Here is a 144,179-nt window from a genome sequence, read left to right on the forward strand (position 1 = left end):
GCGAAATAAGTATTAGTATTTATATTAAAATCATGTTTGCTCACTCCATGCCTGCCTCCATCTCTGCATCTTGGGGTTCGTCAACAAATACCTCTGACATATTCACCACTTTTGTAAATGTTATATGGTATTGTGAATAAACTTGTAACAGCAACAGCAAGAGGGGTCTGCTGAAAATGATGGAAAGTGCCACTCTACATGGCAACAGTTCGATTTGCCACAGAACACATTTTGAAATATTTAACACTCTACTAGGTGTCATGATTTTGATTTAAAAAAACATTTAATTTTCAATTTAACTCTATGGAAAAAGACTCACAAGGACGCTGGTTAGTATTAAATATGATTATTCAGGGTCAAAAGATGTGCATTTTGAATCTGTATGGGCCAAATGTTGATGAACCTTCCTTTTTTTGAAGAAATAAGTGATATGTTGCAAGAACAACGAGGGGAAATTATTATTGTGGGGGACTTTAATGATGCTTTGAATAAAGTTCTGGACCAAAAAGGGAATTTTCATCCTCAATCTTTACAAAAGATTCAAAATATTATGGATGCATTTGATTTAATTGATATCTGGAGATTCAAAAATCCTAGATTAGTACAGTACACATGGAGAAGACAAAACCAGGCGAGTCGTATTGACTAATTTTTTGATATCATTTTCATTGCTAAACAAAGTGACTGCAATATCAATCGATGATGAATTGCATTCGGATCATAATTGTTTAGGATTAACTATTTCAATTGAAGATAATGCACGTGGACCCGGATATTGGAAGTTTAATCAAATGCTTCTAAAGTGTGATACATTTATTGAAAAAATGAAATTTATTACTGACTTTTTTAAAAACAATGTAGGATAATCAAATCCCCAAATAGTTTGGGAAGCCTTCAAATGAAAAAAAAAAAAAAAAATTAAAAATGGCAGAACAGGATTAAAGAAGGAAATTGATGATTTACAAAAAAAATAGATAGTAATGATAATCCAACTAATGAGCAACTAAATTCCTTTACAGCCAAACAAGAAAAGTTAGCAGACTTAGTTGAAAAAAAATTATTGAAAAATTATGACTGCAACAGAGCAATCTGGATGAAAAAAAGTGAGAAGTGTTCAAAATTCTTTTTAAATATCCACACAAAAAAATCGTTCTAAAAACAACATTTCCAAGCTTATTAAAACAAATGGAAAGGTATTGGATACACACACCACATTGTTGAAAGAAATCTTTTTTCTAATCCGGTAATTTCTCCTGAAACTACCCATTTTTTTTCCAGAAAATTATGAAAGAAAATTGAATTCAGAAGAAAGTCATTTATTTGAAGGCCTCATTACAGAGGAATAACTTGTGGAAGCTGTTGAATCTTTTCATCCGGGGAAAACTCCAGGATTAGATGGAATACCTATTGAGGTTTATCAAGTATTTTATGAAGAGATTAAGAAACCATTGCTTTCTAGTTTTAATCACTCATATAAAATAGGTTCTTTGTCTAACACTCAAACGGAAGGTATTATTTCTTTATTGTTGAAACAAGAAATAAATGGTCAGTGTAAAGACTAAAAATTGGAGACCAATAACACTTCAGTGTTATGATGCTAAAATACTGGCAAAATGTTTGGCTACACGACTTAAGTCTGTTTTGTCAAATATTATTCACCAAGATCAATCAGGTTTCCTACAGGGAAGAAACATAGGAAACAATATTAGACAGTTATTAGAAATTATGGAAAATTATCAGATGGAAAATAAAAGAGGATTCATTTTTGTAGCCGACCTGGAGAAGGCTTTTGACAAAATTAGCTTAGATTTTATATGTAAAAGCTTAGTTTTTTTTTAATTTTGGCAACTCTCTATTACATGGGTGTCAAACTCACACACAAGTGAATGCAAGGCATACTTGTTCAACAGCCATACAGGTCACACTGAGGGTGGTCGTATAAACAACTTTAACACTGTCACAAATATGCACCACACTGTGAACCCACACCAAACAAGAATAACAAACACATTTCGGGAGAACATCCGCACCGTAACACAACATGAACACAACAGAACAAATACCCAGAACCCCTTGCAGCACTAACTCTTCAGGGACACTACAATATACCCCCCTGCCCTCCCCAAGCAATAATTAACATTTTACTCATGCACTTTCTCTTGCTACTTCAAGGCTTGAATGTTTGATTCATTCTTTATTGTGTATTTTTATTTGCAAATTTATTATTAGCCGGTGGAAAAAGTTTATTTTGATATTTACCTCAGAGGATTGAAATAGAAAAGAGGCATTCAAATTTTATTTGATATGCAATTGATATTTTTAAATTATTATTATTATTATTTAAAACTCGATTTTACATGCCACTATAAAGTTATATAAGCCTTGCTGGTTCAATATTCAATGCAAAACTTGTTTGGGTCCCTATTAAAAGGTTCATTTGTTCAACTTTGGCCCGTGGCTTTGTTCAGTTTTAAATTTTGGCCCACTCTGTATTTGAGTTTGACACCCCTGTTTTATTACATTGGATCAAGACGCTATATAATAAAACTAACTGTAGAATTATCAATAATGGATACATCTCTGGGACAATACCTCTATTAAGAGGTCTAAAACAAGGTTGCTCTTTGTCTCCATATTTATTATTGCTATGGAAATATTAGCAATTAAAGATGGATTGAATAAAAATATTGAAGGGCTCAGCAATAATAATTTTGAAAGTGAAATAATGTATGCAGACGATACAAGCTTCTTTATCAGCCCCAATCCCCATTGTTTGCGGAACCTCTTTGATCTTTTGGATATATTTTCACAATAATCTGGGTTTAAGCTTAATTATGACAAATGTAAAATTTTAAGGATCGGAAATCTAAAGGGAACATCCTTCCGAATGGAATGCAAAGTGCCTGTTTTGTGGACGGATGGACCTGTTAACATACTTGGTGTTGTTGTACCAGAGAATCTGGAAGATCTATGCTCAGTAAATTATGATAATCGACTAAGAAAACTGGACAAAATTACGCAATTATGGAAAGGGAAATCCTTAACCTTGTATGGGAAAATATCTATTGTCAACTCGTTAATTATTCCTCAGTTTATGTCACATTCAAAACGCATTGTGATGCGCGGAGATATCACCTCAGGATGCAGTGGGACCAGACAGGCAGGATTGCAGGTATGAATCTGATTTATTATACAAAAATAAAAGAACACTTATACAAACCGCAAAGTAAAGGCGTGCCGGAGCACACGAAAAGCTAAAGCTAATAGCTAGCACTAAAGTCCAAGTACGTGTTACAGAAGCGCATGTCAAGCGCGCAGAAGCTAAGGCGTAACTTAGCACAGAACCGACAAAGCAGAGAAAACCAAACGTGACAGTTGCTCGTAGCAAACCGTGAGCCAAGACAGAACTGAGGTAGAAAACAGTCTTAAATACTAGAGCAGGGGTAGGGAACCTATGGCTCTAGAGCCAGATGTGGCTCTTTTGATGACTGCATCTGGCTCTTGGATAAATCTGAGCTGAAGTTGCTTAACACGATAAGTAATGAATAATTCCACTTGTAATCACAGTGTTAAAAATAATGTTCAAAATATAAAACATTCTCATGCATTTTTAATCCATTCATCCGTTTTCTACCGCACCTGTTCAAGAAGTTGCGTTAATGGTAAGAAGTTATTTATTTATTATTGGTTAGTGTGGGGTTTGTCCTCCTGGGGGTTCTTCAGACCCCCAAGCACCGACATGAGAGCCTGTTTCAGGGTTACAATATTGTTGTATTGCTGCCTCTATTTTTTTAAATTTTTTTTAAATTTTTTTATTTACCAGAAAGCTGGTCTCTATTTGCCCGACATTTCTAATTTTAAGAGAGACAAAACTCAAATAGAATTTGAAAAACCAAGGAAATATTTTAAAGACTTGGTCTTCACTTGGTTAAATAAATTCATTTATGTTTTTACTTTGCTTCTTATAACTTTCAGAAAGACAATTTTAGAGAAAATATATAACCTTAAAAATGATTTTGGGATTTTTAAACACCTATGCCTTTTTACCTTTTAAAATCCTTCCTCTTCTTTCCTGAAAATTTAAATCAATGTTTAAGTATTTTTTTTTTATTGTAAAGAACAAAAAATACATTTTAATTTAATTCTTCATTTTAGCTTCTGTTTTTTCGACAAAGAATATTTGTGAAATGTTTCTTCAAACTTATTATGATTAAAATCTAAAAAAAATATTCTGGCAAATCTAGAAAATCTGTAGAATCAAATTTAAGTCTTATTTTAAAGTCTTTTGAATTTCTTTTAAAATGTTTGTTCTGGAAAATCTAGAAGAAATAATGATTTGTCTTTGTTAGAAATAGAACTTGGTCCAATTTGTTATATATTCTAACAAAGTGCATATTGGATTTTAACCTATTTAAAACATGTCATCAAAAATGTTTAAATCAATCTTAATCAGAAACAATTCCTAATGATGTTCCATAAATTATTTTTTTAAATTTTTTCCAAAAGATTCGAAATAGCTAGTTTTTCTCTTCATTTTTTTTGGTGGAATTTTGAATTTTAAAAGAGCAGAAATTGAAGATAAACTATGTTTCAAATTTTAATGTTAATTTTTTTTGTGTTTTCTCCTCTTTCAAACCGTTCAGTTAAGTGTTTTTTTTCCACAATTTATTCTCTTCAAAAAACCTTCCATAAAAGGAAAAAATATGTACGACGGAATGACAGACAGAAATACCCTTTTTTTTTTGTACATATAGATTTATTTATTAAAGGTAAATAGAGCAAATTTGCTATTTCCGGCAATTTATTTAAGTGCGTATCAAACTGGTAGCCCTTTGCATTAATTAGTACCCAAGAAGTAGCTCTTGGTTTCAAAAAGGTTGGAACCCCTTTTCTAAACACCCTTGCTCCATGCTGATGATTCATGCTCTTTTCTCGTTCCCTGTAAGTTTTGTTATTTATGGTTTGCATGTTTTGTTTTATGTCCATAGTTTATGTTGTAGTAATAATTTTGTTTCATAGCCAAGTTTTTATACCTCCTCTGTGAGCGCCTTTTGTTTTGTTCCTTTTTTCGAGTTAATATTAAAATTGTATTTCCAGCCCCAACCCAGTCTCTCCTCCTGGCTGCTGCTTATAACAGAGCGACAGATGATTAGATAAGAAGGCCCAGGTGGGCCGTCGACCAATGTATCGCTGCAGGCCCGCAGGCCACGCCCCCTCCACAGTTAGCTTCAGAATAACAATGTTATTACAAAGAATAAGAGCCCTTTTATACTCTAGAAATGTTGGTCTTGCTTAAAAATGCACGTGTTTAGTTATGTTCAGTGTTAAAAAAATATATTATATGGCTCTTACGGAAATATATTTTAAAATATTTGGCTTTTTGGCTCTCTCAGCCAAAAAGGTTCCCGACCCCTGTACTAGAGTAAACAATTGCCGTCGAAAAACATAGCAGGTGGAACAAATGAGAACCCATGGCAACGAGAAAAAACAGGAAGTGCAAAACTCAGAACAGGAAGAGTCTAAAATCCATCCATTTTCTACCGCTTATTCCCTTTCGGGGTCGCGGGGGGCGCTGGCACCTATCTCAGCTACAATCGGGCGGAAGGCAGGGTACACCCTGGACAAGTCGCCACCTCATTGCAGGGCCAACACAGATAGACAGACAACATTCACACTCACATTCACACACTAGGGACCATTTAGTGTTGCCAATCAACCTATCCCCAGGTGCATGTCTTTGGAGGTGGGAGGAAGCCTGAGTACCCGGAGGGAACCCACGCATTCACGGGGAGAACATGCAAACTCCACACAGAAAGATCCCGAGCCTGGATTTGAACCCAGGACTGCAGGAACTTCGTATTGTGAGGCAGACGCACTAACCCCTCTTCCACCGTGAAGCCCAAAATTAATAATCAAAACACAAAGGACTCAAATATAGACAAAAGATGAGATCCGGGAATTGGATCACAACAGTTTATTTGTTTTTGTCATTACCAGCTCCATCACAAAACTTTTTCAAGGTTTATGAACGGAGGGTATTCGATTTTGTCTGGGACGGCAAACCAGAAAAGATTAAAAGAAAGGTTTTGTACGATGAGTATGAATATGGGGGCCTAAAACTTCTCAACCTTGAAGCTCTCTTAAAAGCATCAATTGTTCCAAAGATGTACTTAAACACTGAGTGGTCCACAAGTGTCCTGTTGGACAGAAAACATGTACCGTATCAAAATAAATTGTATCCGTTTTTACAAGTGATCCGCTCCCATTATTCTTATGTAGAGAGTCAATCAATCAATCAATGTTTATTTATATAGCCCCAAATCACAAATGTCTCAAAGGACTGCACAAATCATTACGACTACAACATCCTCGGAAGAACCCACAAAAGGGCAAGGAAAACTCACACCCAGTGGGCAGGGAGAATTCACATCCAGTGGGACGCCAGTGACAATGCTGACTATGAGAAACCTTGGAGAGGACCTCAGATGTGGGCAACCCCCCCCCCCCCTCTAGGGGACCGAAAGCAATGGATGTCGAGCGGGTCTAACGTGATACTGTGAAAGTTCAATCCATAGTGGCTCCAACACAGCCGCGAGAGTTCAGTTCAAGCGGATCCAAGACAGCAGCGAGAGGAGACCATCTCAAGCGGAGGCGGATCAGCAGCGTAGAGATGTCCCCAACCGATACAGGCGAGCGGTCCATCCTGGGTCCCGACTCTGGACAGCCAGTACTTCATCCATGGTCATCGGACCGGACCCCCTCCACAAGGGAGGGGGGGACATAGGAGAAAGAAAAGAAGCGGCAGATCAACTGGTCTAAAAAGGAGGTCTATTTAAAGGCTAGAGTTTACAGATGAGTTTTAAGGTGAGACTTAAATGCTTCTACTGAGGTAGAATCTCGAACTGTTACCGGGAGGGCATTCCAGAGTACTGGAGCCCGAACGGAAAACGCTCTATAGCCCGCAGACTTTTTTTGGGCTCTAGGAATCACTAATAAGCCGGAGTCTTTTGAACGCAGATTTCTTGCCGGGACATATGGTACAATACAATCGGCAAGATAGGCTGGAGCTAGACCGTGTAGCATTTTATACGTAAGTAGTAAAACCTTAAAGTCACATCTTAAGTGCACAGGGAGCCAGTGCAGGTGAGCCAGTACAGGCGTAATGTGATCAAACTTTCTTGTTCTTGTTAAAAGTCTAGCAGCCGCATTTTGTACCAACTGTAATCTTTTAATGCTAGACATGGGGAGACCCGAAAATAATTCGTTACAGTAATCGAGACGAGACGTAACAAACGCATGGATAATGATCTCGGCGTCTTTAGTGGACAAAATGGAGCGAATTTTAACGATATTACGGAGATGAAAGAAGGCCGTTTTAGTAACGCTTTTAATGTGTGACTCAGTCTGCTGGGAAACGTTGAGAGGTTCATAAAGGAAACAATCCACTCATGGTGGTGTTTTCAATTTCATGTGCCAAACAAAAGAGAAGATATTTTGCAGCAGATAATATGGATGAACTCTAATATTTTAATAGACGGAAAGCCTTTCTTTTGGAAATGTGTATGAAAGAAGAATCATTTTTGTCAATGATATTATCAATGAGAATGGTAAAATTATGAAGTATGATGAATTTAGGACTATGCATGGTGGTGCTTGTTCAAATTAGGAAAAGATGGAAACAAATAATAAATTATGGAACTACTAAATTACCTGTTTGTAAACCTCTAATAAGAAATTCTAGTTGGCAAAAAGGAACTAAAATAAATAAAAACATATATAATTTTTATTTAACAAAAGGCTGTTTCATACAACACATATGGAAGATGGGAGGACTTTTTTGACCGCCCGTTGCCGTTGGAAGCCATAGTCAAACTAATCTACAAAACTACTATCGATGTGCAAAACCGTAATTTTCAAATTAAAATTATTTATAACTTCTTACCCACGGGGAAAATGTTAAAACTATGCAATATGACTGCGTCAGATGATTGCCGATTTTGTTGTCAGGAATCTGAATCCACCCTGCATTTGTTTTGGTATTGTTACATTGTGTCTTCTTTTTGGGTAAAAAAATGTGTTCAAGGATTGGTTTGTTTATGAAGCTTGATGTAGTTTCAGTTATTTTAGGAGAGTTCTTTGACAATCATGACTTGGTCAATTTAATTATAGTACTTGGTAAAAAGGTTCATTTTTAAGGCCAAAAATAGATATTCACTTAGTGTTACTTTCTTTAAAACATTTATTCAGTATTTTTTAACTTTAGAAAGATACATGATAATGATGCCAAAAAACATGAAAAAAGATAGGAAATCCTTAAAGACTTATTGTGAAAATGTAATAATGTTTATAGATATGCAACAACAGCAACATATAAGCTATCTGTTGTTGTGTTCCCTATTTTTGAGTGTACAAAATGAAAGTGTGTGTTGAGTCTGACTTGGACATAATATGGACTGTACACAAATGCTTTTTATGAAAATGTAATTTTGTTTATAAATCATATGCAATTATTATTATATTATTTTTTTTGTACATGTATGAGGGTGTGTGTTGCTAAGCCCGACTTGGACATTATCTGGACAGGACCTGGTTTTAAAAACCTTTACAGAAGTCTAATTATATTAACAACCTGGTCTGGTGAAGATAAGGTCCTTTTTTTATTTAATATATAAAATAAAATAAGATAAATAAAAAATAAATAAAAATTTCTTGGATAAAAAAGAAAGTAAAATAGTATAAAACAATTATTGTAATTGTAATTAATGTTAGTGGACCGGCGGCACACACAATCATGTGTGTTTCTGGGACTGTGTCCCTTGCAGACTGTAATATATATATGTTGTGGGAACCAGAATTTTGGTAGCAGAAAGAAACAACCTTTTTTTTGTGTGAGTGGGTGTGCCTTTTTTTGTGTGAGTGGATGTGGATGAGTGTGAATGGGGTAGGGAGGGTTTTGTTGGGGGGGGGAGGGGGTTGATGCACTGGTTGGAAGTAAATCTTGTATATTTTTATGTTGATTGAATAAAGAAAACAAAACACTCTACTACCGTGCGACGGCTGAAGTGGATCGGGCCTCCCGGGTTTCCAATTTTGTCATGTTTCATGTGTCAGGTAAACCATATGAATCTCCTTCCTAGAGCTGTCAAATTTTAGGCATTCATTCATGTCATCATGTCACGGTGGTAGCGCATTCCTGTCAGGTTCAAACATCGATAACATCTATTAAACAAGACAAGAAGCAAGGAAATAAACAGAAACATAATTCAATTTAGCTCAATTGAGGAGAAACCTGGCGACTGTACTCCCTGTGCAGTCTTCCACCACGCTCTGACGAAAACAGGGACACGTGTCTTCTTTAATTTGAACACTCCCTGTTTACATAACAACATCTGCTTCCAAAGGAATGGGGGAGTATGAGTACAGCTTTTGTTTTTGGTCACATTCAAGACAAAAGATGCCCCGGGCTTGGGCTGGTCCTGGATTCAGCTTGAGCAGGTCTTCGATGACAATAGATAACCCCCTTCTCGTCTCCTCCCATTGTACACAATGAAAATGTCCAAGCCTGACCTTGGTGCAACAAAAAAAGCTTCTTAACTGTTGATTGGGAACTCAGAACGGAAAGTTTTTTGATAATTTACATACAATTTTTCTGACAGTATGTTTAGCGCATCTCTGGGCACGCGCGGCTGTCTTCAATCTGCAATCAACACACCTGAGCCGAGGATGTCGTTTGAGACACTCGTGGTTTAGGGCTTGTGGAGGCGAGGCGTGGCCTGCGGACCTGCAGTGGAGCGGGATGTGCCAGGACCGACTTCGAGATCAGCGTCAGGTGCCTGGATGGCCCAGCTGGGCCTGGTTATCTAATCACCTGTCGCTCTGTTAAAAAGGCAGCAGCCGGGGGGAGGAAGTGGTTGGAGCTGGAGCGTGAGCAAAAGCGACACAGACACAAACCCGGAGAGACAGACTTTGTGCTGGAAGGCAAAAGAATGGAAAACCCTGAAAATAAACCCATATTACATCCTGAAACCCGGACTGTCATGTCAATGCTTATATAGCCACAGGGCTATATAAGTAAACATTGATTGATTGATTGACCTGACACCGATGAGGCTCCACGCTTCTTAAGCCAGTGCAACCTGCGTTCCAGGGCCAGAACGTAGCCGCCTGTATGCTCCAGTAAGCCTACATGTCTCTAGCTCTCTCCCTATCTGCATTCGCTCTCTCTCTGTGTTTCTCCTCCTCTATGCTTGTTGTCTTGTGTCCTGTGTCGTCATCCCGCAGCGCTCCTCCGTTTCCTGGTTTTGAGCTGTGTGTCTCGTCTCCCCGAATTCTATCTGGTTCCTTGGCTGCCTTCCTGGATCTCGACCTCTCGCCTGGACACGGACCTGGACTCCTCGCTCCTGCCCCTGACCTCTTGCTTGCCCACGGACCTCCGAAACTGCCTTGCTCAACACGCACCTTCAACAACTCCTGTTAACACTCAGTCAACACACAACACATAGTCACACCATACGTATCTTGGTTTATTACACACGTCATCTTATTATATTAATATATACACCTGGAGCTAAACAATGTCCCTGACTCTGTGCCGTCTTCTTCTTCCCGTGTACCGTAACACATTAATCACAAAAATATTGGCAGTCAGTTTGGAGTGCTTTAAGTGGCCTAGCAGTCAGTCAGAGCTTCGGAAACGCTGCGTTGAGACAGGGCACCTTTGTTCACTGCAAGCTGCAACGTGGGCTTTCGCCTAGGGGTGTTTTTAGTTGTATTTTTGTTTTTTCTCGGCGTAGTCTTTAAGCGACAATTGTAGCTTACTGCAAGATTTGTTATCCCGGGATGCAATCGGACTATTCCGGAAAAGGTTTGCAGGTAGGAACATATTTAATTATTCAACAAACACTCAACGAAGTACAAAACAAAACTGCCTATCGCCCGCGGAAGCTAAGGCAACAAACTTAGGACATGAAACATGAAACTATAGACAGAAAACCTCACAAAACTGTGGCATGAAACAAATAGCATTAACTCTGGAATCGGTCATGAAAACGAGCAACATGAACTATGGTATCGCATGAAACAAGCCACGTAGCTTTTGCCATACTGCGTGCTTAGTCCCTGACCACAACATGAGTTTTCGCCTAGGGGTGTTTTTTGTTGTATTTTTGTTTTTTCTCGGCGTAGCCTTTAAGCAACAATTGTAGCTTACTGCAATATTTGTTATCCCGGGATGCAATCTGACTATTCCGGAAAAGGTTTGCAGGTTGGAACATATTTAATTATTCAACAAACACTCAACGAAGTACAAAACAAAACTGCCTATCGCCCGCGGAAGCTAAGGCAACAAACTTAGGACATGAAACATGAAACTATAGACATGAAAACCTCACAAAACTGTGGCATGAAACAAATAGCATTAACTCTGGAATCGGTCATGAAAACGAGCAACATGAACTATGGTATCACATGAAACAAGCCACGACACCAGGCCAACTGACTGGCAAAGACAGGCTTAAATTATGGTCTCTTGATTAGAGCAGGTGCGTGTCCCGAACACCAGAGTGCAGGTGAAACTAATTAGTCGCCATTGAAACTAAAACAAACAAGGGTGCACAAAAACAGGAACTAATGGAGTCTTAGATGTGTGGCAGACTAGCCACACCAAACTCCAACGTAGCTTTTGCCATAATGCGTGCTTAGTCCCTGACCTCAACGTGGGCTTTAGCCTTGGGGGGGTTTTTGTTGTATTTTTGTTTTTTCTCTGCGGAGTCTTTAAGCGACAACTGTAGCTTACTGCAAGATTTGTTCTCCCGGGATGCAATCGGACTATTCCGGAAAAGGTTTGCAGGTAGGAACATATTTAATTATTCAACAAACACTCAACGAAGTACAAAACAACACTGCCTATCACCCGCGGAAGCTAAGGCAACAAATATGAAACTATAGACATGAAAATCTCACAAAAATGTGGCATGAAACAAATAGCATTAACTCTGGAATCGGTCATGAAAACGAGCAACATGAACTATGGTATCGCATGAAACAAGCCACGACGCCAGGCCAACTGACTGGCAAAGACAGGCTTAAATAATGGTCTCTTGATTAGAGCAAGTGCGTGTCCCGAACACCAGAGTGCAGGTGAAACCAATTAGTCGCCATTGAAACTAAAACAAACAAGGGTGCACAAAAACAGGAACTAATGGAGTCTTAGATGTGTGGCAGACTAGCCACACCAAACTCCAACGTAGCTTTTGCCATAATGCGTGCTTAGTCCCTGACCTCAACGTGGGCTTTAGCCTTGGGGGGGTTTTTGTTGTATTTTTGTTTTTTCTCGGCGGAGTCTTTAAGCGACAACTGTAGCTTACTGCAAGATTTGTTCTCCCGGGATGCAATCGGACTATTCCGAAATATGTTCCAGGTAGGAACATATTTAAATATTCAACAAACACAAAACAAAACTGCCTATCACCCGCGGAAGCTAAGGCAACAAACATGAAACTATAGACATGAAAACCTCACAAAAATGTGGCATGAAACAAATAGCATTAACTCTGGAATCGGTCATGAAAACGGGCAACATGAACTATGGTATCGCATGAAACAAGCCAAGACGCCAGGCCGACTGACTGGCAAAGACAGGCTTAAATAATGGTCTCTTGATTAGAGCAGGTGCGTGTCCCGAACACCAGAGTGCAGGTGAAACCAATTAGTCGCCATTGAAACTAAAACAAACAAGGGTGCACAAAAACAGGAACTAATGGAGTCTTAGATGTGTGGCAGACTAGCCACACCAAACTCCACCGTAGCTTTTGCCATAATGCGTGCTTAGTCCCTGACCACAACGTGGGCTTTAGCCTTGGGGTGGTTTTTGTTGTATTTTTGTTTTTTCTCGGCGGAGTCTTTAAGCGACAACTGTAGCTTACTGCAAGATTTGTTCTCCCGGGATGCAATCGGACTATTCCAAATTATGTTCCAGGTAGGAACATATTTAAATATTCAACAAACACTCAACGAAATACAAAACAAAACTGCCTATCACCCGCGGAAGCTAAGGCAACAAACATGAAACTATAGACATGAAAACCTCACAAAACTGTGGCATGAAACAAATAGCATTAACTCTGGAATCGGTCATGAAAACGAGCAACATGAACTATGGTATCACATGAAACAAGCCACGACGCCAGGCCAACTGACTGGCAAAGACAGGCTTGAATAATGGTCTCTTGATTAGAGCAGGTGCGTGTCGCGAACACCAGAGTGCAGGTGAAACTAATTAGTCGCCATTGAAACTAAAACAAACAAGGGTGCACAAAAACAGGAACTAATGGAGTCTTAGATGTGTGGCAGACTAACCACACCAAACTCCACCGTAGCTTTTGCCATAATGCGTGCTTAGTCCCTGACCACAACGTGGGCTTTAGCCTTGGGGTTATTTTTGTTGTATTTTTTTTTTTTTCTCGTCGGAGTCTTTAAGCGACAACTGTAGCTTACTGCAAGATTTGTTCTCCCGGGATGCAATCGGACTATTCCGAAATATGTTCCAGGTAGGAACATATTTAAATATTCAACAAACACTCAACGAAATATAAAAAATAACTGCCTATCACCCGCGGAAGCTAAGGCAACAAACATGAAACTATAGACATGAAAATCTCACAAAACTGTGGCATGAAACAAATAGCATTAACTCTGGAATCGGTCATGAAAACGAGCAACATGAACTATGGTATCGCATGAAACAAGCCATGACGCCAGGCCGACTGACTGGCAAAGACAGGCTTAAATAATGGTCTCTTGATTGGAGCAGGTGCATGTCCCGAACACCAGAGTGCAGGTGGAACTAATTAGTCGCCATTGAAACTAAAACAAACAAGGGTGCACAAAAACAGGAACTAATGGAGTCTTAGAACTAACAGAAAATAACAAAAACATGATCCGGACCAAAAATCATGACAAAAAGGTATCATCTCATTCAATTAATCACAAAAAAGATTGCATTAACCACGTATAAAACAAGGCTGCAAAATCTAATGCATTAATTCATGCGATTAACCACAAAAATATCCCATCTATAAAATAGGACTGTCAAATTAATGGTATTACCGATTAATCACAAAAAAGATTCATCAATGTGTAAATTGGGACTGTCAAATTTAAGGCAATAACTCATGCAATTAATCACAAAAATATTGCATTAATAATGTAAACAATAGTGCTTTCAAATCTAATGCATTCATTCATACCACCAATTGATAATGTAGAAAAAAGGGCTGTCAAAAAAGACATTCGCTCATTCGAACAATTAATTAATCATAAAAATGATCCCGCCTTGTGTGCACCTTAGATGGAAAAAAAAGACGATCCCTCTTTTGTCCTCAAGGTCGTTCCTACAGCTGACGGGACGGCGATTACGTAACGCTGTCGCCCTGGAAAATGTGACATTTGATTTTTTTCTGGCAGACAAAGAGCCAGCGATGGCTTATGAGTTTGCAGCCCCCGAGGGGATTTGACAGACCCTGGGAGAATATTCACGCAACGTCGGCCTGCTGCAGAAGGCTTGGGGGAAGAAAATCACACATGACACTAATAGAAATATCTGATATCAATGACAACGTGGTCAAATTGGGGCTTTGATCACATTAGTTTGGAATACATACATTATGAGACTTGCTGAGCATTGTTGCATTTCAATAATACTGCGTCTGACACCCGCAAAAAAACAGGCATATATTGGACTGCATGTGACATGTGTAATATCATGTGCGATACAAGCAGTACTGCAGCGTATGTGTGATAACAAGTACACACGCTGCAGTAGTACTTGTATCGCACATGATATCACCGGTAAGAAAACAAAGCTACAGGACTGCTTGTATCGCACATGATGTCACACACAAGTAAACACGCTGCAGGACTGCTTGTATAGCATATGACATCACACACAAGTAAAAATACCTTCAGGACTGCTTGTATCGCACATGATATCGCAAACAAGTAAACACAGCTGCTGGACTGCTTGCATCGCATATAGTATCACACACAGGTAAACATGCTGCAGGAATGCTTGTATAGCATATGACATCACACACAAGTAAAAACAGCTTCAGGACTGCTTGTATCGCACATTATATCACAAACAATTAAACGCGCTGCAGGACTGCTTGTATCACACATGATATCACACACAAGTAAACACGCTGCAGGACTGCTTGTATAGCATATGACATCACACACAAGTAAAAATAGCTTCAGGACTGCTTGTATCGCACATGATATCGCTAACAAGTAAACACAGCTGCAGGACTGCTTGCATCGCATATAGTATCACACAAAGGTAAACATGCTGCAGGACTGCTTGTATAGCATATGACATCACACACAAGTAAAAACAGCTTCAGGACTGCTTGTATCGCACATGATATCACAAACAAGTAAACACGCTGCAGGACTGCTTGTATCACACATGATATCACACACAAGTAAACACACTGCAGGACTGCTTGTATCACACATGATATCACAGACAAGAAAATAAAGCTACAAGACTGTTTGTATTGCACATGATATCACAGACAAGAAAATAAAGCTACAGGACTGCTTGTATTGCACATGATGTCACACACAAGTAAACATGCCGCGGGACTGCTTGTATCGCACAATACATCACACACAAGTAAACACGTTGCAGGACTGCTTGTATCGCACATGACATAACACACAAGTAAACACGTTGCAGGACTGCTTGTATCGCACATGACATCACACACAAGTAAACACGTTGCAGGACTGCTTGTATCGCACATGATATCACACACAAGTAAATAGAGCTGTGGGAATGCTTGTATCGCACATGATATAAAACACAAGTAAACAGAGCTTCAGGACTGCTTGTATTGCACATGATGTCACACACAAGTAAACACACTGCAGGACTGCTTGTGTCGCACATGATATCACAAACAAGTTAACACGCTGCATGACTGCTTGTATCACATATGATATCACACACAAGTAAACACACTGCAGGACTGCTTGTATCGCACATGATATCACAGACAAGAAAACAAAGCTACAGGACTGCTTGTATCGTACATGACATCACACACGAGTAAACACGCCGTGGGACTGCTTGTATCGCAAATGACATCACACACAAGTAAACACGTTGCAGGACTGCTTGTATCGCACATGATATCACAAACAAGTAAACACGCTGCATGACTGCTTGTATCACACATGATATCACACACAAGTAAACACACTGCAGGACTGCTTGTATCGCACATGATATCACAGACAAGAAAACAAAGCTACAGGACTGCTTGTATCGTACATGACATCACACACGAGTAAACACGCCGTGGGACTGCTTGTATCGCAAATGACATCACACACAAGTAAACACGTTGCAGGACTGCTTGTATCGCACATGATATCACACAAGCAAATAGAGCTGTAGGACTGCTTGTATCGCACATGATATAACACACAAGTAAACACGCTGCAGGACTGCTTGTATCAAATATTATATCACACAAGTAAACACACTGCAGGACTGCTTGTATCGCACATGATATCGCAGACAAGAAAACAAAGCTACAGGACTGCATGTATTGCACATGATGTCACACACAAGTAAACACGCCGCGGGACTGCTTGTATCGCACATGACATCACACAAGTATACACGTTGCAGGGCTGCTTGTATCGCAAATGATATCACACACACGAAAATAGAGCTGTAGGACTGTTTGTATCGCACAAGATATAACACACAAGTAAACAGAGCTTCAGGACTGCTTGTATTACACATGATATCACACACAAGTAAACACACTGCAGGACTGCTTGTATCGCACATGATATCACACGTAAAAACAGCTTCAGGACTGCTTGATTTGCACATGATATCGCAAACAAGTAAACACAGCTGCAGGACTGCTTGCATCGCTAATAGTATCACACACAGGTAAACACGCTGCAGGACTGCTTGTATTGCACATGATATCACACACAAGAAAATAGAGCTGTAGGACTGTTTGTATCGCACATGATATAACACACAAGTAAACAGAGCTTCAGGACTGCTTGCATTACACATGTTATCACACACAAGTAAACACACTGCAGGGCTGCTTGTATCGCACATGATATCACACAAGTAAAAACAGCTTCAGGACTGCTTGTATTGCACATGATATCACACACAAGTAAACACAGCTGCAGGACTATTTGTATCACACATATCACATGCAATTAAACACGCTGTAGAACTGCTTGTATCACACATGATATCACACACAATTAAACACAGCTGCAGGTCTCTTTGTATTGCACATTATATCACACACAAGTAAAAACAGCTTCAGGAATGCTTGTATCGCACATGATATCACACACAAGTAAACAGCTGCAGGACTGCTTGTATCACACATGATATCACAAACAAGTAAACACGCTGTAGGACTGCTTGCATTGCACATGATATCACAAACAAGTAAACAGAGCTGCAGGACTGCTTGTATCACACATGATATCACAGACAAGAAAATAAAGCTACAAGACTGTTTGTATTGCACATGATATCACAGACAAGAAAATAAAGCTACAGGACTGCTTGTATTGCACATGATGTCACACACAAGTAAACATGCCGCGGGACTGCTTGTATCGCACAATACATCACACACAAGTAAACACGTTGCAGGACTGCTTGTATCGCACATGACATAACACAAGTAAACACGTTGCAGGACTGCTTGTATCGCACATGACATCACACACAAGTAAACACGTTGCAGGACTGCTTGTATCGCACATGATATCACACACAAGTAAATAGAGCTGTGGGAATGCTTGTATCGCACATGATATAAAACACAAGTAAACAGAGCTTCAGGACTGCTTGTATTGCACATGATGTCACACACAAGTAAACACACTGCAGGACTGCTTGTGTCGCACATGATATCACAAACAAGTTAACACGCTGCATGACTGCTTGTATCACATATGATATCACACACAAGTAAACACACTGCAGGACTGCTTGTATCGCACATGATATCACAGACAAGAAAACAAAGCTACAGGACTGCTTGTATCGTACATGACATCACACATGAGTAAACACGCCGTGGGACTGCTTGTATCGCAAATGACATCACACACAAGTAAACACGTTGCAGGACTGCTTGTATCGCACATGATATCACAAACAAGTAAACACGCTGCATGACTGCTTGTATCACACATGATATCACACACAAGTAAACACACTGCAGGACTGCTTGTATCGCACATGATATCACAGACAAGAAAACAAAGCTACAGGACTGCTTGTATCGTACATGACATCACACACGAGTAAACACGCCGTGGGACTGCTTGTATCGCAAATGACATCACACACAAGTAAACACGTTGCAGGACTGCTTGTATCGCACATGATATCACACAAGCAAATAGAGCTGTAGGACTGCTTGTATCGCACATGATATAACACACAAGTAAACACGCTGCAGGACTGCTTGTATCGCACATGATATCGCAGACAAGAAAACAAAGCTACAGGACTGCATGTATTGCACATGATGTCACACACAAGTAAACACGCCGCGGGACTGCTTGTATCGCACATGACATCACACAAGTATACACGTTGCAGGGCTGCTTGTATCGCAAATGATATCACACACACGAAAATAGAGCTGTAGGACTGTTTGTATCGCACAAGATATAACACACAAGTAAACAGAGCTTCAGGACTGCTTGTATTACACATGATATCACACACAAGTAAACACACTGCAGGACTGCTTGTATCGCACATGATATCACACGTAAAAACAGCTTCAGGACTGCTTGATTTGCACATGATATCGCAAACAAGTAAACACAGCTGCAGGACTGCTTGCATCGCTAATAGTATCACACACAGGTAAACACGCTGCAGGACTGCTTGTATTGCACATGATATCACACACAAGAAAATAGAGCTGTAGGACTGTTTGTATCGCACATGATATAACACACAAGTAAACAGAGCTTCAGGACTGCTTGCATTACACATGTTATCACACACAAGTAAACACACTGCAGGGCTGCTTGTATCGCACATGATATCACACAAGTAAAAACAGCTTCAGGACTGCTTGTATTGCACATGATATCACACACAAGTAAACACAGCTGCAGGACTATTTGTATCACACATATCACATGCAATTAAACACGCTGTAGAACTGCTTGTATCACACATGATATCACACACAATTAAACACAGCTGCAGGTCTCTTTGTATTGCACATTATATCACACACAAGTAAAAACAGCTTCAGGAATGCTTGTATCGCACATGATATCACACACAAGTAAACAGCTGCAGGACTGCTTGTATCACACATGATATCACAAACAAGTAAACACGCTGTAGGACTGCTTGCATTGCACATGATATCACAAACAAGTAAACAGAGCTGCAGGACTGCTTGTATTGTACATGATATTGCACACAAGTAAACATGCTGCACGACTGCCTGTATCACACATGGTATCACAAACAAGTAAACACGCTGTAGGACTGCTTGTATCGGACATTATATCGCACACAAGTAAACACTATGTAGGATTGCTTGTATTGCACATGATATCACACACAAGCAAACACTCTGCAAGACTGCTTTTATTGCAGATGATATCACACACAAGTAAACACTCTGTATGACTGATTGTATCGCACATGATATCACACACAAGTAAACACAGCTGCAGGTCTGTTTGTATTGCACATTATATCACACACAAGTAAACATGCTACAGGACTGCCTGTATCACACATGATATCACAAACAAGTAAACACGCTGTAGGACTGCTTATATCGGACATTATATCGCACACAAGTAAACACTATGCAGGATTGCTTGTATTGCACATGATATCGCACACAGGTAAATAGGCTGCATGACAGCTTGTATCGCACATGATATCACACACAAATAAACACCCTGCAGGACTGCTTGTAACCGACATGCTATCACACACAAGTAAACACAGCTGCAGGACTAATTGTATCGCACATTACATCACACACAAGTAAACACAGCTGCAGGACTAATTGTATCGCACATTACATCACACTGGGACAGTTTGACCCCACAATGTTACTGTTTGACCTTTGGCTTCCTCTCAAACCATGCACGTTTTTTTTAGTCAGTGGAAAGCATGCGCAACAAACAAATTGTAAGCTGTCACTCACCATGGCTCGGCATGTCTGGCTAAAAGAGTCAGGGTGGGGCACACCTGCTTTGACTAATTAGGCCTAATTTGGGCCAAACCATGATTGTCAGGAGCTGGGTGTTGCTGAGGGACATTTGAAAGTTGAAAGTTGTGTTGTCTAAACCTGAATACACTGTGGACAAAAGTGACTGCTTTAAAAATGCAAAAGTGCTATATGAATACTTTTTAGACATCTGATGGTTATTTATGGTTACATTTATAAAAGGAGTGTTTTCTTAATTTTCCCTGTCAAATTGGTCCCAGCTAGTGGGCGGGGCTATGGGCTATTTAAGTGGGGAAAATGCAGTTTTTCCGCTAGTCTGCTGCCTGTCACTGTCAGAGGAGGTTCTATGTCCTGACCAAGAGTTTCGGTCCTCATACATCAAACAATGACTGACGTGATTATTTTGATGATGAGATTATGTCCTGATGTAACCGGTTAAATGAGTTTTGTTGGTTGCTAAATCTGTTTTGTCATTTAATTCTTTATTTTGATGTATTTGATGTTTGACCTTTTGATTGTACATATATGTATTTTGATATGATGGATGATTTATATTGTGATTATTTTTAATATGCTTATTTTGATTAATTATATATAGGCCTATTTAACGCACGCAACTTTAAAATATATTTAGAATATAAATGAACTATATATAATACACGATACTAATATTGTCTTTATTTATTACTGTTACAGATTGTCGGTGCTTTGTCTTCCTGTTTTGTTCACCTCTTGACACTTTTGTGGGATTTAAATAAATGTTTGTAAACTGTTACCACTGCGTGCCTTGCCATCCTTGATTTGAAGTCCGGTTTGCAAAGGTTACATTACCTTCACCCGAGGCGGGGTGTGACACACACACAAGTAAACATGCTGCAGGAGTGCTTGTATCGCACGTGATATCAGACACAAGTAAAGAAAGCTTCAGGACTGCTTGTATCGTACATTATATCGCACACAAGTAAATACAGCTGCAGGACTGCTTGAATTGCACGTGCTATCACACACAAGTGAACAAGCTGCAGGACTGCTTGCATCTTACATGATATCACACACAAGTAAACATGCTGCAGGACTGCTTGTATTGCACATGATATCAAGCACGAGTAAACATGCTGCAGGTCTGCTTGCATTGCATATTATATCGCACACAGGTAAACATGCTGCAGGACTGCTTGTATCGCACATGATATCAGACACAAGTAAACATAGCTTCAGGACTGCTTGTATCGCACATGATATCACACACAAGTAAACACGCTGCAGGACTGCTTGTGTTGCAAATGATATCACAAGTAAACACAGCTGCAGGACTGCTTGTATCGCACATATCGCACACAAGTAAATACAGCTGCAGGACTGCTTAAATTGCACATGCTATCACTCACAAGTAAACACGCTGCAGGTTTGGTTGCATCTTACATGATATCACACACAAGTAAACATGCTGCAGGACTGCTTGTATTGCACATGATATCACAAACAAGTAAACACGCTGCAGGACTGCTTGTATTGCATATTATATCGCACACAAGTAAACATGCTGCAGGACTGCTTGTATCGCACATGATATCAGACACAAGTAAACATAGCTTCAGGACTGCTTGTATCACACATGATATCACACACAAGTAAACACGCTGCAGGACTGCTTGTGTTGCAAATGATATCACAAGTAAACACAGCTGCAGGACTGCTTGTATCGCACATGATATCACACAAGTAAACATGCTGCAGGACTGCTTGTATCGCACATGATATCACAAACAAGTAAACACGCTGCAAGACTGCTTGTATTGCATATTATATCGCACACAAGTAAACATGATGCAGGACTGCTTGTATCGCACATGATATCAGACACAAGTAAACATAGCTTCAGGACTGCTTGTATCGCACATGATATCACACAAACACGCTGCAGGACTGCTTGTGTTGCAAATTATATCACAAGTAAACACAGCTGCAGGACTGCTTGTATCGCACATGATATCACACACAAGTAAACATGCTGCAGGACTGCTTGTATTGCACATATCACAAACAACTAAACACGCTGCAGGACTGCTTGTATTGCATATTATATCGCACACAAGTAAACATGCTGCAGGACTGCTTGTATTGCACATATCACAAACAACTAAACACGCTGCAGGACTGCTTGTATCGCACATGATATCACACACAAGTAAACATAGCTTCAGGACTCCTTGTATCACACATGATATTGCACACAAGTAAACACGCTGCAGGACTGCTTGTATTGCAAATGATATCACACAAGTAAACACAGCTGCAGGACTGCTTGTATCGCACACGATATCACACACAAGTAAACATGCTGCAGGACTGCTTGTATTGCACATGAAATAAGCCACAATTAAACAAGCTGCAGGACTGCTTGCATCTTATATATCACACACAAATAAACACAGCTGCAGGACTGCTTGTATCACACATGATATCACACACAAGTAAACACACTGTAGGACTGCTTGTATCGGACATGATATCAGACAGAAGTAAACAAAGCTTCAGGACTGCTTGTATCGCACATGATATCACACACAAGTAAACACAGCTGCAGGACTGCTTGTGTCACACATGATATCACACACAAGTAAACACGCTGTAGGACTGCTTGTATCGCACATGATATCACACACAAGTAAACAAGCTGCAGGACTGCTTGTATCTTACATGATATCACACACTAGTAAGCACTCGGCAGGGCTGCTCGCATCGCACATGATATAAAAAACAAGTACACTTGCCACAAGGCTGCTTGTATCACACATGACATAATACATCTTACATGCCAGCTGATATCATCGCATACCTTTTTTCTCACAGCTATCGGACCGCTATCAACATCATATCAGAGCACCGCTAGTATCAATAGCCACATGAAATATTAATGTCAATATTATTGAGGAAAGGAAATAGACCATATAAGGAGACCCACAAGCCTCCAAACGACATAAAAACCACTGTACTGTGTGTTTGTGTTCCCAGAAGACAGCAAACTCCTAACCTGCTGGACCATAAATATGAAAGAAAAAGGGATAGAAAGGGTAAAAAAAAACAAAGCACGAGCATGCAGCCAAGGTCCTCTCAGCCCTTGTTGTTGCTCACTGATGGCGAATGATAAACGAGCCAACATGGCCAAAGCCTCGTTTGGCTCTCACAGCATCAGGTGATAAAGGCAGAGCTTTTGTCAGGGATGGAGTACGCCGTCTTCTGCAAGGACGGGACCTCACACCCACGGGGAACAAAGTGTGCACCGCAGGCATGCGGCATTCAGGGAGCAGGATCAACACAGGTTGTAGTTACATGTATTTACTATGTAACAGCTGTAACGACACATAGTTGTAGTTACATTGATTTACTGTGTAACAGCAGGAACGACACATAGTTGTAGTTACATTGATTTACTGTGTAACAGCAGGAACGACACATAGTTGTAGTTACATTGATTTACTGTGTAACAGCAGGAACGACACATAGTTGTAGTTACATTGATTTACTGTGTAACAGCAGGAACGACACATAGTTGTAGTTACATTGATTTACTGTGTAACAGCAGGAACGACACATAGTTGTAGTTACATTGATTTACTGTATAACAGCAGGAACGACACATAGTTGTAGTTACATTGATTTACTGTGTAACAGCAGGAACGACACATGGTTGTCGTTATATCTATTTACCAACAACAAGGGTAATGCCACATAGTTGTACTTACGTTTATTTACTATGTAACAGCAGTAATGACACATATTTGTAGTTATATTTATTTTTTGTGTAACAGCAGTAACGGCACATAGTTGTAGTTACATTGATTTACTGTGTAACAGCAGGAACGACACATGGTTGTAGTTACATTGATTTACTGTGTAACAGCAGGAACGACACATGGTTGTAGTTATATCTATTAACCAACAACCAGGGTAATGCCACATAGTTGTACTGACGTTTATTTACTATGTAACAGCAGTAATGACACATAGTTGTAGTTATATTTATTTTTTGTGTAACAGCAGTAACGGCACATAGTTGTTGTTACATTGATTTACTGTGTAACAGCAGGAACGACACATGGTTGTCGTTATATCTATTTACCAACAACAAGGGTAATGCCACATAGTTGTACTGACGTTTATTTACTATGTAACAGCAGTAATGACACATAGTTGTAGTTATATTTATTTTTTCTGTAACTGCAGTAACGGCACATAGTTGTAGTTACATTGATTTACTGTGTAACAGCAGGAACGACACATGGTTGTAGTTATATCTATTTACCAACAAGAGTAATGCCACATAGTTGCACTGACGTTTATTTACTATGTAACAGCAGTAATGACACATAGTTGTAGTTATATTTATTTTTTGTGTAAAAGCAGCAACGTCACATAGTTGTAGTTACATTGATTTACTGTGTAACAGCAGGAACGACACATGGTTGCAGTTATATCTATTTACCAACAACAAGGGTAATGCCACATAGTTGCACTGACGTTTATTTACTATGTAACAGCAGTAATGACACATAGTTGTAGTTATATTTATTTTTTGTGTAACAGCAGTAACGGCACATAGTTGTAGTTACATTGATTTACTGTGTAACAGCAGGAACGACACATGGTTGTCGTTATATCTAATTACCAACAAGAGTAATGCCACATAGTTGCACTGACGTTTATTTACTATGTAACAGCAGTAATGACACATAGTTGTAGTTATATTTATTTTTTGTGTAACAGCAGTAATGGCACATAGTTGTAGTTATATTGATTTACTGTGTAACAGCAGGAACGACACATGGTTGTCGTTATATCTATTTACCAACAACAAGGGTAATGCCACATAGTTGTACTGACGTTTATTTACTATGTAACAGCAGTAATGACACATAGTTGTAGTTATATTTATTTTTTCTGTAACTGCAGTAACGGCACATAGTTGTAGTTACATTGATTTACTGTGTAACAGCAGGAACGACACATGGTTGTAGTTATATCTATTTACCAACAAGAGTAATGCCACATAGTTGCACTGACGTTTATTTACTATGTAACAGCAGTAATGACACATAGTTGTAGTTATATTTATTTTTTGTGTAAAAGCAGCAACGTCACATAGTTGTAGTTACATTGATTTACTGTGTAACAGCAGGAACGACACATGGTTGCAGTTATATCTATTTACCAACAACAAGGGTAATGCCACATAGTTGCACTGACGTTTATTTACTATGTAACAGCAGTAATGACACATAGTTGTAGTTATATTTATTTTTTGTGTAACAGCAGTAACGGCACATAGTTGTAGTTATATCTATTTACCAACAACAAGGGTAATGCCACATAGTTGTACTTACGTTTATTTACTATGTAACAGCAGTAATGACACATAGTTGTAGTTATATTTATTTTTTGTGTAACAGCAGTAACGGCACAAAGTTGTAGTTACATTGATTTACTATGTAATAGCAATAATGACACACAGTTGTACGTATTTACTATGTAACAGCAATAACAACACAGAGTTGTAGTTACATTGGTTAACTATGTAACAGCAGTAATAGCACATAGTTGTAGTTACATGTATTTACTATGTAATATCAGTAATGACACATAATTGTAGCTACATTGATTTACTATGTAACAGCCGGCTCAACACATCGTTGTGGTCACATTGATTTACTATGTAACAGCTGTAATGACACATAGTTGAAGTTGAACATGATGACAGTTTGCATGTTGACATGATACTTTTAGTGTTTTTAAGTTTTTAAACCAAATTGTGACATATGCTAACTGGTAGCATGCACATTTTTGTAACCAAATTTTCTGCCGTACACCTCAGAGTCACTTAACTTGGTATGTGACATAAGCTAACAGTTAACATGCTAACAGTTTGCATGTTAGCATGATAGTATTAGTGGTTTGAACTTTTTAAAGCAATTTGTGACCTATGCTAACTGTTAGCATGCTAACAGTTTTACCTCTTTAAGCCAATTTTTTTGCTGTACACCTCAAGGTCACAAAACTCGGTACGTGACATATGCTAACTGTTAGCATTAGCATGCTCACTTTACATGTACATTCCAGTCGAATAATTTTGCTGTTAAATATGCTAACTGCATTTTAATAACAAAATGAAAGGGAGTTAAAATATAATTATTGTCGGGTTTAAATAGTGACAGAGGGCACACTTGCATACTTTTGACGACTTCTTATGTAAGCGCCATTGTGCTGATCACTCGCCAACAATCCGGCGTAACGCGTGACCAGAAAAGTCTCCTTTTGATTAAAAGCGAGCGTGCGAGGAAATATAAAAGGCGGCGGCTAATTATACTCAATCAGAGTGCAATCATGATGTTTCTTGTCTCAATTACGGGATTTCAATGCCCTCATCATCGCCGCAATCTCGCACGTCATGTTTGCATTCGGGGGGGGGGGGACCCGTGTGTGGGAAAATGTCCACCCCGGCTCCCTATTTAAAGCCTTCTGCCTTCCGCATAATTGACTCCGCTTTAATAGAATAGAAGACGTCGAAGGCCTCGAAGGAAATAGGCGCTCATTGTAATAAAACACAACCTAACCCCCGCCATGCAATCTCCTGATCTCCAAAAGTAATGAAGATGTGTTTTGCATAAAGACCGAGGCCGCCGTGCAACACGCTCCTGTGTGCAAAATGATTATTTCTTTTTTCACCCTATGATACAACATGTCTGTTATTGTTCAACGTCAACATTTGATTTCCTCAGGGTCGACATTGTTGTTTTCAAGAGGGAAATAAGACACTTAGGAGGGGGATTCACTGCATGAATGACAATGAGTATATTCTTGTCGTGTTTTAGGACAAACAGCCTTTGTGTTGTATTATGTTAGATCCACTATGGCAGGGGTCGGGAACCTTTTTGGCTGTGAGAGCCGAGAAGCCAAATATTTTAAAGTGCATTTCCGTAAGAGCCATATAGTATTTTTTTAACACTGAACACAACTAAAAGCGTGCATTTTTAAGTAGGACCAACATTTTTAGAGTATAATAGATCTCTTATTCTTTGTAATATCATTGTTATTCTGAAGTTAACTGTGGAGGGGGCGTGGCCTGCAGGCCTGCAGCGAAGCAGGGTGTTGCCAGGACCGGCGTCGAAATCAGCGACAGGTGCGTAGATGGCCCACGTGGGTCTTGTTATCTAATCACTTGTCACTCTGTTATAAGCAGCAGCCAGGAGTAGGGACGGGGTTGGGGCTGGAGCCAGAGTGCGAGCGAGAACGAAGGAAAATAATACAATTGCTGGAAAGCAACTCAGAGACTTATTGAAAAATAAAACAATATTGTAACCCCGAAACAGGCTGTCATGTCGGTGCTTGGTGGTCTGAAGAACCCCCTGGAGGGCAAGCCCCACACTAACCAATAATAAATACATTACTTCTTACCATTAACGCAACTTCTTGAAGATAAAAAAGCATGAGAATGTTTTATATTTTTTAACACTGTGATTACAAGTGGAATCATTCATTACTTATCGTGTTAAACAATGTCAGCTCAGATTTATCCCAGAGCCAGACGCAGTCATCAAAAGAGCCACATCTGGCTCGCGAGCCATAGGTTCCCTACCCTTGCACTATGGACTGGACTTTCACAATATTATGTTAGTCTCACTCGCCGTCCATTGCTTCCGCTCTCCCCTAGAGGGGTGAGGGGGCCACCCATATCTGCAGTCCTCTCCAAGGTTTGTCATTGTTATTCAAATTGACATCCCACCGGGTTGGGAGTTTTTCCTTGCCCTAATGTTCATCCTTGCCAACCTTCCCGATTTTCCCGGGAGACTGCCGAATTTTAGTGCCCCCTCCTGAAAATCCACACCGCACCGCAACACAACATAAACGCAACAGAACAAATACCCTGAACCACTTGCAGCACTAACCCTTCCTACCACCAAATCCCGCCCACCTCAACCCCCCCCCATATCCCGAATACCGAGGCCTTAAGGTTGGCAAGCATGCTTATGTGGGCTCTGAACCGAGGATGGTGTTGTGGCTTGTGCAGCCCTTTGAGACACTTGTGATTTTGAGCTACGTACATAAACATTGATTGACTGATTAATGTTACGCTTTAACCTCTAAAGGCCCAAGCTGTTTGTTTACATGTTTTTTTATTTTTATTTCTCTTTGCTATTTGGGGTTTTTGGACCCTAATTAGAATAAAAAAACGAAGAATCATCTATGGTCATGAGCTTTGGGTACGACCGAAAAGATAAGATCACGGGTACAAGCTGCCGAAATTAGTTTCCTCTCCCTTAGAGATAGGGTCAGAAGTTCTGCCATCCGGGCGGAATTCAAAGTAAAGCCGCTGCTCCTCCACACCGAAAGGAGCCGGATGAGGTGATTCGGGCGTCTGGTCAGGATGCCACCCGGACGCCTCCCTAGGGAGGTGTTTAGGGCACGCCCGACCTGTAGGAGGCCACGGGGAAGACCCAGGACAGGTTATTGAAGACTATGTCTCCCGGCTGGCAATCAAACGCTTTTAAGTTAAAATACCGAACAGATGTTTACCCTATCCCAATAAACATCCGTTCAGTATTTTAATATAAAAGTGAGGCATTAAAAGCCACAAAATGCAACGGGTCCATCAGACCCACAAACGCTGGCTGACTAACAACACGAACGTTGCACGGAAAATTTCTATGACAGTTTATGCATCCCACAGGGATTCTTCTTTTGGGTTTCAGCACCTGCGGTTCCCACACAAAGATGCTTGTCAACAGTGCCTGCTCTCATTTTCTCGCACATTTGACCCTTTGAGATGTTATTTGTACCTACACTTTGTCCTCCTCCTATTTAGGCCTGCTGTGTGTGTGTGTGGGTTGCGTGGGTGTGGTACAGAGAACATCAATTTCCACACTTCTATTAGCCCCGGGTCCAGTGGACCCGGACATCTTATATGTACAAACCCCGTCTCCATATGAGTTGGGAAATTGTGTTTGATGTAAATATAATTGGAATACAATGATTTGCATATCGTTTGCAAATAATCAATAACTTTAGAATTTGATGCCAGCAACACGTGACAAAGAAGTTGGGAAAGGTGGCAATAAAAACTGATAAAGTTGAGGAATGCTCATCAAACACTTATATGGAACATCCCACTAGTGTGCAGGCTAATTGGGAACAGCTGGGTGCCATGATTGGGTATAAAAACAGCTTCCCAAACCCAAACGTTTATTGAGTGTTGTTAAAAGAAAAGGTGATGTAACACAGTGGTGAACATGCCCTTTCCCAACTACTTTGGCACGTGTTGCAGCCATGAAATTCTAAGTTAATTACTATTTGTAAAATAAAAAAAAGAAGTTTATGAGTTTGAACATTAAATATCTTGTCTTTGTAGTGCATTCAATTGAATATGGGTTGAAAAGGATTTGCAAATCATTATATTCCGTTTATTTTTACATCTAACACAATTTCCCAACTCATATGGAAACGGGGTTTGTAATAAAAATGTGTAGGAGGGGGGGTATGGTGTGTGGTCATTAAATATGCATTCTGATATATGTTCTTCACAGAAAATGAGCCAAAGTCAGTGAGTCTCAGTTTGAAAAATTAATTAATTGTATCATTTTTCTTTTAATAAGGAATGAAAACGGACCCGAACACCACACAAGGCTTGTGTGGTGGATGGAGGGCAAACTAATGTTACACAGCCGTTATTTTCTGGCACTAAACCTGCAGAAAATAGTTCTTCTCAGGCTATGATTACATTGTCCCACTTTTCAACATTTTCTTACACTTTATTAAGCATTTCGTACATATCCTGTATTTTTCCACCTTCATTTCAAGAGTTTATTATTGAGTCTGGGTCGCCCTCGTTCTGACATTTCCTTTTCTTTCTGCCTTGATAGCTGAGGATACAATCAGGAGGAAGGTTATATTTCAAATAAAAGTGTTTTACCCTGCTCCTTTTTTTCCATAGGTAATAAACAATAGCCGACTCCACTCTCGGCCAGTGTCCAGTCCGCATGGATGAGCGAGGATACGTCCAAGGTGACTGAGGTGTCCGACACCTGCTCACCCAGTCGAGACACAGCGAAGCCTCTCCGTCCCAGTAGCTCAGAGCTAGCTCCGCAGTCCTGTCCCCTCATCCGCATCTCCTCCAGTACATCCAAACAGACTCTGGTGTAGCAAAGACCCTGCAGCTGGTCTCCATGGCCAAAAGGCTCCCGGGAGGCAGATCCAGAAGTCCACAAAAAAAAAAAAAAGCACCACAGAGGTCACAAAAGTGCCACCTCTTGTCACACAGTCCCAAATGGTCCCGGACCAAAATGCCAAAAAATATAATACCACATGAAAACAAGAGGGAAACACAAAAGGATGACACAAGAGCACAGAGCTCCTGCCTACAGCAGCGCCATCTTGGAAAAAAAAAAGGTCTGTAATTTTCATCATAGGTACACTTAAACTATGAGAGACAGAATGTGAAAAAAAAAAATCTAGGAATTTTAAAGAATTTATTTGTAAATTATGGGGTAAAATAAGTATTTGGTCAACCATTCAAAGCTCTCACTGATGGAAGGAGGTTTTGGCTCCAAATCTCACGATACATGGCCCCATTCATTCTTTCCTTAACACGGATCAATCGTCCTGTCCCCTTAGCAGAAAAACAGCCCCAAAGCATGATGTTTCCACCACCCTGCTTTACAGTAGGTCTGGTGTTCTTGGGATGCAACTCGCTATTCTTCTTCCTCCAAATATGACAAGTTGAGTTTATACCAAAAAGTTCTATTTTGGTTTCATCTGACCACATGACATTCTCCCAATCCTCTGCTTTATCATCCATGTATCCCTTTTGGTATAAACTCAACTCGTCGTGTTTGGAGGAAGAAGAATACTGAGTTGCATCCCAAGAACACCATACCTACTGTGAAGCATGGGGGTGGAAAATCATGCTTTGGGGCTGTTTTTTCTGCTAAGGGGGACAGGACGATTGATCCGTGTTAAGGAAAGAATGAATGGGGCCATGTATCGTGAGATTTTGAGCCAAAACCTCCTTCCATCAGTGAGAGCTTTGAATGGTTGACCAAATACTTATTTTCCACCATAATTTACAAATAAATTCTTTAAAATTCCTACAATGTGAATTCCTGGATTTTTTATTTTCACATTCCGTCTCTCACAGTTGAAGTGTACCTATGATGAAAATTACAGACCTCTGTCATCATTTTAAGTGGGAGAACTTGCACAATCGGTGGCTGACTAATAACATTTTTTGCCCCACTGTAAGTAATTGTCGACAACCCTTGTGCGCGTGTCCTGTACAATTACTTTGCCCGTTTTTCCAACCCAAGGTTTTATAGTAAAATGATTCATGCCAATATGAATATCAATATAATCTACGTCCTGTCACTTCCAAGCATCGGCCATCTGATGTGACAGCGTGCTGCTATAAATGTGTCCTCGCTCTACATGGAGCAGCTGATTATAAATGATGCCTAACTGGCAGCGTGCTGAAGCTTTCACGAGCTGACATTTCCCTAACTCATTACCCTGCAAATTTAATGACCGTAATCATATTAATCCGCAGAATACAGGCACATGAATCAAAGATTTCCATATCGGTGAAATCTGTTGTCTGGTCTTGTTTATCATTTTCCGATGAATGCATCGCGATGGGGCCGTCATTTGTCTTCTGTCAGGTGTGCAACAGAGGAAAGAGAGACAATCCCGCTATTGAAGAGAATCACTCGTAGGTCGAGTAAAAAGGATGACAAATGTGTTTGTGCTGGGCGTGGCCTGCGGACCTGCAGCAAAGCACACAATAGAACACAAACTAGAAGTACATGAAAATAGTCCTACAATCAACAATATTGCAGTCCAAAACACATCTGTCAGTATAAACAGGTATTAAATAGAGCAGGGGTGTCAAACTCAAATACAGAGTGGGCCAAAATGTAAAACTGAACAAAGCCGCGGGCTGAGGTTGAACAAATGGACCTTTTAATAGGGACCCAAACAAGTTTTGCATTGAATATTGAACAAGCAAGGCTTTATAACTTTATAGTGACATGCAAAATCAAGTTAATAATAATAATGATAATAAAAATATCAATGGGATATCAAATACAATTTTAATAAAAATTGAATGCCTCTGCCAGCGCCCCCCGCGACTCCGAAAGGAAATAAACGGTAGAAAATGGATGGATGGATGAATGCCTCATTTCTATTTGCAGCCTTCTGAGGTGAATATCAAAATAAACTTTTTCAAAAGGCTAATAATGAATTTGAAAATAAAATAACAATAATGAATGAATCAAACATTCAAGCTTTGAAGTAGCAAGAGAAAGTGCATGAATAAAATGTTAATTATCGCTCAGTTTGCTACACTGATTTGCTTTAACACTGAATATGGAAGACGAAATGCTTATATAACTTAATAGTACAAAATCAACTTTCAAAAATATATATATATATATATTAAATACAATTTAAATAAAAAATTGAATGCCTCTTTTCTATTTGCAGCCTTCAGAGGTAAATATCAACATTAACTTTTTCTACAGGCGAATACGTTTGAAAATAAAATAACAATGAATAAATCAACCATTTAGGCCTTTTTACTGCTCAGTTTGCGACACACTGATCTAATCTGATGTGTCCAAGCCAGATACCTGCCATCTTTTCTTGGAAGGTAGTTCATTAATGTCGGGGCTCAGGTGCATAGGGTTGGGGAAGAGGGCTTAGTTAGTGCTGCAAAGGGTACTGGGTATTTGTTCGGTTGGGTTTATGTTGTGTTACGGTGCGGATGTTCTCCCGAAATGTGTTTGTCAATCTTGTTTGGTGTGGGTTCACAGTGTGGCGCATATTTGTAACAGTGTTGAAGTCGTTTATACGGCCACCCTCAGTGTGACCTGTATGGCTGTTGATCAAGTATGCCTTGCATTCACTCATGTGTGTGCAGAAGCCGCACAAATTACCTGACTGGGCCGGTACGCTGTTTGTAAGGAGGAAAAGTGGATGTGATGACAAGTGGTAGAGGACGCTAAAGGCAGTACTTCTAAGGCACGTCCCCAATATTGTTGTCCGGGTGGAAATCGAGACAATGGTTGCCCCGGTAGATTTTCTGGAGGGGCATTCAAATTTGGGAGTCTCCCGGGAAAATCGGGTGGGTTGGCAAGTATGAGAATTAGTGGTGAATGCGGTGACACAGCGGCACACCCGCAGTATAACACCGGCGGACCAGCTCTAATGTTAATTTGATATTGCCTCAAGGGCCAAATGAAATCAAACGGCGGGCCAAATTTGGCCCGCAGGCCAGAGTTTGACACCCATGAAATAGACATTCAAACTCTCCAAAGCAGTAGAGCAGTTGTTCTCAAATGGGGGTACGCATAACCCTGGGGGTACTTGAAGGTATGCCAAGGGGTACGTGAGATTTTTTAAATAATATTCTAAAAATAGCAACAATCAAAAATCCTTTATAAATATATTTATTGAATAATACTTCAACAAAATATGAATGTAAGTTCATAAACTGTGAAAACAAATGCAACAATGCAATATTCAGTGTTGACAGCAAGATTTTTTATGGACATGTTCCATAAATACTGATATTAAATATTTCTCTTTTTGTGAAGAAATGTTTAGAATTAATTTCAAGGATCTCTATTACAATCCCCAAAGTGGGCACTTTAAGTTGATGATTACTTCTATGTGTAGGAATCTTTATTTATAATTGAATCACTTGTTTATTTTCCAACAAGTTTTTAGTTATTTTTATATATTTTTTTAGTTCAAGAAAGACCACTACTAATGAGCAATATTTTGCACTGTTATACAATTTAATAAATCAGAAACTGATGACATAGTGCTGTATTTTACCTATTTATCTCTTTTTTTCAACCAAAAATGCTTTGCTCTGATTAGGGGGTACTTGAATTAAAAAAAAAAATGTTCACAGGGGGTACATTACTGAAAAATAGTTGAGAACCACTGCAGTAGAGTATTAAAATTGCATCCAGTAACAAACGTGTGCGCATCACTCCACTCATGAGCTTAATTATTTTGATCACTGTAGGTGTAGTCACAATAAATAAAAACACCGCAAACGTCTATTCCAGACGGTTAATAATAAATAGGTAAGTGTACCTAGCATTGTTGACTTATTTCACTTGATCAAACCCATCCATCCATCCATTTCTACCGCTTATTCCCTTTGGGGTCGCGGGGGGCGCTGGTGCCTATCTCAGCTACAATCGGGCGGAAGGCGGTGTACACCCTGGACAAGTTGTCACCTCATCGCAGCTTGATCAAACATTTTCTATCTAACATACTGTGGAAGTCAAGTGCTTCCGGGTTCTCTGGACCATGCACCACGTACATGACAGCTGAGCACACGAATGGTTTTTCCTGCTGCTTGTCAGTCAATTTCGCTTTCTCTCTCTCCCTCTCTCAACGTGCTCTGCCATTTACCAACAACGCCACACCCCGTTTTGCTGCTGGTCCGCAGGCCACGCCCACCTAAGTGTAATTTCAAGGCGCTAACCTTGCTTTAAGGAACATTAGCACAAAAGATGCTTTATCTTAATGACAAGCAGTCGCAATTTTTGCAATGCCAACAGTGATTCGGCTTTATACTTCAAGCCGGAATATTGCTCAGAATTCTAACTAAATACTTAAAATCAACAAACCCGACACTGCGGACAGTTAGTTACTGAATATTTATTCTCTAAATTAGGCCAAAGCGTCTTCTGATCACCTATAAATCTGTGTAAGAAATTGTCGGACTGAACCCCACGGAAACTCTGATAATTTCCCCAGATAAAAAGAGCCCCCTGATCAAGAACTCCTTTGGTGGTCTGGGTGCATCTGTTAAAAGCAGCCTCAGAAACCTTAGGGTTGTGTTGGATCAGTTAAAGGCCTACTGAAATGTGATTTTCTTATTTAAACGGGGATAGCAGGTCCATTCTATGTGTCATACTTGATCATTTCGCGATATTGCCATATTTTTGCTGAAAGGATTTAGTAGAGAACATCGACGATAAAGTTTGCAACTTTTGGTCGCTAATAAAAAGGCCTTGCCTGTACCGGAAGTAGCAGACGATGTGCGGGTGACGTCACTGGTGTGAGGGCGCCTCACATCCGCACATTGTTTATAATGTGAACCACCAGCAGTAAGAGCAATTCGGACAGAGAAAGCAACGATTTCCCCGTTATTTGAGCGAGGATGAAATATTTCTGGACGAGGAAAGTTAGAGTGAAGCAGAAAAAAAAATGCAGCAGTGGGAGAGTTTCCGATGTAATTAGACACATTTACTAGGATAATTATGGAAAATCCCTTATTTGCTTATTGTGTTAATAGTATTTTAGTGAGTTTCTGAGGTTACACCTGAAAGTCGGATGGCTGCGGTGAACGCCAGTGTCTCTGAGAGAAGCCGAGGAGCCAAGATTACAGTTGAAAGATTAGGTCGCGTAATCCACTCAAGTCTCCGGTAAAAGCCGACTTAATATCCCAATTTTCCCATCCAAAAACTTGCTGGTTGACGTACAGAAACATGTTCGCTTGACCGCTCTGTGTTAAAGCTTCACAACAAACAAAGAAACACCGGCTGGGTTTCGGTGCTAAATGCAGCTGCAATCCACAACTTTCCACCAACAGCATTCTTATTTGACGTCTCCGTTATTAATTGAACAAATTGCAAAAGATTTCAGCAACACAGATGTCCAAAATATTGTGTAATTGCGCAATGAAAAGAGACGACTCTTAGCCGTAAGTGGTGCTGGGCTATTATGTCCCCTCCAACTAATAACGTCACAAACACGTCACGGGAAATTTAAAATTGTAATGTAGCAAACTAAACCGGCCGTATTGGCATGTGTTGCAATGTTAATATTTCATCATTGATATATAAACTATCAGACTGCGTGGTCACTAGTAGTGGGTTTCAGTAGGCCTTTAATGTCTTTGGAGGGTCACTGTCAGGTTCAAACACTGATGAGGTCTATTAAACAAGACAAAAAGCAAAGAATTAGAGATAGAATGAAATTTGGCTCAATTTGAGGAGAGATGCTCGGACGCTGTACCCTTGGCGAAAGATTGTATGCCTCCTCCTTTATTTGGACTTTCTCTGACCACATGCCATCAGTTGCTTCCAAAGAGATGGGGTCGTAAACAGTTCACAGAAAAGGTTGTTAAACAGTTCAAAGAAGAGGTTCGTAAAAGAATTCAAAGAGAGGTTTGTAAAACAGTTCGAAAAGAGGTCGCCTGGAGGGGAGTCTGGTCCTGCTTTCCCTACGCTTTTGTAGTTCTTGGGTCAGACAATATCTTTCTCTTTGATTACAATACATGAAAGAATCGGGAACACCTTCATGTTGCTTCCCCCCCTACACAGTGGAGTTTTACCAGCCTTCTTCTTGGTAGGTTTCAAAGACAGCTTTTGCTTCTCACCGGGCACTCAATGTAACACAAAGTTGTTGTGGTAACTCAGAAACAAGTATTCTAACGGTCACTGTCGTCCACTGACCAAAAACTGTTTTTATATTCCTAAAGTGAGGAATTTGTTGTCAAAATTCATTCACGCGTTCATTTCGTTTTGCATTGACTATTGCAATTCTCTCTTCATTTTTTTCAACAAGTCAACGCTAAAGAGACTTCGGACTGTACAAAATGTGGCTGACAGACTTCTGACCGGTGCACCCAGAACAGCTCATATCACTCCCCTTTTATCCCAGTTTTCATTGGCTTCCAGTTAAATTCCGCATTGAGTTTAAAATTTTGGTCCTGACATTCTGTGCGTTGTATGGTGGGCTCCCTGAGTACATCACTGACTTGCTACACCCCTACTCTTCAGGGCGCAGCTTACGGTCTTCAGGCCAGGGTCTTCTAAAGATCCCGAAAACTTGTTATAAAACAAGGCATTTCCAACGTCTGGCAATAAATGTGTGTTCTTATTTCTGGAAACAAACGCGAGCCTGTTCTAATTATGGCAGACTTGGTAGCAGACAACAAGATGACTTTTGAAGCTGAATATACGGATGATGAACTACTGCTTACACAAGCAAGCAGGAAGGAAGAGTGAGACCTTGGAGCAGACGAAAGTCGAGAAAGTGAGGTGAAAGTGACCCAAAGTTGCAAAATGTGGAATTTGAAGCAAAGGTATTTCGACATAAATGGAGTGCTTACTTAAATAAACCGGGAAAAAAAACGTCCCTGGCCAGCTGGACCAAACAGACAACTGTCCGTCGAGTAAGTCACACTTTATATTGATCATGATACACGCAGCACTATGTACAAACAACATGAAATAATATTTTACAGATACTGTAGTATAATATATTGGTCATGATTTTCAATCAGTACAGATTGGTGTCCTATCTTTTCCCGCTACGCTAGAAAAACAGTTCCTCAGTGTTCACTCTTACAATAACAATGTTGCTACAGCTCGGTTATTATACAGGTTACAGAACGTAAATGAAGTATTGTTGTTGGTTTTTGAATGTATTTTTAAAGTGATTTAGAAGTAAAAATGATTGCTCCCACTAGCTGCATTGTTACTCACCAAGAACCAGCCAGTTTTTACATGTTAGTGTAATGATTGTTGAAAGGGAGTTGATGGCTCGGACACCAGGGGGCAGTATGTTCAATGATTTATTTTATATATATAATATATATATATAATAATAGACAATACTAACAAAACTATAGGAAGGAGTGTATGACCAAAATCCAAGAGAGTGTGGTGTTAGACTACATGTGTAGTTAGCGGAAGTGTGTGTTACCAAGTGTTGTAGAGAGCGAAGGAACAAGGCCGTCCGTGGGGCAGGCAGATGATCCAGGGCAGGAGAGAAGTGACAAGAACCGTATCCAAGCGAGGGTCGAGGATCGAGGAAGGCAGTCCAAATCCACATAGGGAAACAACGGGAGATCACAAAGGGGGAGACTCGGGAAGGCACTGCGGGAGAACAAACAAGGACCTCAGACACGGAGGGAAAACGCAGAGAGAAACAAAGAGAGAGACAGCATAATGCTTGTCTTCCTATGGTACGCAAAGGTATAATTAAGTTTCCGCCCGGATCCTTGGGTCCACTGGTCCTTTAAGCTGGTTGCCCTCATCAAAATCTAGTGTGCAGATTGCAGATTGTCTGCTCAAAGTAAAATAAATAATACAAAAGGTCCTGGGTTTGATCCCCAGGCTCAGGGTCTTTCTGCATGGCTTCATCAATCAATCAATGTTTACTTATATAGCCCTAAATCACTAGTGTCTCAAAGGGCTGCACAAACCACAACACAAACCACTACAACATCCTCGGTAGGCCCACATAAGGGCAAGAAAAACTCACACCCAGTGGGACGTCGGTGACATCCCACTTCCAAAGACATGCACCTGGGGATAGGTTGATTGGCAACACAAAAAAAAAGTCGCCCTAGTGTGTGAATGTGAGTGTGAATGTTGTCTAATTGTGTTGGCCCTGCGATAAGGTGGCGACTTGTCCAGGGTGTACGACACCTTCCGCCCTATTGCAGCTGAGATAGGCACCAGCGCCCCCCGTGACTCCAAAGGGAATAAGCGGTAGGAAATGAATGGATGGATGGCCCTCATCAGTCCCAGGTGTGCAGCCTGCAGATCGTCTGCAGGTTTGTCGCCGCATGGGTGTGATGTGCTCAGCACAAGCAAGGGCGTGTCCGAGCGCGGAAGGAAACGCATGTTCGAGTCAGCGCCCTGACAGTTAGAAAGCAAAAGAAAAAAAAAACTTTTGTCTTTGTCTCTCTTAATGATTGTGAACGATAGGCACATTCCAAAAAGTGCAGTTTCGCTTTACATTTAAGTTTACGTTGACAATTTAAAGTCGTCAAAGAAGTCAGCAAATAATGGAACGCCAAATCCACACAGACAGAACAGAGCTGAGGTGTAAATTGAAGATGCTTTTCTCGGTCTCAGTCTTCATGTTCAGTTCTTTTGAATCCTCTCTTTTTGTTCAGAAAATGAGCTCCGTTCTCGAAGAACCGCGAGCCGAATGATATCGTCACATCTCACTCTGACGTGGGAAAATGTTCAATTACAGACAGGAGTGACCTAAGATAGTGTCTGCCGCGTATCCAAGCGGTGTTACCTTCAGTCCTGTCGGTCCTCATTCACGGGACGATGGGACGGAAAGAGAAACGGGGAGAACAGATTGCTGTTCGCTGGCAAGGTCACAGGCTGATATTCATCCGCCATGTCCAGACAACCTCGGTCATCCCGATATTTACCTCACTAATTGTGTTTGTTCTTCGGCGGATGTCTCGGAAAGAAGGGGACTCAGATCGTTGTGTGTGAAGCCAGTTCAACGAGGACACATTTCAAGGCGTCGACCACACGACTGAAACCTTGAGCCCCATTGTCTTTGTATTCAGGAATTTGACCGGAAATGTGTGCATTTTCACCGGTTTTAAAAATCCATAATGTTCTTAATACTTATCACAGAAAACTGATGCTAGTATTAGCTAGAATAAGCTCAATGGCCTTGTGGTTAAAGTCTCCGCCCTGAGACTGGGAATTTGTGAGTTCAAACACAGGCCGACTCATACCGAAGACTACAAAAAAATGGGACCCATTGCCTCCCTGCTTGGCACTCAGCGTCGAGGGTTTGAATTTGGTGTTAAATCACTAAATGATTTCCGAGCGCGACACACGCTGCTGCTCACTGCTCCCCTCACCTCTCAGGGGGTGAGCATGGGGAATGGGTGAAATACAGAGGACACATTTCACCGCACCTAGTGTGTGTGTGACAATCGTTGGGACTTTAACTTTAGAATCGTCCTTCAAGACCTGACTGACAGTACTGGTTTCATGTAAATTAAGTGCAAGTTAAAACTCTACTATGCAAAGCGAAAGCCATTTATCAACAACACCCAGAAACGCTACCGGCTTCGCTGGGCCTGATCTCATCTAAGACGGATTGATACAAAGTGGAAAAGTGTTCTGTGTTCTGACAAGTCCAGATTTCACATTGTTTTTTGAAACCGTAGACGTCGAGGCAAAGAACCATCCAGGTTGTTATAAGCGCAAAGTTTAAAAGCCAGCATCAGTGATGGTATGGGGGTGTATTAGTGCCCAGGGCATGGGTAACTTACACGTCTGTGAAGGCACCATTAATGCTGAAAGGTACATACAGGTTTTGGAGCAACATATGTTACCATTTAAGCAACGTTATCATGGACGCCCCTGCTTATTTCAGCAAGACAATGCCAAGCCACATGTTTCAACAACGTGGCTTCATAGTAAAAGAGTGCGGGTACTAGACTGGCCTGCCTGTAGTCCAGACCTGTTTCCCATTGAAAATGTTTGACGCAATATGAAGGTTAAAATATCACAACGGAGACCCCGAGCTGTTGAAAGAGTGTTTTTAAAAGGAAAGGGCAAGTAACACAGTGGTAAAAATGCCCTTGTGCGAACTTTTTTGCAATGTGTCACTGCCATTAAATTCTAAGTTAATGATTATTTTCCCCAAAAATAAGATTCTCAGTTGGAACGTTAAATATCTTGTCAATTGCAGTCTATTCAATTCAATATAAGTTGAAAAGGATTTGCAAATCCTTGTATTCTGTTTTTTTTTTTTTTTACGAATTACAAAACGTGCCAACTTCCCTGTTTGTGTGTTTTGTAAGAGTGTGTGTGTTTGAGCGAGAACGCACAAACACGTCCACTTTCGCTCCATCTCGTGCCTGGCACCCCCTCTCACCATCGAAACGAGGGCATAGCTCGGTTGGAAGAGCGGCCGTGCCAGGACCTTGAGGGTTGCAGGTTCGATTCCCGCTTGTGCCATCCTAGTTACTGCCGTTGTGTCCTTGGGCAAGACGCTTTACCCACCTGCTCCCAGTGCCACCCACACTGGTTTAAATGTAACTTAGATATTGGGTGTCACTATGCAAAGCGCTTTGAGTCTCTTGAGAAAAGCGCTATATAAATATAATTCACAAATTCACATATGCTATGTGGGTGCGTGAGAGAAGTAGAACACATGCAAATTTATTACGTTTACCCTGTATTAGTATTAAGTGCACCGGAACACAGGTGTAGTTACTATTTTTAATGGGTAATGTTTAGTGGGCAAGTTAGTAAGTGCACAAAAAACATGCATAGATACTAGTTTTATACAGTAGACGTAGTAAGTGCACTGAAACACATGCGTTAAGTGCAGAATAACACATGCATACTTACTACTTCTACCCAGTAAATGTAGTAAGTGCACAGGAACACATGCACACTTATCACTTTTACCTAGTGTGTGTAATAAGTGCACAGGAACACATGGGCACTTACTACTTTTACACAGTGGGAGTAATAAGTGCACAGGAACACGTACACACGTATTAATTTTACACAAAAGAAGTAGTAAGTGCAAATAAACACATGCAAAATTACTACGTTTACCCAGTATTGGTATTAAGTGCAACGGAACACAGGTGTACTTACTATTTTTAATGGACAAAACTTGCAAGGGCAAGTTAATAAGTGCACAAGAAAACATGCATACATACTACTTTTATACAGTAGACGTAGTAAGTGCACTGAAACACATGCGTTAAGTGCAGACTAACACATGCATACTTACTACTTCTACCCAGTAAATGTAGTAAGTGCACGGGAACACATGCACACTTATTACTTTTACCTAGTGTGTGTAATAAGTGCACAGGAACACATGGGCACTTACTATTTTTACACAGTGGGAGTAATAAGTGCACAGGAACACGTACACACGTATTAATTTTACACAAAAGAAGTAGTAAGTGCAAATAAACACATGCAAAATTACTACGTTTACCCTGTATTGGTATTAAGTGCAACGGAACACAGGTGTACTTACTATTTTTAATGGACAAAACTTGCAAGGGCAAGTTAGTAAGTGCACAAGAAAACATGCATACATACTACTTTTATACAGTAGACGTAGCAAGTGCACTGAAACGCATGCGTTAAGGGCACAAGACCACATGCATACATCCTACTTTTACCCAGTAAATGTAGTAAGTGCACAGGAACACATGCACACTTACTACTTTTCCCCAATGGGAGTAATAGGTGCACAGGAACACATGCACACATATTACTTTTACACCAAAGAAGTAGTAAGTGCAAATAAACACATGCATATTTACTACGTTTACCCTGTGTTGGTATTAAGTGCACCGGAACACAGGTGTACTTAACATTTTTAATGGGTAATGTTTAGTGGGCAAGTTAGTAAGTGCACAAGAAAACATGCATACATACTACTTTTATACAGTAAACGTAGTAAGTGCACTGAAACACATGCGTTAAGTGCAGAATAACATATGCATACTTACTACTTCTACCCAGTAAATGTAGTAAGTGCACAGGAACACATGGGCACATACTACTTTTACACAGTGGGAGTAATAAGTGCACAGGAACACGTGGGCACTTACTACTTTTACACAGTGGGAGTAATAAGTGCACAGGAACACGTACACACGTATTAATTTTACACAAAAGAGGTAGTAAGTGCAAATAAACACATGCAAAATTACTACGTTTACCCTGTATTGGTATTAAGTGCAACGGAACACAGGTGTACTTACTATTTTTAATGGACAAAACTTGCAAGGACAAGTTGGTAAGTGCACAAGAAAACATGCATACATACTACTTTTATACAGTAGACGTAGCAAGTGCACTGAAACACATGCGTTAAGCGCACAAGACCACATGCATACATCCTACTTTTACCCAGTAAATGTAGTAAGTGCACAGGAACACATGCACACTTACTACTTTTACCCAATGGGAGTAATAAGTGCACAGGAACACATGCACACATATTACTTTTACACAAAAGAGGTAGTAAGTGCAAATAAACACATGCAGCTTTACTATGTTTACCCTGTATTGGTATTAAGTGCGCTGGAACACAGGTGTACTTACTATTTTTAATGGGTAAAAGTTGCAACAGCAAGTTTGTAAGTGCACAAGAAAACATGCATACATACAACTTTTATACAGTAGACGCAGTAAGTGCACTGAAACACATGCGTTAAGTGCACAATTACACATGCATACCTACTACTTCTACCCAGTAAATGTAGTAAGTGCACAGGAACACATGCACACTAACTACTTTTACCCAGTAAATGTAGTAAGTGCACAGGAACACATGCATACTTACTACTTTTACCCAGTGGGCGCAATAAGTGCATAGAAACACGTGCACACTTACTACTTTTACCCAGTGGGAGTAATAAGTGCACAGGAACACATGCACACTTATTACTTTTATACCAAAGAAGTGGTAAGTGCAAATAAACACATGCAGATTTACTAGGTTTACCCTGTATTTGTATGAAGTGCAATAATTTCCACAACTCTTTTTTTGTGATAGAGTGATTGGAGCACATACTTAAGTCACAAAAACATTAATGAAGTTTGGTTCTTTTATGAATTTATTATGGGTCTACTGAAAATGTGACCAAATCTGCTGGGTCAAAAGTATACATACAGCAATGTTAATATTTGCTTACATGTCCTTTGGCAAGTTTCACTGCAATAAGGCACTTTTTGTAGCCATCCACAAACTTCTGCTTAAAATTTTTGACCACTCCTCTTAGCAAAATTGGTGCAGTTCAGCTATGACATGGACTTGTTTCTTCAGCATTGTCCACATGTTTAAGTCAGAACTTTGGGGAAAGGCCATTCTAAAACGTTAATTGTAGCCTGATTCCTTTACCACTTTCCACGTGTGTTTGGGCGTCATCGTCGTGTTGCAACACCCAACTGCGTCCAAGACCCAACCTCTGGGCTAATTGTTTTTGGTTGTCCTGAAGAGTTTGGAGGTAATCCTCCTTTTTCATTGTCCCATTTACTCTCTGTAAAGCACCAGTTCCATTGGCAGAAAAACAGGCCCAGAGCATAATACCTCTACCACCATGCTTGACGGTAGGCATGGCGTTCCTGGGATTAAATGCCTCACTTTTTCTCCTCGGAACATATTGCTGGGTATCGTGGCCAAAGAGCTCAAATTTTTGCTTCATCTGACCACAGAACTTTCCTCCAGAAGGTCTTATCTTTGTCTGTTTGATGTCAGATGAAACAAAAATTGAGCTGTTTGGCCACAAACTCAGTTCGGAAACTCAACACAGCCGTGACATAATGTTCTTTACAAGTGTATGTAAAATTTTGACCACGACTGTAAAGCAGGTGTTAAGCATGTTGTATTGTGTTCAACGTGTACAAACAAACTTCAAAATACAAACTTTGCTTTTTACGAACCTTGTTCAAGAACTAATAAATGTCACGTTGGAACCGCACTGTGGATGCTTGCGGTGTCACCCCAGGATGCACGAGGACCATGACAGGCAGGAATTGCAGCTAGGAGCTTGGTTTAATACAAAAATGAAAGAACACTGATACAAACAGACAAACGAAAAGGCGTGCCGAACGCACGGGGAGCAAGGCTAACACTTAGCAACGAGAACAGAGTCCAAAATTAGCGTGCCGAGCGCACGAGAAACTAAGACAAAACTTAGCACAAGAATATACATGGAAGAAATACCAACGTGAGAGTCGCTATCAGCAAACAACGGATCAAGACAGAACTGAGGTCGAAGGCAGGCTTAAATACTAAGGCAATCATCAAAACACAAGTGTGCATAAAAACAAGAGCAGGTGGAACAAATGTCAAACCATGGCAACAAGACAAAACAAGGAAGAGCCAAACCAGGGATTGGAAGAGTCCAAAAATAATCAGGAAACAAAAAAAAAGGACTCAAAAACCAAAACAACGTATGATCCGGGCGGCGGATCATTACAATAAATGTTGTAAAGAGAGATTCCACAGTACATATATTTAAAAACAAATCTGTGTTTTGAGTTACTAGTATTGACATACTTTTTTGTGTTACATTTTGCTGCGTTTTGCAGTTGTCGGTATTTAATTTGCTACTCAGGCTGCACTTTGGTTAGATTATGTGAAAAATTAAAGTAAATGTTACCAGAGCGTTTGTGCCTGTTGGATGAATCGTCCAAAAGTTCAGAGAGGCAAGGCAAGGAGACAGTCTGTGGGCAAGCGAGAGGTCAGGGGCTGGAGAGAGGCGTCGAAGTCAGGGGGTCGAGGATCGAGGTAAGCCGTCGTGCATGCTTTTATTTCAAGTCGCCTGGACTACTGCAATGCACTTTATGCTGGCATTAGCCAAAAAAGCTCTCTCCCGGTTGCAGTTAGTCCAGAACGCCGCAGCACGTCTTAACAAGCGCCAGGAAAAGCAAGCATATAACCCCAATTCTTCAGAGTTTGCACTGGCTCCCTGTTCCTTTTAGAATTGATTTTAAAACCTTGCTGTTTGTTTTTTAAAGCTTTACATGGACTGGCACCTCAGTATATCTCGGACCCCTAGACCCTCCACTAACATCTCAACATGGAATGTCAGGACCATGTATGCAGGAGGAAAGACAGCAGTTATAGCGGAAGAGATGAGGAGATACAGAATATCTCTCCTGGGTCTGTGCAAAACCAAATGGTTTCAGTCGGGACAGGTTAAACTGGCCAGTGGTGAGTCTATACTATATTCAGGGCACCCAAAAGACTGTGGGTGTAGGGTTCATGCTATCCAAAGAAGCTCAGAGGGCCCTCATCAGTTGGGAACCCATCAACTGAAGGATCATTACTGCAAAATTCCATACCACGCATAAGAAAATTAACCTTCAAGTAGTACAATGCTATGCTCCTACCAACAATGCAGAGGATGAAATGAAGAACAATCAATCAATCAATCAATGTTTACTTATATAGCCCTAAATCACTAGTGTCTCAAAGGGCAGCACAAACCACCACGACATCCTCGGTAGGCCCACATAAGGGCAAGGAAAACTCACACCTAGTGGGACATCGGTGACAATAATGACCCAGTGGGACGTCGGTGACAATGATGACTATGAGAACCTTAGAGAGGAGGAAAGCAATGGATGTCGAGCGGGTCTAACATGATACTGTGAAAGTTCAATCCACAATGGATCCAACACAGTCGCGAGAGTCCAGTCCAAAGCGGATCCAACACAGCAGCGAGAGTCCCGTTCACAGCGGAGCCAGCAGGAAACCATCCCAAGCGGAGGCGGATCAGCAGCGCAGAGATGTCCCAGCCCATACACAAGCGAGCGATCCATCCTGGGTCTCGACTCTGGACGAGCGGTTCCTCCTGGGTCCCGACTCCTTCTCCTGATTTGCAGTTCCACTGGTTCTTGTTTGGAGAGTTCCCACAGGATGGCATTGGTGATGGTGTCTGGCCGGTAGACTCCTGGGACCTGACGGAGGCAACGGTTTCCGAATGTCTGAAGTTTAGTGAGTATGCTATTGTTGGTTTTCTATGTTTCTGATCCGTACAGCAGGATGGATTCGACATTTGAGTTAAATATTTTCAGCTTGGTTTTGAGAGATATGTTTTTTGCTCTCCATATTTTGTTTAGCATGTTGAATGATGTTCTTGCTTTCCCTATTCTGGATTTGACATCTTCATCTCAATCAATCAATATTTATTTATATAGCCCTAAATCACAAGTGCCTCAAAGGGCTGCACAAACCACAACGACATCCTTGGTAGGGCCCACATAAGGGCAAGGAAAAACTCACCCCAGTGGGAGGTCGACAATAATGACTATGAGAAACCTTGGAGAGGACCGGATGTGTGGGCAACCCCCCCACTCCCCCAACCTCCCCCACCCCACTCCAGGGGACCGAAAAGAATGGATATCAGGCGGATCTAATTTGATATTGTGAAAGTCCAATCCATAGCGGAGCCAACGCAACCGTGGGAATCAAGTCCAAAGTGGATCCAACACAGCAGCCAGAGTCCCATCCAAAGTGGAGCCAGCAGGAAACCATCCCAAGCGGAGGCTGATCAGCAGCGCAGAGATGTCCCCAGCCGATACACAGGCAAGCAGTACATGGCCACCGGATCGGACCGGACCCCCTCCACAAGGGAGAGTGGGACATAGAAGAAAAAGAAAAGAAACGGCAGATCAACTGGTCTAAAAAGGGAGTCTATTTAAAGGCTAGAGTATACAAATGAGTTTTAAGGTGAGACTTAAATGCTTCTACTGAGGTGGCATCTCGAACTGTTACCGGGAGGGCATTCCAGAGTACTGGAGCCCGAACGGAAAACGCTCTATAGCCCGCAGACTTTTTTTGGGCTTTGGGAATCACTAACAAGCCGGAGTCCTTTGAACGCAGATTTCTTGCCGGGACATATGGTACAATACAATCGGCAAGATAGGATGGAGCTAGACCGTGTAGTATTTTATACGTAAGTAGTAAAACCTTAAAGTCCCATCTTAAGTGCACAGGAAGCCAGTGCAGGTGAGCCAGTACAGGCGTAATGTGATCAAACTTTCTTGTTCTTGTCAAAAGTCTAGCAGCCGCATTTTGTACCAACTGTAGTTGTCGTAACAACTTATACAATCTTCTATACCACATTCTTCAGAAAAAGAAAGAAAAGGACATAATGGTTTTAATGGGGGAGATGAATGCGAAAATACCGTAGGAGGAAATAACAATGGCTATGGGCTGATAATGGGAACGCAAGGGCTTGGAACAATGAATGTAAACGGACAAAGGTTTGGTACAGCATGTGCAGACAACAGCTTGGTTATTGGAGGTTCCATTTTCCCACACAAGGACATCCACAAAGCAACATGGGTTTCTGCCAACCGCACAACTGAAAACCAGATTGATCACATCTGCATTAGCCGGAAATTCAGGCGCTCACTGCTTGATTTCAGAGCGAGAAGAGGAGCTGACGCTGCATCCGACCACAACCTAGGCACAGCAAGGTTCCAGTTGAAATTGAAATGCATTACACAAAAAGGAGGGAGGATCAAATTCAACATACAACAATTTCCAAGATATAGGCACCTTGGAACTATACCAAGTCACATTACACAACCGGTTTCAAACACTACAGGACCAGACAACACAAGCACCAGGAACTGTAAACGGGATTTGGGAAGGTTTGAAGACCACATGGAAGGAGACATGTGCAGAAGTGGTAGGGAGAAAAACGTCTACAAACAAACCTTGCCTATCCAGTAGAAGCATTTAAGTCTCACCTTAAAACTCATCTGTATACTCTAGTCTTTAAATAGACCTCCTTTTTAGACCAGTTGATCTGCCGCTTCTTTTCTTTCTCCTATGTCCCCCCCTCCCTTGTGGAGGGGGTCCGGTCCGATGACCATGGATGAAGTACTGGCTGTCCAGAGTCGAGACCCAGGATGGACCGCTCGTCGGGACCCAGGATGGACCGCTCGCCTGTATCGGTTGGGGACATCTCTACGCTGCTGATCCGCCTCCGCTTGAGATGGTTTCCTGTGGACGGGACTCTCGCTGCTGTCTTGGATCCGCTTGAACTGAACTCTCGCGGCTGTGTTGGAGCCACTATGGATTGAACTTTCACAGTATCATGTTAGACCCGCTCGACATCCATTGCTTTCGGTCCCCTAGAGAGGGGGGGGCTGCCCACATCTGAGGTCCTCTCCAAGGTTTCTCATAGTCAGCATTGTCACTGGCGTCCCACTGGATGTGAATTCTCCCTGCCCACTGGGTGTGAGTTTTCCTTGCCCTTTTGTGGGTTCTTCCGAGGATGTTGTAGTCGTAATGATTTGTGCAGTCCTTTGAGACATTTGTGATTTGGGGCTATATAAATAAACATTGATTGATTGATTGATTGATCCACAGAAACCCACAAGAAAGTTAGTGAGAGAAGGGGAAAAAAAAGGAAGTAGTTAACAGATGCAGAACGAGAGCAGGAAAGGCAGCAGCAGAAAGAAAATATAAAGTAGTAAATAAGGATGTGAAGAAGAGTGTCGAGGATTTAGTACGGTAGCAGGAAAGAATAATCTGAAAGAACTCTATTTAACCACAAAGATGCTCACCGGCAAATTCAAACAAGCCCGAATGCGTATTAAAGACACAAATGGTACACTCCTCACAACCAAGGAAGATCAACTCCAGAGATGGACTGATCCCTTTCAAGACCTACTCAACAGAGAGCCCCCTCAACCGACTGCAGATATTCCACCAGCTCCAATCATGCTTGAAATAAACTGGAAATCAGGAAGGCCATCAAAGCCCTGAGAGCAGGAAAGGCAGAAGGGCCGGATGAGCTACCAGCAGAAGGTCTCAGAGCGGGTATCAGAACATCCTCCGGCATGCTTTTCCATCTCATGCAAGCTATCTGGGAGGAAGACAAAGTCCCATCAGACTGGAGAGATGGCAACATCATGAAGATCCCCAAGAAAGGAGACCTCAGGGAGTGTAAAAACTACAGGGGAATTATGCTCCTCTCAACGCCAGGGAAGGTGCTCAACCACATACTACTAGAAAGGATGCGGAAATTGGTCGATGCACAACTGAGGGGAAAACCAGGCTGGTTTCAGAAATGGAAGATCTTGTGCTGACCAACTTTCCTCCCTCAGGATTATAATAGAACAACCCATGGAATGGAACTCACCGGTATATATTGATTTCGTAGACTTTAAAAAGGCGTTTGACAGTGTCGACCGTGAGACACCGTGGAAGGTGATGGCACACTATGGCATCCCACCGAAGCTCATCAACATCATCAAGAGCACCTACCAAGGGATGCGATGTCGTGTTCTTCAAGACGGATAACCCATTGGTGGCCTTCGAGGTCCTGACTGGGGTGCGGCAAGGATGTCTGCCTTCCCCTTTCCTTTTCCTCTGTATTGACTGGACCATGAACCAAACAACCAAAAACAGCAAAACCGGCATACAGGGGAGCCTTACCAAACAACTGGAGGACCTAGACTTTGCAGACTATCTAGCTCTCTTGGCTCAGACTCACCAACAGAGGCAGGACAAATCACAAAAACTACAAATAGCTTCTGCATTTCTTGGGCTTAAGATCAATTCACAAAAAACAAAGGTCATGCGTAACAAGAACAATACACCAATAACAATGGACCACAATCAATTAGATGAAGCAGTCAGTTTTACATATTAGGGGAGCATAATCAGTGTAGATGGAGGGGCAGATTATTATCTATTTAATAATACTACTATAACATTCGACAACCAAACAATTAAACAAGGCGACCCGGTAAAGAATCTGGGTATTATCTTCGACCCAACTCTCTCCTTTGAGTCACACATTAAAAGCGTTACTAAAACGGCCTTCTCTCATCTCCGTAATATCGCTAAAATTTGCTCCATTATGTCCACTAAAGACGCTGAGATCATTATCCATGCGTTTGTTACGTCTCGTCTCGATTACTGTAACGTATTATTTTCGGGTCTCCCCATGTCTAGCATTAAAAGATTACAGTTGGTACAAAATGCGGCTGCTAGACTTTTGACAAGAACAAGAAAGTCTGATCACATTACGCCTGTACTGGCTCACCTGCACTGGCTTCCTGTGCACTTAAAATGTGACTTTAAGGTTTTACTACTTCCGTATAAAATACTACACGGTCTAGCTCCAGCCTATCTTGCCGATTGTATTGTACCATATGTCCCGGCAAGAAATCTGCGTTCAACGGACTCCGGCTTATTAGTGATTCCCAAAGCCCAAAAAAATCTGCGGGCTATAGAGCATTTTCATCTCGGGCTCCAGTACTCTGGAATGCCCTCCCGGTAAAAGTTCGAGATGCCGCCTCAGTAGAAGCATTTAAGTCTCACCTTAAAACTCGTTTGTATACTCTAGCCTTTAAATAAACTCCCTTTTTGGACCAGTTGATCTGCCGTTTCTTTTCTTTTTCTCCTATGTCCCACTCTCCCTTGTGGAGGGGGTCCGGTCCGATCGCCATGGATGAAGTACTGGCTGTCCAGAGTCGGGACCCAGGAGGAACCGCTCGTCCAGAGTCCGGACCCAGGATGGATCGCTCGCTTGTGTATCGGCTGGGGACATCGCTGCGCTGCTGATCCGCCTCCGCTTGGGATGGTTTCCTGCTGGCTCCGGTGTGGACGGGACTCTCGCTGCTGTATTGGATCAGCTTTGGACTGAACTCTCGCGGCTGTGTTGGATCCACTATGGATTGAACTATCACAGTATCATGTTAGACACGCTCGACATCCATTGCACCCTTATGTGGGCCTACCAAGGATGTTGTAGTGGTTTGTGTTGTGGTTTGTGCAGCCTTTTGAGACACTAGTGATTTAGGGCTATATAAATGAACATTGATTGATTGATTCATACTGATAAGAATATCAGGTGATGAGACAACTAGTCCCAGCTGGGCAATCTAATCACCAGTCAGCCATGTTCCAAAGCACACCCCTCTCCGACCACGCCCCCCTCCACAACGAGTAGGAACGTTATGGACAGCTAGAAGACTGAACGTCACCTTAAAACTCATTTGTATACTCTAACCTTTAAATAGACCCCCTTTTTAGACCAGTTGATCTGCCGTTTATTTTCTTTTTCTCCTGTGTCCCCCCCTCCTTTGTGGAGGGGGTCTGGTCCGAGTGGCCATGGATGAAGTATTGGCTGTCCAGAGTCGGGACCCAGGATGGACCGTTCGCTTGTGTATCGGTTGGGGACATCTTTGCGCTGCTGATCCGCCTACGCTTGGGATGGTTTCCTGCTGGCTCCACTTTGGATGGGACTCTCGCTGCTGTGTTGGATCACTTTGGACTTGATTCTCACGGTTGCGTTGGATCCGCTATGGATTGGACTTTCACAATATCAAATTAGATACGCCTGATATCCATTATTTTCGGTCCCCTGGAGTGGGGTGGGGGAGGTTGGGGGAGTGGGGGGTTGCCCACATATCCAGTCCTCTCCAAGGTTTCTCATAGTCATTATTGTCGACCTCCCACTGGGGTGAGTTTTTCCTTGCCCTTATGTGGGCCCTACCAAGGATGTCGTTGTGGTTTGTGCAGCCCTTTGAGGCACTTGTGATTTAGGGCTATATAAATAAACATTGATTGATTGAGATGAAGATGTCAAATCCAGAATAGGGAAAGCAAGAACATCATTCAACATGCTAAACAAAATATGGAGAGCAAAAGGCATATCTCTCAAAACCAAGCTGAAAATATTTAACTCAAATGTCAAATCCATCCTGCTTTACGGATCAGAAACAGAGAAAACCAACAATAGCATCATACTCACTAAACTTCCAATCATTCGTAAACCGTTGCCTCCGTCAGGTCCCAGGAGTCTACCGGCCAGACACCATCACCAATGCCATCCTGTGGGAACTCTCCAAACAAGAACCAGTGGAACTGCAAATCAGGAGAAGGAAGTGGAGCTGGATAGGCCACACACTCAGAAAACCCAATAAATCAATCACCAAACAGGCACTAACATGGAACCCACAGGGAAAAACAAACAGAGGGAGACCAAGAACAACCTGTAGAAGAAGCACGGAACAGGAGATGAGGGCTGATGGGCTGTCATGGCAACAACTCGACCGAAGGGCTCAAGACCGGAATGGATGGAAGGCTTTCGTCGGTGGCCTATGTTCCTCAGGGAATACTAAGGCCTAAGTAAGTAAGTAAGTTAAAATCCACTTTTATTCTTTGGCTTTTAACACTACGTGAGTTGTGTGGTCCTCTGTCCTCCTCTGTGTTTTTAATGATATTTATTTATATATATATTCTTTTGTTGGTTTTATATTTATTTATTTTTTGGTTTTATTCAGTCATTGGTGGAGCTACGGATAATATTTGAATATCGTTTTAATATTGTTGTGCAGAACTTTGTAGTTTAAATGTGCTATATAAAAAAGTGGATAGGATTGGATTGAAGCAGTCCAAAGTCTGAAGGGAAGTCCAAGGAAACGAGGCGCTGGATATGGAGGGAACAATGCGGGTAACACAGAGGACATATAAGACACGGGCAGAGGGAAAGAACAGAGAGCAGGTACGAGGAGGGAAGCCAGAGACGGGAGAAGACATGGAGTGAACTATGTTCTGGCACTGGATCTTCGGGTCCACTGGTCTTTATGTCATCTGCCCTAATTGTGACCAAGTGCGCTGATTAGTGTTTGCCTGCAGCCTTGTAGGCGCCTGGCCACGATGCGGGAAGAGAAAGCAGGGGCATGTCCCTGACATTAAGTGTGTGATGAAACAAAAAACAACCCAGAGCCACTACTTGCTTGTGTAATTGTAGATAATTTAATTTGATTAGTTTTTATATATATTTTTAAATTTAAAATATGCAAAAAAAAAAAAAAAACAGAGCAAGCCTGATCCTATACAGTGCTGCAGTCTTAACAGCCATTATAACAAAAGGAAAACAATGGAGAATAAAAAACGGGAAAAAAACAAACAGACTTTCTTTTTTTATTAATAGTTTTTTAATTTTTTTTTACAGATTTGAAAAGGAATTAAGAAGAAGTTAACACTTAATCTCTGATGATGTTTGCAAAAGTTCGATGATGTTTGCAAATGTTGGCAATTCAGGAGTTGAATTCAAAACACGCCATCTGGCGTTGCTACCACGTGCAACACGGTAATTTACATCAACACTACTGGGCCGAGAGATTGTTTATGATAGTCATCTTCCGGCTTGACTATAAATAATGCATTGTTTACATTGCAACACTCGGCAGCGCCATAAATCAGGCAGGGCGGACAGTAGCATTTTTCTTTAGTTCCTCACATTGAGGGAATTAAAGAATAAGACAGTTCATGCACAGGACCTCAAATTTTACCTTAATTTAATATTTTTCTTTGGCGTTATGTATCTTTTTTTTTTTTTTTGCACCTCTTATTTCAAAAGACGCAACAACCGTTTGTTGTTTTTGGTTACTTGTTTTTTTGACGACGGAAGCACATTATTTTATTTTCTACTTGTTCCTATGGTGTTAAAAACAATTTGTGTTTATCGATCCAATTCATAAAATTTTCTTTAAAAGGTATCTTTTTTTAATTTTGCCTATCGTTCACAATTATCATGAGAGACAAGAAGACAAAAGGTTTTGTATTTTTTCTTGCATTTTAACATGTAAAGATCAGCTCATTCTTGGTGGCTAGCGACACAGCTAATGTTAGCATTCAATTTTACCTCTAAATCACTTTAAAAATTAATTAAAATAGCATCAACAATCCTTCATTTACGATCTGTTACCTGTATAATAACCAAGCTGTAGCGACTTTGTTATTGTTGTCAGAGTTATTTGATGACGAACCCCAAGATGCAGAGATGGAGGCAGGCATGGAATGAGAAAACCTGATTTAATTAAATACTAAGACAAAACCAAAACCAAAAGGGTACAAACACAAAGCGCGCACGAGGCGGATAATCAAACAAAAGGAGCTAGCCTGGGAGCTAGAAAATAACGAACAGGAGCTTAGCGTGGAAGCTAGCGGGTAGCGAACAGGCAAACAGAAGTCGTACTTGAATAATGAAAAATAAAACGGAAGCAGGGAACAAAAAACAGTAAGCTACAAACATCAACTGTATATAGCTTACCGCTACGCTGCAAGGACAAGGTACGACACGACAGGAGCGATAACACATCACAAGAGCGACTAGACGTGACATCGACAAGACAATACAATGATCCAGCAACTGACACAAGACAAAGGAGGTACAAAGAGGAGCCGGCTGATTGGCAACGGGTGTGGCCAGATGCCAATCAGCCGCAGCTGAGGGGGAACACAGCACTCAGGGAACAAGACAGGAAGCTGACAAAATAAGAGCACTAGACAGGAACTAAGGACAGGACATACTAAACACACTGAGGAGGAACACAGCACTCAGGGAACAAGACAGGAAGCTGACAAAATAAGAGCACGAGACAGGAACTAAGGACAGGAAATACTAAACACAGGAAACAGACAAATGCAGAGGAAACAACTAAAACATAGACAAACTGTCAGGGGCAAGCCTGACAATTGTAAAAGCAAACACTGAGGAACACTTTTTCTAGCGTAGTATCGCCATGCTACGGTTAAGCACTCCATTTATGTCGAAAAACCATACATTTATATCATCAAAGACACTTTCAACTAGGGCTGGACGATATGGCCTTTTTTTAATATCTCGATATTTTTAGGCCATATCGCGATTTACAATATATATTATGATACTTTGCCTTGGCCTTGAATGAACACTTGATACATATAATGACAGCAGTATGATGATTTTGTGTCTACATTAAAACGTTCTTTTTAATACTTTAATATGCTACTTTTAAACTTTCATGCAGAGAGGGAAATCACAACTAAGTCAATTGATCGAAAGTGTATTTATTAAAGTTATTAAGCAATGGCACAAACATTAATGCCATTTCCAAAACAGAAAGTGCAAGATTGTCGGAGACATTTTAAGTGTCAAATAAAAATGAGCTGCATAAATGGAAATCAAATAGTATTCGTCCTTCACTATGTGGTATGTTACTAAGGTTATGAAATTCTCTTCATACTCTCGTGAGTGACTTTTCAAATGATGCTAGCAGTAATGCTACTTTTTATAGCAACGCTTTTGCCCCACACTTGACAAATTACGGTTGTCTGTTCGACATATTCCCACTTGAAGCCGAACTACTGCCGGACGATGGACCCCTTGCGGTTTTTACTGGGAATGAAGTCTTCCTTAATTTGTTACCAGATTCGCACCTTCTTTCTCTCGTATTACCACTCGTACAGCTACGTTAGCATCACAGCTAACGTTACGCAGTCTGCTACCTCTCTGCTGGGCGAGGGCGTATACGTATGTGATGTATGACGTGACAGTTATGTGACCAGTGTAAGTTTGTGCGCCTGCTTGTCTGTGAGACAGGAAAGAGTGAGAAGAGCCTGTAGTGTAATGCCCGCAGCTAAATACATCTGCGTTAGAACGTATACTCGAATATTACGGTATAGTCATTTTCTATATCGCACGGAGACAAACCTGCGATATATCGTATACATCAATATATTGCCCAGCCCTACTTTCAACTCATGTGCTCGCTTCTATGAGCAGCAGTTCATCCTCCGTATATTCAGCTTCAAAAAGATAAGGTTGTAAAACCTCATTTCTCCAAAAATAGTCGTCTTTGTCGTCTGTTACCAAGACTGCCAGGATTAGAACACAAAGTACGGACACATTTGTTGCCAGAAGTCGGAAGTTAATTGCTTTGGAAATGGAAATAAATGCTCTGAGGAATTATTTTTTCTTGTTACATGTCCCTGTTTACTCTTTTATGCTTAAAGGGGAACATTATCACAATTTCAAAAGGGTCGAAAACAATAAAAATTAGTTCCCAGTGGCTTGTTGTATTTTTTGAATTATTTTTCAAAATTTTACCGGTCCCCGAATATCCCTAAAAAAAACTTTAAAGTGCTTGATTTTCGCTATTTGCGATGCGACTATTCATTTCCCTGTGACGTCATACAGTGCTGCCAATGTAAACAAACAACGGCGAATACCACAGCAAAATATAGCGACATTAGCTCGGATTCAGACTCGGATTTCAGCGACTTAAGCGATTCAACGGATTAACCATGTAATGAAACGGATGGTTGGAGTATGAAAGTATTGAAGAAGAAACTGAAGCTATTGAGCGAAAAGCTATTGACGCTATTCATAGCCATAGCATGGCCGGATAGCTGCGTTAGCATCGCCGGTAAAATGTGCGGACCAAACGATCAGGACTTTCGCATCTTGTGACACTGGAGCAACTTAAATCCTTGGATTGGCAAGTGTTTTTTCGCATTAAATATGGGTGAAAGGAAACCTAATATAGTTGCGAATGCATCTGCAGGTTATCCATACATCTCTGTGCCATGTCTGCTTTAGCACCGCCGGTAAATAGCATGTTAGCGTCGATTAGCATAGCATGTTAGCATCGATTAGCTGGCAGTCAACATCAACAAAACTCACCTTTGTGATTTCGTTGACTTTATAGTTGCAAATGCATCTGCAGGTTATCCATACATTTCTGTGCAATGTCTGCTTTATCAACGCCGGTAAATAGCATGTTAGCATCGATTAGCATAGCATGTTGGCATCGATTAGCTGGCAGTCAACATAAAAAAAAACTCACCTTTGTGATTTCGTTGACTTTATCGTTGCAAATGCATCTGCAGGTTATCCATACATCTCTGTGCCATGTCTGCTTTAGCACCGCCGGTAAATAGCATGTTAGCATCGATTGGCTGGCAGTAAACATCAACAAAACTCACCTTTGTGATTTTGTTGACTTTATCGTTGCAAATGCATCTGCAGGTTATCCATACATCTCTGTGCCATGTCTGCTTTAGCACTGCCGGTAAATAGCATGTTAGCGTCGATTAGCATAGCATGTTAGCATCGATTAGCTGGCAGTCAACATCAACAAAACTCACCTTTGTGTTTTCGTTGACTTTATAGTTGCAAATGCATCTGCAGGTTATCCATATATCTCTGTGTCATGTCTGCTTTAGCACCGCCGGTAAATAGCATGTTAGCATCGATTAGCTGGCAATCACGCCGCAACCAAATATGTCTGAGTAGCACATAAGTCAACATCAACAAAACTCATCTTTGTGATTTCGTTGACTTTATTGTTGCAAATGCATCTGCAGGTTATCCATACATCTCTGTGCCATATCTGCTTTAGCACCACCGGTAAATAGCATGTTAGCATCGATTAGCATAGCATGTTAGCATCGATTAGCTGGCAGTCAACATCAACAAAACTAACCTTTGTGATTTCGTTGACTTTATCGTTGCAAATGCCTCTGCAGGTTATCCATATATCTCTGTGTCATGTCTGCTTTAGCACCGCCGGTAAATAGCATGTTAGCATCGATTAGCTGGCAATCACGCCGCAACCAAATATGTCTGATTAGCACATAAGTCAACATCAACAAAACTCACCTTTGTGATCTCGTTGACTTTATCGTTGCAAATGCATCTGCAGGTTATCCATACATCTCTGTGCCATGTCTGCTTTAGCACTGCCGGTAAATAGCATGTTAGCGTCAATTAGCATAGCATGTTAGCATCGATTAGCTGGCAGTCAACATCAACAAAACTCACCTTTGTGATTTCGTTGACTTTATAGTTGCAAATGCATCTGCAGGTTATCCATACATCTCTGTGCAATGTCTGCTTTATCACCGCCGGTAAATAGCATGTTAGCATCGATTAGCATAGCATGTTGGCATCGATTAGCTGGCAGTCAACATAAAAAAAAACTCACCTTTGTGATTTCGTTGACTTTATCGTTGCAAATGCATCTGCAGGTTATCCATACATCTCTCTGCCATGTCTGCTTTAGCACCGCCGGTAAATAGCATGTTAGCATCGATTAGCATAGCATGTTGGCATCGATTAGCTGGCAGTCAACATAAAAAAAACTCACCTTTGTGATTTCGTTGACTTTATCGTTGCAAATGCATCTGCAGGTTATCCATACATCTCTGTGCCATGTCTGCTTTAGCACCGCCGGTAAATAGCATGTTAGCATCGATTAGCTGGCAGTAAACATCAACAAAACTCACCTTTGTGATTCTGTTGACTTTATCGTTGCAAATGCATCTGCAGGTTATCCATACATCTCTGTGCCATGTCTGCTTTAGCACTGCCGGTAAATAGCATGTTAGCGTCGATTAGCATAGCATGTTAGCATCGATTAGCTGGCAGTCAACATCAACAAAACTCACCTTTGTGTTTTCGTTGACTTTATAGTTGCAAATGCATCTGCAGGTTATCCATATATCTCTGTGTCATGTCTGCTTTAGCACCGCCGGTAAATAGCATGTTAGCATCGATTAGCTGGCAATCACGCCGCAACCAAATATGTCTGAGTAGCACATAAGTCAACATCAACAAAACTCACCTTTATGATTTCGTTGACTTTATTGTTGCAAATGCATCTGCAGGTTATCCATAAATCTCTGTGCCATGTCTGCTTTAGCACCACCGGTAAATAGCATGTTAGCATCGATTAGCGTAGCATGTTAGCATCGATTAGCTGGCAGTCAACATCAACAAAACTCACCTTTGTGATTTCGTTGACTTTATCGTTGCAAATGCCTCTGCAGGTTATCCATATATCTCTGTGTCATGTCTGCTTTAGCACCGCCGGTAAATAGCATGTTAGCATCGATTAGCTGGCAATCACGCCGCAACCAAATATGTCTGATTAGCACATAAGTCAACATCAACAAAACTCACCTTTGTGATCTCGTTGACTTTATCGTTGCAAATGCATCTGCAGGTTATCCATACATCTCTGTGCCATGTCTGCTTTAGCACTGCCGGTAAATAGCATGTTAGCGTCAATTAGCATAGCATGTTAGCATCGATTAGCTGGCAGTCAACATCAACAAAACTCACCTTTGTGATTTCGTTGACTTTATAGTTGCAAATGCATCTGCAGGTTATCCATACATTTCTGTGCAATGTCTGCTTTATCACCGCCGGTAAATAGCATGTTAGCATCGATTAGCATAGCATGTTGGCATCGATTAGCTGGCAGTCAACATAAAAAAACTCACCTTTGTGATTTCGTTGACTTTATCGTTGCAAATGCATCTGCAGGTTATCCATACATCTCTGGGCCATGTCTGCTTTAGCACCACCGGTAAATAGCATGTTAGCATCGATTAGCGTAGCATGTTAGCATCGATTAGCTGGCAGTCAACATCAACAAAACTCACCTTTGTGATTTCGTTGACTTTATCGTTGCAACTGCATCTGCAGGTTATCCATACATCTCTGTGCCATGTCTGCTTTAGCACCGCCGGTAAATAGCATGTTAGCATCGATTAGCTGGCAGTCAACATCAACAAAACTCACCTATGTGATTTCGTTGACTTTATCGTTGCAACTGCATCTGCAGGTTATCCATACATCTCTGTGCCATGTCTGCTTTAGCACCGCCGGTAAATAGCATGTTAGCATCGATTAGCTGGCAGTCAACATCAACAAAACTCACCTTTGTGATTTCGTTGACTTTATCGTTGCAAATGCATCTGCAGGTTATCCATACATCTCTCTGCCATGTCTGCTTTAGCACTGCCGGTAAATAGCATGTTAGCGTCGATTAGCGTAGCATGTTAGCATCAATTAGCTGGCAGTCAACATCGCAACCAAATATGTCTGATTAGCGCATAAGTCAACATCAACAAAACTCACCTTTGTGATTTCGTTGACATTATTGTTGCAAATGCATCTGCAGGTTATCCATACATCTCTGTGCCATGTCTGTCATCGCCGGTAAAATGTGGAGACACTCCGGCACATTCAATGGGGGTCTGGCGGCAGACACTTTCGCAACTTCAGGCCAGTGGTGCAACTTGAATCCCTCCCTGTTAGTGTTGTTACACCCTCCGACAACACACAGACGAGGCATGATGTCTCCAAAGTTAAAAAAAAATAGTCGAAAAAACGGAAAATAACAGAGCTGAGACCCGGTGTTTGTAATGTGTTGAAAATGAAAATGGCGGCTGTATTACCTCGGAGACGTCACGTTCTGACGTCATCGCAAAAAGAGCGATAAACAGAAAGGCGTTTAATTCGCCAAAATTCACCCATTTAGAGTTCGGAAATCGGTTCAAAAAATATATGGTCTTTTTTCTGCAACATCAAGGTATATATTGACGCTTACATAGGTCTGGTGAGAATGTTCCCCTTTAAAATTTTTATTATAGTATTTTTTTAGAATGGGCCGGGGTCCATTAACAAATAAGCTGGGGCCTCGGGCTGCACTTTGGACACGCCTTTTTTTTTTTTTTTTTAATCACAGCAACATGAACGTTTACATTTTTACATGAGGCGACTTACACGGGCGATACGTGAACAACATTCACAACGACAGCGCACGCCGCGCAAAGCAAACAAGCGGCCTCACGTCCAATCGCGGCGAATTCCCTGACAGCAGTTATCGGTCGGCTTGCTACAAACGTGTAGAAAAACCGATCCATCAGCACATTACTCACAGTAGAAATCATCCCAATATCACGCCGCCCCAGTGACAGTTGTAAGTAACCGCGCTCTGTTATCCGTCACTCTCGGGTGATTGGCAGCGAGGGCGTTGGAGCCGAGCCACAGAAGTGTCGCCCGGGGGCCAAGCGGTGCTGATATGATTTATGTCGCAGGATGATTATGTCAGTATTGACTGCCACCTTCTCCTGTAAACAAGTGCCCTTCTCGAGCCAGGGGCGGAGGCAGTTTTTTTTTTTTTTTTTTTTACATAAAGTACCAAGAGAAACATCACAACAGACGTCGGGGATTCTATATATTTTCAATCTGACAATGTAGGATGGCGGCGAGGTGGGGACAGGAAGAGGGTCGCAATCCAGTAGCTAAGTTTGCAACCGGGTTGGGACTTGTTTGAAGGGAGACAAACTTTGTGGCGCCGTTCCTTTCATTTTTAAAATTTTTTTTTTTTTGTCCTGTCCAGCTTCTCAGGCAAATCATATAGTTGATGTTCAGATTTACTTTACAAAAGAGAAGTGTAGGATACTTCTCTTGTTGTCTTATTTGAATGTGACTTTATTAAATGTATTCATATTATCATTTGGTGCAGGAGCGGATAGAAAGAGAAAAAAAGGAAGAGAGAGGGGGAAATTGAGGGGATAAGAGGGGGATTAGACAGAGAGACAAAAACAACAGCAAATACAACAATAACAACAACAACAATAGAACAACACCAGCACATACATAATATGTACAAATATGATCGTAAAAGTGATAGCAAAGAAGCAGTTAGTGAAATAAATAATATAGTAATGACAATGAGCATTTTTACACTAAAACTGGAGCAATACAAATACCAATAGAAAAAGCGCTATTGATCATGAACAAAACCAATAGTTTACCTCTATTATCAACAATAAAGTCGTTCAAATGCAACGATACGTATACATAATGATAGCTAGAAAGATGATACAAAAATAAATAAATAAATGAAAAAAAAAAGTAAAACAAAAAAAGAAGAAGGAATACCGAAAGATGAAAGGGAAGAGAGAGAGGCAACCTATATTAATCTTGTAGATTGTTCTAGTAACAATGTTTTAAGCTCTATCAATATGCCTTGTGTTACCCTAGGGCAACAACGTTGATATAAGTTTGATGAAACATGATTATGTGCATGAGTGTACGTATGTATATGTACTTGTATATGAACAGAATGTGTATATGAATGTTTGTACAGTAAATGTATATGTACAGTATATGTATGTTTGTTTGTTTGTTTCAAAAGAACCATTTGAAGAACTGGCTCCTTATCGTAGTTCTTTTATTACTCACAGTTAGCAGTTAGTAGATAAGGTGTGGATCAGTTAAATCGGGGATGTCCTAACTTTTTCACTGCAGGGCTAAGAAAAACATTGGGGACCGAAAGCTGACTGTATGTCAAGTATGTGCCTTGACTCACATAAATGAACTTGAAGTGCCATCCCATTCCTAACCCATAGGGTTCAATAGGATGTCGGCCTTTTGCAGCTATTACAGCTTAAACTCTTCTGGGAAGGCTGCCCAAAAGTTTGCGAAGGCCTGGCTCTTAGTCTTTGTTCTAGTTCATCCAAAAAGGTGTTCTATCGGGGTCAGGTCAGGACTCTGTGCAGGCCAGTCAAGTTCATCCACACCAGACTCTGTCATCCATGTCTTTATGGACCTTGCTTTGTGCACTGGTGCACAGTCATGTTGGAAGAGGAAGAGGCTCCCTCCAAACTGTTCCCACAAGGTTGGGAGCATGGAATTTTCCAAAATGTTTTGGTACTCTGGAGCGTTTTCATAAAAGGCCAAATCCTGAAAAATAAGCCCACACCATAATATTCTCCTGCACCAAATTTCTTGCTCAGCCATGGAAACCCATTCCATGAAGCTCTCTGGCCACCCATGCCTGGACTCACATATGAACTTGAAGTGCCATCCCATTCCTAACACATAGGGTTCAATAGGATGTCGGCCTTTTGCAGCTATTACAGCTTAAACTCTTCTGGGAAGGCTGCCCAAAAGTTTGCAAAGTGTGTTTATAAAAAACTTCCACAATGGTCGAGAAGGCCTGGCTCTTAGTCTTTGTTCTAGTTCATCCAAAAAGGTGTTCTATCGGGTTCAGGTCAGGACTCTGTGCAGGCCAGTCAAGTTCATCCACACCAGACTTTATGGACCTTTCTTTGTGCACTGGTGCACAGTCATGTTGGAAGAGGAAAAGGCCCCCTCCAAACTGTTCCCACAAGGTTGGGAGCATGGATTTTCCAAAATGTTTTGGTACTCCGGTGCGTTCAAAGTTCTTTTCATAAAAGGCCAAATCCTGAAAAATAAGCCCACACCATAATATTCTCCTGCACCAAATGTCTTGCTTGGCCATGAAAACCCATTCCAAGAAGCTCTCTGCATACTGTACGTGGGCTAATTGGAAGGTCACATGAAGTTTGGAGCTCTGTAGCAACTGACTGCGCAGAAAGTCGGCGACCTCATTGCTGACCCTTGTCTCTCGGTTTACGTGGCCTACCACTTCGTGGCTGAGTTGCTGTTGTTCCCAAACTCTTCCATTCTTCTTCTAATAAAGCCGACAGTTGACTTTGGAATATTTAGGAGCGAGGAACATTCAAACGACTGGATTTTTTTGCACAGGTGGTATCCTATGACAGTTCCATGCTGGAAATTACTGAAAGCGGCCCATTCTTTCACAAATGTTTGCCTAAGTGCTTGATATTTTATACACCTGTTACACCAAGTGATTAGGACACCTGATTCTGATCATTTGGATGTGTGACCAAATACTTTTAGCAATATAGTGTATTTCCATATATATACTCTATATATATGGAACTTTAAGAAGTTCTTCTGTCCTACACTTGTTACCTGTATCAATGGAACCTGTTTGAACTCGTTATCCGTGTAAAAGACACAGCCTAAAACAGACTCTAATATGGCCAAGACCAAAGAACTGTCGAAGGACACCAGGAAAATAATTGTGGACCTGAACCAGACTGGGAAGAGTGAATCTACAATAGGCAAGCAGCTTGGTGTGAACAAATCAACTGTGGGAGCAATTATCAGAAAATGAAAGACATACAAGACCACTGATAATCTCCCTCCATCTGGGGCTCCACAAAAGCTCTCATCACGTGCGGTCAAAATGATCATGAGAACGGTGAGCAAAAATCCCAGAACTACAAGGGGGGGACCTGGTGAATGACCTGCAGAGAGCTGTGACCAAAGTAACAAAGGTTACCATCAGTAACACACTACACCGACAGGGAATCAAATCCTGCAGTGCCAGACGTGTCCCCCTGCTTAAGCCAGTGCATGTCCAGGCCCGTCTGAAGTTTGCCAGAGAGCACATGGATGATACAGCAGAGGATTGGAAGAATGTCATGTGGTCAGATGAAACCAAAGTAGAACTTTTTGGTATAAACTCAACTCGTCGTGTTTGGAGGAAGAAGAATACTGAGTTGCATCCCAAGAACACCATACCTACTGTGAAGCATGGGGGTGGAAACATCATGCTTTGGGGCTGTTTTTCTGCTAAGGGGACAGGACGATTGATCCGTGTTAAGGAAAGAATGAATGAGGCCATGTATCGTGAGATTTTGAGCCAAAACCTCCTTCCATCAGTGAGAGCTTTGAATGGTTGACCAAATACTAATTTTCCACCATAATTTACAAATAAATTCTTTAAAATTCCTACAATGTGAATTTCTGGATTTTTTTTCACATTCTGTCTCTCACAGTTGAAGTGTACATATGGTGAAAATTACAGACCTCTGTCATCATTTTAAGTGGGAGAACTTACACAATCGGTGGCTGACTAAATACTTTTTTTGCCCCACTGTATATATAAACTAAAGTTTATGCACAGCTGCGGCGTAAGGATGGGACCCAAAGCACGGATAAAATACTCAGACGTGACGGAGCCCCGTGGGAGCATTGAATAGTGTAGTATAAAATAGTGGAGAGCTGCTGGCGTTCTGTTTGTCGGGAGATATGAGAGTTGTGTATCTGCAATAAAATATATACATTGTCGGGGGAATTTACATTGTCACATGCGCTCCACTTTCATGTTCAATCAGTTCAGTTACTTGATTATTGTTATTATGTTGTAATGCGCGCGGGTGTGAGTGGATAGCATTAGGAGTTTATGGGCCGCCACAAATGCACAAATTTACATTTGTAAATGTTGTCTGCATCTGTGACCGTCGGTGACTTCATGCAAACCTTAACCGGGGCCAAACCTGGAACCAATTAGCAGCAATAAAGTCACCACGACCAAAACAAAGATTTGGCTGTGGAATCCTGAGTGAGTTCATAGAAAAATAAGTAACAAAAAAACTCTGTTTAAGTACATGTGTAATCAGATATTAAGACATAATATATTAATATTCCACAAGTTATGTAAAAATTTGAATGAACTATTTATTTAGGTTTAAACATTAAACAGACTACAATGCCAAATACAGTTAAGTTCAATCAAACGTGTCCGATAGTCATGTGTTTGTGTTCCAGATAATATGCAAAGCTTGTATATATATATATATATATATATGTATATATATACATATATATATACACACATTATAAAAAAATAACAATAGGTTGATATTCCAAGGGGGAAATAAACATTTTGATATTTCTTACAGCAGTGAAGATAATTCAAAACTCATATACGGCCTCATCATTAATCTAAGAAAAGTACACACAACACAATAAATGGCCCAAAAATATATAAACATGAATATTATTTATATCGTATAGCCGTGGGAAACCTTCGGCTATAATATAAACAAAAAAAGTATTGTTGTTTCAGAAATATGGATATAAATCTGCCAGACTGACGGTGTTTTAAAGCGATGCTAAATGAGAAATTAGCTCTATGGGCTTTTGAAGAGACACGTCGTCAATGTTGCCAAAGTTAACTAAAATTTTGACTCACCACGGAGTAGAAATATAGTGGAAAAATAATGTTGATGTTATCCATCACTGAATTTATGTAACTAAATGTGGAGGTGGGTGTGGTCTGCGGGCCTGCAGTAGAAAATGTCACCGCCTCTGTCCATGGTGCTTAGGACAGAGCACCATCAGATGGGGACGTGGCAGTGCTGACGGCGAGACACGGTGATTAGATTTCACAGGTGGTACGTGTTAATATAATCGTCTGTTGTCTTTAACAGTAAGCGGCTGGGAGCAGGAGGAGAGAGAGGATACGGACGTGACTGAAAAGTCACAATCATCAATCTAAAAAGCGCACACAACACAATAAATGGCCCAAAAATATATAAACACAAATATTATGTATATAATATATCTTTAGAAAAATGTTCAGCTATAATATAAACTAAAAAAAAGTACTGTTGTTTCAGAAATACGGATATAAATCTGCCAGAATGATTTAGTTTTAAAGCGATGCTAAATGAGAAATTATGTCTATGGGCTTTTGAATAGACACGTCTTCGATGTTGCTAAAGTGAACTAACATTATTCTAAAGAACATTTTGACTCACCGCGGAGTAGAAGTATAGCGGCAAGAATGTTTAATTTTATCCATAACTGAATTTATGTAACTGAATGTGGAGGAGAGCGTGGTCTGCGGGCCTGCCGCTTAGCGGAGTGGAATGACAGGCCTCGAAGCCGGTGGCAGGTGAGTGGATTGCCCAGCTGGGACCGGTTATATAAGCACCTGTCGCCTTAGTTAGCAGCAGCCGGTTGAGACATGTGGTTGGAGTTGGAGACAGACAGAGAGAGAGAGCTCACAAACGGAGACACGCCGGACTGAAAAGTCTTAAATATATATTGCTGGAAAGGACACCATATTTGTGTATGAGAAATAAAAGACTTTCTCCAACCTGTCTACCGGGCTCACGAAAGATCTGTCGGCACCAGGAGACTTCCACTCAGAATTTTTTGCATTTGAATTTCATCAAACTTGAAATGAAATTATGCTTATGATTTCATTGAAAAAAAAAAATTGTTTTAAAACTCATAGTACAAAAAAATCTGTGTCGAAAAAAAATCAGCGTAGACAAATTCAGTGTTAAAAAATTCTCATGGATACAGATTCCTATTCTTCATTCATCACTTCAAGTTTTTACAATACAACTAAAACTGTTCCTACTTAGGAAACCGTCCCATGTGATATGTCATATTTGGACGTGCTATCGTAATGTGATCGAGCTAGTGTTGTTAGCATTAGCTAATATGTTAAAATGTTTACGAGTGTCTGTATTAGCACAATTAACATAAAATGGTGTTCTTTTTGTGTTGTTGTACTTTTATACACACTATTTCGAAACCATAAAGGTACATAAATATACATAAAAACATCTATGTAAATACGGACAAAATAAAAAATCTAAATATACCTGCGGCTTAGTTTATTATTATTTAAAAAAACAACAACCAGCAAATACACTGTAAAGGTGTGTTACTGTTTGTATTGTGGCGCCATCTTTTGGACGAGTTCGCGCATTGCAAGTGCTGCAGTGTCCTTCCTTTTAGAAAAAAGTAAAAAAAAATAATAATAAAAATAAATCTATTTATTTTTGTTATATTTATTTGATATAATAATGGATGGATGAATATATTATTATATTTAAAAATATTTGTAAGAAAATAAGAAAATAATAGTTTTCCTTTCTTTAATTATTATTATTATTTTCTTGATGTTTTGTTTTTCTTATTAAAAAGATTTATACCCCAAAAATTGATCATGTAAAAAATGTGTTTTTTCTTTCTTTATTTGTTTATTTATTTTTATATATATTATTGTTTTTTTTATATTAATTCATAAAAAATACAACCAAATGCAGGTTTCCTTTTTAAAATGTATTTACTCATTTATATGATTGTTTTTCTTTAATCAAACATATTAATTTGAAAAAGTAAAAACATTCAGTTTTCCTTTTTTCAATAAACATGTTTTATTTTTTTCTCGATACATTATTGTTGTTCTTTTACAGATTTATTTGAAAAGTAGCAAATGTAGTTTTCCTTTTTGAATTATTTTTTCAATCTATTTGTTGCTATACCATTGAGTTGTTTTTAAATTTAAAAGATTAATAAAAAACTAAAAAGTAAAACATGTAGTATTAATTTTTTTGATTTAATCTATTTAAAATATGTACTACAAGTTAATGCAAAATAATATGTATAGTTTTTTATTTCAAATATGTATTAAAAAATAAAACGTAATAAACATATTTTTTTAGATTATTATTTTTTTCTTCATTTATCTATGTTAAGTTTTTTTTTTTAATTTAAAATTTTCAAAAATTACAAAAAAAATTAAAAAAGTGTCCCTTTAGTGTGGTTTAGAACATTGGTCCCCAATGTTTTTGTTGCAACGCTTGTTAATTTGTCCCGCAGGGATTTTTATTTTATTTTTATTTTTTTCTTTGTCATGAAAAAGGGAGGTTTTTTGGGTTGGTGCACTAATTGTAAGTGTATCTTTTTATATTTAAGTTTTTTATGTTGATTTAATTAAAAAAATTAAAATACAATTTTTCAAAATAAAAATTAATACAAAAATTATTCTGCGGCCCGGTACCAATCGAGCCCGGGGTTTGGGGACCACTGGTTTAGAAGATAAACGACTGAAGAGAACCCGCAAACAAAAGCTACGTTGTGATCAAATCGACACAAAAAGAAGAGGAAATGCGGGTCAATTGTACGAGCTAAAGCCTTGAAAAAAAAAATCCCGTCGAAGGCACAAGGGCATCTGATACGGACAAAAGCTTCATTGTGATCGCCATGGCAACCGTGGCTCACCTACTCTCATGCTCCGGGATTATCGACGGAGCGACAAGAGACACCTTCACTTTTCAGTTGGTGCCTTCTCGAGCTTTCAAACGGTCGTAGAAGAGCCGTTCCATCTTCAAGCTATTTCTACTCGTATGGATTCTCTATTCATCACCCCCAGTTTTACAATAATTCCTTCTCAGGAAACTGACCCATGTGTGATGTGATATAAAAGCTGATGATATAAAGTCCGAAAAGAAGAAGAGATGATGCAGTATTATTGGTTGTTTGAGTGCATTGCAGCACATCAGTCACCAGCAGGATTCTCACAGGAATGAGACACACATTCCAGTGTACTCCGTTACATATACTTAAGCAACTTTTTGGATGAATTCTGCCTGTTGGACTAGTTTTACTGAAACACACTTTTCACTGGCGGGTTTTTGCAAGACAAACGATTCCTCAGCAGGAGACGCCGCACTCGCCGCTCGCGGAGTCGAGAGCGGTTCATCGCTCGCATTTTGTGTCACGTCCCCGAGCCGCCGCACATCCCACGCTACCAAAACCTGGCTGCTGCCTCGTTCTCTTCCTACACACTCTGCAGCCTGGAATCGCCTCTGCAAAAAAATAAGCTTGTTTCGATTTGTGAATGCAAGGTAGGCATTGGTATTATTGTTATTATTCATCTGATCAGTATTATTAATACTGATCACATTTTTATCCTCTCTGAGCTGCCACCTTATCGTGGTAGAGGAGTTTTCGTGTCCCAATGATCCTAGGAACTATGTTGTCCGGGGGCTTTATGCGCCCTGATAGGGTCTCCCAAGACAAACAGGTCCTAGGTGAGGGATCAGACAAAGAGCAGCTCGAAGACCTTCATGAAGAAGACAAATCATGGACCCAGATTTCCCTCGCCCAGATGAGGGTCACCGGGTCCCCCCTCTGGAGCCAGGCCCGGAGTTGGGGCACGATGGCGAGTGCCTGGCGGCCGGGAATGCCGGCAACGCCAGAGTGGAAGAGAGTCCATCCCCTCTCGATAGAAGTGGTTCCAAAGCCCTTGCTGTGCGTCGAAGGGAGTCCGACTATTTCCAGCCAGAACTTCTCTACTTCACGCACTAGGTCAGGCTCCTTGCCCCCAGTGAGGTGACGTTCCACGTCCCAAGAGCTAGCTTCTGTAGCCGAGGATCGGACCGCCAAGTCGTGGGTCACCCCTCCAATGGGCTCACCACCCATTGCAGGGGTCATGGAGGTCGGGTGCGATGTGAGCTGGGCGGCAGGGCACTCGGCGGTCTGATCCTCGGCTACAGAAGCTAGCTCTTGGGACGTGGAACGTCGCCTCACTGGGGGGGAAGGAGCTTGAGCTAGTGCGCGAAGTGGAGAAGTTCCGGCTGGATAGAGTCTGACTCACTTCGACGCACAGCAAGGGCTCTGGAACCACTTATATCGAGAGGGGCTGGACTCTCTTCCACTCTGGCATTGCTGGCAGTGAGAGGCGACGGGCTGGGGTGGCAATTCTTGTTGCCTCCCGGCTGAAAGCCTGCACGTTGGAGCTCAACCCAATGGACGAGAGGGTAGCCTCCCTCCGCCTTCGGGTGGAGGGACGGGTCCTGACTGTTGTTTGTGCTTACGCACCAAACAGCAGTTCAGAGTACCCACCCTTTTTGGGTACACTCGAGGGAGTACTTGTCCTACTGGGGGACTTTAATGCTCATGTTGGCAACAACAGGGAAACCTGGAGAGGCGTGATTAGGAAGAATGGCGGCCCGGATTTGAACCCGAGTTGTGTTTTGTTATTGGACTTTTGTGCTCGTCACAGTTTGTCCATAACAAACACCATGTTCAAACATAAGGGTGTCCATATGTGCACTTGGCACCAGGACACCCTAGGCCACAGTTCCATGATCGACTTTGTAGTTGTGTCATCAGATTTGCGGCCTCATGTTTTGGACACTCGGGTGAAGAGAGGGGCGGAGCTTTCTACCGATCACCACCTGGTGGTGAGTTGGCTGCGATGGTGGGGGAAGATGCCGGACAGACCTGGCAGGCCCAAACGCATTGTGAGGGTCTGCTGGGATCGTCTGGCAGAGTCTCCTGTCAGAGAGAGTTTCAATTCCCACCTCCGGAAGAACTCAAGGTGAGGGAGATTGAGTCCGAGTGGACCATGTTCCGCACATCTATTTTCGAGGCAGCTGATTGGAGCTGTGGCCGCAAGGTAGTTGGTGCCTGTCGTGGCGGTAATCCGAGAACCCGTTGGTGGACACCGGCGGCAAGCGATGCCATCAAGCTGAAGAAAGAGTCCTATCGGGTTCTTTTGGCTCATAGGACTCCGGAGGCAGCAGACAGGTACCAACTGGCCAAACGGTGTGCGGCTTCAACGGTTGCGCAGACAAAAACTCGGACATGGGAGGAGTTTGGGGAAGCCATGGAAGCCGACGTTTTCGAATAAATTCTGGACCACCATCGGCCGCCTCAAGAACGGGAAGCAGTGTACTGTCAACACCGTGTATGGTGCGGATGGTGTTCTGCTGACTTCGACTGCGGACGTTGTGGATCTGTGGAGGGAATACTTCGAAGACCTCCTCAATCCCACCAACACGTCTTCCTATGAGGAAGCGGTGTCTAGGGAATCTGTGGTAGGCTCTCCTATTTCTGGGGGTGAGGTTGCTGAGGTAATAAAAAGCTCCTCGTCGGCAAGGCCCCGGGGTATATGAGAGCCGCCCGGAGTTCCTTAAGGCTCTGGATGCTGTCGGGCTGTCTTGGTTGACAAGACTCTGCAGCATCGCGTGGACATCGGGGGCAGTGCCTCTGGATTCCTCTCTTTAAGAAGGGGAACCGGAGGGTGTGTTCCAACTATTGTGGGATCATACTCATCAGCCTTCCCGGTAAGGTATATTCAGATGTACTGGAGAGGAGGCTACGCCGGATAGTCGAACCTCGGATTCAGGAGGAACAGTGTGGTTTTCGTCATGGTCGTGGAACTGTGGACCAGCTCTATACTCTCGGCAGGGTTCTTGAGGGTGCATGGGAGTTTGCCCAACCAGTATACATGTGCTTTGTGGACTTGGAGAAGGCATTCGACCATGTCCCCCGGAAAGTCATGTGGGGAGTGCTCAGAGAGTATGGGGTATCGGACTGTCTGATTGTGGCGGTCCGCTTCCTGTACGATCAGTGTCAGAGCTTAATCCACATTTTCGGCAGTAAGTTAGACACATTTCCAGTGAGGTTTGGACTCCGCCAAGGCTGTCCTTTGTCACCGATTCTGTTCATAACTTTTATGGACAGAATTTCTAGGCGCAGTCAAGGCGTTGAAGGGATCCGGTTTGGTGGCTGCAGAATTAGGTCTCTGCTTTTTGCAGATGATGTGGTCCTTTATGGATTCATCTGGTCAGGATCTTCAGCTCTCACTGGATCGGTTCGCAGCCGAGTGTGAAGCGACCGGGATGAGAATCAGCCCCTCCAAGTCAAAGTCCATGGTTCTCGCCCGGAAAAGGGTGGAGTGCCATCTCCGGGTTTGGGGGGGAGACCCTTCCACAAGTGGAGGAGTTCAAGTACCTTAGAGTCTTGTTCACGAGTGAAGGAAGAGTGGATCGTGAGATCGACAGGTGGATCGGTGCGGCGTCTTCAGTACTGCGGACGCTGTACCGATCCGGAGCTGAGTTGGAAGGCAAAGCTCTCAATTCACCGGTCGATAAAGGTTCCCATCCTCACCTATGGTCATGAGCTTTGGGTTATGACCGAAAGGACGAGATCACGGGTACAAGCGGCTGAAATTAGTTTCCTCCGCCGTGTGACGGGACTCTCCCTTAGAGATAGGGTGAGAAGCTCTGCCATTCAGGAGGAGCTCAAAGTAAAGTCGCTGCTCCTCCACATCGAGAGGAGCCAGGTGAGGTGGTTCAGGCATCTGGTCTGGATGCCACCCGAACGCCTCCTTCGGGAAGTGTTTCGGGCACGTCCAACCGGTAGGAGGACACGGGGAAGGCCCAAAACACGTTGGGAAGACTATGTCTCCCGGCTGGCCTGGGAAGGCCTCGGGATTCCCTTGAAAGAGCTGGACAAAGTGGCTGGGGAGAGGGAAGTCTGGGCTTCCTTGCTTAGGCTGCTGCCCCCGCGACCCGACCTCAGATAAGCGGAAGAAGATGGATGGATGGATGGCTGGAAGTATTATTATTATTATCATTGTAATTATTATAATTTTTGTTATTGTTACTATTCATATTATCATTTTTGTTTGTATTATTATTATTATTATTATTATTATTATTGGTATTGTTATTATTAATAATATGATTTTGTTTTTATTATTATTGTATTATTTTTATTATTGTATCTATTAATACTGTTATTTTTGATTGTATTATTATTATTATTAACTATATGATTATTATTATAATTTATATAAGTATTATTTATATAATCACTATTTTAATTTCTTCTTATTATGTAAATTATTAACATTATTATTATCATTATTAGTATTATTGTTTCATTGTTTTTAAGATGTTTGTATTGATATTTCTTATTATGTAATAATAATATTAATTTTAGTTATTAAACAATATGATTAGTATTATATTTCTAATTTTCCATTTACAGAAATGCACGATAAAAAAGTAGCCAAAGATTTTACAGTGAAAAATATTGGCAAGCCTTGTTGCCAGAAACTTACCGCAAAAACTGTGGTACATATTTTCCATTTACAGCAACACACTGTAAGAAAACAGCTTCAGCAGTACGGTAAAAAATTGCAATCAGTTGACAGAACTTTACCATTAAAAAATACAAATGGTGAAGTTTTTTTTCCATTTACAACCACGCACTGTAAAAACCACTGTGAATGTTATGGTAAAAACTCAGTCAATTGCCAGAATTTTACCATATAAAATAACATTGCTTAAGTTGATCCGTTTACAGTAATGCACTGTAAAAAAACGACCGTGGATTTGACGTTACAAAACAAACTGGCAAACCCAGTTACCAGAATTTTACCGTTAAAAACAGTGGTATGGTTTCTCCGTGTACAGTAACGCACTGTAAAAACCGCTGTGGATTTTATGACCAAAAAACTGGTAATCAGTCAGCAGAATTTTAGTGTCCAAAAACCTTGGTATTTGTTCTATCTACAGTAATGAACTGTAAAAACAACGGCCGGTAAAAAATGGCAATCAGTCGCCTGAATTTTACTATAAAAAATAACACTGCTACAGTTTTGTCATTTACAGTACAGCACTGTAAAACCACCGTAGATTTCATGTTAAAAACCCGAAATCAGTCTCCAGAATTTTAGTGTTAAAATAACATCTGTACGTTTTTTTTTTTCCATCTACAGTAATGCACCTAAAATAACGACCGCGGATTTTACACAGGGCTTCACGGTGGCAGAGGGGTTAGTGCGTCTGCCGCACAATACGAAGGTCCTGCAGTCCTGGGTTCAAATCCAGGCTCGAGATCTTTCTGTGTGGAGTTTGCATGTTCTCCCCGTGAATACGTGGGTTCCCTCCGGGTACTCCGGCTTCCTCCCACTTCCAAAGACATGCACCTGGGGATAAGTTGATTGGCAACACTAAATTGGCCCTAGTGTGTGAATGTTGTCTGTCTATCTGTGTTGGCCCTGCGATGAGGTGGCGACTTGTCCAGGGTGTACCCCGCCTTCCGCTCGATTGTAGCTGAGATAGGCGCCAGCGCCCCCCGCGACCCCAGAAAGGGAATAAGCGGTAGAAAATGGATGGATGGGATGGATGGATTTTACACAATAAAACTGGCAGCTCAGTCGGCAGAATTTTACGGTAAAAATCGATAGGAATCGAAATAGATGGTGTTGGAACGGATGTCGAATAAAATGCTATAGAAATGCAGTTCTTCTTGTAAGGACATGATAAAAAATCCTTCAGATTTATGCAGATACATGGTTTGAAGTGTCTTGTATTCCCAGACAGACACACACACACACACACACACACACACACACACACACACACACACACACACACACACACACACACACACACACACACACACACACACACACAGGGATCCGATGGGAGACGGTTGCCTGGTTACCAGAGGCAGACTGCTGGTGGCGCTGCCGTGCAAAGGTCATCTTCAGGGTCCTGCCAAGTGTTTGATCAAAGCTGCATGGTTGCTGAACCGTTTGTCATGGAGCCTTTTTTGGTTTTGTCTTGCAGTGTTGGAACCTTTCCATTCACACACATGTTGTCGCTGCATGTAATTACCTTTTTTTTCTCTCTTCAGTTAAAAATAAAAAAGAAGTATAAGCGCAGTGGAACATGATTGAGTGGATAACAAACCCTGACTTTTTTTTTTGTAATAATCAATTAATTTATTGACATAAATTATTATATTTTTATATTCAAGATGTGTTTTAAAAAAGTAAAAAAAAAAAAATTATTGTCCTTCTTGACAGTTTAAAAAAAATTTTTTTTTTCAAAGATTTGTCTATGAAACAGAAACATGTAAAAAAAAAAATGTAGTTTCCTTTTATAATTATTTATCGATTGAGTGATGGATGTATTATTTTTCATTTAAAAGATGAATTTAAAATATAAAAAAGTAAAACAATTAGTTGTTGATTTTAATGATTGTTAACATTTTTATTGTTGTATGTTTTTTTTGGAAACATATTTAAAAAATAAAAAAGTATATAGTTTTCCTTTTTTAAATTATTTATTTATACACTCATTAATATATTAATTAGTTTTATTTAAAAGATTTCTGGAAAAAAAGTTAAACAAGTAAATCTATTTTTGTTATACTAATTTGATACATAATTATAGATGGGATGATTATTTTATTTAAAATATTTTTATAAGAAAAAAGAAGAAAAATAATAGCCCTGCGATGAGGGGGCGACTTGTCCAGGGTGTAAGCCGCCTTCCGCCCGATTGTAGCAGAGATAGGCACCAGCGCACCCCCCCCCCCCGACCCCGAAGGGAATAAGCGGTAGAAAATGGATGGATGGAAGAAAATAATAGTTTTCTTTTCTTTAATTATTTTTGTTATTATTTTCTTGATATGTTATTGTTTTTATTATTAAAAAGATTTATTCCCCAAAAAATGTTTTCAAAGATTTGTCTATGAAACAGAAACATGTAAAAAAAAAAGTAGTTTCCCTTTTATAATTATTTATTGATTGAGTGATGGATGTATTATTTTTCATTTAAAAGATGAATTAAAATATAAAAAAGTAAAACAATTAGTTGTTGATTTTAATGATTGTTAACATTTTTATTGTTGTATATATTTTTTGGAAACATATTTAAAAAATAAAAAAGTATATAGTTTTCCTTTTTTTTAATTATTTATTTATACACTCATTAATATATTAATTAGTTTTATTTAAAAGATGTCTGGAAAAAAAGTTAAACAAGTAAATCTATTTTTGTTATACTAATTTGATACATAATTATGGATGGGATGATTATTTTATTTAAAATATTTTTATAAGAAAAAAGAAGAAAATAATAGCCCTGCGATGAGGGGGCGACTTGTCCAGGGTGTAAGCCGCCTTCCGCCCGATTGTAGCAGAGATAGGCACCAGCGCACCCCCCCCCCCCCCCCAACCCCGAAGGGAATAAGCGGTAGAAAATGGATGGATGGAAGAAAATAGTTTTCTTTTCTTTAATTATTTTTGTTATTGTTTTCTTGATATGTTATTGTTTTTGTTATTAAAAAGATTTATTCCAAAAAAAAAATTTTTCAAAGATTTGTCTATGAAACAGAAACATGTAAAAAAAAAAATGTAGTTTCCCTTTTATAATTATTTATTGATTGAGTGATGGATGTATTATTTTTCATTTAAAAGATGAATTTAAAATATAAAAAAGTAAAACAATTAGTTGTTGATTTTAATGATTGTTAACATTTTTATTGTTGTATATATTTTTGGGACACATATTTAAAAAATAAAAAAGTATATAGTTTTCCTTTTTTTTAATTATTTATTCATACACTCATTAATATAGTAATTAGTTTTATTTAAAAGATTTCTGGAAAAAAAGTTAAACAAGTAAATCTATTTTTGTTATACTAATTTGATGCATAATTATGGATGGGATGATTATTTTATTTAAAATATTTTTATAAGAAAAAAGAAGAAAATAATAGCCCTGCGATGAGGGGGCGACTTGTCCAGGGTGTACACCGCCTTCCGCCCGATTGTAGCAGAGATAGGCACCAGCGCACCCCCCCGACCCCGAAGGGAATAAGCGGTAGAAAATGGATGGATGGAAGAAAATAATAGTTTTCTTTTCTTTAATTATTTTTGTTATTATTTTCTTGATATGTTATTGTTTTTGTTATTAAAAAGATTTATTCCAAAAATTTTTTTTTCAAAGATTTGTCTATGAAACAGAAACATGTAAAAAAAAAAATGTAGTTTCCCTTTTATAATTATTTATTGATTGAGTGATGGATGTATTATTTTTCATTTAAAAAATGAATTTAAAATTTAAAAAAGTAAAACAATTGATTTTAATGATTGCTAACATTTTTATTGTTGTATAATTTTTTGGGAAACATATCTAAAAAATAAAAAAGTATATAGTTTTCTTTTTTTAATCATTTATTTATACACTCATTAATATATTAATTCGTTTTATTTAAAAGATTTCTGGAAAAAAAGTTAAACAAGTAAATCTATTTTTGTTATACTAATTTGATGCATAATTATGGATGGATGATTATTTTATTCAAAATATTTTTATAAGAAAAAAGAAGAAAAATAATAGCCCTGCGATGAGGAGGCGACTTGTCCAGGGTGTAAGCCGCCTTCCGCCCGATTGTAGCAGAGATAGGCACCAGCGCACCCCCCCCGACCCCGAAGGGAATAAGCGGTAGAAAATGGATGGATGGAAGAAAATAATAGTTTTCTTTTCTTTAATTATTTTCGTTATTATTTTCTTGATATGTTATTGTTTTTATTATTAAAAAGATTTATTCCCCAAAAATTTTTTTCAAAGATTTGTCTATGAAACAGAAACATGTAAAAAAAAAAAAGTAGTTTCCCTTTTATAATTATTTATTGATTGAGTGATGGATGTATTATTTTTCATTTAAAAGACGAATTTAAAATATAAAAAAGTAAAACAATTAGTTGTTGATTTTAATGATTGTTAACATTTTTATTGTTGTATATATTTTTTGGAAACATATCTAAAAAATAAAAAAGTATATAGTTTTCCTTTTTTTAATCATTTATTTATACACTCATTAATATATTAATTAGTTTTATTTAAAAGATTTCTGGAAAAAAAGTTAAACAAGTAAATCTATTTTTGTTATACTAATTTGATACATAATTATGGATGGGATGATTATTTTATTTAAAATATTTTTATAAGAAAAAAGAAGAAAAATAATAGCCCTGCGATGAGGTGGCGACTTGTCCAGGGTGTACGCCGCCTTCCGCCCATTTGTAGCAGAGATAGGCACCAGCGCACCCCCCCTGACCCCGAAGGGAATAAGCGGTAGAAAATGAATGGATGGAAGAAAATAATAGATTTCCTTTCTTTAATTATTTTTATTGTTATGTTCTTGATATGTTATTGTTTTTGTTATTAAAAAGATTTATTCCCAAAAACTGTCCATGTAAAAAAATGCATTTTTCTTTCCTTATTTGTTTATTTATTCATATTATGTTTTTTTAAATATTAATTTATGAAAATTGATTAAAAATGCAGGTTTTTATTTCATGTATATGATTGTTTTTCTTAAATTAAACATATTAATTTAAAAACAAATTTAAGTTTCCTTTTTTTAATGAATATGTTTTATTTTTTCTTGATATATTATTGTTTTTTACAGATTTATTTGAAACGTAAAAAATGTAGCTATCCTTCTTTAGTTATTTTTTCAATCTATGTGTTGCTATATCATTGAGTTTTTCTAATGTAAAAGATCAATTAAAAAATAAAAATTAAAACATGTATTATTCATTTTTTGATTTCATCTATTTAAAATATGTAATGCAAGCAAATAAAAAGTAAAAATGTATAGTTTTTTTCAAATATTTATTTAAAAAAAAAAAAAAATTAATTAAGTTTATTGCTTTAGATTATTATTTGTTTTTTCTTTTATTCGTGATCAGTTTTTATTTTCTTATTCATTTAAAAGATAAAAAAAATAAATAAAATCCTTTAGTGTGATTGAATAAGAGAACCCAAAACAAAAGCGAGGGAATGCGGGTCAATTGTGCGAGTTAAAGCCTTAAAAAAAAAAATCGTCGATGGCACACCGGCATCAGATACGGACAAAAGCCTTATTGCGATCGCCATGGCAACAGTGGCTCACCTACTTTCATGCTACGTGTTTATCGATGGAGCGACAAGAGACATCTTCACTTTTCAGTTGTTGCCCCAGCATCCTGATCAACATTAGTCCACTCCCCCTGCATGTTTGCTTGTTTCCCATTATTATTTATCATTATGGGATTGATTTCATGCTCCGTCTTGTTATTGCTCTAACTTTACTTCTAACTTTATTCTTCTTCTTTTATTTATTACCGCCGCTGCGAGAAGAACCGGCCAACGCACCCCCCACATATGTTATACCGTCGGAAAGGTGCCACTCGCGCCGACGGCGGAAAATCAAAAATCGGGAACATTTCCTGTTACCGTGGCAACGCTATTCACGAACAAATACAAAAAAATGGGCCAATTGATTAGGTATGTCGCGTGGGTCTAATACGAGACGAACCGGTCAACGAACCCCCACATGTGTCATACCGTCGGAGAGGTGTACTTTCCGGCTATAAGCGAAATTTGAATCGGCAACATTTGAAGTTACCATAGCGACACTATTCACGATTTAACAACAACAAAAAAAATGTGCCAATTGAATAGGTACACCTATTTTGTTTAGTGCGAGACGAACCGGCCAACGTGCCCGCACACGTGTTATACCGGCGGAATGGTCTCGTCGGCGCCGATAGGCGTAATATAAATTGGGAACATTCTGTGTTACCATGGCAACGGTAGTAAGGAAAATTAAAAAAGCACCTTTTGTTTAATACAAGATGAACCGGCAACAAACCGCCACATGCGTTATACCGTTGGAAAGGTCTCGTTTGCACCGATCGGCATATCGGGAACATTTCAAGTTGCCATGGCGACGCTTTTCAAGAATAAACTAAAAAGTGGGCCAATTGAATAAGAACCTACCATGTATAATGGGGAATATTTCCAGCACACCTGCTTTCGTAGCTCAGCCATTCTTTGACGTAGCTCAGGGCTCAACGTCTCATTTTGTTCACACATTTGTCTACTTTGACCCTGGCTAAAAAAGTTTTAATGTCCAATGTTTGCTTTTGGCTGGATGGCCATCGGAGTGAGGCGAGCGCCATCGGCTGAGCATTTTCCCCGTTAAAGCAGATGGCTCAGACTCCAATTTTCTAGAGTGCAAAAGCCCAATATTTTTGGTAAACAAACTGTCGTCATTGCGACATCTTTTATGCCGCTCTCATGTGTTTCAGTAAAAACGTTGACACGCTTGTCCTCTCTCAGAAAATGTCACTGTTATGGAGCTAATGTGTCCCAGGTGGCTTCCGGTGGGCCTCAGAGCCGAGAAAGTCAGCTAAATCTCTTATGGATTTGTCGGCGCCACAAAACACAAAAACACAAAAATTCTTATTTTCCTACTCGCTCTAACTCGGCCCTTTTCTGCAATTATCAGAAATTTGAGAACACCGGAATGTTCCTCAAAGCCTTGAGGTGTTCTGGGTTATCACGAAAAGTTGATATCTCAAAGCGTTTGCCCACAATCAGACATTGTCCGACATGGAGTTTTTCTACGAGTTTTTCTACTATTGCGTAATAGTAGCAGCTATATATATATATGATTTTATTTATTTTCATTAGTTTTATCCCAAAAAAAGTAAATATATTTATATATATATCGGGGTAAAACAATAAAATTTTATTTATTTTTCTTTAGTTTTATCCCGATTATGTTAAAAGCCTGATTTTTATGGCAAAAACTTAAAAAAAAAAAAATATATATATACATATGTATATACACATATTTATATATACATATATACGTACATACATATACACACACATATATATATATATATATATATATATATATATATACATATATATATATATACATATTTAAGATTTTGCCATAAAAATCATGCTTTTAACAAAATCGGGGCAAAACTATAACATTTTATTATTATTATTTTTTCTTTAGTTTTATCCCAATTTTGTTAAAAACCTGATTTTTATGGCAAAAACTAAAAAAAATAAATAAATGGAAAAAAAATATATATAAAAAAATAAAATAAAAATAAATTATATATATATATATATATATATATATATATATATATATATATATATATATACACACACACCGTGTTTCCTTGAATTACCGCAGGGCATATAGTATGTGCCTGCCTTGAATTACTGCCGGGTCAAACTCGCTTCCCAAAATAATTAGCGCATGCTTAGTATTACCGCCTGGTCAAACTTGTGACATCACGAGTGAGACTTCCCCTGTCATCATTTTCAAAATGGAGGTGGCTAATTTCAATACCAGTAATTTGAAATCGCATAAAGGGAAGAAGATTAAGATTTATTCAGTAGGATTTAAGGTCCAAGCTTACATCACACTCAAATTTTTACTGCATGCCTTTGGTAAGTGCCGGAGTGAGAAGGGGTTTTAAAATAATTAGCGCATGCTTACTTTTATCGCATGCCTTTGGTAAGCGCAGGAGTGAGAAGAGGTTTTAAATTAATTAGCGCCCCGGCGGCAATTCAAAGAAATACGGTATATATATAGAGAGAGAGAGAGAAAGAGGTAGAGAGAGGGAGGGAGAGAGAGAGAGAGATTTAAAGATAGATATGATCTATATATTGTTGAGCTATATATTTGTACATTTTCTTCTGGGGCCGTTAACCACACAAAGGGGAAATGTGTAGATGTTTAATCCTAATCGCAATGTGTGTCAACGTAAAGATTCTGTCATCCGATATGGTCTTCGTTGTTATTTTTGAAACCCGACTTGCGGTTTTTGGTTGTTTTATTTGCTTGTTTTTTAAGTTGATGATTCGTTTTTTTTTCACTTCATGTGCAACAGCAGCCAACAAGCTGATGTGAAGTGAAGTGAATTATATTTATATAGCGCTTTTCTCTAGTGACTCAAAGCGCCTCTTACGTAGAAAAACCCAATATTTAAGTTACATTTGAACCAATGCGGGTGGCACTGGGAGAAAGTGGGTAAAGTGTCTCGCACAAGGACATAACCGCACTGACGAGGATGGCGGAAGCGGGGATGGAACCTGGAACCCTCAAGTTGCTGGCACGGCCACTCTACCAACCGAGCTATACCCCCGGATGTGACAAAGATTCTGACAGAAAATATATATACAAACCCTTTTCCATATGAGTTGGGAAATTGTTTAAATATAAATTGAATACAATGATTTGCAAATCTTTTTCAACCCATATTCAATTGAATGCACTACAAAGACAAGATATTTGATGTTCAAACTCCTAAACTTGAATTTTTTTTTGCAAATAATAGTTAACTTAGAATTTCATGGCTGCAACACGTGCCAAAGTAGTTGGGAAAGGGCATGCTCACCACTGTGTTACATCACCTTTTCTTTTAACAACACTCAATAAACCTTTGGGGAACTGAGGAAACTAATTGTTGAAGCTTTGAAAGTGGAATTTTTCCCATTCTTGTTTTATGTAGAGCTTCAGTCGTTCAACAGTCAGGTGTCGTATTTTACGCTTCATAATGCGCCACACATTTTCGATGGGAGACAGGTCTGGACTGCAGGCGGGCCAGGAAAGTACCCGCACTCTCTTACACGTGGCTTGGCATTGTCTTGCTGAAATAAGCAGGGGCGTCCATCATAACGTTGCTTGGATGACAACAAATGTTGCTCCAAAACCTGTATGGACCTTTCAGCATTAATGGTGCCTTCACAGATGTGTAAGTTACCCATGCCTTGGGCACTATTGCACCCCCATACCATCACAGAAGCTGGTGTAACGCTAGCATGGGCTAGTCGGGTTAAGAGTGTAACTTGTGTGACAGAAGATGGTTCGTCTAGGAGCCGGTGGTGTGAAAGATGACGACAACTAGTTATCTTGGTTTTGACTGCATTAAATGTATTGATACAAGAACATAAAGACCACAGATAACACAATACAAAATAAAAAAAATACCCAAAACAAAAATACAAGATACAATCCGGCTTCCTTCTCGGAACCAGTCCACAGTTCAGGTCAAAAAGGTACGCAAATGCAACGACTTTTGCGTCAGTCCAAAAGTTCAGTTCAAAAAACAAAAGTAATCCAAAAGGTTCGCAGCGGAGGAGAAAAAAAAATGCTTGTCCTACCGCATAGTTGTTTAGCTCGCCATTTTGTTGAGTTGAGTGTAAAGGTGGATAGGGAGCTCAGGTTGTTTGGGGCACCGGGTATTCCTTCCCGGAAAAAAAAACTAACCTAAAAGTCCAAAAAAACCAAGTGAGTAACCTAGCTACCTCTTCATTAGTAAAGTACATTATATATTTACTTGAATGCATAATATAAGCATTCGGTTGTCCAGAATGACAAATATTTGGTATTAATAAACAATTAATGACATAATTTAACCATGTTGATTAATAGACAATCATGAGTCCAATTAAAATGAACATTCATCATACATTTCTAATAATACAGATCATGATTTCTTATCCAAAGTGATAAAACTCAATCAGGGATCAATTACAAATTCAATTCCAAGTGCACTTATATAACTAGTTTCATAATATTACTCATTACTAGAAACTCAATGAATCATGATTCAAATTCAAGTACTTGTCCAAACATTCAAAAAGTTAATAAACAATCAAGCAGAGTTAAATCAAAGTGTTGCGCAACAAACCAAATACACACACCTGCGTTCCATCTAGAGCAGGGGGGTCAAACTCAAATACAGAGTGGGCCAAAATTTTAAACTGAACAAAGCCGCGGGCCGAGGTTGAACAAATTGATCCTTTAATAGGGACCCAAGCAAGTTTTGCATTGAATATTGACTGAGCAAAGCTTATATAACTTTATAGTGACATGCAAAATCCAGTTTAAAATAATAATAACTAAAAAATATCAAAATAAAAACACAAATTGAATGCCTCTTTTCGGCGGCGGGTTTGAGTTGGAGCGGGGTTTACTGGTAGCGGGGGTGTATATTGCAGCGTCCCGGAAGAGTTAGTGATGCAAGGGGTTCTGGGTATTTGTTCGGTTGTGTTGATGTTGTGTTACGGTGCAGATGTTCTCCCGAAATGTGTTTGTCATTCTTGTTTGCTGTGGGTTCACTGTGTGGCGTATATTTGTAACAGTGTTAAAGTTATTTATACGGCCACCCTCAGTGTGACCTGTGTGGCTTTTGACCAAGTATGCCTTGCATACACTTGTGTGTGTGTGTGAGCCGGCACGCTGTTTGTATGGAGGAAAAGCAGACGTGGCGACATGTAGAGAACGCCAAAGGCAGTGCTTTTACGGCCCGCCCCCAATATTATTGTCCAGGTGGAAATCGGGAGAGGTTCGGGAGGGGCACTGAACTTCGGGAGTCTCCCGGGAAAATCGTGAGGGTTGACGAGGATGAGTATTAGTGGTGAATGTGGTGTTACAGCGGCAGGCCAGCTCTAATGTTAATTTGATATTGTCTCAAGGGCCAAATGAATTTACACGGCGGGCCATATCTGGCCCGCGGGCCAGAGTTTGACACCCATGATCTAGAGCATTGGTGTCAAACTCTGGCCCTTGAGGCAATATGAAATTAAAATTAGAGCTGGCCCGCCGGTATTATATTACACCACATTCACTGCTAATACTCATACTTGCCGAACCTCCCGATTTTCTGGGACTCCCAAATTTCAGTGCCCCTCCCGAAAATCTCCCAGGGCAACCATTCTCCCGAATTTCTCCCGATTTCCACCTGGACGACAATATTAGGGGCGTGCCTTAACGGCACTGCCTTTAGCGTCCTCTACAACCTGTCTTCACATCCGCTTTTCCTACATAATATATGTGGCTTTTACACACACACGCACACAAGTGAATGTAAAGCATACTTGTTCAACAGCCATACAGTTCACACCGAGGGTGGTCGTATAAACAACTTTAACACTGTTACAAATATGCACCACACTTTGAACCCACACCGAACAAGAATAACAAACACATTTCGGGAGAACATCCGCACCGTAACACAACATAAACACAACAGAACAAATACCCAGAACCCCTTGCAGCACTAACTCTTCCGGGACACTACAATATACCCCCCCCGCCTTCCCCAAGCAATAATTAACATTTTACTCATGCACTTTCTCTTGCTACTTCAAGGCTTGAATGTTTGATTAATTCATTATTGTTATTTTATTTGCAAATGTATTATTAGCCGGTGGAAAAAGTTCATTTTGATATTTACCTCAGAGGGCTGCAAATAGAAAAGAGGCATGCAAATTGTATTTAAATTGTATTTGATATGCCATTGATATTTTTTAATTATTATTATTATTATTATTTAAAACTCAATTTTACGTGTCACTATAAAGTTATATAATCCTTGCTTGTTCAATGTTCAATGCAAAACTTGTTTGGGTCCCTATTAAAAGGTTCATTTGTTCCACCTTGGCCCTCGGCTTTGTTCAGTTTTAAATTTTGGCCCAATCTGTATTTGAGTTTGACACCCCTGATCTAAAGCGAGTAGTAAAAAAAAGACAAACTTAGAAAAGCATCCACAAAGTGGCTAAAGAATATTAGCAAGCCCTTTGCCACTTTGCTAGACTAAATCAGTGGTCCCCAATCACCGGCCCGCGGTCCGGTACCGGGCCGTGGCCCGATTGGTACCGGGCCGCAGACTAATTTTTTGTTAAAAAAAAAATATATATATATTTTTTTTTTTTCATTTTATTTTTTTTTTATTTAATCAACATAAAAAACACAATATACACTTACAATTAGTGCACAACCACAAAAACTCCCTTTTTCATGACAAAAACGTCCCTTTTTCATGACAAATAAGAAAAAAAAAATATATATACAGTATATATTTTCTCATTTTATTTTTTTTATTTAATCAACATAAAAAACACAATATACACTTACAATTAGTGCACAACCACAAAAACCTCCCTTTTTCATGACAAAAACGTCCCTTTTTCATGACAAATAAGAAAAAGGGACGTATCCGGTCCGCGGATACAAAAAGGTTGGGGACCACTGGACTAAATTGTTGCCTATAAATCGGCTGGATGATCATAAGAAAGTAAAAAGTAATTACCTGAGTAATCGAGGGCAAAACAACACACCTGCACAGCCCGATAGTTAATCGAACAGGTTGGCTGTATGGGGAAATAGCAGCGGTTAGCGCCTATGATAAAAACAGATGCAAACATAATATTGGCGACATGGCACATGATGGTGATTTTGGAATTCCGTTGATTATGCCATGGTAAAAGACTCCATCCATCCATTTTCTACCGCTTATTCCCTTTCGGGGTTGCGGGGGGCGCTGGCGCCTATCTCAGCTACAATCGGGCGGAAGGCAGGGTACAAAGTTTGCAAAGTGTGATGATGATGTTTCTTCTCCAGTGCATCTCACAGCACGCAGCCACAGCAGACAGGAGGGACGACTGAAGTGCGCAGCACTTCCTTAAAAGGAAGCGAGCACCAATTTGGGGCAGAAAGTACCCCTCCAAAATATAAGTCTTTGCACTGTATGCATGTGTTTAATGGGTATTTTAAGTATGGGTCACACTGGCTTTTGAACTTTGCGTCTATAACAATCCGAATAGTTATTTTCCCCTTTGTTCTGGAGGACACCGAGTCCCCTGTTTCCAAATATAATTTGAAATGTGGACTCGTCAGACCACAGAACACTTTTCCACTTTGCATCAGTCCGTCGGCGTTTTAGTGTGTCATTGATAAATTAGTTTGGCTTTGCATAGTAGAGTTTTAACTTGCACTTATAGATTTAGCGACCAACTGTAGTTACTGACAGTGGTTTTATGAAGTGTTCCTGAGCCCGTGTGGTGATTTCCTTTACACACTGATGTCGGTTTTTGATGCAGTACCGCCTGAGGGGTCAAAGGTCCGTAATATCATCGCTTACGTGCAGTGATTTCTCCAGATTCTCTGAACCTTTTGATGATTTTACGGACCGTAGATGGTAAAATCCCTAAAATCCTTGCAATAGCTCGTTGAGAAATGTTGTTCTAAAACTGTTCAACAATTTGCTTACAAAGTGGTGACCCTCGCCCCATCCTTGTTTGTGAATTACTTAGCATTTCATGGAAGCTGCTTTTATACCCAATCATGGCACCCAACTCTTCCCAATTAGCCTGCACAACTGTGGGATGTTCCATATAAGTGTTTGATGAGCATTCCTCAACTTTATCAGTATTTTTTGCCACCTTTCCCAACTTCTTTGTCACGTGTTGCTGGCATCAAATTCTAAGGTTAATGATTATTTGCAAAAAAAAAAAATGTTTATCAGTTAGAACATCAAATATGTTGTCTTTGTAGCATATTCAACTGAATATGGGTTGAAAATGATTTGCAAATCATTGTATTACGTTTATATTTACATCCAACACAATTTCCCAACTCATATAGAAACGGGGTTTGTGTATATATATACATATATACACACACACACACACACACACACATTGTAAATGATCTATATCTGCTGTACAGATTTACTTTACACAACAGAAGTGTTGGATACTTTTCTTGTTGCCTTATTTGTATTTGACTTCATTAAATGTTTGGGTAGAATTTTATCAAACACTAGTTTTTCTTTATAAGTAATAATGCAATTCATCACAACTGTTTGTCTTTTTATGGATTGTAGTCATTCATTGAACAGGCACCCAATTTCATTAAAAATAAGTATCGATAATGTATCGAGAATCGGGTTTCGATCCAGAATCAATTCGGAATCAACTCGTTACCCCTAAGAATCGACTCAAATCACATTGTGTGGTGCCCAAAGATTTTAATTTTCTGCAGGCGACGTGTTCATTTATTGCCTTTTATACACGACTCTCTGGAGGGGAAAACTTTACAGACCCTTCTAATCACTAGAAATATGTTTTTTTTCTCCCCACTTGTATCAATTCCTAATTGCACAGCCATCAAGCAAGTCCATTTTCTACTCAATAAACCCCTCCACGGCTCCAGCAAGACATGGCAGAAGAAAATGATGACTTTCTGAGGGGGCGACTAATGAAGAGCAACGACGCCTTTCCGGCATGTTCCCGCTGAGCCGAGTCGTCAAAATGCCAAGACAGAATGAGGCACCTCGATACGGACGCCCTCCCCTAATCACACGTTCACTTTTAAACGTTTCTGTGTCCGCCCCGAAGGTGCTGCAGGTGATTCACAAGGTGCACTCGCTGAAGCGGGCTGGAAAAAGTGTATTTCAACGGAGTGTTTGGGGTGGGATGAGTAAAAAAAAGGTTCGGTCTCAGACTGGGCTCCTTGGGATGGGCGTCCAGACTGAGGCCAAAGAAAAAAAACTCAATAGCTATAAGCACACAAACATGTTATATAGAATCCACAGAACTTGCAGCAGGGGAAAGGGAGTGGGGACAAGCGGGCCCCGAGAGATTGCCAACCCTCCCAATTTTCCCGGGAGACTCCACCCGGACAACTATAATGGGGGCGTGCCTTAAAGACACTGCCTTTAACGTCCTCTCTCACCTGAAACCTTCACCCCTTAACAGCCGCATGCTGTCCAGGCATCTGCTTTTCCTCCAAATAAACAGTGTGCCGGCCCAGTCACAAAATAATGTAGCGTGGGAATGGTTTAACAATGGTCTTTGCTCGAAGACGTCATGAAATGCTTTAAGAAAGGTGTTAAAAACTTTAACACTGTTACTAGTATGCGCCACACTGTGAACCCACACCAATCAAGAATGACAAACACATTTCGGGAGAACATCCACACCGTAACACAACATAAACACACTAACACTTCCGGGACGCTCCAATAACATCTATCACTTTTGGAGCTCAGTGCACAACTGCACACGCAACAAGAAGGAGACGAAGCAGAAGAACGAAGAAGAGACATGGCGACGGCGAGTAAGAAGAAAAAGTATGGTTTGCAAGCTCCAAAATGATTGGAAAAAATAATTTAATTTCATCCAGAAAAGCTCGAAGGGGGAAGGAGCATGCTGCCTGCACCTCGACCCTGCCCCCCAAACTCCGCCCCCGCAACTACCCACGCCCAATCTCCCGAATTCGGAAGTCTCAAGGTTGGCAAGTATGTCCTACAGACATCACACATGGGACGGTTTAGTCAGTATAAAAGTATGAATTGTTTTAGTTATATTGTAAAACTTTACAAACGCAGCATGGCGTAAAGAATGAAGTATCCATACGAGTAAAAACGTTACGGAAAAGCCAGAAGACTGAACTGCAGTCCGACTGAATAAAAAAATGTTGGCAAGTTCCAAAATGATTGGAAAAAAATAATTGAATTTCATCCAGAAAAGCTCAAAGGGGAAAGGGGTATGCTGCCTGCACCTAACCCCCCCCGCCCCCCGCCCCCCTCACAAACCCCCCCAATTTCACGAATTCGGAGGTCTCAAGGTTGGCAAGTATGTCCTACAGACATCACACATGGGGATGGTTTAGTCAGTATAAAAGTATGAATTGTTTTAGTTATATTGTAAAACTTTACAAACGCAGCATGGCGTAAAGAATGAAGTATCCATACGAGTAGAAACGTTACGGAAAAGCCAGAAGACTGAACTGCAGTCCGACTGAATAAAAAAATGTTGGTAAGTTCCAAAATGATTGGAAAAAAATTATTTCATTTCATCCGGAAAAGCTCAAAGGGAAAGGTGTATGCCGCCTGCACCTAAACCCCCCCACCCCCCTCACAACCCCCCCCAATGTCACGAATTCGGAGGTCTCAAGGTTGGCAAGTATGTCCTACAGACATCACACATGGGGACGGTTTAGTCAGTATAAAAGTATGAATTGTTTTAGTTATATTGTAAAACTTACAAACGCAGCATGGCGTGATGAATGAAGATTCCATACACGTAGGAACGTCACGGAAAGGCTAGTAGACTGAACTGCAGTCCGACTGAATGAAAAAATGCTTTTAAGTTCCAAAATTATTGGAAAAAAATAATTTCATTACATCCAGAAAAGCTCGAAGGGGAAAGGGGTATGCTGCCTCCACCTCAACCCCAGCCCCCACAACCCCCCAATCTCCCAAACTCAGAGGTTTCAATGTTGGCAAGTATGTCCTACAGACATCACACATGGGACGGTTTAGTCAGTATAAAAGTATGAATTGTTTTAGTTATATTGTAAAACTTACAAACGTAGCATGGCGTGACGAATGAAGATTCCATACGAGTAGAAACGTTAGGGACGGCTGGGAGACTGAACTGCAGTCCGACTGAATAAAAAAAACAAAAACGCACGGCCAATAAATGGGAGGAAACTGTCACGTTTGGAACGCATAGTGATGCGCGAAGGTGTCACCCCCAGATGCAACAGGACCAGACAGGCAGGATAGCAGGTAAGGGCTGACTTTAATACACAAAAAGGTAAACGAACACTTGTACAAAACAGAAAAGAAACGGCGTGCCTACGCACAGGAAGCTAATGCTAAAATTAGCAGAGAGTCCAAACAGTCCAAAAAGAGCGTGCCGAACACCCGGAAGCTAAGAGGAAACTAAGCAAACAAACAAGGACTTAGATAAACCAAAACGTGAATGTTGCATATAGCAAATGACAAACCAAGGACGAACTGAGGAAGAACGCAGGCTTAAATACTAACGTAACAATTGCCATCAGGTGTGCATAAAAAGCATTGCAGCTGGGATAAATCAAAAACCCATCCCATCCATTTTCTACCGCTTATTCCCTTTTGGGGGTTGCGGGGGCGCTGGCGCCTATCTCAGCTACAATCGGGCGGAAGGCGGGGTACACCCTGGACAAGTCGCCACCTCATCGCAGGGCCTAAATCAGAAACCATTGCAACCAAAAACAGGAAGTGCACACACAAACTTAGCACCGGAAGAGCCCAAACAATCAAAAAAAAAGAAAAAAGGACTAAAAAAAAACGACAAAAGATGAGATCCGGGAAGCGGATCACAACAGACACCGCAGCACCTGTCCAAAACGAAACGCCATAGTAAAAACAATAAAACACCTTTTCAGCGCATTTGCATGCCGCACCGTCTTACAAGCCGCAGAGTTCAAAGTGTATGGAAAAAAATCTCGAAATTTACGCTAACCTTTATGGATTTTATTTTTTTTTAGTTTTCAATTTAACCGGTTACATGTAAGTGATACGTAAAAACTCGTATTGCGTGGGTTCGACGGTCTCGTCTTTGCATCGTTAACTTAAGCATTCTACGCACAGGAAGCTAATGCTAAAATTATCGGAGAGTAAAAACAGTCCAAAAAGAGCGTGCCGAACGCCCGGAAGCTAAGAGGAGACTAAGCAAACAAACAAAGACTTAGATAAACCAAAACGTGAATGTTGCATATAGCTAATCACGAACCAAGGACAAAGTCAGGAATAATGCAGGCTTTAATACTAACGTAACAATTGCCATCAGGTGTGTGTAACAAGCATAGCAGCTGGGACGAATCAGAAACCATGGTAACCAAAAACAGGAAGTGCACACACAAACTTAGCACCGGAAGAGTCCAAACAATCAAAAAAAACAAAAAGAACTAAAAAAAAACGACAAAAAGCACCATCTTACAATCCGCAGAGTTCAAAGTGTATGGAAAAAAAATCTCGAAATTTACCGTAAACATTTTTTGGGGGGAATTTAACCGGTTTCATGTAAGTGATACGTAAAAACTTGTATCGCTTGGGTTCGACGATATCGTCTTTGCATCGTCACCGCGTGTGTTTCAAGTGTTGTCTCATGCTACCCTGACTAAAACGTGTACTTCTCTTATCATAATCCCATTCCGGAGAACAGGATTTCCGTCAGCGAGCTGGAGTGCAATTTTATTCAACATCCGTGAAACGCCCCGCAGATGTTTGGCTCGGCGGTTGCAATCTGTGTCAACACAGACGCGTCACCACCACCTAATCTCCGCCCGGTTGGCTCGTCCCTGGCACGTCAAGCGCTCAAAGACTTCGGAAGTTGCCTACAAAAAAAAAAAAAAAAACCCCGACATTCGTCCGATTTTGGCAGCCCGAAGAGGCCTCCTGCGACCAGCACTGCAAATAGATCCAAAGCCGTCCGTATTTTCCGTCCGTATCTACAATCTGTGTCGATAAAAGCCATTCTCAGTCAGCTGCAGATTGAAAGAGAGATTGGAGGGTTTGGGATCAGCCAGAAGCCCCCAACCCCCCCAACCCCCGCCCCCAACTCCGTCCACGGAGGTCCAGTATTTCTGCCGGAGTGTTTATCCGAAGCCCGAATGCGCGGCTCGTGTCACGCGGGGCGGCAGCCACATCAAAAAGATGGATCATGCCAAGCGTTAAATTGCCTCTTGAAGGAAATAAATAAATAAATCGGGGTCTAATTCACCGACTGTCGCGGGGGGCATGATTGCATATTGTGGACTTCAATGTTCCCTCGGTCAGTTCATTCTCCGAAATCTGGGAAATATTTATGATTAAAATGTCTTGAGACATCATACTGTACGAGCACGGCTTTAAATAGCAGTAGCTCTGCTACTCTCCCTTCTGTTGCAAGTTCTGTGGCTTCTATGTTACCATGAATTGACTAACGTGGACCCCGACTTAAACAAGTTGAAAAACTTATTCGGGTGTTACCATTTAGTGGTCAATTGTACGGAATATGTATTGAACTGTGCAATCTACTAGTAAAAGTTTCAATCAATCAATCAAAAACATGTTTATGTGTGCTTATGGCTATTGAGTTTTTTTTTCTTTGGCCACAGTCTGGACGCCCTTCCCAAGTGTGAGACTGAACCTTTTTTTACTCATCCCACCCCAAACACCCAGTCGCAATACACTTTTTCACCACTGGTGGCAGTCATGACAATTTAAAACAGAAGAAGTCGGCATGGCGTAGTGCAGGGGTGCCCATTACGTCGATCGCGAGCTACCAGTCGACCGCGGGGGGTGTGTCAGTCGATCTCCAGCCAGGCTTTTAAAAAAAATAGACCTAAAAATGAGTGATCATCAATCTTCACCAAGACGTCACTTAAATGACATTCACGGTACCGGAGGGTCTTGTGAGATGATGCTGGCTGCTGCAAGATCATTATTATGAAAATATGACCAAGAGGAAGGCGAGAAACACTTTTTATTTCAACAGACTCTCGCGCCGTACCTTCCGTCAAAACTCTAAAGGCCGACTGCACATTTCCTATCTTCACAATAAAAGCCCTGCTTCATGCTGCCTGCGCTAACTAAATACAGAGTCTCGGAAAACTGGCGTGCACAAGCGCTCCCTCAGAAAGCTGGCGTGCACATCACTTGTGCACGCCAGCTTTCTGAGACTCTTATTTTGTTAGCGCAGGCAGCATGAAGCAGGGCTTTTATTGTGAAGATAGGAAATGTGCAGTCGGCCTTTAGAGTTTTGACGGAAGGGACGGCGCGAAAGTCTGTTGAAATAAAAAGTGTTTCTCGCCTTCCTCTGTGTCATTTTTTCATAATAATGAACTGGCAGCAGCCAGCGTCATCTCACAAGACCCTCGGGTGCCGTGAATGTCAATCAAGCAAGCTACGGAATTTGCCGCCAATGTTTTTCTTGTAAAGTGTATGGAAGCTGGATGAATTAGATGCCAAAAACCAACCACTTTCATGTGGTATTGTACAGAAAGGACAACTTTTTTCTCCTCCATTTGAAAATGTGGGCGTTATCATCATTACTGTCTGATTCCAATCAATGCAAGTCATCAGAATCAGGTAATACACCAAGTTATATTCTTGTCTTCGTGAAAGAAAGACATCTATATGTGTTACACATGCTTGTATTATCATTAAACACATTTAACTTGTTTACAAAAAAGTCTCTTTCATAAATAAATAAATATAAATGATATATATAAATGAGGTAGATTCCCTCGAGTTGGTCAATTGAAAAGTAGCTCGCCTGCAGAAAAAGTGTGGGCACCCCTGGCGTAGTGGGTAGAGCGGCCCTTGCCAGAAACCTGAGGGTTGCAGGTTCGCTTCCCACCTATTGACATCCAAAAAATCGCTGGCGTTGTGTCCTTGGGCAGGACACTTCACCTTTTGCCGCCGGTGCCGCTCACACTGGTGAATGAATAATGAATGAACGATTGGTGGTGGTCAGAGGGGCCGTAGGCGCAAACTGGCAGCCACGCTTCCGTCAGTCTACCCCAGGGCAGCTGTGGCTACAGATGTAGCTTACCACCACCAGGTGTGAATGAATGATGGGTTCCCACTTCTCTGTAAACGCTTTGAGTATGTAACAATAGAAAAGCGCGATATAAATCTAATCCATTATTATTATTTTTATTATAAGTTGGGAACTACAGCGTGGATAGGGGCGTGGCCTGCCGCGGAACACGGTGTTGCCAGGACCGGCCTCGAAGACAGCGACAGGTGCGTAGATGGCCCAGGTGGGCCTTGTTATCTAATCACCTGTCGCCTTTATTAGCAGCAGCCGTGACGAGATGAGTAGTTGGAGTTTGGAGGTGCTGCTGAGCTAACGCAGGAGGGGAAGACAGTTTGGTGGAAAGTAAAAGACTTTGCACTATTCTATGAAAATAAGACTGGCTCTCCTGGCAGTGTTTGGTGGTCTGAAGAACCCACTAGAGGTTTAACTAGAAGTTAAAAAGAAGTTTGTTGAGTGCAAAATTACCACAAAAGCTGTATTTTCATTGGCATTTTATTTTTTCTTAGTTAAGAAACATACATACTTATTAAGTTTGGTCATTAATTTATGAGTCCCTTCTCATGTACCATATTTGATTAGTACTTAATATTCCAATCAGCCTGACCAAAGCTTAAGGTTTATGCATTAACATGTTTTAAATATTTGTGATCAACACATGTTTTCATTTCATTTGACAAAGTTGTCAACAGTAAGTCGGTTAGATATTAGGGTTAAACAAAACAATTGATTCACATGCGAATTGCGATTTTTATTCATCCCGATTTTAAATAAATGCATCATTTTTTTTTTATTTAAATCGACAGGCCATCTCGGTGCAACCGGGAGGAGCTTTTATAACATGTGACTGTGGAGGGGGGCGTGGTCAGCTCACTTCCTGTGGGAAGGCCGTGTGGATTGCCCAGCTGAGGCGGGTTAATCTAATCACCGGTCTCTTTTCTCAGCAGGAGGAATCAATAAAGTACTATCAATCCATCTATAAGATTCATATGTTGGTAATTGACACATGTTAAATGTTAGCATATTAAATTTAATGTTTTAGCATACTAACATTAGCATGCCCGCTTTAAATTTTTTTTTTAGCTATTTTACTAGCCATGCATCTCAGTGAGATACTTTGGTACTTGACGCATGATAACTGTTAGCATACCAGCGCTAGAGTATTTTAACATGTTAACATTAGCATCCTAGCATTTTTCTTAGCAAATTTAGTAGCTATACACCTCGGACTCATATGTTTTGGTACTTCACTAATGCTACCTATAAGCATGCAATTACTACCATGCTGTTGCTAGCATGCTAGTTTTATTGAACTCATTTTGCAGGTAAATATGAGTCATATTTTGGTACGAGGCACATGTTAACTATTAGCATGCTAAATTTAACATTTTTTGCATACTGAAACTAGCATGCCCGCTTTTTATTCTCAGCTAATTTAGCAGCTATGCACCAAAGTAATACATTTTGATATTTGATACATGGTAACTGCTAGCATAGCAGCACTAGTATTTTAACATGTTAACATTAGCATGCAAGCTTTTTTTAAGCTAATTTAATACATTTTGTGACTTGACACATGGTAACTGTTAGTATTTTAACATGTTAACATTAGCTTGCTTGCATTTGTTTTTTTACCGAAATTTAGTAGTTATACACCTCAAAGTCATATGTTTTGGTAGTTTACTAATGCTACTGTTAGCGTGCTAGTTTTATTCAATTTATTTTACAGGTTTATACATTTATATGAGTCATATATTTTGGTACTTGACACATGTTAGCTTAAGCATTGTAGCATACAAACATTAGCATGGTAACTGATAGTATTTTAACATGTTAACATTAGCTTGCTTGCATTCATTTTTTACCGAAATTTAGTAGTTATACACCTCGGAGTCAGATATTTTGGTAGTTCACTAATGCTACTGTTAGCGTGCTAGTTTTATTCAATTTATTTTACAGGCGTATACATTTATATGAGTCATAAATTTTGGTACTTGACACATTTTAACTTAATCATTCTAGCATACCAACATTAGCATGGTAACTGTTAGTATTTTAACATGTTAACATTAGCTTGTTTGCAAATTTTTTTTAAACCGAAATTTAGTAGTTACATACTTCAGAGTCATATGTTTTGGTAGTTCACTAATGCTACTGTTAGCGTGCTAGTTTTATTTAATTTATTTTACAGGTTTGTACATTTATATGAGTCATATATTTTGGTACTTGACGCATGTTAACTTAAGCATTCTTGCCTACAAACATTAGCATGGTAACTGTTAGTATTTTAACATGTTAACATTAGCTTGCTTGCATATTTATTTTTTAACTGAAATTTAGTAGTTATACACTTCAGAGTCATATGTTTTGGTAGTTCACTAATTCTACTGTTAGCGTGCTAGTTTTATTCCATTTATTTTACAGGTATATACATTTATATGAGTCATACATTTTGGTACTTGACACATTTTAACTTAATCATTCTAGCATACAAACATTAGCATGGTAACTGTTAGTATTTTAACATGTTAACATTAGCTTGCTTGCATATTTATTTTTTAACTGAAATTTAGTAGTTATACACTTCAGAGTCATATGTTTTGGTAGTTCACTAATTCTACTGTTAGCGTGCTAGTTTTATTCCATTTATTTTACAGGTATACACATTTATATGAGTCATATATTTTGGTACTTGACACATTTTAACTTAATCATTCTAGCATACAAACATTAGCATGGTACCTGTTAGTATTTCAACATGTTAACATTAGCTTGCTTCCATTTTTTTTTTTTTTTTTTACAGAAATTTAGTAGTTATACACTTCTGAGTCATATGTTTTGGTAGTTTACTAATGCTACTGTTAGCGTGCTAGTTTTATTTAATTTATTTTACAGGTATATACATTTATATAAGTCAGATATTTTGGTACTTGACACATGTTAACTTAAGCATTCTAGCATACAAACATTAGCATGGTTACTGTTAGTATTTTAACATGTTAACATTAGCTTGCTTGCATTCGTTTTTTACCGAAATTTAGTAGTTATACACCTCGGAGTCAGATATTTTGGTAGTCCACTAATGCTACTGTTAGCGTGCTAGTTTTATTCAATTTATTTTACAGGTATATACATTTATATGAGTCATACATTTTGGTACTTGACACATGTTAACTTAATCATTCTAGCATACAAACATTAGCATGGTAACTGTTAGTATTTTAACATGTTAACATTAGCTTGCTTGCATATTTTTTTTTAAACCGAAATTTAGTAGTTACACACTTCAGAGTCATATGTTTTGGTAGTTCACTAATGCTACTGTTAGCGTGCTAGTTTTATTCAATTTATTTTACAGGTATATACATTTATATGAGTCATATATTTTGGTACTTGACACATGTTAGCTTAAGCATTCTAGCATACAAACATTAGCATGGTAACTGTTAGTATTTTAACATGTTAACATTAGCTTGCTGGCATTTTTTTTTTTAACCAAAATTTAGTAGTTATACACTGCAGAGTCATATGTTTTGGTAGTTTATTAATGCTACTGTTAGCGCGCTAGTTTTATTTAATTTATTTTACAGGTTTATACAAATATATGAGTCATATATTTTGGTACTTGACACATTTTAACTTAAGCATTCTAGCATACAAACATTAGCATGGTAACTGTTAGTATTTTAACATGTTAACATTAGCTTGCTTGCATAATTTTTTTTAAACCGATATTTAGTAGTTACACACTTCAGAGTCATATGTTTTGGTAGTTCACTAATGCTACTGTTAGCGTGCTAGTTTTATTCAATTTATTTTACAGGTATACACATTTATATGAGTCGTATATTTTGGTACTTGTCACATGTTAACTTAAGCATTCTAGCATACAAACATTAGCATGGTAACTGTTAGTATTTTAACATGTTAACATTAGCTTGCTGGCATTTTTTTTTTTTAACCAAAATTTAGTAGTTATACACTGCAGAGTCATATGTTTTGGTAGTTTATTAATGCTACTGTTAGCGCGCTAGTTTTATTTAATTTATTTTACAGGTTTATACAAATATATGAGTCATATATTTTGGTACTTGACACATTTTAACTTAAGCATTCTAGCATACAAACATTAGCATGGTAACTGTTAGTATTTTAACATGTTAACATTAGCTTGCTTGCATAATTTTTTTTAAACCGATATTTAGTAGTTACACACTTCAGAGTCATATGTTTTGGTAGTTCACTAATGCTACTGTTAGCGTGCTAGTTTTATTCAATTTATTTTACAGGTATATACATTTATATGAGTCGTATATTTTGGTACTTGACACATGTTAGCTTAAGCATTCTAGCATACAAACATTAGCATGGTAACTGTTAGTATTTTAACATGTTAACATTAGCTTGCTGGCATTTTTTTTTTTTAACCAAAATTTAGTAGTTATACACTGCAGAGTCATATGTTTTGGTAGTTTATTAATGCTACTGTTAGCGCGCTAGTTTTATTTAATTTATTTTACAGGTTTATACAAATATATGAGTCATATATTTTGGTACTTGACACATTTTAACTTAAGCATTCTAGCATACAAACATTAGCATGGTAACTGTTAGTATTTTAACATGTTAACATTAGCTTGCTTGCATTCGTTTTTTACTGAAATTTAGTAGTTATACACCTCAGAGTCATATGTTTTGGTAGTTCACTAATGCTACTGTTAGCGTGCTAGTTTTGTTCAATTTATTTTACAACGAGTTGAGTTTATACCAAAAGTCCTATTTTGGTTTCACCCGACCACATGCCATTCTCCCAATCCTCTGCTGTATCATCCATGTATCCATTTTGGTAGAAACTCAACTCGTCGTGTTTGGAGAAAGAAGAATACTGAGTTGCATCCCAAGAACACCACACCTACTGTGAAGCATGGGGGTGGAAACATCATGCTTCGGGGCTGTTTTTCAGCTAAGGGGACAGGACGATTGATCCGTGTTAAGGAAAGAATGAGATTTTGAGCCAAAACCTCCTTCCATCAGTGAGAGCATTGAATGGTTGACCAAATACTTATTTTCCACCATAATTTACAAATAAATTATTTAAAATTCCTAAAATGTGAATTCCTGGATTTTTTTTATCCATTCTGTCTCTCACAGTTGAAGTGTACCTATGATGAAAATTACAGACCTCTGTCATCATTTTAAGTGGGAGAACTTGTACAATCGGTGGCTGACTAAATACTTTTTTTGCCCCACTGTATGTATTTGACACCTGCGTTCCTTAGGACTCCCGTTGAAGAATTGGGACACCTCCCTCAACTCCAAGACCACTATTCCGCCTTTTTTTTTCTTTTTCGGTAAGGGTCCCACATTTTAGGGAAAAAAAAAATTGCCGTTTTCCGGGTGTTGTTGGGACTCCTGATGAGGATTTGGCAGATCTCCCTTAACTCCAGGAAAAGCAATGTGTCGTTGAAGCAAGGGAGTTTATTAATTTGTTCGGTAAATGTTTCTCCTTACGACATTTTAGCGAGAAATAAAAGTTGGAAAAATATAAATTTTAAGCCATATTCTAGCCTCCTGCTTAGGATTTGGGACGTCGGCCTGAACTCCAGGACCAGCAATGTGCCGTTGAAGCAATTTAGTGAAAAAAGTAATGAAAAAGTCATAATTTTCTGCCATTTTCGGGTCTTATAGGGGTACCCAATAAAAATTTGGGGAGTCTCCCTCAACTTTAGGACTAGTAATGTGCCATTAAAGAAAATACGTTTTTTAATTTTTTGGTTAAGAGTCCCCCCTTATATTTCTGCCATTTTTGGGTCTTGTCTGGACTCCCGTCAAATTTTTTTAGGCAATTTAACTGTGAAGGGGGGCATGATTGGCGCCTGGCTGCAGGAGCGGGGTGTGCCAGGGCCGGGTTTTGGAACACAGCTGACAGGTGATTGGATTGCCCAGCTGGGACGAGTTGTCTAATCACCTGTTGTCTTTATCAGTAGTGGCCGGTAGCAGCAGGAGGAGACAGGACATGGAGAGACGGAGAGAACCAACACGAAACACCCAGACTGAAAAGTCGAGACTCCATCCAGCTGCATTTGGGCAGAAGGTGGCGTACACCCTGGACAAGTCGCCACTTCATCGCAGGGCCAACACAGATAGACAGACAACATTCACACTCACTTTCACACACTAAGGCCAATTTAGAGTTGCCAATCAACCTATCCCCAGGTGCATGTTTTTGGCGGTGGGATGAAGCCGGAGAACCCGGATGGAACCCACGCAGTCACGGGGAGAACATGCAAACTCCACACAGAAAGGTCCCGAGCCATAGATTGAACCAGGACAACTTAGGACCTTCGTATTGTGAGGCTCATGCACTAACCCTTGTTCCACTGTGCTGCCCAAGTCGAGACTCGTACCCAACTAATGTTCAATAAAACAGTATTGAACTCTGAACGCCGGTTGTCCGTACACCTGTGTGATCAGCAGAACCCGTTTGGAGGCAACCTCTACATTGACCATGTGTTGACCTTTTGTATTGGTTGCTTTTTTTGGTGCCATGACTAGGGTAGGTTGTCTGGATAGGGTCACGAAAGTAAAACATCCTTGCTGTATTCACTTTAAAGCACAGTTCATGGTTGTGACAGTCTCTTGCTGTCGTGCGGGTTCTCAGGACCACCAAGGAAGGACATTCTGGCCGAGGTTAGACTTTCTTTTATTTTTCAATAATAAAAAGTCTCTAAGGGTTGCTTTTCAGGCTTGCCGTGTCCTGCTTCCTCTGCCGCTCCACCTCAGTCGCGTGCGTCTTTATCTTCCTGTGGCCCTCTCTCGCTCACGTTCAGCATCCGCTTCCTCTTGGCTCCTTCTCTCAATCAATCAATCAATGTTTATTTATATAGCCCTAAATCACAAATGTCTCAAAGGACTGCACGAACCCCTACGACTACGACATCCTCTGAAGAACCCACATAAGGGCAAGGAAAACTCACACCCAGTGGGACGCCAGTGACAATGATGACTATGAGAACCTTGGAGAGGACCTTTAGGGGCCCGAAAGCAATGGATGTCGAGCGGGTCTAACATGATACTGTGAAAGTTCAATCCATATGTGGGCTCCAACACAGCCGCGAGAGTTCAGTTCAAAGCGGATCCAAGACAGCAGCGAGAGTCCCGTCTACAGGAAACCATCCCAAGCGGAATCGGATCAGCATCGTAGAGATGTCCCCAACCGATACACAGGCGAGCGGTCCATCCTGGGTCCCGACTCTGGACAACCAGTACTTAATCTCTCCGTCTTTTTCCCCCGGCGTATACGGCCACTGCCTTTTTATATAGTGTGAGAGGAGACTTAAATTGTGGCCAGCTGGGTGACCCACGCACCTGATAATATTTGTCGGGTTGATTCCGGTGCGCCCAGCCTCGCTGCTTGCTCGCAGTCCACGCCTCCTCGCCGCCATCTAGGGCCGGGTTCCAGCTTGCCGTGCCTCGCTGTCGGACTGCCGGCCACGCCTCCTCGCCGCCATCTTGGGCCAGGCTCTGGCGTGCTTTGCCTCGCTGCTTGTTCGCAGTCCACGCCTCCTCGCCGCCATCTTGGGCCGGGCTCCGGCGTGCCGCGCCTCGCTGTCGGACTGCCGGCCACCACGCCTCCTCGCTGCCATCTTGGGCCAGGCTCTGGCGTGCCTTGCCTCGCTGCTTGTTCGCAGTCCACGTCTCCTCGTCGCCATCTTGGGCCGGGCTCCGGCGTGCCGCGCCTCGCTGTCGGACTGCCGGCCACCACGCCTCCTCGCTGCCATTTTCGGCCAGGCTCTGGCGTGCCTTGCCTCGCTGCTTGTTCGCAGTCCACGTCTCCTCGTCGCCATCTTGGGCCGGGTTCCGGCTTGCCGTGCCTCGCTGTCGGACTGCCGGCCACGCCTCCTCGCCGCCATCTCGGGCCAGGCTCTGGTGTTCCTTGCCTCGCTGCTTGTTCGCAGTCCACACCTCCTCGCCGCCATCTTGGGCCGGGTTCCGGCTTGCCGTTTCTCGCTGTCGGGCTGCCGGCCACGCCTCCTTGCCACCATCTTGGGCCAAGCTCTGGCGTACCTTGCCTCGCTGCTTGTTCGCAGTCCACGCCTCCTCGCCGCCATCTTGGGCCGGGCTCCGGCGTGCCATGCCTCGCTGTCGGACTGCCGGCCACGCCTCCTCGCCGCCATCTTGGGCCAGGCTCTGGCGTGCCTTGCCTCGCTGCTGGTTCGCAGTCCACGCCTCCTCGCCGCCATCTTGGGCCGGGTTCCGGCTTGCTGTGCCTCGCTGTCGGGCTGCCGGCGACGCCTCCTCGCCGCCATCTTGGGCCAGGCTCTGGCGTGCTTTGCCTCGCTGCTTGCTCGCAGTCCACGCCTCCTCGCCGCCATCTTGGGCCGGGTTCCGGCTTGCCGTGCCTCGCTGTCGGACTGCCGGCCACGCCTCCTCGCCGCCATCTTGGGCCAGGCTCTGGCGTGCCTTGTCTTGCTGCTTGTTCGCAGTCCACGCCTCCTCGCCGCCACATTGGGCCAGGCTCTGGCGTGCCTTGTCTCGCTGCTTGCTCGCAGTCCACGCCTCCTCGCCGCCATCTTGGGCCGGGTTCCGGCTTGCCGTGCCTCGCTGTCGGACTGCCGGCCACGCCTCCTCGCCGCCATCTTGGGCCAGGCTCTGGCGTGCCTTGTCTTGCTGCTTGTTCGCAGTCCACGCCTCCTCGCCGCCACCTTGGGCCAGGCTCTGGCGTGCCTTGTCTCGCTGCTTGCTCGCAGTCCACGCCTCCTCGCCGCCATCTTGGGCCGGGTTCCGGCTTGCCGTGCCTCGCTGTCGGACTGCCGGCCACGCCTCCTCGCCGCCATCTTGGGCCAGGCTCTGGCGTGCCTTGCCTCGCTGCTTGCTCGCAGTCCACGCCTCCTCGCCGCCATCTTGGGCCGGGTTCCGGCTTGCCGTGCCTCGCTGTCGGACTGCCGGCCACGCCTCCTCGCCGCCATCTTGGGCCAGGCTCTGGCGTGCCTTGCTTCGCTGCTTGTGCGCAGTCCACGCCTCCTTGCCGCCATCTTTGGCCGGGTTCCGGCTTGCCGTGCCTCGCTGTTGGATCGCCGGCCACGCCTCCTCGCCGCCATCTTGGGCCAGGCTCTGGCGTGCCTTGCCTCGCTGCTTGCTCGCAGTTCACGCCTCCTCGCCGCCATCTTGGGCCGGGCTCCGGCTTGCCGTGCCTCGCTGTCGGGCTGCCGGCTCCGCCTCTTCACAATGGTCATTGGCCAGATTTACTCAGGTTATCCACACCCTGATGGGATTTTTGTGCCTATCAATTTGTCAGATGATGAATGTTAATTTGGTAAACTGAAGACGTCGGCGGGCCGCACTTGGCCCACGTTTGGACAAAAATTGATATACTCACATCAACGGAATAAGTAACAGGTGCTAGAACGTATCCTGATTTGCTGTAATCACATGTTTTATATCATGTTAGCTAAAATGCAAACCAGGACCTTAAACCGTATGCCAATATGTAACATTCATGTTTGCATACACTTGCCTACCAAGTAGGATGATGGGTAATTCATTTGTTAACCATCTGGAAAAGTACGCAGTACCTTTTGAGCTGATTTGATGAAGGCTGGAAAGTTACCAACAGCTTGGCAAATTATTCGCTCTAATGGAGGCCCCTTCTGTTCCAAACAAAAACCCGGAGTTGCCTTGCACCGCTTCTTCCAATGATTGCTCCGTGTTTGTCCCGCTAAGGTGGAGTCTATTAAAAGCCGCGTCAGCTGCCAAGAGGCATATAAACACTGTCGCTCACTCCCGTTGTCTGCGCTCTTTTCTTTTAGCTTTCCTTCAGGTTGGCTTTCTTTCCTCGTCAAAGTCCCCGCTGCAGCTTTTTTAAAGCAATTCCACGCTACCTGAGCTTGTCACACCTGACCCAGCACACACAAACTTCCTTTGTCTGGGTTTGAATGCAATTTATAGATTTCCAATCACATGCGTGAAGTTTTGAGTGAACGACTCAATGCCCAGTTGCATGCGGGGGGGGCTTATTTTTACCCAGTAGAAATAGCAAGCACACCCTACTACTTTTACCTGATAGATCATGGGTGTCAAACTCTGGCCCTTGAGGCAGGATCAAATTAACATTAGAGCTGGCCCGCTGGTAATATACAATCAATCAATCAATGTTTATTTATATAGCCCTAAATCACAAATGTCTCAAAGGACTGTACAAACCATTACGACTACGACATCCTCGGAAGAACCCACAAAAGGGCAAGGAAAACTCACACCCAGTGGGCAGGGAGAATTCACACCCAGTGGGACGCCAGTGACAATGTTGACTATGAGAAACCTTGGAGAGGACCTTTAGGGGACCGAAAGCAATGGATGTCGAGCGGGTCTAACATGTTACTGTGAAAGTTCAATCCATAGTGGCTCCAACACAGCCGCGAGAGTTCAGTTCAAAGCGGATCCAAGACAGCAGCGAGAGTCCCGTCCACAGGAAACCATCCCAAGCGGAGGCGGATCAGCAGCGTAGAGATGTCCCCAACCGATACACAGGCGAGCGGTCCATCTGGACAGCCAGTACTTCATCCATGGTCATCAGACCGGACCCCCTCCACAAGGGAGGGGGGGACATAGGAGAAAAAAGAAAAGAAGCGGCAGATCAACTGGTCTAAAAAGGAGGTCTATTTAAAGGCTAGAGTATACAGATGAGTTTTAAGGTGAGACTTAAATGCTTCTACTGAGGTAGCATCTCAAACTGTTACCGGGAGGGCATTCCAGAGTACTGGAGCCCGAACAGAAAACGCTCTATAGGCCGCAGACTTTTTTTGGGCTTTAGGAATCACTAATAAGCCGGAGTCCTTTGAACGCAGATTTCTTGCCGGGACATAAGGTACAATACAATCGGCAAGATAGGATGGAGCTAGACCATGTAGTATTTTATACGTAAGTAGTAAAACCTTAAAGTCACATCTTAAGTGCACAGGAAGCCAGTGCAGGTGAGCCAGTACAGGCGTAATGTGATCAAACTTTCTTGTTCTTGTCAAAAGTCTAGCAGCCACATTTTGTACCAACTGTAATTTTTTAATGCTAGACATGGGGAGACCCGAAAATAATACGTTACAGTAATCGAGACGAGACGTAACAAACGCATGGATAATGATCTCGGCGTCTTTAGTGGACAAAATGGAGCGAATTTAGCGATATTACGGAGATGAAAGAAGGCCGTTTTAGTAACGCTTTTAATGTGTGACTCAAAGGAGAGACTTGGGTCGAAGATAATACCCAGATTTTTTACAGAGTCACCTTGTTTTATTATTTGTTTGTCAAATGTTAAAGTTGTATTATTAAATAGAGGTCGGTGTCTAGCAGGACCGATAATCAGCATTTCCGTTTTTTTGGCGTTAAGTTGTAAAAAATTAGCGGACATCCATTGTTTAATTTCATTAACACACGCTTCCAACTGACTACAGTCCGGCGTGTTGGTCAGCTTTAGGGGCATGTAGAGTTGGGTGTCATCAGCATAACAGTGAAAGCTAATACCATATACAATGGCGGTGCCGCTATAACACCGCGTTCACCGCTAATACTCATACTTGCCAACCATCCAAATTTTCCCGGGAGACTCCCAAAGTTCAGTGAACCCTCCCGAAAACTACCCATCCATCCATTTTCTACCACTTATTCCCTTCAGGCGCTGGCGCATTCCTCAGCTACAATTGGGCGGAATGCGTGCACACCCTGGACAAGTCGCCACCTCATCGCAGGGCCAAAACAGATAGACAGACAACATTCACACTCACATTCACACACAAGGGCCAATTTTAGTGTTGCCAACCAACCTATCCCCAGGTGCATGTCTTTGGAGGTGGGAGGAAGCCGGAGTACCCGGAGGGAACCCACGCCGAAAGACCCTGAGCCTGGGGATCAAACCCAGGACCGTTTGTATCATTTATTTTACTTTGAGCAGATGATCTGCAATCTGCACACCTGGGACTAATGAGGGCGACCTGCTTAAAGGACCAGTGGACCCAAGGATCCGGGCGGGAACTTAATTATACCTTTGCGTACCGTAAGAAGACAAGCCTTATGTTGTCTTTCTCTTTGTTTCTCTCTGCGTTTTCCCTCCGTGTCTGACGTCCTTGTTTGTTCTCCCGCAGTGCCTTCCTGAGTCTCCCCCTTCATGATCTCTCATTGTTTCCCCATGTGGATTTGGACTGCCTTCCTGGATCCTCGACCCTCGCCTGGATACGGACCTTGTCACTTCTCTCCTGCCCTGGATCATCTGCCTGCCCCACGGACTGTCTTGTTCCTTCGCTCTCAACAACACTTGGTAACACACACTTCAGCTAACTACACTAACTAACTACCATGTAGTCTAACACCACACTCTCTTGGATTTTGGTAATACACTCCATCCTATAGTTTTGTTATTATTGTTAATTATATATATATATATATATATATATATATATATATATATATATACTCATGTTCACGGGGAGAACATGCTAACTCTACACAGATAGATCCCGAGCCAGGGATTGAACCCTGACTACTCAGGACCTTCGTAATGTGAGGCAGACGCACTAACCCCTCGGCCACCGTGAAGCCTCTCGGGTCAACTATTCTCCCGAATTTCTCCCGATTTCCACCCCGACAACAATATTGGGGGCGTGCCTTAAAGGCTCTGCCTTTAGCGTTCTCTGCAACCTGTCGTCATGTCCTCTTTGAAGGTTCCGGCCCAGTCACATAATATATGCGGCTTGTACACACACATAAGTGAATGCAATGCATACTTGGTCAACAGCCATAAAGGTCACACTGAGAGTGGCCGTATAAACAAGTTTATCACTGTTACAAATACGCGCCAAACTGTGAACCCACACCAAACAAGACTGACAAACACATCTCGGGAGAACAACCACACCGTAACACAACAGAACAAACACCCACAAACCCTTGCAGCACTAACTCTTCCAGTACGCTACAATACACACTCCCCGCTACCACCAAACCCCGCCCCCAACCCCACCCATCACATTGTTTTTTTATTTTCAAATTACCCTGTGCAAAAAGTTAATGTTGATATTGATCTCAAAAGGCTGCAAAAAGAAAAGAGGCATTCATTTTTTTTTTTTTTAATTGTACTTAATATACCATTGATGTTTTTTTGTTAGTTTTTTGAAGGTTGATTTTGCACTATTAAGTTATATAAGCGTTGCTTGTTCCATATTCAGCGTTAAAGCAAATCAGTGTAGCAAACTGAGCAATAATTAACATTTTATTCATGCACTTTCTCTTGCTATTTTAAGGCTTGAATGTTTGATTCATTCATTATTGTTATTCTATTTTTAAATTTATCATTAGCCTGTGGAAAAAGTTTATTTTGATATTTACCTCAGAAGGCTGCAAATAGAAAATAGGCATTCAATTTGTATTTAAACATTATTTGATATGCCATTGATATTTTTTGATTATTATTATTTGATACTCGATTTTGCATGTCACTATAAAGTTATATAAGCCTTGCTTGTTCAATATTCAATGCAAAACTAAAGTCGTAATCCACCCGCCAATCACCCGAACCAACATTTTATCAACACCGCAACCGCCCGTTGTTATATATCAGGGGTCGGCAGTTTTTACCATTCACAGATCTCTATTGACCCGTTTGAAAGAGAATAGAAGATAATGAGAGCCGCAAACGTATTCGCGACTGTTTGCTGGTGCTTATTCAGATAACGAGATTAAAGGCGTGCTATGAAGCCATTGACTTTTGACACCTTCAACAACATGTACAAACTGTTTGCCAGTCTAGTAACATGTTGTGTGCAGCTTCCTCAGAAACAGGTACAAGATTGAAAGGCATACTGGGTGACACAGAGTACCCTGATGGTTGTGATGTAAACGATTTTAACACTCTTACTAATATGCGCCACGCTGTGAAGCCACACCAAACAAGAATGACAAACACATTTCGGGAGAACATCTTCACAGTAACACAACATAAACGCAACACAACAAATACCCAGGATCCTTTGCATCCATGAGTCTTCCTGACTATATTATACACCCTGCTAGCACCAAACCCCGCCCACCTTACCAACGCACGAGGGGTGGGGGGAGGGTTTATGATATTTTACTGTGCACCAGTAAAATATCATATAACTTTGTCTTGAATTTGAAAAACATTTCATTTTTCACTAAAGAAGGGTTCGGTGGATGCCCATATGAAACTGGTGGGGTTCAGTACCTCCAACAAGGTAAAGAACCACTGCTCGAACTGCTTTCAACCAGAAGCCCTAGTGGATACACAAGAACACATTTACTTACAATTTTTACCCAGTAGGTACAGTAAGTACACTGGAACACATACATACTTACTACTTTTAACCAGCAGCAGTAGTACAGTAAGTACAAAGGAATACATGTGCACTAACTACTTTCACACAGTAGCCCGAGTGGATACACAAGAACACATTTACATAATACCCAGTAGGCACAGTAATTACACAGGAACACATGTGTACTTACAATTTTCATGCAGTAGGTACAGTAAGTACACAAGAGCAGATACATAATACTTTTACTCAGTAGGTACAGGGAGTACACGGGAACACTTGCTTTGTCACTATTTTTACCTTAGTAGAAGTAGTAAGTACACAGGAACACGAACATACTCGCTACTTATAAGCGGTAAAAGTAGTAAGTGTACAGAAACACATGCGCACTTACTACTTTTATCTAGTAGAAGTAGTTAGTGCACAGGAACACAGGCATACTTGCTACTTTTAAGCTGTAAAAGTAGTAAGTGAACAGAAACAAATGAGTTCTCACTATTTTTACCTACTACTTTTACCCAGTAGGAGTAGTAAGTGCACAGGAACACATGCGTTCTCACTATTTTTACCTAGTAGGAGTAGTAAGTGCACAGGAACACATGCGTTCTCACTATTTTTACTTAGTAGGAGTAGTAAGTGCACAGGAACACATGCGTTCTCACTATTTTTACCTAGTAGGGGTAGTAAGTGCACAGGAACACAAGCATACTCGCTACTTTTGCGCGGTAAAAGTAGTAAGTGTACAGAAACACATGCACACTTACTACTTTTACCCAGTAAGAGTAGTAAGTGCACAGGAACACATGCATTTTCACTATTTTTTACCTAGTAAAAGTAGTAAATGCACAGGAACACACGCATACTCGCTACTTTTACGCGGTAAAAGTAGTAAGTGTACAGAAACACATGCACCCTTACTACTTTTACCCAGTAGGAGTAGTAAGTGCACAGGAACACATGCACACTTACTACTTTTACCCAGTAGGCACAGTAATTACACAGGAACACATACTTACTCGCTACTTTTACGCAGTAAAAGTAGTAAGAGAACAGAAACAAATGCATTCTCACTATTTTTACCTACTACTTTTACCCAGTAATAGTAGTAAGTGCACAGGAACACATGCATTCTCACAATTTTTACCTAGTGGGGATAGAAAGTGCACAGGAACACAAGCATACTCGCTACTTTTACGCGGTAAAAGTAGTAAGTGTACAGAAACACATGCACACTTACTACTTTTACCCAGTAGGAGTAGTAAGTGCACAGGAACACATGCATACTCGCTACTTTTACGCGGTAAAAGTTATAAGTGTACAAAAACACATGCACTCTTACTACTTTTACCCAGTAGGAGTAGTAAGTGCACAGGAACACATGCATTCTCACTATTTTTTACCTAGTAGAAGTAGTAAGTGCACAGGAACACAAGCATACTCGCTACTTTTACACAGTAAAAGTAATAAGTGAACAGAAACAAATGCATTCTCACTATTTTTACCAACTACTTTTACCCACTAGGTGTAGTAAGTGCACAGGAACACATGCACACACACTACTTTTACCCAGTAGGAGTAGTAAGTGCACAGGAACACATGCTTACTCACTATTTTTACCTAGTTGGAGTAGTAAGTGCACAGTAACACAAGCATACTCGCTACTTTTACGCGGTAAAAGTATAGTAAGTGAACAGAAACACATGCACACTCACTTTTACCCAGTAGGAGTAGTAAGTGCACAGGAACACATGCTTACTCACTATTTTTACCTAGTAGGGGTAGTAAGTGCACAGTAACACAAGCATACTCGCTACTTTTACACAGTATAAGATGTAAGTGAAGAGAAAAAAATGTGTTATCACTATTTTTACCTACTACTTTTACCCACTAGGTGTAGTAAGTGCACAGGAACACACGCTACTTTTACCCAGTAGGAGTAGTAGGTGCACAGGAACACATGCATTCTCACTATTATTTACCTCGTAGAAGTAGGAAGTGTACAGGAACCCAAGCATACTCGCTACTTTTACGCGGTTAAAGTAAGTGAACAGAAACACATGCACACTCACTTTTACCCAGTAGGAGTAGTAAGTGCACAGGAACACATGCGTTCTCACTATTTTTACATACTAGAAGTAGTAAGTGCACAGGAACACAAGCGTACTCGCTACTTTTACACGGTAAAAGTAGTAAGTGTACAGAAACACATGCACACAAACTACTTTTACCCAGTAGGAGTAGTAAGTGCACAGGAACATATACGTTCTCACTATTTTTACCTAGTAGCTGCAACCTTATCGTGGTAGAGGAGTTTGCGTGTCCCAATGATCCTAGGAGCTATGTTGTCCGGGGGCATAAAGCCCCCTGGTAGGGTCTCCCAAGGCAAACAGGTTCTAGGTGAGGGATCAGACATAGAGCAGCTCGAAGACCTTTATGAAGATGAAAAACCATGGACCCAGATTTCCCTCGCCCGGACGCGGGTCACCGGGGCCCCCCTCTGGAGCCAGGCCCGGAGGTGGGGCACGATGGCGAGCGCCTGGTGGCCGGGCCTGTTCCCATGGGGCCCGGCCGGGCACAGCCCGAAGAGGCAACGTGGGTCACCCCTCCAATGGGCTCACCACCCATAGCAGGGGCCATAGAGGTCGGGTGCATTGTGAGCTGGGCGACAGCCGAAGGCAGGGCACTTGGCGGTCCGATCCTCGGCTACAGAAGCTAGCTCTTGGGACGTGGAACGTCACGTCACTGGGGGGGAAGGAGCCTGAGCTAGTGCGCGAAGTCGAGAAATTCCGGCTGGATATAGTTGGACTCACTTCGACGCACAGCAAGGGCTCTGGAACCACTTCTCTCGAGAGGGATTGGACCCTCTTCCACTCTGGCGTTGCCGGCAGTGAGAGGCGACGGGCTGGGGTGGCAATTCTTGTTTCCCCCCGGCTCAAAGCCTGTACGTTGGAGTTCAACCCGGTGGACGAAAGGGTAGCCTCCCTCCGCCTTCGGGTGGGGGGACGGGTCCTGACTGTTGTTTGTGCTTATGCACCAAACAGCAGTTCAGAGTACCCACCCTTTTTGGGAACACTCGAGGGAGTACTGGAAAGTGCTCCCCCGGGTGATTCCCTTGTCCTACTGGGAGACTTCAACGCTCACGTTGGCAACGACAGTGAAACCTGGAGAGGCGTGATTGGGAAGAATGGCCGCCCGGATCTGAACCCGAGTGGTGTTTTGTTATTGGACTTTTGTGCTCGTCACAGTTTGTCGATAACAAACACCATGTTCAAACATAAGGGTGTCCATATGTGCACTTGGCACCAGGATACCCTAGGCCGCAGTTCCATGATCGACTTTGTAGTTGTGTCATCGGATTTGCGGCCTCATGTTTTGGACACTCGGGTGAAGAGAGGGGCGGAGCTTTCTACCGATCACCACCTGGTGGTGAGTTGGCTGCGATGGTGGGGGAGGATGCCGGACAGACCTGGGAGGCCCAAACGCATTGTGAGGGTCTGCTGGGAACGTCTGGCAGAGTCTCCTGTCAGACAAAGTTTCAATTCCCACCTCCGGAAGAACTTTGAACATGTCACGAGGGAGGTGCTGGACATTGAGTCCGAGTGGACCATGTTCCGCACCTCTATTGTCGAGGCGGCAGATCGGAGCTGTGGCCGCAAGGTAGTTGGTGCCTGTCGGGGCGGCAATCCTAAAACCCCTTGGTGGACACCAGCGGTGAGGGATGCCGTCAAGCTGAAGAAGGAGTCCTATCGGGTCCTTTTGGCTCATAGGACTCCGGAGGCAGTGGACAGGTACCGACAGGCCAAGCGGTGTGCAGCTTCAGCGGTCGCGGAGGCAAAAACTCGGACATGGGAAGAGTTCGGGGAAGCCATGGAAAACGACTTCCGGACGGCTTCGAAGCGATTCTGGACCACCGTCCGCCGCCTCAGGAAGGGGAAGCAGTGCACTATCAACACCGTGTATGGTGCGGATGGTGTTCTGCTGACCTCGACTGCGGATGTTGTGGATAGGTGGAAGGAATACTTCGAAGACCTCCTCAATCCCACCAACACGTCTTCCTATGAGGAAGCAGTGCCTGGGGAATCTGTGGTGGACTCTCCTATTTCTGGGGCTGAGGTCGCTGAGGTAGTTAAAAAGCTCCTCGGTGGCAAGGCCCCAGGGGTGGATGAGATCCGCCCGGAGTTCCTTAAGGCTCTGGATGCTGTGGGGCTGTCTTGGTTGACAAGACTTTGCAGCATCGCGTGGACATCGGGGGCGGTACCTCTGGATTGGCAGACCGGGGTGGTGGTTCCTCTCTTTAAGAAGGGGGACCGGAGGGTGTGTTCCAACTATCGTGGGATCACACTCCTCAGCCTTCCCGGTAAGGTTTATTCAGGTGTACTGGAGAGGAGGCTACGTCGGATAGTCGAACCTCGGATTCAGGAGGAACAGTGTGGTTTTCGTCCTGGTTCTGGAACTGTGGACCAGCTCTATACTCTCGGCAGGGTTCTTGAGGGTGCATGGGAGTTTGCCCAACCAGTCTACATGTGCTTTGTGGACTTGGAGAAGGCATTCGACCGTGTCCCTCGGGAAGTCCTGTGGGGAGTGCTCAGAGAGTATGGGGTATCGGACTGTCTTATTGTGGCGGTCCGTTCCCTGTACGATCAGTGCCAGAGCTTGGTTCGCATTGCCGGCAGTAAGTCGAACACATTTCCAGTGAGGGTTGGACTCCGCCAAGGCTGTCCTTTGTCACCGATTCTGTTCATAACTTTTATGGACAGAATTTCTAGGCGCAGTCAAGGCGTTGAGGGGTTCCGGTTTGGTAACCGCAGGATTAGGTCTCTGCTTTTTGCAGATGATGTGGTCCTGATGGCTTCATCTGACCGGGATCTTCAGCTCTCGCTGGATCGGTTCGCAGCCGAGTGTGAAGCGACCGGAATGAGAATCAGCACCTCCAAATCCGAGTCCATGGTTCTCGCCCGGAAAAGGGTGGAGTGCCATCTCCGGGTTGGGGAGGAGACCCTGCCCCAAGTGGAGGAGTTCAAGTACCTAGGAGTCTTGTTCACGAGTGAGGGAAGAGTGGATCGTGAGATCGACAGGCGGATCGGTGCGGCGTCCTCAGTAATGCGGACGTTGTACCGATCCGTTGTGGTGAAGAAGGAGCTGAGCCGGAAGGCAAAGCTCTCAATTTACCGGTCGATCTACGTTCCCATCCTCACCTATGGTCATGAGCTTTGGGTCATGACCGAAAGGATAAGATCACGGGTACAAGCGGCCGAAATGAGTTTCCTCCGCCGGGTGGCGGGGCTCTCCCTTAGAGATAGGGTGAGAAGCTCTGCCATCCGGGAGGAACTCAAAGTAAAGCCGCTGCTCCTCCACATCGAGAGGAGCCAGATGAGGTGGTTCGGGCAATTGGTCAGGATGCCACCCGAACGCCTCCCTAGGGAGGTGTTTAGGGCACGTCCAACCGGTAGGAGGCCACGGGGAAGACCCAGGACACGTTGGGAAGACTATGTCTCCCGGCTGGCCTGGGAACGCCTCGGGATCCCCCGGGAAGAGCTAGACGAAGTGGCTGGGGAGAGGGAAGTCTGGGTTTCCCTGCTTAGGCTGTTGCCCCCGCGACCCGACCTCGGATAAGCGGAAGATGATGGATGGATGGATGATGGATGGGTAATAAGTGCACAGTAACACAAGCATACTCGCTACTTTTAGGCGGTAAAAGTAAGTGAACAGAAACACATGCACACTCACTTTTACCCAGTGGGAGTAGTAAGTGCACAGGAACACATTCGTTCTCACTATTTTTACCTACTACTTTTACCCAGTAGGAGTAGTAAGTGCACAGGAACATATACGTTCTCACTATTTGTACCTAGTAGGGGTAATAAGTGCACAGTAACACAAGCATACTCGCTACTTTTACGCGGTAAAAGTAGTAAGTGTACAGAAACACATGCACACTTACTACTTTTACCCAGTAAGAGTAGTAAGTGCACAGGAACCCATGCATTCTCACTATTTTTTACCTAGTAAAAGTAGTAAATGCACAGGAACACAAGCATACTTACTACTTTTACGTGGTAAAAGTAGTAGGTGTACAGAAACACATGCACACCTACTACTTTTACCCAACAGGAGTAGTAAGTGTACAGGAACACATGCATACTCACTAATTTTTACCTAGTAAAAGTAGTAAGTGCACGGGAACACAAGCATACTCGCTACTTTTACACAGTATAAGATGTAAGTGAAGAGAAAAAAATGTGTTATCACTATTTTTACCTACTACTTTTACCCACTAGGTGTAGTAAGTGCACAGGAACACACGGTACTTTTACCCAGTAGGAGTAGTAAGTCCACAGGAACACATGCATTCTCATTTTTTTTTACCTCGTAGAAGTAGGAAGTGCACAGGAACACAAGCATACTCGCTACTTTTACATGGTAAAAGTAGTAAGTGTACAGAAACACATGCACACTTACTACTTTTACCCAGTAGGAGTAGTAAGTGCACAGGAACACATGCATTCTCACTATTTTTACCTAGTAGAAGTAGTAAGTGCACAGGAACACAAGCATAGTTGCTACTTTTACACAGTAAAAGTAGTAAGTGTACAGAAACACATGCACACAAACTACTTTTACCCAGTAGGAGTAGTAAGTGCACAGGAACACATACGTTCTCACTATTTTTACCTAGTAGGGGTAATAAGTGCACAGTAACACAAGCATACTCGCTATCTTTAGGCGGTAAAAGTAAGTGAACAGAAACACATGCACACTCAATTTCACCCAGTAGGAGTAGTAAGTGCACAGGAACACATTCGTTCTCACTATGTTTACCTAGTAGAAGTAGTAAGTGCACAGCAACACAAGTATACGCGCTACTTTTACAAACTTGAACCCAGACTACAGTCATGACAATGTGTTCATACCCGAGGTCTTCAAAAGGGGGTCCACAGAACTACGATTGAATAGATAACACCTTTTTTTTTTTTTTTTACGAGGTATGTGAGAAGAAGACCGCCATGTGGCGGCACTTGGACTGGACAACTTTGAAGAGCCCTCGTTTTTACTGGAAGTATTGTACTTATTACACACCAACTGTTTGATTTTAACATGCATCTTAGTTGTAGTTTTCATTAATACGTTTGGAGGTGTTGAAACTGCCATGTAAAATTGCTGATGCCAATCAGTAGCATGTACCGTAAATTCCCGACTATACGCCGCTACAGTTTACCTACGTCTTGACCCATGTGGCTTAAAAAACAGTGTTCCTAATTTATGTTTTTTTTTTTTTTTTTTGAGTCACTAGAGAAAAGTGCTATATAAATATAATTCAATGTTCCACATTGCTACAAATGAATGACAATTTGTTGTGGTCTTCCTTCCGGATTTCTACCACTACTAATTATCATTTCATTTACCGTATTTCCTTGAATTGCCCCCGGGGCGCTAAATAATTTAAAACCTCTTCTCACTCCTGCGCTTACCAAAGGCATGCGGTAAAAGTAAGCATGCGCTAATTATTTTAAAACGTCTTCTTACTACGGCACTTACCAAAGGCATGCAGTAAAATTTGAGTGTGATGTAAGTTTGGACCATAAATCCTACTGAATAGCTCTTAATCTTCTTCCCTTTATGCGATTTCAAATTATCGGTATTGAAATCAGCCGCCTTTATTCTGAAAATGATGACAGGCGTATACTATATGCCTTGCGGCAATTCAAGGAAATACGGTAATTAGTCCATTTCAATTATCAGTCTCTTCAACTTCGATATCACAAAAATAATTCATGGAAATGAAAAGGCAGTATTTTGTAGTTTTTTTTGCCAAGATTGCCATTTTTATAAGTACCGATTTGGCACAGTGATATTATTTATTTATAGTTTTGTGACAATTTGGGAGTAGTATCATGAGGTAAACCATAATCACCCCTAATTGTGATCCTCATAAATTTTAGATTTAAGATTCAATTAAGCAAGGCTGGAAGTCATGCTGCATTTCGTCGTAAAAAGAACACGGAATGAAAATAGGCGCTCCGACAATGAGGTGATAATTCTCAGTAATAAGATCATCAATGCCAACTTCTGCTGGTCTTCGTCCAGGGGCTGGCATTAAAAATATGGAACGGTCATAAATAATACTTACAACAAGGATGATTTTTCCCAGTTATTCAATTTTACCTAACAGCCTCTTGGTAGAGGGTTATGTTTTATTATGCACCTAATTTAGCCAAATGATCACAAACTGGAGTGGACTTTTGTCGTTATTATCATGACCTAACAGTTTTTGTATTTACAGTCGTGGTCAAAAGCTTACATACACTTGTGAAGAACATAATCAATGTTTATTTATATAGCCCTAAATCACAAGTGTCTCAAAGGGCTGCACAAGCCACAACGACATCCTCGGTTCAGAGCCCACATAAGGGCAAGGAAGAACTCCCAACCCAGTGGGATGTCAATGTGAATGACTATGAGAAACCTTGGAGAGGACCGCAGATGTGGGTGACCCCCCCTTTCCCCACCCCTCTAAGGGAGACCGGATGCAATGGACGTCGAGTGAAACTAGCATATTATTGTGAAAGTCCAGTCCATAGTGGATTTGATTGATTGATTGATACTTTTATTAGTAGATTGCACAGTTCAGTACATATTCTGTACAATTGACCACTAAATGGTAACACCCGAATAAGTTTTTCAACTTGTTTAAGTCGGGGTCCACGTTAATCAATTCACTAACATAATAGTGAGTGGGATTAAAGGCCTCACCTTTTCTCCAACAAACATATGTCTGGGTATCCATTTTTGCTTCATCTGACAACACATGGACAAAGATAAGACCTTTCGGAGGAAAGTTCTCTGGTCAGATTAAACAAAAAAAATTAGCTGTATGGCCACAATATCCAGCAATATGTTTGGAGGAGAAAAGGAACACCACACCTACCGTAAAGCATGGTGGTGGTAGTATTATGCACTGGGCTTGTTTTGCTGCCGATGGAACTGGTGCTTTACAGAGAGTAAATGGGAGAATGAAAAAGGAGGATTACCTCCAATTTTTTTCAGGACAACCTAGAATCATCAGCCCAGAGGTTGGGTCTTGGGCACAGTCGGGTGTTCCAACAGGACAATGACCCCAAACACATGTCAAAAGTGGTAAAGGAATCAGGCTAGAATTAAAGGGGAACACTATCACAATTTCAAAAGGGTTAAAAACAATAAAAATCAGTTCCCAGTGGCTTGTTGTATTTTTTTAATTTTTTTTCAAAATTTTACCGGTCCCGGAATATCCCTAAAAAAAGCTTTAAAGTGCCTTTTTTTTTTTGCTCTCTGCGAAAACACTGTTCATTTTCCTGTGACGTCATACAGTGCTGCCAATGTAAACAAACAACGGCAAAAAGCACAGCAAGATATAGCGACATTAGCACGGATTCAGACTCGGATTTCAGCGGCTTAAGCGATTCAACAGATTAAGCATGTATTGAAACGGATGGTCGGAGTATGAAAGTATTGAAGAAGAAACTGAAACTATTGAGCGAATAGCTATTGACGCTATTCATATACGAAATTGAAGATAAACTACGTTTCAAAATTTAATCTTAATTTTTTTCGTGTTTTCTCCTCTTTTAAATCGTTCAATTAAGTGTTTTTTTCATCATTTATTCTCTACAAAAAAACCTTCCGTAAAAGGCAAAAAAATGCACGACAGAATGACAGACAGAAATCCTCATTTTTTTTTACCCATTTTTCTATATATATATATATATTAAAGGTAAATTGAGCAAAATGGCTATTTCTGGCAATTTATTTAAGTGTGTATCAAACTGGTAGCCCTTCGCATTAATCAGTACCCAAGAAGTAGCTCTTGGTTTCAAAAAGGTTGGTGACCCCTGCTATAAACACTAGCAACACAATAGAAAGATAAGGGATTTCCCAGAATAATCCTAGTAAATGTGTCTAAAAACATCTATCCATCCATCCATTTTCTACCGCTTATTCCCTTTTGGGGGCGCGGGGGGCGCTGGCGCATATCTCAGCTACAATCGGGCGGAAGGCGGGGTACACCCTGGACAAGTCGCCACCTCATCGCAGGGCCAACACAGATAGACAACTAATTAAAATTAAAAAAATATATATTCTGACAAATATAGAACATATGTAGAATCAAATTTAAATCTTATTCAAAGTCTTTTGAATTTATTTTAAAATTTTTGTTCTGGAAAATCTAGAAGAAATAATGATTTGTCTTTGTGAGAACTGTAGCTTGGTCCAATTTGTTATATATTCTAACAAGGTGCAAATTGGATTTTAACCTATTTAAAACATGTTATCAAAATTTTTAAATAATTTTAATTGGGAAAAATTACTAATGATATTCCATAAATGATTTTTTTAATTTTTTCAAAAAGATTCGATTTAGCTAGTTTTTCTCTTAATTTTTTTCGGTTGAATTTAAAATTCTAAAGAGTCGAAATTGAAGATAAACTATGTTTCAAAATGTAATTTTCATTTTTTCGTGTTTTCTCCTCTTTTAAATCGTTCAATTAAGTTTGTTTTTTTTCATCATTTATTCTCTACAGAAAAGCTTCCGTAAAAGCAAAAAAATGTACGACAGAATGACAGACAGAAATACCCATTTTTTTGGAACCATTTTTCTATATATATATATATATATATATATATATATATATATATATATATATATATATATATATATATATATATATATTAAAGGTAAATTGAGCAAAATGGCTATTTCTGGCAATTTATTTAAGTGTGTATTAAACTGGTAGCCCTTCGCATTAATCAGTACCCAAGAAGTAGCTCTTGCTTTCAAAAAGGTTGGTGACCCCTGCTCTAAACATTAGCAACACAATAGAAAGATAAGGGATTTCCCAGAATTATCCTAGTAAATGTGTCTAAAAACATATATCCATCCATCCATTTTCTACCGCTTATTCCCTTTTGGGGTCGCGGGGGGCGCTGGCGCCTATCTCAGCTACAATCGGGCGGAAAGCGGGCTCCACCCTGGACAAGTCGCCACCTCATCGCAGGGCCAACACAGATAGACAGCTAATTAAAATTAAAAATATATATATTCTTACAAATATAGAACATATGTAGAATCAAATTTAAATCTTATTCAAAGTCTTTTGAATTTATTTTAAAATTTTTGTTCTGGAAAATCTAGAAGAAATAATGATTTGTCTTTGTTAGAAATATAGCTTGGTCCAATTTTTTATATATTCTAACAAAGTGCAGATTGGATTTTAACCTATTTAAAACATGTTATCAAAATTCTAAAATAATTTTAATTGGGAAAAATTACTAATGATATTCCATAAATAATTTTTAAAATTTTTTCAAAAAGATTTGATTTAGCTAGTTTTTCTCTTCATTTTTTTCGGTTGAATTTAAAATTCTAAAGAGTCGAAATTGAAGATAAAATATGTTTTAAAATTTAATTTTCATTTTTTCGTGTTTTCTCCTCTTTTAAATCGTTCAATTAAGTGTTTTTTTTCCAACATTTATTCTCTACAAAAAACCTTCCGTAAAAGAAAAAAAAATGTACGACAGAATGACAGACAGAAATACCCATTTTTTATATATATAAATGTATTTATTAAAGGTAAATTGAGCAAATTGGCTATTTCTGGCAATTTATTTAAGTGTGTATCAAACTGGTAGCCCTTCGCATTAATCAGTACCCAAGAAGTAGCTCTTGGTTTCAAAAAGGTTGGTGACCCCTGCTCTCAACACTAGCAACACAATAGAAAGATAAGGGATTTCCCAGAATTATCCTAGTAAATGTGCCTAAAAACATCTATCCATCCATCCATTTTCTACCGCTTATTCCCTTTTGGGGTCGTGGGGGGCGCTGGCGACTATCTCAGCTACAATCGGGCGGAAGGCGGGTTCCACCCTGGACAAGTCGCCACCTCATCGCAGGGCCAACACAGATAGACAACTAATTAAAATTAAAAAAATATATATTCTGACAAATATAGAACATATGTAGAATCAAATTTAAATCTTATTCAAAGTCTTTTATTAGAATTTTTGTTCTGGAAAATCTAGAAGAAATAATGATTTGTCTTTGTTAGAACTGTAGCTTGGTCCAATTTGTTATATATTCTAACAAAGTGCAGATTGGATTTTAACCTATTTAAAACATGTTATCAAAATTTTAAAATAATTTTAATTGGGAAAAATTACTAATGATATTCCATAAATGATTTTTTAAATTTTTTCAAAAAGATTCGATTTAGCTAGTTTTTCTCTTAATTTTTTTCGGTTGAATTTAAAATTCTAAAGAGTCGAAATTGAAGATAAACTATGTTTCAAAATGTAATTTTCATTTTTTCGTGTTTTCTCCTCTTTTAAATCGTTCAATTAAGTTGGTTTTTTTTCATCATTTATTCTCTACAGAAAAGCTTCCGTAAAAGCAAAAAAATGTACGACAGAATGACAGACAGAAATACCCATTTTTATATATATATATATATATATATATATATATATATATATATATATATATATATATATAGATTTATTTATTAAAGGTAAATTGAGCAGATTGGCTATTTCTGGCAATTTATTTAAGTGTGTATCAAACTGGTAGCCCTTCGCATTAATCAGTACCCAAGAAGTAGCTCTTGGTTTCAAAAAGGTTGGTGACCCCTGCTCTAAACATTAGCAACACAATAGAAAGATAAGGGATTTCCCAGAATTATCCTAGTGAATGTGTCTAAAAACATCTGAATCGCTCACAATGCAATCGCCTTTTTTTTTTCCTAGTACTTCACTATCAATATCCTCAACCACGAATCTTTCATCCTCGCTCAAATTAATGGGGAAATTGTCGTTTTTTCGGTCCGAATAGCTCTTTTTGTTGGAGGCTCCCATTAAAAACAATGTGAGGACATGAGGAGCCCTCACACTGGTGATGTCATCGTCTGCGACTTCCAGTAAAGGCAGGGCTTTTTTATTAGCGGCCGAAAGTTGCAAACTTTATCGTGGATGTTCTCTACTAAATCCTTTCAGCAAAAATATGGCAATACCGCGAAATGATCAATTATGACACATAGAATGGACCTGCTATCCCCGTTTAAATAAGAAAATCTCATTTCAGTAGGCCTATAAATGCTCTCCTCTGTGTTGCATAACAAACTTACAAAAAAAAATTATTAATCATACAGCGCCACCCGCAAACGAGAGGAAAGTCATAACCCTCACAGTAAACATTTGCTCTGCCGTGTAATCAAGTCATTAACCTTCAGACTAAAACAGCAATGAAAATGTGCCGGATATAATAGCATATTCTATTTGCCCCCCAATACCTAATAACCATGATTTGAATTGGTTGCTTATTGGGTGGGAATGATCCGGAAGCAGACTAATGAACACGTTGCATTCAGGAAGACGCTGCAATCATTTTCACCCCACTTAACACTTGGACCTCCTTGATTGAGTGTAAATGAAGTGTTCAGCACCAATTCATCTTAACCAAAATGCTCTCACACACACACACACTTCACCTCCATCATTTCCTGACGGCAAAGAGCTGTATTTATTATGTTGAACAGTAACTATGTTAGTGCACCGGCTGAAAAATGATGGTAGGCCGCAATTGAGCCAAATTGATTGCATAAATTACATAAACTTGGCTTTGGAAGTCATAACAACGTAAACAAACTCCTTCTGTGTGTCGTTATGGACAAAACACATACACATATACTCTAGCCTTTAAATAGACTCCCTTTTTAGACCAGTTGATCTGCCGTTTCTTTTCTTTTTCTTCTATGTCCTACTCTCCCTTGTGGAGGGGGTCCGGTCCGAGGGGGTCCGGTCCGATCCGGTGGCCATGTACTGCTTGCCTGTGTATCGGCTGGGGACATCTCTGCGATGCTGATCCACCTCCGCTTGGGATGGTTTCCTGCTGGCTCCGCTGTGAACGGGACTCTCGCTGCTGTGTTGGATCCGCTTTGGACTGGACTCTCGCGACTGTGTTGGATCCATTGTGGATTCAACTTTCACAGTATCATGTTAGACCCGCTCGACATCCATTGCTTTCCTCCTCTCTAAGGTTCTCATAGTCATCATTGTCACCGACGTCCCACTGGGTCATTATTGTCACCGATATCCCACTGGGTGTGAGTTTTCCTTGCCCTTATGTGGGCCTACCGAGGATGTCGTGGTGGTTTGTGCAGCCCTTTGAGACACTAGTGATTTAGGGCTATATAAGTAAACATTGATTGATTGATTGATTGATATTGCAGTGGTCCCCAACCCCAAAATGTTTTATTAATTTTTATATTTAAAAAAAAAAATATATACATATTTTTTTATTAAATCAACATAATAAACACAATATATGCTTACAATTAGTGCACCAACCACGAAAACCTCCCTTTTTCATAACAAAAACGTCCCTTTTTCATGACAAAAAAAAAAAAAAAAAAAATAGTAAGCCGCGGATTCAAAAAGGTTGAGGACCTCTGCTATATTGTGTAGAACAGGGGTCACCAACCTTTTTGAAACCAAGAGCTACTTCTTGGGTACTGATTAATGCGAAGGGCTACCAGTTTGATACACACTTAAATAAATTGCCGGAAATAGCCAATTTGCCCAATTTACCTTTAATAAATAAATCTATATATATATATATAAAAAAAATGGGTATTTTATTTCTGTCCGTCATTCCGTCGTACATTTTTTTTTCCTTTTACGGAAGGTTTTTTTGTAGAGAATAAATCATGCAAAAAACAGTTAATTGAACGATTTAAAAGAGGAGAAAACAGGAAAAAAATGAAAATTAAATTTTGAAACAGTTTATCTTCAATTTCCACTCTTTAAAATTCAAAATTCAACCAAAAAAAAAAAGAAAATGAAAAAAAGAATTTATGGAACATCATTAGTAATTTTTCCTGATTAAGATTAAATTTTAGGGCTTCACGGTGGCAGAGGGGTTAGTGCGTCTGCCTCACAATACGAAGGTCCTGAGTAGTCTGGGGTTCAATCTCAGGCTCGGGATCTTTCTGTGTGGAGTTTGCATGTTCTCCCCGTGAATGCGTGGGTTCCCTCCGGGTACTCCGGCTTCCTCCCACTTCCAAAGACATGCACCTGGGGATAGGTTGATTGGCAACACTAAATTGGCCCTAGTGTGTGAATGTGAGTGTGAATGTTGTCTGTCTATCTGTGTTGGCCCTGCGATGAGGTGGCGACTTGTCCAGGGTGTACCCCGCCTTCCGCCCGATTGTAGCTGAGATAGGCGCCAGCGCCCCCCGCGACCCCGAAAAGAAATAAGCGGTAGCTAATGGATGGATGGATATATAAAAAAATTGGTATTTCTGTCCGTCAGTCCATCGTACATTTTTTTTTCCTTTTACGGAAGGTTTTTAGTAGGGAATAAATGATGAAAAAAACACTTAATTGAACGGTTTAAAAGAGGAGAAAACACGAAAAAAAATGAAAATTAAATTTTGAAACATAGTTTATCTTCAATTTCCACTCTTTAAAATTCAAAATTCAACCGAAAAAAATGAGAAAATCAAAAAAATAATCTATGGAACTTAATTAGTATTTTTTCCTGATCAAGATTAATTGTAGAATTTTAATGACTTGTTTTAAATAGGTTAAAATCCAATCTGTATAATATATAACACATTGTACAGAGCTATAATTCTAACAGAGACATTATTTCTTCTAGATTTTCCAGAACAAAAATGTTAAAAGAAATTCAAAAAACTTTGAAACAAGATTCAAATTTGATTCTACAGCTTTTCTAGATTTGCCGGAAGAATTTTTGAGAATTTTAATCATAAAAAGTTTGAAGAAATATTTGACAAATATTCTTTGTCGAAAAAACAGAAGCTAAAATGAAGAATTAAATTGAAATGTATTTATTATTCTTTACAACAAAAACAATAATAAATACTTTAACATTGATTTAAATTGTCAGGAAAGAAGAGGAAGGAATTTAAAAGGTAAAAAGGTATATGTGTTTAAAAATCCTTGAAATCATTTTTAAGGTTGTATTTTTTCTCTAAAATTGTCTTTCTGAAAGTTATAAGAATTAAAGTAAAAAAAAATAAATGATTTTTTTCAAACAAGTGAAGACCAAGTCTTTAAAATATTTTCTTGGATTTTTAAATTCTATTTGAGTTTTGTCTCTCTTAGAATTAAAAATGTCAAGCAAAGCGAGACCAGCTTGCTAGTATCCATCCATCGATCCATTTTCTACCGCTTATTCCCTTTCGGGGTCGCGGGGGGCACTGGTGCCTATCTCAGCTACAATCGGGTGGAAGGCGGGGTACACCCTGGACAAGTCGCCACCTAGTTTGCTAGTAAATAAATACAATTTAAAAAATAGAGGCAGCTCACTGGTAAGTGCTGCTATTTGGGCTATTTTTAGAACAGGCCAGCGGCCGACTCATCTGGTCCTTACGGGCTACCTTGGTGACCCCTGGTGTGGAGAATACATATATTTTCCAGAGTGTTTTCTTTGTTCATGTGTGAGGCGGCATAGCTCGGTTGGTAGAGTGGCCGGGCCAGCAACTTGACGGTTGCAGGTTCGATTCCCGCTTGTGCCATCCTAGTTACTGTCGTTGTGTCCTTGGGCAAGACACTTTACCCACCTGCTCCCAGTGCCACCCACACTGGTTTAAATGTAACTTAGATATTGGGTGTCACTCTGTAAAGCGCTTTGAGTCACTTGAGAAAAGCGCTATATAAATATAATTCACTTCACAAAAAATTCACTTCACATAGTCATTGTGGAGAGGCGTGGCCGGCAGTCCGACAGCGAGGCAGGACACACTATAGCCCAGCCCAGGATGGCGGAGGAGGAGGCGTGGCCGGCAGTGCGACAGCGAGGCAGGGCAAGCCGAAGCCCGGCCAATGATGGCGGCAAGGAGGCGGGGATGGCGAGCGAGCGGCGAGGCGAGGCGCGCCGGGAGCGATGCCACAATTAAGATCAGGTGCGTGGATCGCGCACTCGGGGACAATCAAGTAATCCTCTCTCACTGTATAAAAGGCCGACAGCCGTGAACATCAGGGAGAGAGGCGGAGAGACGAGAAGGAGATAGAGGGAAGCTGATGCGGAGCGAGAGAGGAAGAGAGACAGAGGCAGACGACGAGCGAACGCAGAAGAGGAGCTGAACAGCGACCTGCACTGAGGTTAATTTGCAAAAATAATCAAAGTTACAACCCTGCTCAACAATGCCCTTACTTTGTGGTCCATGGAACCCGCACGACAGCGAGAGACTGTCACGGTCATGTTTAAAGCAGCTAATATTTTCCCATTGTGTACTGTTTATGCATATATCTTATCAGTATTAGAACAATGAGGCTGTATTCCTTTCTGGGCAGGGTGGGGGGCTGTTTTCGTATTCAATAAGTTGTCTTTTCCCGTTTGATTTTCAGACCGCCGTGTAATTTAATTTGACCCTTGAGGCAATATCAATTTAGCATTAGAGGGGTTATACAGCTTCGGTGCCGCTGTAACACAGCATTCACCGCTAATACTCATACTTGCCAACCCTCCTAATTTTCCCAGTAGACTCACAAAGTTCAGTACCCCTCCCGAAAATCTCCCGGGGCAACCATTCTCCCGAATTTCTACCGATTTGCACCCGGACAACAATATTGGGGGCGTGCATTTAAAGCACTGCCTTTAGCCTTCTCTACAAGCTGTCGTCACGTCCCCTTTTCCTCTATACTAACAGCGTGTCACATAATATTTGTAGCTTTTACACACACACACACACACACACACACACACACACACACACACACACACACACACACACACACACACACACACACACACACACACACACAAGTGAATGCAAGTCATACTTGGTCAACAGCCATACAGGTCACACTGAGGGTGGCCGTATAAACAACTTCAGCACTGTTACAAATATGCGCCACACTGTGAACTCACACCAAACAAGAATGACAAACACATTTCGGGTGAACATCCGCACCGTAACACAACAGAACAAATACCCAGAACCCCTTGCAGCACTAACTCTTCCGGGAAACTTCCAGCAAACTGAGCAATAATTAACGTTTTATTCATGCATTTTCTCTTGCTATGTCAAGGCTTGAATGTTTGGTTCATTCATTATTGTTATTTTATTTTCAAATGTATTATTAGCCTGTGGAAAAAAATTGATATTTACCTCAGAAGATTGCAAATAGATAAAAAGGCATTACATTTTTTTTTTAATTATTATTATTATTATTTGAAACTGGATTTTGCATGTCACTAAAGTTATATAAGCCTTGCTTGTTCAATATTTAATGCAAATCTTGTTTGGGTCCCAATTAAAAGGTTAACTTGTTCAACCTTGGCCCGCGGCTTTGTTCAGTTTAAAATTTTGGCCCACTCTATATTTGAGTTTGACACCCCTGCTTTAGAGGAAGACTGGTCAGACGCAATAATTGCCAAAAAGTATTTGGCCACCTGCCTTGACTCACATATGAACTTGAAGTGCCATCCCATTCCTATCCCATAGCGTTCAATATGATGCGGGTCCACCTTTTGTAGCTATTACAGCTTCAAGTCTTCTGGGAAGGCTGTCCACAAGGTTGCGGAGTGTGTTTATAGGAATTTTCGACCATTCTTCCAAAAGCGCATTGATGAGGTCACACACTGATGTTGGTCGAGAAGGCCTGACTCTCAGTTTCCTGTTATGATTCATCCTGAAGCTGTTATATCGGGTTCAGGTCAGGACTCTGTGCAGGCCAGTCAAGTGCATCCACACCAGACTCTGTCATCCATGTCTTTATGGACTTTGCTTTGTGCACTGTTGCAGAGTCATGATGGAAGAGGAAGGGGCCCACTCCAAACTCTTCTCACAAGGTTAGGAGCATTGAATTGTCCAAAATGTTTTGGTATCAGCTAATCACTTGGCCCGGCCACAGGTGTATAAAACCAAGCACTTAGGCATGGAGATTGTTTCTACAAACATTTGTGACAGAAAGAGCCGCTCTCAGGAGCTCAGTGATTTCCAGCGTAGAATGGGTTGTACTTGTATAGAGCGTTTCTACCTTCAAGGTACTCAAAGCGCTTTGACACTACTTCCACATTCACCCATTCACACACACATTCACACACTGATGTTGGGAGCTGCCATGCAAGGCGCTAACCAGCACCCGTCAGGAGCAAGGGTGAAGTGTCTTGCTCAGAACACAACGGACGTGACAAAGTTGGTACTAGGTGGGGATTGAACCAGGGACCCTTGGGTCGCGCACGGCCACTCTCCTACTGCGCCACACCATCCCTAGAAGTGTTATAGGATGCGACCTGTGCAACAAATCCAGTCGTGAAATTTCCTCGCCGCTAAATATTCCACAGTCAACTGTCTGCTTTATTATAAGAAAATGGAAGAGTTTAGGAACAACAGCAACTCAGCTACAAAGTGGTAGGCCACGTAAACAGACAGAGAGGGGTCAGCAGATGCTGAAGAGCATCGTGCAAAGAAGTCGCTACAGTGCTCCAAACTTCATGTGACCTTCCAATTTGGCATTTTACAGTACGGAGAGAGCTTCATGGAATTGGTTTCCATGGCCGAGCAGCTGTATCTAAGCCATACATCACCAAGTCCGATGCAAAGCGTGGGATATCAGTGGGTGTCGCCACTGGACTCCAGAGAAGTGGAGACGCGTTCTCCGAAGTGATCACGCTTTTCCATTTGGCAAACTGATGGACGAGTCTGGATGTTGCCAGGAGAACGCTACATTTTGGACTGCATTGTGCTGAGTATGAAATTTTAATCAAGTTTTTTTAAATAAATCATTCTCCCGCGGAACGTGACTTTTCAGCCACGTCCGTATCCTCTCTCCTCTCCTGCTCCCGGCCGCTTGCTGTTAAAGACAACAGGTGATTAGATTAACACGTACCACCTGTGAAATCTAATCACCTGGCAGCTGTGTCTCGCCGTCAGCACTGCCACGCCCCTGTCTGATGGTGCTCTGTCCTGGACAGAGGCGGTGACCTTTGCTCCTTGCAGGCAACGCTGCCCATATCTCCCTCCACAGTGTCATGCTGACCGGTCCACTTTTTTTTTTACCCTGACTCTCACATGAAGTTAGCCAGGTTAAAATAAAACTGGCTTTAATGTCTTAAAATCCCTAAAACAAAACAAAACAAAAACAGCGGCAAGTCAATATTTTCGAGCAGTGCCACAGATGTGGGTTTCATTTATTTTGGCTCGGCGAGTGGAAAAAAAAAAAAATACACAAATCGTTTTCGATTAATCTTGTGAATCCGGTAGATAAACAAAAAAAGAGAAAAAGGAAGAAAAGCCCTCACTTTACTCGAGCGGGAGCTGCGGTATTGATTGCAGCTGAGTTGGTCGTTCATTGAGTTTTGTCTCCAGGTAATAAACTTCGACAAAGAAGCGGTTGAAGGGGAATTTGGGTGGAGGAAAACTCCCCAGATTGAGAGGAAATCGCTTTCCCCGAGGATGCTTTACCTACCTTTCGAGCAATGCAGCTGCTCTCAGTCAGACAGGATGTGGCGCTCACCACTTTTATTTTGAAGGACTGGAAGTCACACTGCTCCAGGATAATTCTGGCAAAGTTTATTGAATGGCCAAAATTTGTGGTCGGGAATTGATGGACATACTAAATAATAGCGGGCACGATATTGAACCTTGTGGCACACCAAGGCTAGTGTCAAACATAGGTGTTAAACTTTTGAACGCCTAACGATTGGAACGGATTCTGATTCCTTTTGTGAACGATACAATTTAGACTCGATTCTCTATTCAACAGGAGTCTGGATTCAAACCGATTCTCTTAATGTTTGAAAACAGGTTACAGGTTGGAAAAAACTCATTTTGGTTGCATGGAGATGGCCTAAAAGATAGTTCAAATATTGATTTTTATTATAATTTTTTTAAATATACATTTTTAAATCGGTTTGAATAAGAATCACAAATTGGATTTAAGAAATATTTCTGTGTAAATAAGTAATTTCTCAGCATATATATCTGCTAGTGGGTCCATGACCTTTAACCTCTGTTTTGTTTAATCCGCCGTTTTACTGCCGTTTGGAAACAATTAAGGTATGTAAATAAACATTTCCAAAATAGTTCTGTGTAAATTACTAATTTCAGAATGTATATATCTGCAATTTATAGTCTGGTGCGGCTAATTTATGGAAAATAAACGGCTTATAAACTATAGTCTGTAAAACTGGACAGCTAGCTTCCGCAGCTAGTGGGTCCAAGACCATGACCTCTGTTTTGTTTAATCTGCCGTTTTACTGCAATGTGAAACAATAAAAGGTATGTAAATAAACATTTACAAAATATTTCTGTGTAAAAAACTAATTTCACAATGTACAAACCCGGTTTCCATAAGAGTTGGAAAATGGTGTCAAATGTAAATATAAACAGAATACAATGATTTGCAAATCCTTTACAACTCATATTCAGTTGAATATGCTATAAAGACAACATATTTGATGTTCAAACTCATAAACTTGATTTTTTTTTGCAAATAATCAACTTAGAATTTCATGGCTGCAACACGTGCCAAAGTAGTTGGGAAAGGGCATGTTCACCACTGTGTTACATCACCTTTTTTTTTAACAACACTCAATTAACGTTTGGGATATGAGGAAACTTATTTTTTAAGCTTTGAAAGTGGAATTATTTCTCATTCTTGTTTTATGTAGAGCTTCAGTTGTCGTATTTTACGCTTCTTAATAAGCCACACATATTCGATGGGAGACAGGTCTGGACTGCAGGCGGGCCAGGAAAGTACCCGCACTCTTTTACTAAGAAACCACGGTGTTTTAACACGTGGCTTGGCATTGTCTTGCTGAAATAAGCAGGGGCGTCCATGATAATGTTGCTTGGATGACAACATGCAGTATGTTGCTCCAAAACCTGTATGGACCATTCAGCATTAATGGTGCCTTCACAGATGTTTAAGTTACCCATGCCTTGGGAACTAATGCACCCCCATACCATCACAGATGCTGGCTTTTGAACTTTGCACCTATAACAATCCGGATGGTTATTTTCCTCTTTGTTCTGGATGACACCACGTCCACAGTTTCCAAATATAATTTGAAATGTGGACTCGTCACACCACAGAACACTTTTCCACTTTGCATCAGTCCATCTTAGATGAGCTCGGGCCCAGAGAAGCCAGCGGCGTTCCTTGGTGTTGTTGATAAATGGGTTTTGCTTTGTATAGCAGAGTTTTAACTTGCACTTACAGATGTAGCGACCAACTGTAGTTACTGACAGTGGTTTTATGAAGTGTTCCTGAGCCCATGTGGTGATATCCTTTACACACTGATGTCGGTTTTTGATGCAGTACTGCCTGAGGGATTAAAGGTCCGTTATATCATCGCTTACGTGCAGGGATTTCTCCAGATTCTCTGAACCTTTTGATGATTTGACGGACCGTAGATGGTAAAATCCCTTGCAATAGCTCGTTGAGAAATGTTGTTCTAAAACTGTTCGACAATTTCCCTACAAATTGGTGACCATCGCCCCATCCTTGTTTGTGAGTTACTTAGCATTTCATGGAAGCTGCTTTTATACCCAATCATGGCACTCACCTGTGGGATGTTCCAAAAAGGGGTTGATGAGCATTCCTCAACTTTATCAGTATTTATTACCACCTTTCCCAACTTCTTTGTCACGTGTTGCTGGCATCAAATTCTAAAGTAAACGATTATTCGCAAAAAAAAAAAAATGTTTATCAGTTTGAACATAAAATATGTTGTCTTTGTAGCATATTCAACTGAATATGGGTTGAAAATGATTCGCAAATCATTGATTTCCATTTATATTTACATCTAACACAATTTCACAACTCATTTGGAAACAGGGTTTGTATATATCTGCGATTTATAGTCCGGTGCGGCTAATATATGGACGAATATTTTTCCACCTAAAATTGAGTGGGTGCACCTTATATACCGGTGCGCTCTAAGTTCCGGAAAATTGGAAAGATGGCTTCCGCAGCTAGTGGGTCCATGATCATGACCTCTGTTTTGTTTAATCCGCCGTTTTACTGCCGTTTGGAAACAATAAACATATCTAAATAAACTTTTACAAAACATTTCTGTGTAGATAACTAATTTCACAACATACTGTATCTGCGACTTATCAATCAATCAATCAATGTTTATTTATATTGCCCTAAATCACTAGTGTTTCAAAGGGCTGCACAAACCACCACGACATCCTCGGTAGGCCCACATAAGGGCAAGGAAAACTCACACCCATTGGGACGTCGGTGACAATGATGACTATGAGAACCTTGGAGAGGAGGAAAGCAATGGATGTCGAGCGGGTCTAACATGATACTGTGAAAGTTCAATCCATAATGGATCCAACACAGTCGCGAGAGTCCAGTCCAAAGCGGATCCAACACAGCAGCGAGAGTCCCGTTCACAGTGGAGCCAGCAGGAAACCATCCCAAGCGGAGGCGGATCAGCAGCGCAGAGATGTCCCCAGCCGATACACAGGCGAGCAGTACATGGCCACCGGATCGGACCGGACCCCCTCCACAAGGGAGAGTGGGACATAGGAGAAAAAGAAAAGAAACGGCAGATCAACTGGTCTAAAAAGGGAGTCTATTTAAAGGCTAGAGTATACAAATGAGTTTTAAGGTGAGACTTAAATGCTTCTACTGAGGTAGCATCTCGAACTGTTACCGGGAGGGCATTCCAGAGTACTGGAGCCCGAAATGAAACCGCTCTATAGCCCGCAGACTTTTTTTGGGCCTTTGGGAATCACTAATAAGCCGGAGTCTTTTGAACGCAGATTTCTTGCCGGGACATATGGTACAATACAATCGGCAAGACAGTCTGGAGCTAGACCGTGTAGTATTTTATACGTAAGTAGTAAAACCTTAAAGTCACATCTTAAGTGCACAGGAAGCCAGTGCAGGTGAGCCAGTACAGGCGTAATGTGATCAAACTTTCTTGTTCTTGTCAAAAGTCTAGCAGCCGCATTTTGTACCAACTGTAATCTTTTAATGCTAGACATGGGGAGACCCGGAAATAATATGTTACAGTAATCGAGACGAGACGTAACAAACGCATGGATAATGATCTCAGCGTCTTTAGTGGACAGAATGGAGCGAATTTTAGCGATATTACAGAGATGAAAGAAGGCCGTTTTAGTAACGGTTTTAATGTGTGCCTCAAAGGAGAGAGTTGGGTCGAAGATAATACCCAGATTCTTTACCGTGTCGCCTTGTTTAATTGTTTGGTTGTCAAATGTTAGAGTTGTATTATTAAATAGAGTTCGGTGTCTAGCAGGACCGATAATCAGCATTTCCGTTTTTTTGGCGTTGAGTTGCAAAAAGTTAGCGGACATCCATTGTTTAATTTCATTAAGACACGCCTCCAGCTGACTACAATCCGGCGTGTTGGTCAGCTTTAGGGGCATGTAGAGGTGGGTGTCATCAGCATAGCAGTGAAAGCTAACACCGTATTTGCGTATGATGTCACCTAGCGGCAGCATGTAGATGCTGAAGAGTGCAGGGCCAAGGACCGAACCCTGGGGAACTCCACACGTTACCTTGACGTAGTCCGAGGTCACATTGTTATGGGAGACGCACTGCATCCTATCAGTAAGATAAGAGTTAAACCAAGACAGGACTTATAGTCCTGTGCGACTAATATATGGAAGACTATTTCCCCCTTTAAAATTTATTAAGTGCGGCTTATTTACCGATGAGGTCGATAGTCCGGAAAATTGGAGAGCTAGCTTCCGCGGCTTGTGGGTCTATGACCATGACCTCTGTTTTGTTTAATCTACCATTTTACTGCCGTTTGGAAACAATAAAGGTATGTAAATAAACATTTGCTAAATATTGCTGTGTAAATAACTAATTTCACAACGTTTATATCTGCGACTTATAGTCCGGTGCAGCTAATATATGGAAACATTTTTCACCCCCTAAAATTACCGGTGCGCTCTAGAGTCCGGAAAATTGGAAAAATAGCTTCCGCAGCTAGTCGGTCCATGACCATGACCTCTGTTTTGTTTAATGCGCCGTTTTACTGCCGTTTGGAAACAATAAACGTATGTAAATAAACTCTTACAAAATATTTCTGTGTAAATAACTAATTTCACAACATACTGTATCTGCGACTTCTAGTCCTGTGCGACTAATATATGAAAGACTATTTCCCCCCCCCAAAAATGTATTGGGTGTGGCTTATTTACCGGTGAGTTCGATAGTCCGGAAAATAGGAGAGCTAGCTTCCGCAGTTAGTGGGTCCATGACCATGACCTGGGTTTTGTTTAATCCGGTGTTTTACTGCCGTTTGGAAACAATAAAGGTATGTAAATAAACAATTGCAAAATATTACTGTGTAAATAACTAATTTCACAACATTTATAACTGCGACTTATAGTCCGGTGCAGCTAATGTATGGAAACATTTTTCACCCCCTAAAATTACCGGTGCGCTCTATAGTCCGGAAAATTGGAAAGATAGCTTCCGCAGCTTGTGGGTCGATGACCATGACCTCTGTTTTGTTAAATCCGCTGTTTTACTGCCGTTTGGAAACAATAAACGTATGTAAACAAACTTTTACTAAATATTTCTGTGTAAATAACTAATTTCACAACATACTGTATCTGCGACTTCTAGTGCTGTGCGACTAATATATGGAAGACTATTTCCCCCCCTAAAACTTATTGGGTGCGGCTTATTTACCAGTGAGCTCGATAGTCCGGAAAATTGGAGAGCTAGCTTCCGCAGTTAGTGGGTCCATGACCATGACCTGGGTTTTGTTTAATCCGGTGTTTTACTGCCGTTTGGAAACAATAAAGGTATGTAAATAAACATTTGCAAAATATTGCTGTGTAAATAACTAATTTCACAATGTTTGTATCTACGACTTATAGTCCGGTGCAGCTAATATGAGGAAACATTTTTCACCCCCTAAAATTTAGTGAGTGCAGCTTATATACTGGTGCGCTCTACAGTCCGGAAAATTGGAAAGATAGCTTCCGCAGCTAGTGGGTCCATGACCATGACCTCTGTTTTGTTTAATCTGCCGTTTTACTGCCGTTTGGAAACAATAAACTATTGTAAATAAACTTTTACAAAATATTTCTGTGTAAATAACAAATTTCACAACATACTGTATCTGCGACTTTTAGTCCTGTGCGACTAATATACAGAGGTGGGTAGTAACGCGCTACATTTACTCCGTTACATTTACTTGAGTAACTTTTGGGATGAATTGTACTTTTACGAGTAGTTTTTATGCAACATACTTTTACTTTTACTTGACTATATTTATAGAGAAGAAACGCTACTTTTACTCCGTTCCATTTATCTACATTCAGCTCGCTACTCGCTACTTTTTTTAATCGATCTGTTAATGTTTGTTTTGGTTTATGACAGAGCTTCAACGTACGATACGCATGCCTGCGTTTCACCAATCACATGCAGTCACTGGTGACGCTGGACCAATCAAACAGAGCCAGGCGGTCACATGACCGTCAAACGTGGACCCCGATTTAAATAATTTGAAAAACTTATTCGGGTGTTACCATTTAATGGTCAATTGTACGGAATATGTACTGTACTGTGCAATCTACTAATAAAAGTTTCAATGAATCAATCACAAGTGTAAAAGAAAAAAGACACTTTTTATTTCAACCGTACTTCCCGTCAAAAGCCTAAAGACTGATCGCACAGTTCCTGTCTTCACAATAAAAGTGCCGCTCCATAGCGCCTGCGCTAACAAAATAAGAGTCTCCGAAAGCCAGCGCAAACAAGCTAGCAAGCTACGGAGTTTGCCGCCAATGTATTTCTTGTAAAGTGTATAAAAACAAATATGGGAGCTGGACAAATAAGCGGCCAAAGAAAACCGACTTTCATGTGGTATTAGACAGAAAAGAGGAACTTTTTTTCTCCTCCATTTGAAAAAACGGACGTCTGATTCCAATCAATGCAAGTCATCAGAATCAGGTAATACACCAACTTATATTCTTGTCTTCATGAAAGATAGGAATCTGTGTTAAACATGCATGTATATTCATTAAAACACCTTTAACATGTCAACAAAAACGGCAAAATAAATAAATATAAATTATATACTGTATATATAAATTATATGATATTTGTGTGTATATATGATACGTGTGTACGTATATGTATATATGAGGTAGATCACCTCGACTTGGTCATTTATTAAGTAATTGATAAACGTTGAAAAACTTATTGGGGTGTTACCATTTAGTGGTCAAATGTACGGAATATGTACTGTACTGCAATCTACTAATACAAGTTTCAATCAATCAATCAACGAATGCCTACTGAGCCTATGGTGCTGTTAAGTTACTGTGGCTCAATGTGCCTTAATTTTTTTTTTTAATGTACTATTATTTAATATATATTATTTTTTTAGTTGCTTAAGAGATATTCCTGGCTCTGAATTTGCTCATTGCTATTTTTATGTTTTTGTGCATTATTTGTTGCCGTAATCAGGTTACTCATCAGTTACTCAGTACTTGAGTAGTTTTTTCACAACATACTTTTTACTTTTACTCAAGTAAATATTTGGGTGACTACTCCTTACTTTTACTTGAGTAATAAATCTCTAAAGTAACAGTACTCTTACCTGAGTACAATTTCTGGCTACTCTACCCACCTCTGCTAATATATGGAAGACTATTTCCCCCTTTAAAATTTATTAAGTGCGGCTTATTTACCAGTGAGCTCGATAGTCCGGAAAATTGGAGAGCTAGCTTCTGCGGTTAGTGGCTCCATGACCATGATCTCGGTTTTGTTTAATCCACCGTTTTACTGCCGTTTGGAAACAATAACATTTACAAAATATTTCTGTGCAAATACCTTATTTGCCAACATATATATCTGCGACTTATAGCCCAGTCCGGATTATATATGGAAACATATTTTTGTCTTGTCAAATTTAGTGGGTGTGGCTTATACAGTCCGGAAAATACGGTATATTGTATTTATATTCAAGTACCTGACTGGTGGTTTTGGTTTCATATTTTCCTTGCGGTTATTTGGTAGAAACTGTGATTCTGTCCTAGTCATTCAGCATTTTCCCTCCACTGCACATTTGAAGCGTGTCCAAATGTCAACACTTGTTTTTTCCTACTCTGCCCCGTGGTATCCATCATGCACTTTTCACGTCAAACGTGTCGTGTCGGCGGAGCTTTGCAAATGGGGGCTGCAAGTCCCTGCATGAAGACAATCCAAACCGACAGAAAGTGGAAGACTGCAGGGCTCATCAGAGCAAGAACGACTTTTCGCCATTTCAAAGTTTGAATATGTTGTGTTGTAGGGATTTTAATTAAAAATGTAACTTTGAATCATTTCTGTCAGTTAGTCTTTTACACGGGAAGTTTTGGAGTGATTGCCTGCTGGTGAAATTGTTTTTCAAAACAACAAATATTCCTGCAATGATTTCATGGAATCGCAGCTAAAACTATCACATAAATCTAACTGCATCCATTTAAATTTGGATGATTAAAAATAAAATGACAGGAAAAATGTTTCCGTTTATCTTTTTTTAATCTAATGTAGTCAGCGACTCCAATTTGAGACGGCACAAGTTCAACAAGTCGTCTGAACATAATACATTTATTTATCACCGCCGTGAGTGACTCAGGCCAGTGACTTACTAAAGGCTGCATGCATAGCATTAACTGATATGACCCAATCCAAACAACCTGCCCTAGTCATGGCGCAAAAAAAAAAAATCACCTAGCACAATAAGTCAACAAGCATGAGACACATTACACACACCTGCTCACTAAACTTGATGGATATTGTAAAAAACAAAAAGAAAAGCAACCACCATAATTAATTAAAATTACACCAATTTAAATCCAATGCAATGCATGATGGGAGAAACATGCAAAAACACTCTCTCCACACTTATTCATGTTTGGCACATTTTAGCTGCTTGATATTTCTGATTGATTACAACACTTGAAGGATGCCGTCATGAAGGTAAACAAGGTAGGACTCAAACTTTCACATACTCTTAATATCCAATTATAGTAATGAATAATTATAGAACCATTTTTTTATTATATATACACACATATATATATATATATATATATATATATATATATATATATATATATATATATATATATATATATATACATACATATCTTTCAGCCAAATGTTTTTAGCCCAATGTGCCCCCCCCGCCAGTCAAAAAGTTTGGACACTCCAGATCTAATGCAATGGGTTTGGGATTATTTTTTTTCTCGTGATGACCGATACCACGGGTTTTCTGTTCAATCTGATACCGGGTAAAATTCACGCTGGCATCGGCGATATCGGTCCAATACTGATATTTTGTGCACATGTAATTTAAAGTCCATCCATTCGTTTTTCTACCGTTTGTCCCTTTCGGGTTGTCTTCTAAAATCCCCAAAAGTTGCGTGTTCTGCAATATGTAACATATCCGTCTAAAAAACAACGGTAGAAATGTAAGAGAAATCAATGAAATAATGAATTAGCTTAACATTCGCAAAAAAATCTTTAGTTTCTTGTAACACAATGTTTTGTTTTTAACCTCTTGCTATTTGGGCTTATTGGGCCCTAATTAAAATAAAAACTAAACATCATCTTTTGGTATGATGTACTTAGTCCATAAGTACACAAACGTGTACCTAATGTGTAGTGACATGCTAATTTTTTATTTTTACACTTTTTTTTTTTTTTTTTTACAAATTCCATTGTATGTTAGACTTTTCTGACACCACTAAATGGCAGTGTAAGTGTCCACATGGGTGGCCGTAAGACCCCAATTCAGTAGTGTACACAATTTTGGAAAAAAAGAGCTGAAAGGTGCAGTCCACGCATGTGTGCCACTAAGGCCTTTCTTAAACACATAATTGTTTTTACCTTTTTTTTTTTAATTTTTTTCAATTAACAAAAATATCAACATTTTCCCTCTATACTTGACTTGCAGCCCTTGGACTCCCCTCATCTAAAACAGGTCTCAAAATAAAATAAAAAATATATACTTAAAAAATAAACATTTTGTGAGTTAATTAAAAAAATTAAATACTAACTTATTTAAAAAATCATTTGAAATGTTGAAATAATTTTAAAAACTGAAATGTGTTACTGAACATTATTATTTCCACAAACAATCAAATTATTATCATTTTAATTTATTTATTACATGGAAAAAAAAACTGTAAAAATTGTTTAAAAAATGGCAAAAAAATTGGTATGTAATTAGAAAAGCCGAATTGTTCTAATAATTACTGGTAATATACTTAGTCACCTATAAAACGTATTTCGACATAGTCACAACTAAAGGCTGTGGCATCTTGAAGAGACTTTTACTCCTATTAGAGAACACATGAAGGACGTATAAAATGCAGTCATAAAAAGCAAATATAAAATTTTGGCGATTTTAATAGGATCAGATCCTTTTACATGTTCAAGGACACCGTCTTGATCCTTGAGGATGGTCCCGGAGGTTGAGCAGCTTGCGCTGGGCATGGAGCCAACGTTGATTCTTCATTTTCCAAGCACTTTTACCATGTCGGGTCTCACCTCCATGATGCCGTTTTTTTTTTAAGTCTACTCTATGCTCGGCAGAAATGAGGAAGAGCAGGGGCCACGGTGTCCTTTCTTCAGCGGAGATACACTTTTAAAGAAAATCAGTAGATTTTACTTTGAAAATAACTCGCAGGTTACTCGCAGGAATTTTATCGTTTTTTTTCCCCTTACAGTAATGCATTGTAAAAACAAGGAGAGCGGATTTTATGTTAAAATTCTGGCGACTGACCTACCAGTTTTTACTGTATTAATAGCGTTTGTTCTGTTATCACATGACTATAATTTGGAGTTAAAAACACTAATTTTTACAGAAAAATCTGGCGACTGCGCTACCAGTTTTTAGCATATATAAGTAACTGTGGTACTGTTATCACTTGACAATCATTTGGAGTTAAAAACAGTATTTTACAGTAAAATTCTGGCAACTGAGCTACCAGTTTCCACCACATGAATAGAACTGGTACTGTTATCACTTGATGATAATTGGGAGTTAAAAAAAACTATTTTTACAGTAAAATTCTGGTGACGGAGCCCACCAGTTTTTACTGTAGAAATAGTGTTTGTACTGTTATCACTTGACTATAATTAGGAGTTAAAAACATAATTTTTACGGTAAAATTCTGGCAACTGAGCTACCAGTTTATAGCATATTTAAGTATCTGTGGTACTGTTATAACTTGACAATAATTTGGAGTTAAAAACAGTATTTTAAAGTTAAATTCTGGCGACGGAGCTTCCAGTTTTTACTGTATGAGTAGCTCTGGGACTGTTATCTCTTGATGATAATTTGGAGTTAAAAACAGCATTTTTACAGTGAAATTCTGGCGATGGAGCTTCCAGTTTTTACTGTATGAGTAACTCTGGGACTGTTATCTCTTGATAATAATTTGGAGTTAAAAACACTATTCTTACAGTAACATTCTAGCTACTGAGCTACTTTTGTTTTAACCATATACAAAAAGTGGTACTGTTGTCACTTGACAATAATTTAGATTTAAAAACACAATTAGTAAAATTCTGGTGAATCAGCTACCAGTTTTTAATATATATAAGTCACAGAGGTACTGTTATCACATGAAAATAATTTGTAGATAAAAAGAAAATTTTTACAGTAAAAGTCTGGCGACAGAACCCACCAGTTTTTATTGTGGAAATAGCGTTTGTACTGTTATCACTTGACTGTAATTTGGAGTTAAAAACACTATTTTTACATTAAAATTCTGGTGACTGAGCTTCCAATTTATACTGTATGAGTAACTCTGGGACTGTTATCTCTTGATAATAATTTGGAGTTAAAAACACTATTCTTACAGTAAAATTTTGGCAACTGAGCTACTTTTGTTTCAACCATATAACAAAAAGTGGTACTGTTGTCACTTGACAATAATTTAGATTTAAAAACATAATTTTTAGAGTATAATTCTGGTGAATCAAATACCAGTTTTTAATATATATATAAGTCACTGAAGTACTGTTATCACATGAAAATAATTTGGAGATAAAAATAAGTTTTTTACATTAAAATTCTGGCGACAGAACCCACCAGTTTTTACTGTACAAATAGCGTTTGTACTGTTATCACTTGACTGTAATTTGGAGTTGAAAACACTATTTTTACAGTAAAATTCTGGCGACAGAACCCACCAGTTTTTACTGTAGAAATAGCGTTTGTACTGTTATCACTTGACTGTAATTTGGAGTTGAAAACACTATTTTTACAGTAAAATTCTGGCGACTGAGCTTCCAATTTATACTGTATGAGTAACTCTGGGACTGTTATCTCTTGATAATAATTTGGAGTTGAAAACACTATTCTTACAACAACATTCTAGTGACTGAGCTACTTTTGTTTCAACCATATAACAAAAAGTGGTACTGTTGTCACCTGACAATAATTTAGATTTAAAAACATAATTTTTAGAGTATAATTCTGGTGAATCAAATACCAGTTTTTAATATATATAAGTCACTGAAGTACTGTTATCACATGAAAATAATTTGGAGATAAAAATAAGTTTTTTACATTAAAATTCTGGCGACAGAACCCACCAGTTTTTACTGTAGAAATAGCGTTTGTACTGTTATCACTTGACTGTAATTTGGAGTTGAAAACACTATTTTTACAGTAAAATTCTGGCGACTGAGCTTCCAATTTATACTGTATGAGTAACTCTGGGACTGTTATCTCTTGACAATAATTTGGAGTTGAAAACACTATTCTTACAATAACATTCTAGTGACTGAGCTACTTTTGTTTCAACCATATAACAAAAAGCGGTACTGTTGTCACTTGACAATAATTTAGATTTAAAAACATAATTTTTAGAGTATAATTCTGGTGAATCAAATACCAGTTTTTAATATATATAAGTCACTGAAGTACTGTTATCACATGAAAATAATTTGGAGATAAAAATACGTTTTTTACATTAAAATTCTGGCGACAGAACCCACCAGTTTTTACTGTAGAAATAGCGTTTGTACTGTTATCACTTGACTGTAATTTGGAGTTGAAAACACTATTTTTACAGTAAAATTCTGGCGACTAAGCTTCCAATTTATACTGTATGAGTAACTCTGGGACTGTTATCTCTTGATAGTAATTTGGAGTTAAAAACACTATTCTTACAATAACATTCTAGCAACTGAGCTACTTTTGTTTTAACTATATAACAAAAAGTGGTACTGTTGTCACTTGACAATAATTTAGATTTAAAAACACAATTTTTAGAGTAAAATTATGGTGAATCAGCTACCAGTTTTTAATATATATAAGTCACAGAGGTACTGTTATCACATGAAAATAATTTGTAGATAAAAAGAGAATTTTTACAGTAAAAATTCTGGCGACAGAACCCACCAGTTTTTGTTGTAGAAATAGCGCTTGTACTGTTATCACTTGACTGTAATTTGGAGTTAAAAACACTATTTTTACAGTAAAATTCTGGTGACTGAGCTTCCAATTTATACTGTATGAGTAACTCTGGGACTGTTATCACTTGATAATAATTTGGAGTTAAAAACACTATTCTTACAGTAAAATTTTGGCAACTGAGCTACTTTTGTTTCAACCATATAACAAAAAGTGGTACTGTTGTCACTTGACAATAATTTAGATTTAAAAACATAATTTTTAGAGTAAAATTCTGGTGAATCAAATACCAGTTTTTAATATATATAAGTCACTGAAGTACTGTTATCACATGAAAATAATTTGGAGATAAAAATACGTTTTTTACAGTAAAATTCTGGCGACAGAACCCACCAGTTTTTACTGTAGAAATAGCGTTTGTACTGTTATCACTTGACTGTAATTTGGAGTTGAAAACACTATTTTTACAGTAAAATTCTGGCGACTGAGCGTCCAATTTATACTGTATGAGTAACTCTGGGACTGTTATCACTTGATAATAATTTGTAGTTAAAAACACAATTTTTACAGTGAAATTCTGGCGATGGAGCTTCCAGTTTTTTCTGTATGAATAATTCTGGGACTGTTATCACTGGATGATTATTTGGAGTTCAAACACTATTCTTACAATAAAATTCTAGCGACTGAGCTACTTTTGTTTTAACCATATAACAAAAAGTGGTACTGTTGTCACTTGACAATAATTTAGAGTTAAATCACTATTTTACGGTAAAATTCTGGCAACTGAACTACCAGTTTGTGACTGTTTGACCTTTGGCTTCCACTCAAACCGTGCACATTTGTTAGGAAGCTCAACATGGACAAACTACAAACATTCAATCGTGTTAGTGAATAGCATGTTTTGTATTCAGTGGTAAGCATGCGCAACAAACAAATTGTAACCTCTCACTCACCATGGCTTTGAATGCGTGGCTAAGAGAGTCAGGGTGGGGCTGAGGGCTTTATATAGATAGGAAAGCACACCTGCTTTGACTAATTAGGCCTAATTTGGGCCGAACCATGATTGTCAGGAGTTGGGTGCTGCGGAGGGACACTGGACATTTGAAAGTTGTGTTAAGCCTGAATACACTTTGTACAAAAATGACTGCTTTACAAACACAAAAGTACTATGTGGATACTTTTTAGACATGTGATATTTATTTATGCTGTGATTTACAAAACAACTGTTTTCTTAATCCCCCCTGTCAAATTGGTCCCAGGTAGTGGGCGGGGCTATGGGCTATTTAAGTGGGAAAATGCCATTTGTATGCCAGTCTGCTGTCGGTCCTGAGCCAGAGTTTCGATCTCCATGCATCAAACATCTACTGAGGTGTTTATTTTTATGATGACATTATGTTGTGTTGTAACCGGTTAAATGAGTTTTGTTGTTTGCTAATGGATTTTGCTAAATCTGTTTTGGTTATTAGATGATTTTCTGAAACATATTTGATTATTGACCTTTGATTGTGAATACATGTATTTTGATATAATGGACTATTTTTAGTATGTTTTTATAATTAATTCTATAAAGGCCTATTTAACGCATGTGACTTTAAAATATATTTAGAATTTAAAAGTACTATATATAATATACAATACTAATATTGCCTTTATTCATTACTGTTACAGATTGTGGGTGCTTTTTGTTTTCCTGTTGTTGTTCACATCTTGACACTGTTGGAATTTCAATAAATGTTTATAAACTGTTACCAACTGTGTGACTAGCCATCCTTGGTTTGAAAGTCTGGTTCGCCAAGGTTACTTTTACCTTCACCCGAGGCGGGGTGCGACACGATTTCTACAGCATAAATAGCACTGCTATTGTTATTAATTGACAATAATTTGGAGTTAAAAAAACACTATTTTTACAGTAACATTCTGGTGACTGAGCTACCAGTTTTTACTCTATAAATAAATGTCACTGTTATCACTTGACAAAAATTTGGATTTAAAAACAATATTCTACAGTAAAATTCTGGCGACTGAGCTACCAGTTTTTCCTGTCCTTTTCAACTTTCCCTTGAGGTACTTGTCCTCTACCGGTAGCAATAGATGGAGTTTACCACTCAAATGTGATTATGTTATTACTTCACAATAAATTTGAGATTAAAAAAACAAATTTACAGTAAAATCCTGGTGACTGAG

Source organism: Nerophis ophidion, linkage group LG24, assembly GCF_033978795.1.
Source record: "Nerophis ophidion isolate RoL-2023_Sa linkage group LG24, RoL_Noph_v1.0, whole genome shotgun sequence".
NCBI lineage: Eukaryota > Metazoa > Chordata > Actinopteri > Syngnathiformes > Syngnathidae > Nerophis > Nerophis ophidion.